The following is a 144179-nucleotide window of genomic DNA, read 5'->3' as shown; positions in this document are numbered from 1 at the left end:
GCAAATAGACACGCCGTCACTAACACAAACACCCCCACAGTGCATTATTGCCTAGTATGTTTCACAATACGGACTATATCTTCGTTCTAGTAACGAGAGAACCCTTTTAATACCCTGTCATCGCTCTAATTTTCTTGCCTCCTCTTTCACAGTAGTAGCCGCTCGATTGTGGAATAATCTACCCACTAATGTTAGAGACGCCCCGCATCTTCTTTATTTACATTTAAGTCAAGATTTAAATGTCACTATCTAAATATTTAAATTGTTCCTTTATCCTTCTTCTTTCCTTCCTATTCCCTCTCCTCTATTCATAATATAGTGTTTTTTTTATATGTATATTTATATATGTTAATCTTTGCTTTTAATTTTTGTATAAAATTGTAAGATTCAATATGTCCATGTATTACTAATTTTCTCAAACTGAACGATTTGGGTAGGTAGGAAGAAATTGCCTTAAGTCAATATGCCCGCCCTTATATGTTTATATATTGTATATGTATATAAAGTGTCAAATAAATAAATAAATATATGGGTGCTCGCAAAGTTTTGCTTTTGACCTAAGAAAGCTCAGCCTCATAAATTGATGGTTATCACTATGGTCCTTAAAATATAGCTTGATTAAAGTGACAGCTGCCAAACTAATGTCACTAGTGTTGGAAAATTATTGATCACTGATCATGTACCAATCAAATCAATTTTATCAGATTGTTCATGCAAACATGAAGAATTTATATAAAAACGCAAAAACGAGCCTATTATAGTGTGTTTAAGACAATTATTTACTAAATAATAAGACAATATTTTGAGTTTGTCCAAATTTTTGTAGACATGGACTGGATTCAACTGCCTGGAGAGCTGTTTATATTCATATATTACAACAAAGATGAAGAACATTCACCATTCTGCCCATATTTGGACATCTATATTCCTTCAATTCTTTCATCTGTTGATGTTTGTGAAGTAAAAGAGCTAAAACCTTTATTTATGCGGGTGAGATTCATCTAATTGAATTATTTCACCTTCATACTAGGCAACGCCTGAAAATGTTATTTTTTCAATTTCTATACTTCTTCATGGACCAGGTGGATTTATTAACAATATTTTGAGTATGTCCGAATTTTCGTAGACAAGGACTGGATTCAACTCCCTAGGGAGCTGTTTGTATTAACATATTACAACAGAGATATTCTATATTACCTTCTCTTAAATGTTCTTCATCTCTTTTGTAATAGGTTTATATAAACAGCTCTCCAGAGAGTTGAATTCATTATTTTAACTAATGAAATAATACGAGTAGTTGCGTTTGCTTCAAGTAAAACCATTTTTTTAAAACTTTTAATGATTTTCTTTAAAAAAATTGAAAACCCGACAAAACTTATCTTAACACCTAATATAATAAATAACAGAAACAATTTTTTTTAAAAAACGTAAATAAATGACTTCAATCAAAAAAAAATAGTTTTAAACATAGAAAAAATGATTACCGCTTAAACACATAAATTGGACGAAGATCTTATAAAAAACAAAGTTGCACGTCATTCGAAATATTTTTTTTGTTAACATATTACAACAGAGATGAAGAACATTTAAAAAAAGGCAATATAGATGTCTAGGCATCTACAGGACTTATGACCTGTAAATGGCTGGTTTAAGTGGCCATTTTACACACTGTGTAACATTCACCATTCTGCCCATATTTGAACATCAATTTTCCTTCAATTCTTTCATCTGTTGATGTTTGTGAAGTAAAAGAGCTGAAACCTTTATTTATGCGAGTGAGATTCATCTAATTGAATTATTTTACCTTGTTGTTCCCCAGGTATTAGAAACCAGTCCTTGTCTACAAAAATTTGGGCAAACTCAAAATATTGTTGATAAATCCGCCTGGTCCATGAAGAAGTATAGAAATTGAAAAAATAACATTTTCCGGCGTTACCTAGTATGTAGGCGAAATAATTAAATTAGATTAATCTCACCCGCAAAAATAAAGGTTTCAGCTCTTTAACTTCACAAAAATCAACAGGTAAAAGGATTGAAGGAATATAAATGTTCAAATATGGGCAAATGGTGAATGTCACACAGTGTGTAAAGTGGCCACTTAAACCATCCATTGAGAGGTCTTCATCCCTGTTGTTATATGTTAATGTTAACAGCTCCCCAGGGAGTTGAATCCAGTCCTTGTCTATAAAAATTTGGACAACTCAAAATATTGTTAATAAAAAATAATATTATTTGTTTGTGATTTTTCCGGCTATTAATTATACCTGGTATTCATTGTTTTTAACAATGTATATAATATTATATAAGTTAGTATAAATATAATCTCCACCAACAAACAATCTACAGAAAGTGGCTTGGTGGGATTTTAGTTTTAGTAAAATATGTGAATTGAAATTTTAAGACTGAAAATGTATAATTATATTAATTTTTAAAAAATGGATAAAAAAGAAAAAGATTTATATCACCCGCATTAATAAAGGTTTCAAATTGTTAACTTTTTCATTTATATATATAAAACATTCTGAAAAACTGGAATTTCAAAAAAAAATGTTAATTAATCAATTTGTGTCCTGGTTGCGTTTGCCTTTAAAATTTTAATAGATGTGAACGGTTGCACAAAAATGAAAAGTTTGAAGAATTTATGAAATTTGGATGTTTGAACACAGGCAAAGTGCTGAATATTACACAGAGCGTTATGTGGCTGCTTGAACTAGCTATCGACAGGTCACAATCCATGTAAATGCCTAGACTTTTCTTGGGTGTTCTCAATCTGTATTGTCATATGTTGATATTAATAACTCCCTAGACTAGAGGGTTGAGTCCAGTCTAAGTCTAAGAATATTTGGACAAACTTAAAATATTGCTAATAAATAAATATTACGAACAGGAAATGTATTAAATTATTAATGCCAAAAACGTATTTAAATAATTTCATGAAAAAAATATTGTTTTTTTAGTTTCACGTTTGTCCGCTTGTGGTGTAAAATCGCTTTATATGCAACTCAACTGGGGCGTATGTAATATAGTGAGAATGAACGAGACAGAGCTATGAGAAAACCATTACGAAATATTGCATAAGAGCAAAGATTCAAACCTTTAACTGCATAATGCAGCTTTTCATCTTCGGGTCGACGGCGGAGCCATCTGTTGACATTTTCACAAAGCGCTTACCTGAAAAATACAAAATAAAAAATATTATCAATAATTATAACGTGTAATTTGTGTAAAATATTCATTTTTAATATGTTTTATTTAAATGATAGCGAAATCAGAACCGGTCACGGAAGAGTTCTGGTGCCGACCTTTACGAATGTAAGCAATGTATGGAATTAGAAAAACATGTGTAAAAGTAGGCTGAAAGCGATCTCTGTGACAGATAATGTCGAGATCAGTAAATTGTTTAAGGCTGAGATAAGCATTTTTAACAAAATCAATTATTATTAATTTATTTTATTATTATAGAGTCTTAATTTAATAAATAATACATATTATTTCAATTGAGAAAATCACCTCAAGGGCGCTGTAGAATAAATAATTATCCCAACAAGCCTTGCAGCTACAGAGCGCATGGACGATTGGGATTCTAGTTCCTCTTTTCAAACTATTATATATTTAAATTATAACAGATAGAAGCTAGCCTAAGCTAGCTAAAAATTTAGCTCCCATTTTTATTCCGTTTTACTTTGACAATGAAGTTTATTGTTTTAATAATATTAAATAAATAAAACAAGAAAATAGTTTCTAAAAATAGGAATTAGATTATAAGAAGTCTTGCAGCTACTGAACGCATGGACAGTTGAAATTCAGTCGAAATTTAAATATTTTATGGTTAATAACATCTATATATTGAAGCAAGATTATCAATCGTCTTGCAGCTACAAAGCGTGTAGACGAGTGGAATTCTAGCAACTTAAAATTACATCAATAAATTTACAAAAAATAAACATTAAACAGAGTAGATGATTTGTCAAGTATGCTAAAAAGTAAACAATAAAAAAAACAGTAATTACTTTATAAAACAAAAAACATAATGCATTAAAACATATTTTTCCCGATAAAGTATTAAAAAATAGTTTTTCATCGGGTGCTCAGACATTAGTTTTAATTAAGATCAAAATTTAAAAAATACAGACATATTATTGGATACATGTAAAAAAATGAACGTCGAGTAGTAGTGACGAGAGAACCCTTTTAATACCCTTTCATCGCTCTAATTTTCTTGTCTTCTATTTCATAGTAATAGCTGCTCGATTGTGGAATAATCTACCCACTAATGTTAGAGACTGCCTTCTTTATTTACATTTAAATCAAGATTGAAATGTCACTATCTAAATGTTTGAGTTGTTCTTTTCTCTTTCTTCTTTCCTTCGTATCACCTCTCCTTTCATCTTTTCATAGTAAAGAGTAATTTTTTTGTTAATTTTTGTCCAAATTTTTTGGATAAAATTCTGCGAAGATTCGTAAGAAAAAATCGTAAGTTTTAATATGTCCATGTACTTGTAATTTTCTCAAACTGAACGGTTTGGGTAGGTAGAAAGAAATTGCCTTGAGGCAATATGCCCACCCTTATATGTATATAAATTGTATGTGTATATAAAGGGTAAATAAATAAATAAATCGTCGGGATTGTAGAACGACGTATGTGCTTTTCTTTAACTTTACGTGAGAGAGGTTTAATTAGTTTTTTTTATCCTTCATGTCGCAACTTGTGTAAAAGTACAAAAATATACCATTTGATACATGGGTTAGTTATATTTATATATTTTTTCAATCCTGAAAAAAGGCTTTGTATAACTTTTTCAATATGAAATATACAAGAAAGTCAAAGGCGCATTTTCCGCACATCAATCGTTGTTGTAACAAAAAGAAAAAAACTCAACAAAGCAGATAAAATGGTTTAAGTAATATTAAAAGAGTAGAAAAAGAGAGATGATAACACAATTAATTCAATCAATAAACATATGTTTATATTACGATTTAAAAAAAATAGTGGGTCCCAATAAATGTAACCAAAAAAAGATAAAAAATTTCATACTTATTGGTTGCATAAAAAAAAATATATTGTAATTTTGAATTCCCGCAAAAACAGTCTTTCCATTGGCCACGCCCCTAGTACATCGTGTTTATTTGTTCCCGACCATTCAAATTTGTTTAGAACATTGTCACGAATCTTGATCTCACAACTATCAAGGCCAAACATGTCGCGTTTTTCAAGTAACATATTAAAAAAAAAATCTTTTTTAAATGTATGAATGAAAAAATTTCTTCACAATATTGCAAATTGATTTTGAAAATACAATTAATTATTTTTAATTTATTTGCATATATTTTTATCGGTATTCGTAGTATGTGATATTTCCCTATTGACTAATCTATACATTCTGGACCAATGGGCATAAAAACAAAAGTTGCTCTTAGAAGATTTGATATACTTCAGACTTTGACTTCTGCTGATACGGTTGGGAAATGGGAACATGAAAATAAATTGATTGCAACAATGATGGGACATTATTTCTAGCATTGCATTTTGACACATTAAAAATATTAACAATTAATTAATTATGTACATATACAATGTTATTATTGGACACACACTTGAGAATATGTGTTGTTTATTTCAAGATTTAAGATCAAAACTAAAATAAAATGATCAAATAATGCACACCATCATTTTTACAACAACAGATCGATTATCTAATCGCTGTATGTAGATTTCAGTGCTTTATGCACCTTTTCGAAAAGTTTCTTATACATTACACAGGTGCATAAATATACCATGGCTTAAAATTCGGAAACGTGTAACGTCTACTTTCGTCTGGACCAAATTCGTTTTTACCTTTTTGTTACGCTATAAATATCGACGCAATCATTCACGCGAGAATGAAGAACCCTTGGCGGATGCAAAAGTGGTATTTTTAATTTTTACTATATTTTTCAATACTGATAAACTAATGTTCTCACCAGCCTATTGCTTTTTATTTTACTTTTGTGTTTATTTTTTTTAATATGCGTCCTTAGATTTAAGGTGTAATAGTGGATCTGATGAAAAGTTAGGAAAAAAAGGGGTAGAGTTGGGTTCCAACCTCAGATCTCTGATCCGTGAGTCCGCAACACTAGCCACGGGACCACTACCCGATGCAGCAACAGCGAGACATCAACAAAAATAGTAATTTTCTATGGTATTTCTGATAAAAATATACTCTTTAAATTATTAGTAAGTTTTTCTGCAAATAATGAAACACGTGATTTTGAGTTTTACAAAATTTTCACAATAAAAAATTGAAGTGAGACATTATTGTTTCATTGTGTTAAAATGCCTCAAAATATTCTAAAGTAGCTGTATGAAATATGTTGAAACAATTGTCTTGCTTAATTTATGAAAGCATAATATGTGTACTGTGTAACTAAATAGCACTTAAAATATTTTTGGATTTTTTAAATATTCCAAATACGCGTCCTTTTTATTTTCAAACGAATCTCAAATGAGCTTTCTATGAACCAACTAAGTAATGTGATTTTTTTTTTGAGAAAATGTACTTTAATTGCATTGAATGGGGTTGATGATTGATTTGATTCAATGTGAACTTATTTATTTATTTAACACTTAATATACATATACAATTTATACATATAAGGGCGGGCATATTGCCTTAAGGCAATTTCTTCCTACCTACCCAAACCGTTCAGTTTGAGAAAATTATAAATACATTGACATATTGAATCTTACAATTTTATACAAAAATTAAAAACAAAGATTAATAAAATAGAAAGATAAAAAAAAAAAAAACATTATACTATGAAGAGAGGAGAGGGGATAGGAAGGAAAGAAGAAGGATATAGGAACAATTTAAATATTTAGATAGTGACATTTCAATCTTGACTTAAATGTAAATAAAGAAGGGGCGTCTCTAACATTAGTGGGTAGATTATTCCACAGTCGAGCGGTTACTACTGTGAAAGAGGAGGCAAAAAAAATTAGAGCTATGACAGGGTATTAAAAGGGTTCTCTCGTCACTAGAACTAAGAGATAGTCCGTGTTGTGAAAGAGGTTGGAGGAGCTCTCCCAGATATTTAGTTCATTACCATATTAAGTTCTCCAAAACCAAAGCCATTTTCAGGAGAAGTGTACAAGTTTGGATTTTGTTTATTTATTTATTCATTCAAAATTACACTCGTTTAAACATAAGTGAACTTATTAAGGCTTTTTAGGCTGTACCCGTGTCAAGCCATAATAATCAACAATAAAAAATACATAGTAAAATTAATTAGAGTCAAATATGACATAAGAAAGCAATATAATAACAATCCAGAAAAAAAAGTAAAAGTAATAAATAATTAAATCCAAAAAATTCAATTTAAGAAAGATAATCAGACATCATTTTATCGATAGTCCATATCTTTTGGAGCGTATTTCAATCAAGTACCCGTAAAGTCAACACGACAAGTTATTTTTTTTTATAATTCATGGCCCAAAAAAAAAAGTTCAAAACTCGTTTATTTATCGTAGCTGCTCCAAATTTAATTTACTTCAAAAAAAACTTTTTAAAACACTGTAAAATGAAACATTTGTCAGTTTGTAATAAGTTTATGTTCCTTTAAATATGTTTATTTTATTATGATATTAAAATTTTGAATTGGCCTACTATATTATTAAAATCCCTCTCCTCCACTCCCCCACTCTATTTCCTCATCCCTTAACCTTCTTACGAGCTCTTTCTTTCCTCATGTCTTACATAATATATTATTTTTCTCTTTACTGTGTGAAATGTTCTCTCATTATAATATTGATGTTTTTTGTTGATATTTCTTGATAAAACTCCATAGTTAATGATTATGATAAAATAATAAAATAAAAAAATAAAAAAAAAAAAATAAATAAACTGATCAATGAATCTTCTTTGTTTAGTTTTACTTTTTATTATTTTGACCAACGAGCGCTTTCTCTCATTATATTTGTTAAAAACTTTTACTGAATGTATGTACTATTTTTTGTATTTTGTTTTCGTATATAACAACTGTTGTTTTTCCTTGATAAATAAAAATAAAATAAATATTCAAATTTAAATTAGATTCATACCTTATCAATTATACAAAATAACAGTATCATTAAAATCCCTAAAATAAAAGTATAATAGTAAAAAATAGTAGTATTGAAAAAAAAACAAAATAATAGTATCATTGAAATCAATAGAAAAAGAATATATATATAAAACATAATTAAGATAAAAATGATAATTAAGATATGTTTTCTTTAAACTCACCCTACACTGTAGTAATAAATAGGTGTAATCAATAATATGCCAAAAAAGATTGAGTACTAAATGAAATTGAAAAAAAAAATAATGAAAAAAAACATTATTATATCATAATATTTAAAAATGAAATAAAAGTAAAAATATGGAAGGAGAGCAGATTTGTCAATTTTTACTAATTGCTAATCTCGAACTTTAAAACATTGCGTATATTGATATTTATTTTTTATTTTATATTATTCAGAAAACATACAGTCATACAAAATAAGTATTAAAAACAAAAAAAATTTAACATAAAAAGACCAATTAAGTTTTCATAAATTAAAAAGATATAAACATTAAATGTGACAAAGAAACAAAAAATAAATAAGAATTTTAAGTGAGAAAAGAATAATTATTGACATTTGCGTTTTCCATGGAGGTAATAAATTAAAATAAATAAAAATACCGAATGTACACTCCGAGCCATCCACGCACACACATGAACGCACATATAAAGCATACACAAACATATACATTACATGCGGCACATATGCATAGCATAAACCACTCAAGATGTACATTCAGCAACTATCCCAAATAATCGACCCCATGAAGAAATTTTCTGTACAAATGCAACGTGCAGTTAAAAATGTCTACATCAATACTGAGTCCGTTTTAATATACCTACTATTAAGCGTGTTCTCCAGATGTTTATTGAAATATATGTTTATGTAATAATTTTTATTTAAAGTATTATTGAATAATATACATGCTTCCATTTTCCATTATGTTGTACTAATTATATACAGGAGAAGAGCCGTTTTTTATGTACTTATTCTTTATATAGTAAACCATAAGCCGTCGTCGCTTTATTACAGTTTTATTTAGTGAATACATATGATTGGATAGCAGACCCTTCTATGTTTACATTTTTTATAGTTTTTATTTTTATTAATTTAACCTGTACACCTGTTTGTATTCTAAATAAATAAAATAAAATTATCCCCTGTAAATTTAACATTTTTGACTTGCTTAAAATATGCAAGTCCGATATGGCATAAAACCACGTTTTGTATACCTAAATCTGAAAAATATAGCGTTGCTGTCTAAGAAAATAAATATATTAGCTAAGCAGTACCTGACGCGGTTGATGAAGAAGCAGAAGACGAAGAGGTGTTACTGTTGTCTCCTGTATTCGAAGAAAGAGATGACGAAGCGTTCGTCATCTCCGCAATCCTCTCAGCAACAATTCTTCCCGCAGAAGTCAAATTGTTCTGATGTACCAACTCCTGATTTTGTCCCGGCGAACTAATAACAGTACTGTTGCTGCTCTCGTTCTGAACTACGACTGTTGTTAAGGTCTCCAGCTCCAAGTTGCTAGACTCGTCGATGTTTGAGATGTTCGAGATGTTCGAGATGTTTGAAATTTGGTGATGATTTCCCGTGTTGTCTATTAACACTGATCTAGCCGCCAATGTTTCCATGACTGTTTCTGTCAACGCCCTCGTTGATAGCTCGTCCATCTGAATATCCTGTTTTATGTCAATGATGATCTGGTGATGCTTCTGACCCATCGCTCCAGACGATGTCTGGACCTGTATGTGGGTTTCGGGAATATTAACGTGATTAGGGAGAGGCATAATTACGAACCCTGTGTGACCCCGCACACTTATATTTAAAAATTAACGAATTTGTGCCGTAGTAATGCTAATTTTTACACTAATATCTTTAATTTTGCATATTTTTAAAAAATGAACACATTTTACGTGATTTCTATTCTTTTTTGGTTTTAATTTACATAATTTTTGGACAATTTTGATCCCGCGTGTGATTGATCCTCGAATCTTCTATTTCGCCATTCTCAATTTGTTGAACACAATTAATTTCCCAATCTTAATCTGCTGATATATTTTTTTATCTTTTATTTTTACTTTTTGTCATTTTTAAACAAACAATCGCAGTTTTTTTCTGTTTTTTAAACAGTTCACCCATTGTTTAAACTTGTTTATATTCCCGGATTGTTTATACTATTATTTCACTGTAAAATTCAACACTTCTTGTCAATTTAATGTACAAAAACAATCAAGAAATGGTTCAAAACAAAACTCCGCTTTAAGTTGTGCGCACTTAACGAAAATAAGAAGTGTTGAAAATAAACACGTTTCTGAAGCACATATATGTTTTACACTGGTTTCAATATTTTTAAAGTGATAATTACTTCCAAAATGAATTGAATGATGCAGTTTTGATTACCGAGGAAGCAAACTGCGCCGTTTTATTTCCCGGATAGCTTTCGGTACGTTTGTAACGTAAAATCGATAAAACGAATTCGCTGTTTTGTAGGGAATGTTTGACAGCCTACAAATCTTTACACTTTTATAAATAATCCGATTTTAATTCACTTATCTACGGAATATCATAACTTTTTTACATCCAATATATTCTAAATGTATTTGATAATATTACTTATAAATATTTTCATTGAACACGTACGTGGTACCGCTTAGAATTTATTTTACACGATTTCGAAAATCTTAACTAAATTTATTATATTTGACTAATCAACTGCATTTTACAATACAAAAAACGAGAAATATAGTACTTTTTAATAAAAAATTAACACTGCACTAATTATTAATTTATTTTTAATATTTTACACGATTTGAATGCCTAAAGTTTTTAAATATTTGTTAAATTGTTCCTTTATGTCAAAAAATTTATCAAGCGCATTTAAATAAACAATTTTTCATTCCTAAAACACCTTGACATTTATTGTGTATGTAGAAAAATTTTTGACTGCTTGACACACATGTATTTTTGAGTAAAATTTAAACGAATTTTCAAACCATTCAAGCGCATATTGTTTGTCGCGAATTAATTGTAACATTTCACTGAAAATATCCACTATTTAGACTCCTTTTAAACAATTTCAGCTCGTTTCCGGTACGTGCCAACTATAAGGTTGTTTCCATTCCAAGGCTCGCAGCAGAATGCAGCCTCAAAACCAGGTCAAAGGTCACCAGGTGCGATGCAACGAACACATTCAGAAGGCTTTATATATTTGAGTAATGATTTGGTGATAACTTCAAAACAGCCGGAACAAACAAAGCTGGCTTCAAAATCTATCGATTTTAAACAGAAAATTTTAACGCATACTTAGCGAGCGTTTCATCAAAGATTTTGTCAATTTTAGATGCATTTAGCATCCACCAAAATCTACCGTATCTTTCAGTTATTTTTTATCAGTTTTAGATAAAAAATCAGTCGTATTTCAGTCTGCAGTGATTTTTTTTTTCATAATCCAGTCGTATTCAGCCTTTTGTTACTGCTAAGCTTGTCCAATTTACGTTGATTTACCCAATCTTTTCAATCAAATCGTTCCTTTAATTCCTGTGTGCATTTATCGAAATGGCATTGTCACTAAACTCCATTTTCTTGTGAAATTTTCAGTAATTTAAACACGGATCACTTGCCAAAATAATAAAAATATCAACCAAAATAAACACAAGTCATCACAACAAACCAGGGGAGGCTTTTTGCCGTTGATGTTTTGTTTTCCTTTAGATTTTCACTCATTTCACCTAGAAACGCGACGTTTTCACACGATTGCAACAAAATACTAAAGTTTCCAATGATATTTACGTGATTTTACGTCCAGAAATGATAAAATTCACCTGATAATTGTTGATTTTGAGGCGATTCGGGTCATTGTATTGCACACTGACCGACATTTTAAGCGCTGTACTACAAATACTACGCACTATCGATCCGCTGCCTCCTCTCCGTATTTTCAGACAGAGCCGCCCCGAACCCACCCGCTTTAAATATAACCTCAAGAAATAACGTACTTAAAAGCAGGTTAAAATTTTCAATAAACAAACGGTCTACAAAAACACGGCTTAAAAAAAACGTCACTCAAACACACCTATTTATTTTTTAGCATTGTTTTTAGAACAAAACACTATTACTTTGATAACTTAGCCGGTATTCTCAATCCAATAGGTAAAATTGATAAAAAATTAACGAATTTCCATCTGTATCGATGAGCGGTTACAGTGTATTTAAAGTTGTGTTTATTTGATATTATTTCACAGTGAAGTTTATTTTTTAAATTTCAGCATTTTGTTTTCAGTTTAGTTTCAGTTTTGGTGGCGTGGGTGAGCGGTTTGGCGCGGTGGGTGGGTGGAACGAGACTGTACGCGAGGCCGGTTGGTTGGCGGGGAGGGTGTGGGGTGGAGGCTGGTTGTAAGGCTGTATTTGTAGGAAGGCGGGAGATCCGAATATAGCGGGCCTATTCTTGCAGCGCTCGTGTTTGGTGTAAAGGGCTCTATACACAAAGCAAGCCATTATAATTAACTATATTTTTTTGTTACATATCATCATTCCTTTTGCGCGCCCAGCTCTGCATAGGGCACCACATTGGTAAACCAAATGCAGTTTAGTTCGATCGTCTGTTACATGAAGGTAAGGTAATCAGTTTTACGCTTCAGGTCCCACTCAAGGGACAGTAAAATATTGTAGTGTAAAACCACCTCACAAATCAGTATTTCCAGTTGACCCCCCAAGGAATTAAAACCAGGAAGCCAAGCATAATACATGAACACGTCAACCCCCACCCTAAGCTGCGAGCTTTTCTCCATTGGATTTTCTTTTAAAAAAATTTATCTGAGAGAGTAGCCAATCGAGTCGAAAACACTTGTCAAGGACTCTGGTTTTATTTTAAACAAAGAACTGTATTCTTCATCCGCAAGGACACAGACAGTAAATTGTTTTGTTCTCTTATTTGTAAAACATGTTTTTATTTTTTATTTATTCTTTTGAAAAACCCGTCAGGATTGGATAAGAAACATTACAAGATCTAGTCCTGTTATGTTTCCCTAGCGAAAAAATCCAGCCAGTCTGCAAACGTTTGGACATACTCAAAACATTGTTGGACATATTTTATTTTTTAATGTATGTAGTAGATAATAAAATTGTATTTTTTTAATAAACCATTTTTATTATTATTGTTATAAAATTTAAAATACAATAAAAAAACAAAACAAAAGAAAAAAAAATCTCAAGTGGTAAGGCAAATTATTGTATTTTTTACTGTCCTACGTTTGTACTCGCTTTTTTATTGTGGTAGTATTGTTATTGTTTATATTTGTATATGTCAGCATTTTTCGTAAATGTTACGTCATCGTTTTGTATGTTTCCCAGTACATTTTTTTTTTAAAAATTTCTTTATTTTATTTTATTTGGGATTTTTACAAAAAATACATAAACAAAATTAGTAGATCTCACCCACATGATAAAGGTTTCAGCTATTTACTTCACAAACAACAACAGATGAAAGAATTGAAGGAATATAGATGTTCAAATATGGGCAGAATGGTGAATGTTACACAGTGTGTAAAGTGGCCACTTAAACCAGCCATTGACAGGTCATAAGCCCTGTAGATGCCTGGACTTCTATATTACCCTATCTTAAATGTTCTTCATCTCTGTTGTAATATGTTAATATAAACAGTATGTCAGCAGTTTTCGTAAATGTTACGTCATCGTTTTGTATATTTCCCAGTGTAATTTTATTTTTATTTTTTTATTTATTTATTTTATTTTATTTGGGATTTTCTCAGCTATTACATAAACAAAACTAGTAGAAAAATATTAACAATACTTAAGCCAATTAAAAAAATCCACTGTAAATCTAATGACATATAATATATTGTTTTTTAAGTGAGTCTTCTTTGTTTATTCTCAAATGTAATTAAAAAAAACTAAATTGTTAAGTGTCCTCGGCACGAGAAACCCCAGTGAGGTCACATTATTTTTATTATTAATTATAGTTTGTAAGGGAAAAATATGAATAAATAAATATATAAAAAATATAAGAAAAGAGTTAACGTAATTGTATGTGTGTGACGTTTGTATTCATGTGTATGTTAATGTGTGTATGCGTAAATGAATGAGGGAGAGGGTGCGTGTGTGTGGGTGCGTAAGTATAAAAAATACTTAACTTCAATATTAATACATAGATGGTGCTCCAACACGCTAGTGAATGGTTTCTCATTTAATAAGATATATACAAGAATCAAAATGGTACCTGTGTCGATATTCGCTAATAAGCGGAATGGGGAATGTTGTAAAACGTAAAGTGGAGACATAGGTAACATTTTTTGATTTTTGTATATATGTTATTAAATGAGAAACCATTCACAAGCGTGTTGGAGCTATGTATGTATTAATATTACCATCTATGTATTAATATTGAAGTTAAGTATTTTTAATTAGCATATTACTTTATTTTTTGTATTTAAGACTCTTCCGAGTTAAATTAAGTACTAGTAATCGCCTGCAGATGACTCTGCAATTTATTTTTACTTATATTTTGACCAGATCTTATTACACAAGTTCTATTTATTAATTTAGATATTAATAAAAAATATATACCTACTCCCCCTTGGGAGAAATCCAGATTTGTGTATGTACAAAATACACGTACCAAAAATAATGTTGTTTAATATTAGGTGTTGCCAAGCATCAAGTTGAAGTATGAAAATATTAAACGAGTATAATAATCCCGATCGATAACTTTCACGGATGTTTCATTGTGACCGCGCATACGATAAACAACCACGGTGAAAAATTGTTATCACGCCGCTAATTAGCACGTCGATAGTCATTTGTGATTGTGCTGCCGGTGTATAGTGTATAGGTCCACAGGATCTGGGGTTAGCAGGTTTGATGCAGATCCCCGCTGGCTTTTCGGTGTACGGTATGCATTGGTATATGTAGACCTACGATGCCGCTACACTCACACACCGACGGCCTCCCCCTCCCGGGTCGATGGCCAAACAGAGAAATAGCTGTCTCCCTCACACCACACCCCTGCGTCTCTTTCTGTTGGACGAAGAGGGCTGCACAGGGATAAAAATAATCAAAAAATTCCGTACTGTAAATCTAGACTCATTTTTCAGAGCTCCAAAACTGTCCAATGCACTTCTTAACGATAGTAAATAATAATCCATTACTAGAAAGATGAAGAACATTTTTAAGAAGGTAAGATGTAGGTCTAGGCATCTACAGGGCTTATGACCTGTCAGTTTTAGGCATACAAGAAACATTCACATTCTATCACTTCTTCACAATATTTTAAATAATCCCACTTCGCCTGTTTATCTAAGAGAGCATTTCCAACCTTTACCTCAACACGGACTATCTCTTCGTTCTAGTAACGAGAGAGCCCTTTTAATACCCTTTTATCGCTTTAATTTTTTTGCTTCTTTGTTTTTACAGTTGTGGCTGCTCGATTGTGGAATAATCTACCGACTAATGTTAGAGATGCCTTCTTGAGGTCAAGATTGAAATGTCACTATCTAAATATTTAAATTGTTCCTTTATCTTTCTTCTTTCCTTCCCATCCCCTTTCCTCTCTTCATAGTATAGTGTCAATTTAAAAAAAAAAATATTTTGTTAATCTTTGTTTTTAATTTTTGTATAAAATTGTAAGATTCAATTTGTTCGTGTACTTGTAATTTTCTCAAACTGAACGGTTTGGGTAGGTAGGAAGAAATTGCCCTAAGGCAATATGCCCGCCATTGTATATAGATTGTATATGCGTATACAGAGTAAAATAAATACATAAAAGTTGGCTGGTTCAAGTGGCCACTTTACACAATGTGTAATATTCACCATTCTGCCCATATTTCACATCTATATTCCTTCAATTCATTTATCTGTTGATGTTTGTGAAGTTAAAGAGCTGAGATTCATCTAATTGAATTATTTCACCTACCTACACACTAGGCAACGCCTGTAAATCTTATTTTTTCAATTTCTATACTTCTTCATGGATCGGGTAGATTTATCAACAATATTTTGAGTATTACAACAGAGTTGAAGAACATGTTCTTAATTAATATTAACAGCTCCTCAGGAAGTTAAATCCAGTCCTTGTCTACAAACATTTAGATAAACTCAAAATTATCATCATCAGCATTCCCTTTCCGCACCTAATGGTGCATAGGGCACTGCATTGGAAGACCAATTGCATCGTATCTTATTTATCCACAAATTTGGTTTGTGGATTAAAGTATCACTCGCCTTTTATTTCTATAATAAATTACAATAAACTTATATCCAGAATTTTCACTTACACACTTAAATTCATCGTGTCATGATCATTTTGTTGTATGAAGGTAAGATGATTGTTCTTACGCTTCAGGTGATAGTTTAAGGACTACAAAATTGTATAGTATAAAAACATCTTTTAAAATAAATATTTCAAATCAACTATGTAAGGAATCGAACCCGAGACTTCTTGCATGCTAGGCAAACGCGCTGACTACTGCAACACGAGGCCGACAAATAATATGATAGAGATTATTTATTTGAGTTCGCTTCGACTTTAAAAAAAATTGCAGATTTAAATAATCAATATTTTGAGTATGGAGGTAGAAACTTTTACAGGGACTATGGAATGACATTCGCTGGTTTAAGTGGCCACTTTACACGCTGTATATCTTTTACCATTCTGCTTATGTTTAAACATCCACGTTTCGTCAACTCTTTTATCTTCAGAGCGCCATATAACCTTGTCTTTGCAAACAGATGTCTTCTCGTGCTTCCGCGCCGAAGAATTTGACCGATTTTGAACACCTCCATCCGGAAGTGTTCGTTGGGTTTGGTCAGACCACGTCTTTCTCAGTCTTCCTCGTTTTGCTGATCCTGCATCCATCAATATTCGCATCGTAAGTTTTTTCAGACGTTCTTTTGATGTCCATTCACTCTGCATGTCCAAACCAACGCAGAACCCCTTTCTTGATTTTATTTATTTATTTATTTACGGACATTGTCCATTTATACAATTCATGGTATATTAATATTAATATTACAATATAAGAATAGTTAAAAACATTAAAATAGAAGAAAAAAAGCATTGACAAACATCAAAGGGACATCGAGACAAGATATGGACCATTTATTTAGTGCTCGTTTAAATCCTTGTAAACTTAAACCAAAAAGGTTCGGATGATCTTGTCTCGAGTTAACAATACGACAAAGACGGATCGGCTCATTGGATAATGAAGACCATAGTGTGTTCTATGCTGATCGATGATCAGTACTTCATTGTTTCTCAACCTACGAGTCGGAATATGGAATTTTAGTTGTCGTAGTAATGATGGCACGTCGATTATACCATTTAGTAGGCCGAACATATATATGGAGTCAATATTAGTTCTACGTTTTTGTAGACTAGAAATATTGAACATTGACTCTATATTCAACGGAAGATCTATTTGTGAGGTGCCTACTACTTAAATTTTATGATAAATTAAGTGAGGTCAAAAGAACTTAACAAAATATAAACACTCGTTCAGCAACACAAATTAACTGTATTGTCCCATTTGTATCAACCGCCTTTGGTAAAGCAGTACAATGTAATTGCTCCAAAAATATTTAATGATTTATTGCCAAATATAAAAGACTCAAATCGTAAAACAAATTTTAAAATAAAAATAACTGCACATATAAATAGTGTAGAGAGAGATTTTTTTGAAAAATATATGTAAATCAAAAAAACGCAGTACTTTATTTAATTGGTAAACATATTTTTATTTATATCCCTACAGAGATGAGGTAGAATTTTTTTCGAATTCAGGATTATGGATATTCGAGCGTTTAAAGGGCTTATGACCTGTCATTGGCTGGGTTAAGTGGCCACTTTAAGTAGGTACTACAACATACCCCATTCCGCTTATTAGCGAATATCCACACAGGTAACATTTTTGATTTTTTGTATATATGTTACTAAACGAAAAACCATCCACAAGCGAGTTGGAGCGCCATCTATGTATTGATATTGAGTTAAGTTAATTTGTGTATGTACAAATACACGTACCAAAATAATGTTGGTAAACATATTATTTATATTTTTATGTGTTTCATTGTTTTATATTTGTTTTTATTCTATATTATGCTTTATTATTTATCAACAATATTTTGAGTTTGTCCAAATTTTCGTAGACAAGGACTGGATTCAACTCCCTGGGGAGCTGTTTATATTAACATATTACAACAGAGATGAAGAACATTATATTACCTTCTCTTAAATGTTCTTCATCTCTGTTTTAATATGTCAATATATTATTTATGTTAAGTAACATGTATTCTTGGCACATATATATACTTTATATTTGTATAATAATGATTTTTAATTTCTTACATTTGATTAGCTAGGCATTTATAATAAAGTAGTTTTAGTTTTTCTTTTTTATGTTATTGTTTTATTAGTATAGGACTACTTACGCTCTAAAGATAAAAAATCTCCATCTTAGAACAGGCTGTGCCATGTTAGATGGAGACTATCATAAACAGAGAACACTCCGTTTACATTTTACATTAATTGGTTTTATATAGATTCCCTGTTATTAAGTATGTATTTAATTATTTTTTTTGCAATGAATTTATAAATAAATAATATTAATATTAGCATAAGAATAATTACCTCCTCTAGTCCAAGTATCCACGCTACTTTTCGAAGCAAGCGATGTTGGACTGATTCAATGTGATTTATGCGATTGACATAGAATGGAGACCAGACCACGGAGGCATATTCTATAAGAGGGCGAACAGTTGAGCAATAAAGAGTTTTGATTGTACGGACATTAGTTAAATCAGAGGATATTCTGTTAACGAAGTAAAGTAAAATATATATTGTGTAAAAAAATCACTGTGATTTCTGGGATTCACATAGAATAAAATGAAATATACCCACAAACAGGCCATGCCGGGGTTTTGTTTTAATTTTAATTTAATTTTGTTTATTCAAATCAGTTTTATATCAAATCAGTTTTCCACATAAATACAAATATGAAAATCCAGTTCAGTTAGATATAATTCATAGAAGTGCATGTGTGCGAGTTTTTTTTTGTGTGAGGATGCGTGCGTAAAAAAGTGGAGTGTAGTTTTGGTAGGTATGTGAATATGTGTGTGATTGTATATGGGTGTGAGGGTAGGTTTAGGGACAGGGTAAGTGTGTGTTTGATATGAGTGAATAGAAACAACTTAAATTTATAATGTAAAAATATATTTTTTTTATAAAGAAACATAATTTTTTTCAAATAATAGTTTTTTAATTTTGGTTTTAAAGGTGAGTTTACTGCAGTTAAATATGTCTATGTTATTGAAAAAAAAAAATAATTACGCGTCAAGCGAATCAGAGGAGAGTTCTGTGCATAGTTGGTGCGAACTGTAGGTACATGGAAAAGAGATAGATTCGTGTGACGGGTGCGGTGGCCAGGTACATTAAGGGCATTTGTTGTTTGTTTAGCATAAAAAATATTTGTTAAATATATTTATATAATGGACTGGCGCCGCGGCACAGTTGGTAAGACAGCTAACCGTGAAACTAGCGTCGCGGGTTCGATTCTCGCCAGTTGCAAGAAAAAATCCAATGTAGATTTTTTCTCATTTGATCTGGGCGTTGTGGTGTACTTTTCATAACTTCCATATCTTATTTCCTACCTGTTGACAAACCTCTAAAGAAGAGTTTTAGTGGATTAAGAAGTAAAGAAATTGAAAAACTAACATTTGCTGGCGTTGCCTAGTATGTAGGTGAAATAATTTAATTAGATGAATCTCACCCGCATGAATAATGGTTTCAGCTTTTTAACTTTACAAACAGCAACAGATGAAAGAATTGAAGGAATAAAGATGTTCAAATATGGGCAGAATGGTGAATGTTACACAGTGTGTAAAGTGGCCACTTAAACCAGCCAATGACAGGTCACAAGCCCTGTAAATGCCTAGACTTCCATATTCTCTTATTTAAGGTATTCTCTATCCGTGTTGTAATTTGTAAATATAAATTTAATTTTAACTTTTTAATTTAAGAAAAATAATGTACTTTGTCACCATATGCTAAGAATTTATTCAAATGATTTAGAGAACAAGTGGGTTTTAAGTTTCTTCCGAAACATCACTTCACTCTCACAGTTTCGGACCTCTGCTGGGAGAGCATTCCATGCCGTAGGGCGTGCGACCGCAAAAGCGCGTTCGCCGAATTTAGTGCGCTGTTTGCGTAGAGGTATAATTATATATTGGCGGCCTCCGTGGTGTAGTGGCCAAGACGCTTGACTCACACACGAAAGGTTCCGGGTTCGATTCCCGATGAGAACACAAAAATTTTTATGTGATTTTTCTCAAGCCTGGGTGTTCTGTGATGTAATTCACCACTGTAATTGGGCCTCTTGGCCTGTTGTGGTGCAAAAATAAATAATAACTTTTCCTTTCGACGCAGATGTAGCTGTATCTTAAATGTTCTTTATCTCTGTTGTAATATGTTAACATATATTTACATTAACGTTTCCCCTTACGTAAACGAAAAAAAAACTATTCTTGTGCACATAATGGAGAGTGACGTCTTTCAATGGTTTTTTTATTTAACTATTAATTATTAATATAATTTAGGATAACATTATTAATTTCAATTTTTTGTTTTATTTATATATGGTGTTTTTAATCAATGCTACACAAAGAAGAATTACAAATGTAACTTTTCACTTTTGTCTTAAATATATTGTATTCCTGACTATACTTTTTATAATCTTTGTTCATTTCATTAAAGAAAAATATTCCTCTGTAAGTATAATGATGTTGTGTTGTAGTTGTTTTTAATTTGGGGATTAAGATATTACCACCTGTTCTAGGTCGCGTAATTACGTCTTTAAATTAATATGTTGCCAGTTAGTCTTTAGTCGTGAGTTATCTCCTGTCTCTGTCCTGCTCAGTTAGTCGGGCGTATAGTGAAACGATCAACAAAGGTGACGCGTATGCGGAAGGGAGCGACATACTGAATGGAACTTACAGTAGACCGATGTAAATAGTCCGTGCTTTTTACTGTTTTACTTGTTTTGCTTGCCAAAGTGATATGACGTGATGACACTTGCTCCCTCCGTTAGTCATTCCCTTTCTTTTGGGGACGACTTTTTAGCTCTGATTTGTATGGAGTATCATCATTTTCAAGTTTTGAGTTCTTTGTCTGCAATTACATCAATCGCTAATTTATGAATAAATTTTAAGGATTCTAGTTGGAAAAAATCTGTCATATTATTTTTTTTTCCATTATAAACTATGATTAATAATGAAAATAATGTGACTCACTGGGGTTATCCGTGCCGAGGACACTTAACAATATTATATACTTAATATATTATAGTTATTTTTAAAAAACATTTTTACATGTGAGAATAAACAAAAAAAGACTTAATAAACACAGATAATTAACAAAATTTTCAGACAGCATTAAACACTACGTATTTAAGTTTATATTTCTAATATAAAACGCACAGTAAAATTCAATTCAATTCAATTAATTTATTTCAAATATAACGTATACATTACAAACATATATTCAATACGTACAAATTATAAAAAAGAAAAAAAATACACGAAAGAGACTCATGTCAAAGTAGTAGAAGAATCCTGCTCCGGAAAACCCCTTCGGATACATGGAACAGATCATCATCCAGAGCGATGTTGTTCAGCATAGCGGTAGCCCTTCCAACAGGCATAACCATAGGCAGGTTGGTCCTGAATATCGGAATATGAAACAATCTAGCTGACGCTGTCTACCAAAGTAAATATCAGGAACATACAAACCAATGCTCATTATAATTTCAGGATTATCGACCATACCGCGCAACAATCGATAAAAATGTGTAGTCAAATACACATTCTTTCTAGTCTCTAAACTGTTGTAGTCGAGCATACCCTGGAGAAACTCGGTCGGGTAGAGCCGAGGATAATACCCGCACTCTCTCATGTGGAGATATCTCAGAAACTTCTTTTGGGTTTTCTCTATAATAAGAGAGTACTTCAGTTCATGTGGCACCCAAATCATCGAGCCACTCTCGAGTCTACTTCGCACCAAGGAGTTGGAAAGAGTTCTCAGTACACGGGTATTTTCGAAAACCCTGGCAGTACGCAGAACAAATCCTAACATCTTCAATGCATTACCACTGATTGTCTTATGTGTTCATGAAATGTCAGAGTGCTCACAAATCTAACGCCCAGATCCTTAACATTCGATGTTCGTATCAGATTCTGGTCATTCGAAAACATAACGTAACCAATTGTTTAGTTTGTCTAAAGAGTTTTTTAGTTGCTGTTCGATAAAGGAGGTCATATACTAACTTTAATATTTTATTTTGCTGTCTTCGTAGTCTTTTTATGTCATTTTTGTTTACTGTTCCCAGTAGCAGTCGCATGTAACATATTTTAGATTTCACTTAAGTTTCATACACTAATTTTTACCGTTTTTCATTTTTAAAAAGACTTGATAATGTTGCTATTCTGCTAATTAAATAAAATAAATAAATAAAAATTACAGTCAAAACAAACCCACACCGCTTCGCGATTCCACGATGGAGGTTTTCTATTGGTCTGTAGGCGCGGCAGTTTGAAAATAGAACACCAGAAATCAATATGGCGGCGCGCGCCGGAACAGCTGACCGATGACAAATGTCACTCTGACATTTCATAGACAATGACGTTTTGGATGAAATTATTTATTATTTACAATTTTTATTCTTTAGTATATAACCTTATTTTGTTTTGAATTATCATTGGTTTATACCAAAGTTGTTATTATTATTGAAGAAATGAATGGATGTTAGCGTTTTAACACAACTTTTCAAAAATTTGATTTATTACATAGATGAAATTGAAACCAGCCACACTATCAAAAAGTGGCAAGTAACCAATTTTGAAAGCGAATGAATGTGTTATATATTATCAATAATTCTGTGGCTTGGGATAAATACTTAGGACTAACAATAGATGGACAATTGTCATGGAAAATTCATATCAGCAATTTAATTAGCAAAGTGGTGACATTATCGAGTCATTTTTTAAAAATCAAAAAATTTGTTCCAAAAACGGAAAATATTCTAATGTATGAATCCTACGTAAAAACTAAAATATGTAATATACAACAACTATGGGTAACAGGATATCAAAATGACATAAACAGACTACAAAGACAGCAAAATAAAATATTAAAGTTAGTATATGACCTTTCCTATCCAACAGCAACTAGAAAACTCTTTCAACAAACTAAGCAATTAAATACAACTAAACTCTTTCAACTAAAATCCTTAAAATGTATTTATAAATTAGCCATTGATGTAATTGTAGACGAAGAACTAAAACTTGAAAAAAAATGAAGTAAACGGACACAAACAACCTCACAAACAACCTTCTAAAACGAGACAAGAACAATCGAGACTAATAAACCATGGACTGAAATTATACAATGAACTACCAGACAAAACTAAACAAAAGACTCAGACAAACTTTTCAAAAGATATAAAAAATATTATTATCAACAACAGAGTATGATTAAAAATTTTTATATTATTTTTGTAAAATGAATGTAATTATTCGTAAGGGTCAATAAATAAATTTTCAAAATAAAATAAAAAAGGTGAATGTCGCAAATCACAAAATTATGGGAGATTAATTTTACAGTTATTTTGTTTCATTTCAATAAACTGTTTGAGGTGTTAGAAACTATTTAAAAAAAAAAAAAACTCCAATGTGTTGCAACAGAGACGGAAAACGTTTTTGAGAAGGGAATATGGAAGTCTAGGCACTTACAGGGCTTATGAACTGTCATTGGCTGGTGGTTAAGTGGCCAATTTACACACTGTGTAACATTTACCATTCTGCCCATGTTTGAACGTTTATATTTCCTCAATTTTACTCTTCCTTCTGTTGACTTTTGTGAAGTTAAAGAGGTGAAACCTTTATCACATGGGTGAGATTCATCCGGCTGAACCAACACACCTACTAGGCAACGCATGAAAACAATTTTCTAATTTTTAATACTTCTTTTTTTACCGGATAGTTAATTCAACAACGTTTTGAGTATGTCCAAATGCTTGCAGACTGGCTAGATTTTCTCCCTAGGGAGTTGTCCATATTTAAATTTGTTGCAACAGAGAGGGAAAACAATTTTGAGAAGGGAGTGAGTATTTACAGGGCTAATGACCTGTCATTGGTTGGTTTAAGTGGCCACTTTACACACTGTGTAACATTCACCAAATGGCTTTATTGATGCATCATCGTTACTGGAACAAGTGGCATTCGATGTTCCGATCCGCCGGTTGCGAAATAATAATGTGCTGTTCCTCGATCAGCACAGCGCAAACTATGGCTTGCATGCACCAATGTCCCGATTGTGTCGTATTGTAAACTCGAGACAAGATCTAGACTTTTTTGGTGTAGGTCTTTCTAGATTTAAATAATCACTAAGATAGACCGAATCTTGTCTTGAGGTATATATATTTAAAAAATGCTATCTTGAATACAATTTTTATGTGACTTTTGACAATTACCAAGACGGTATGCTTAATTTCCGTCTGTATTTATCTACCGAGCAATTACAAAGCTGGCTCTTTTGACGGCTCGATACGTACAGTAAAACAGATGGAAAAAATTATAAATACATTTATTTTTTTAGTTATATGTTAATAAGGCAGAATCGAACAGAACCGAAAGAAATATTTAGTTCTTTTGAGAGATAAGGTGAGCTGTGATAGCGGGGTGGTCCGCTGTCATTTGGGTTAATACAAAAAAAAAGAGTGAGTGATCTTGGATCGCCTTGCTATCGCTTCCTGCTGTGCTGCCAGCGGGTGCGATACCCTACCAATACCACACCATACAGATGCAACCTGCATCTATCTTGGTACGGGTTTACCTACATAGATAGATGCAACAAACAACTAATATATTTTTTAAATAACTTAACTTCTATATTATCTTCTATAAAATTTTCTTCATCTCTGCTGCAATATTTTTTATTAAAACAATTTTAAATAATACTAAACGATATAAAAAAAAATATTATCTAGAACTACTAAATATTAGTCTCCCCCACCCATGAAATACAAGAGAATTGAAGCCCTGTAGGGACTGAATTTCACATAAAATAAATTACCTATGTCTTGGTTCTTATTGCCCAGAGTATGAAGTTTATTGATGACTGCATTTGATGGCTGAAGTCGAAGTATTGTTGTCGCAATATTGGTAGGCATGACGAGTTGTTTTTTTCGGTCCGTAAAAAAATTTAAGTGATAAGATTTCAGGGGCAAATATGGAATAAACTATTTCATATAAATGTAGTCAATCTGTTATAATCCTCCTATCACTTCTTCTTCTTCAGCCTTCTGTCGTCCACTGCTGGATACAGGCCTCTTCCATATCCTTCCATTTCTTTCGGTCGGTTGCTGCTTGCAGCCAAATTTTACTCTTCACAGCGGCTCTGTCGTCGGACCATTTTTTCGAGGTCTTCCGACGCCTCACTTATTCTCCCAAGGTAACCTAACCTAACCTAACCTAACCTCTCCATCTTAAAATTTTAGGGGTCCATCTTGTTGGGTTCTGTCTCGCAACATGTCCTGCCCATTGCCACTTCAGCCTTACTACGCGATCCATGCTATCAGCTATTCAGGTTTTGTTCCTAATTTCCTCGTTTCTTTCTGTCTCTTAGGCATGCATGCATGGATCTTTCCATGGATCGCTGTGTGCATTTGAGTTTTTCTACATTTCATTTTGTAAGGGCCATGGTCTCTTATGCGTATGCAGTCACTGGCAGTACACATTGTTCACATGTTTTCCTTCGCATCAGACAAATCGGAATCCCTTTATTTTCTAGTGTGTGTCTAAGTTTTTCCTATTCTAGTGAAATAAATTCAAAATATACATTAACAAATTTTAATCTATCTTAATCTAATTATTTTTTATTAATATAATTTTTTTGACATTTTGTAGCATTTTTTTGATTCATTTGATAACATATATACAAAAATCAAAAAAATGTTACCTGTGTCGATATTCGCTAATAAGCGGAATGGGGAATGTTGTAATACGTAAAGTGGCCACTTAACCCAGCCAATGACAGGTCATAAGCCCTGTAAACGCTCGAATATCCATAATCCTGAATTTGAAAAAATTCTACCTCATCTCTGTAGGGATATTAATAAAAAATATATACCTACTCCCCCTTGGGAGAAATCCAGATTTGTGTATGTACAAAATACACGTACCAAAAATAAAATTAATCTAATTATACTGTTTGAAATAATTCCACTTCGCCTGTTTATCTGAGAGAGCTCATCCATTCTCCATCAGAACATGGACTCTCTCTTCGTATCTAGTAACGAGAAAACTCTTTTGATACCCATTTATCGATCAAATATTTTTGCCTCCTCTTTCACCCTCGATTGTTGAATAATCTGCCCACTTATGTTAGTTCTTTTTCCTTCTTTCCTTTCTATTCCTCTCCTCTCTTCATAGTACAGTGTAAATTTTTACTCTGTATAATTAATTACCCAGAATATGTTCTTGTACTAGAAATTCGTTCGAACTGAACGGTTTGGGCGAATTGGGCAAACCACGCGTTTACTAGCTGTCTAAAAAAGTGCATTTTATTGACATCTAGTAACTTTTATCAGTACTTTTTTGCTGCTGGTAAACTACGTGAAACACGGGACCGAGACACAACGCGTGGTTATTATAATCACGTGTTTGCGTTTACACGGCTCGAGGATACAAATCACATAAAAAAGAGTGAGACCCTGTATATGTGTGAACATTGCTATGCAATGTGGGTCTCCATAAAGGTCAATGTTGGCAGAACTGTAATACAAAAATGACTTATTAAATTGTTTCAAATAAATATGAGACGTTTCAATTGATTTAACTCAGTATTTTTATAATTGTGACACTTTTAAGAAACCCTTCACAAAGCATGAAATTAGACAAAAATAGGCCGGGCGCAGGATAAATTTTATGTGTATTCGGCCGGTGCCTAAAACCTAAAAACTCGATTCTGACACCTAATTTACAAAAATAGACCATCACGCAGTTTCCCCGTAAGGGTAGGCAGAAAGGATAGAACGCCATGTCATTATGTCCAATTTCCTTCGAGTACCTATTAGAAAACTCCAAAATTGATGTAGTCAAGTCCATCAGAGATTTAGGAGTTGTTTTGGACTATAAACTGACATACAACGAGCATATAGATAATACAGTAAATAAATCACTGAAATTACTTGGCTTCATTAACAGAATATCCTCTGCTTTTACTCATGTCCGTACAATCAAAACTCTTTATTGCTCAACTGTTCGCCCTCTTCTTGAATATGCCTCAGTGGTCTGGTCTCCATTCTATGTCAATCGCATAAATCACATTGAATCAGTCCAACATCGCTCGCTTCGAAAAATAGCGTGGATGCTCGGACTAGAGAGAGATAATTATTCTTATGCTGAAATAGAGTCAATGTTAAATATTTCTAGTCTACAAAAACGTAGAACTAATATTGACTCCATATATATGTTCGGCATACTAAATGGTATAATCGATGTTCCATCATTACTGGGACAAGTAAAATTCAATATTCCGACTTGTAGATTGCGAAACAATGAATTAGTTCATCGATCAGCATAGAACAAACTATGGCTTAAATTCTCCAATGACCCACCTTTGTCGTATTGTTAACTCAAGACAAGATCTGGACTTTTTTGGTTTCAGTTTACTACGATTTAAACGAGCACTAAATAAATAGTCCAGATCTTGTCTCGATGTCCCTTATGTTTGTCAATGCTTCTTTCTTTTTTTTAAAAAATGTTTTAAACTATTATTTTATTGTAATATTTAAACCTTATGAATTGTAAACATGGACAATGTCCGTTAATAAATAAATAAATAAATGTCTTTGCATACAGATCTTGCTATCTCTACATTCATACACCTTACCATGCACGCAATTTTTGACAAGTCCATCTACAAGTATTTGTTGGATTTGGTAATGCCATTTCTTCTTTATTTCTCTGTTTATCAACATTCACATTGTGAATATTTTTAGCCGTCTTTCGCTGTCCATTCGCTCTACATGTCCAAACCAACGCAGAGCTCCTTTCTTGATTTTGTTGATAATGCTTTTCTCAGCCTTACATAATGCTCGGATCTCGACATCTGTGCATCTATCGGACATAGTTTTACCACAAATTCGCCTGAGAGATCGCATTTAGACATCATTCAGCCTTACTTTTATCCCTTTTTTCCAAGGTCATACTTTGCTCCCATGCACATTAGTTTGGCACCAAATTAAAAACCTAATTTAAAAAGAATAAATCGCAAAAACCTTTTTCAGGACCTTTTCAATACAATGTTGGAGACTAGAATAATGTAGAACCCAGATTGTGGAGTCATTTTGTTTTTTGTACGTTTTGTTTAAATGTGTACCACTAACAATGAATAAAATGGTATTTATTTTAATGAGATTTATTAATACATTACTGCCATCTATAGTCCAAATATCTTTACCATTTGAGTCGGTAAAACAGCTTCCGCGCGAGAGAACGTTTGCAGATATTATCGAAGACGCAAACCAAAAACTTAAACGTCAAAAACTTCTAACAGGTTTTTTTATTGGGCACAGCTGTTAATAGTTCATACATAGCGGTATTCCTTTTCAATTTTACTGCTTTGTTCTTGTGCAATAAACATTAATATTGAAATTACACGTTGTGGATAGAATATAGCTGTAATTCTGTTAAGATTTAAGGCCAGTTTGAGATCTTAAGATAAAACAGTAAAGAGGTATGTTCAAATTCAAATCGACACATTTAAAAAACATAAATATTATTTAATATGTGGGATTATTATTTTGAAACATTGCTGGTCTGTCTTTCAACCTTATCTTAATAATATTGTGTAATTTAATAATTGTTAAAAGGAGGCAAACTTCGAAATCTTCACTGAAACTGAGATATTTGCGAAAGACTTAAAATAACTGTGAGATTTGTAATTATGCTTCACCAACTCAATAGAGAATGCTAAGTTTGCGGTGTCAAGTAGTTTAATTGAAATCTGTTTTTGCAAGATATAGAGACGGTTTTTAATTGCGCTATTATTTAGGTAGGTAGGTTGTATTTTAATTCAATTCAATTAATTTATTTCAAATATAACATATACATTACAAACATATATTCAATACGTACAGATTAGAAAAAAGAAAAAAAAATACACGAAAGAGACTCATGTCAAAGTAGTAGGAGAATCCTGCCCCGGAAAACCCCTTCGGATAGGATACATGGAACAGATCAACATCCAGAGCGATGTTGTTCAGCGTAGCAATAGCCCTTCCAACGGCAGGGTGGTCTTGTGTATCGGAATATGAAACAATCAATGCTGACTCTGTCTTAGGTAATTATCAGGAACATACAAACCAACGCTCATCATAATCTCAGGATTATCGACCATACCGCGCAACAATCGACAGAAATGAGTAGTCAAATACACATTTCTTCTAGTCTCTAAACTGTTGTAGCCGAGCATACCCTGGAGAAACTCGGTCGGGTAGAGCCAATGATAATACCCGCACTCTCTCATGTGGAGATATCTCAGAAACTTCTTTTTGGTTTTCTCTATAATAAGAGAGTACTTTAGTTCATGTGGCCCCCAAATCATCGAGCCACTCTCGAGTCTACTTCGCACCGAGGAGTTGTAAGGAGTTCTCAGTACGCGGGTATTTTCGAAAACCCTGGCAGTACGCAGAACAAATCCTAACATCTTCAATGCATTACCACTGATTGTCTCTATGTGTTCATGAAATGTCAGAGTGCTCACACATCTAACGCCCTGATCCTTCACTTTTGATGTTCGTATCGGATTCTGGTCATTCATTTTGTAGCGAAAAAATATAGTTTTTTGGGCCCTAGTGAAGGACGTGACCGAACACTTGGAAACATTAAACCTAAGTTTGTTTCACCTCCCCATTCAGATATATTAGATATATCCGCTTGGAGAAGACGAAAATCGTCAGAGTCTTTGTCACCTTTAAGAATAGTTTTAAGTCATCCGCAAACAACAAAAAACGCGATAGTTTATTTTGGCATCAATAACCAATTTTCCTTTTTTGGTGGAGATTTATAAATTGCTTTTAATACTCCCAATTATTCATTTTTAATTCATGCTTTGTTTTTAACGATAATATTTTAAACATCATTTGTAAAGGTTGTCTGAGTCTTTTGTTTAGTTTTGTCTGGTAGTTTATTGTATAATTTCAGTCCCTGATATATTAGTCTCGAACGTTCTCGTCTCGTTTTCAAACGTTATATGTGATATTATTCTGATATTCTCGTATTGTGTCCATGTTTACTATTTATTTTTTCAAGTTTTAGTTCTTTTTCTATAATTACATCAGTGGCTAATTTCTTAATAATATTTACGGATTCTAGTTTAAAAAAATTCAGATACATTAAATTTTTAAATTTGTTTCAAGAGTTCTTTAGTTGGTGTTTGATGAGGCAGGTCAAATACTAACTTTGATAATTTATTTTGCTGTCTTTGTATTCTGATTATGTCATTTTGGTTTTCTGTTCCCCATAGTAGTTGCATATACCATATTTTAGATTTAGCTTAAGCTTTATACATTAGATTTTTACCGTTTGGAAAAGACTTGATAATATAATAAATAAAAAAGAAATATTAGCGTTCTTATAATTTACCCAAATATTTTAATTTTGGTGGCCATTTTCAACGAGTTTTAAATAACTCACTATTAGAAAATAGAAATCAAGTTGGGCCAAAGTGGGGTTCAAACCTCGGACCTCTGACCCGTGAGTCCGCAACGCTAGCCACGGGACCATAACCCGATTCATTATCACCTGTCATTGGCTGGTTTAAGTGGCCACTTTGAAATATTTATCTCTTGGTGGTGAAATCAGATAAGCTACCATTATTGAAAAACATTTCTGCAATATTAAGAATAATACAATTCGTTATGCTTATATTTGAAACATTATAGAAAATCATTTTTTAATTTTCACTGTAAGGGAAACTATAACTATCTGCATAAATTTATGGGGATTGATGTAGATGTTCAAACATGGACATAATGGTGAGTGTTACACAGTGTGTAAAGTGGCTACTTGAAACCAGCCAATGACAGGTCATAAGCCCTGTAAACGCTTATACTTCCATATTCCCTTCTCAAAAATATTTTCCCTCTGTTGAAATGAATTTAAATAAGAGTGACTCCCCAGGGAGGAAATCCAGCCAGTCTGCAAGCATTTGGACATACTCAAACATTGTCAAATTTTGTCATTTAGACGGTATTTACCTATTATTTTTTGCCAATAAACGCCGTATTTTGATACTGAAGCGGAAAAAAGTGTTTTTAATGAATCCCACGTGTTTTTGCAGAAATGTACCCCGGTGCGTGCCTTTAAGAAGGGGTAGGTTTAGGTTCAATGTACAACACTTCCTTCTTGTTAGGACTTTGACCTAGTGGAGACTGGTAACATTCAGGGAGGCAACCCCCCGCTCTGACACCCCTTGTCAACCCGAAACTTTGACCCCAGCTGAAATCGAAAATTGAAAAAAATTTAACGAATAATAGGCTTATTAATAAGTTGGGTTTTTCTTCTGACATTTCTTGTTGGATCTGCATTTTAATTATAATATTTACAAATTACAACAGGGATGGATAACATTTTCGAGAAGGGAATATGGAAGTCTAGGCATTTACAGGGATTATGACATCATTGGTATTCGTTCATTGGCTTCGTTCTTTTTGAGATTTCATATATGTGAATATTTATCTTTATTTAAGCTAATGAATGCTTGCAGACTGGTTAGATTTCTTCCCTAAGGAGTTATTTTATTTTATTTTTTTTATAAAATAATTTCATAAAAGCCACATGTTTTAAAAAAAAATCTATACATATCTACTTTTACACATTTAGTAAATGTTATCACTGTAACTCTCCAAAAAAAGAGACTTACTCTTGTGCTTGGAGAGTGACTTACACTGTTGTAGTTGTTTATTTATAAGAGTTTATATAATTTTAAATACGAGTATATAAAAAAAAAACATAGGATATATAAAGAAAAAACATAAAACAATAATACATTCATACTAATTAAAATTTAATGTAGATTTTACACGTGTTCAAAAAATTTCTTTAGATTTACTTTAAATTTGTTTATTGATATATTATTTTTAATAGTTTTTAGTTCATTGGGAAGATTTTTATAATTTTTTACACCTTTGAAGACAAAGCTATTTTGACCATGACTTGTGTGGAATTTAGGAATTTTAATATTATGTTGGTATCTGAGTATTCATCTCAAATTCTTTTATTTTTTCATTTTTATAAATTTGTGTTATATAATTTATTTTATAAAGTGTGTCTACTGTATGAACCTTAAATATTTTAAATAGACTTTCCGTATTAAATGTTGAGGGTTTCTTGAGAATTACTTTAATAATTAATCTTTGTACTATTTTAAGAGGGTTTAATATATTGGCGTATGAACCCCCCAACCCTACAATACCATATTGTACAATTGAGTAATAAGGTATTTTTAAATTAATAACTTTTTAAATATTCCTTAATCTAATAAATATGTATATACATTTTCGTATTCGTTTAACTAGTTCGCTAATGTGGTGTTTCCGTTTTTAGTTTTGTGTTAACAAATACTTGGTGGAAATGTCAAAAGCCGCAATAATCGGCGCGCGTGCATGAGAAGATGTACGAATGTAGAGGAAGCGAGATCTGTATTCAAAGATAAAATGATGTGGCGTTCTATCCTCTATGCCTACCCTTACGGGAAAATGGCGTGATGGATTGTTGTTGTTGTTGTTATAAAATCATCATCTGTTGCTGTTGGGCGGGGGGCGACAGTTATGTCTACCAGTCGGCCACGACAAAACCCGGTCACTGATAAGAAAAATATTTTTAAAAATACCAAAAAAATATGAAGTTTAACTTCACTTAAATCAACACATGAAAGAGTTGAGGAAATTTGGATGTTTAAACATAAAAAAAAAACAGCAGTTGGAAAAATTGACAGAATGAAGAACATTTAACTTTCATATCCTTGCGCCCGCACGCCGATCATTCCGACTTTTGACATGTTCATCTTCAAGTATTTTAATATTATTATTATTATTAAGAATAATATACAAAGCGCTATTTCCGTAATATGATACCTCAAGAGCAGCACCTCAATATCCGTGAATATTGAGTGAATGACAATATCCGACAAAGGCCCTCCATATAATTTGCCAAACTCACAGTGAAAGGAGCAGTAAAAGTAGTAGAGTTAAAAATCAGTATGTAGTATATGGACAAATCTTTGGTATATTAGAATATTTTAATTATAAAAAAAAAACATTGATAAATATATATATTTTGAAATAGAAATTGACTAAATATCTGCACAAAGCTATAAAGAGAAGAAGGGATAAAGAGGGGAGGAAAGGGGGAGGAGATAGGAAAAACTAAAATACTCAGGAAGTGAGATTTCAATCGTGATTTGAATGTGAATAAAGAAGGGGCGTTTTAGACATTAATGGGTAGAGTATAAACAACAAAAAATAAGTATTTTCATGTGTTCTTTTTTATTACAATTATTTAATTTAATTTTTTTACAAGTGAAATATACGGCATTTGTATTGTATTAACTTAAACAAAGAAAACTTTAATTGGCCTTGTTAAATTGGTTTATTTGTAAGTAGTGTTTTTTATTCATTTTATTTATTTTGTTTATATTAATCATTTTTATCATTTTATTCATTTCTTTCACTTTATTCACTTTATTTGTTTTATTTATTTTTATTATTTCATTCACTCCATTCACTCCATTCACTCCATTCACTCCATTCACTCAATTGACTCCATTCACTCCATTCACGCCATTCACTCCATTCACTCCATTCACTTAATTCGTCCATTCACTCCATTCACTCCATTCACTTCATTCGTCCATTCACTCCATTCACTCCATTCACGCCATTCACTCCATTCACTCCATTCACTCCATTCACTCCATTCACTTCATTCGTCCATTCACTCCATTCACTCCATTCACGCCATTCACTCCATTCACTCCATTCACTTAATTCACTCCATTCACTCCATTCACTCCATTCACTCCATTCACTCCATTCACTTAATACACTCCATTCACTTCATTCATTTTATTTTATTTTATTTTGCTTCTTTTATTATTTTTTTTTTTATTAGTTTTATTTTTTCTCTGTTTTTAAACTCATTTTAATTTATTAATAAAATTTAACAAATATTTACTAAAACTTTTTTTAAATTCAATAACCAATTATTTAAAAAAATAGAATATTAATTGTAAAATAAATTCTCGTATATCCATTTGTTTTTTAATTGTTTACAACCTTTGTATATGTAAAAGCTCTTTAAGCATTAATAAATTATTCAAATAATAAAAATCAGGTGTCACAAACAGTAATATAGTTTAATGATACTTATATATAAGTTGATATTAGGACATTCAAAATGTATGTACTATTTTCAGATTAAATAAATAAATATTCGTAATGATGCAGTTTTCATAAGTATTACAGTGTCGTTGACTCTAAAAAACTAGCGTACTATACGGAAAGGGAAAGCGTTTTTAAAATTGATTAGTTCTGTTACTGACCACCATAAGACAATGACCTCCACGGGGTGATCAAGGGGTTGAATGGGGTCTTACAGGGTAGTGTCCCGTGTACTAGCGAGCCGTGGAAAAATTAACGTCACGGTTATTTCAATTCCTGAAAATGGTTCGTTATAAAAAACAAAGAATTTTTTTATACTCTTTAACAAATTAGATTTGGAAAATGTTTTGATGTAAGAAATGTGGAATTTTAAGCATTTACTGGGCTTATTACAAGTCATTTATTTATTTGACACTTGATATACATATACAATATATATACATATAAGGGCGGGCATATTGCCTTAAGTCGATTGCTTGTTACCTACCCAAACCGTTCAGTTTGAGAAAATTATAAATACATGGACATATTGAATCTTACAATTTTATACAAAAATTAAAAACAAAGATTAACAAAAATAAAAATATATTTTAAAAAATTAACACTATACTATGAAGATAGGAGAGGGGATGGGAAGGAAAGAAGAAGGATAAAGGAACAATTTAGATAGTGATATTTCAATCTTGACTTAAATGTAAATAAAGAAGGGGCGTCTCTAACATTAGTGGGTAGATTATTCCACAATTGAGCGGCTACTACTTTAGATCGGGTTGTGGTCCCGTGGCTAGTGTCTCGGACTCACGGACCAAAGGTCCGTGGTTCGAATCCCACTCTACCCCAACTTGATTCCATTTTCTAATAGTGAGTTATTTCCAACTCGTTGAAAATGGCCCTCAAAATTAAATATTTGGGTAAATCATAAGAACGCAAATATTTCTTTTTAAAAAAAAAAAAAAAGGAGGCAAGAAAATTAGAGCGATGACTGGGTATTAAAAGGGTTCTCTCGTTACTAGAACGAAGAGATAGTCCGTGTTGTTAAAGAGGTTGGATGAGCTCTCTCAGATAAACAGGCGAATTGGGATCATTTAAAATATTGTGAAGAAGTGATAGAATGTAAATGTCATCAACTGTTTTAAATGGCCATTTTAAACACTAAGGAACAATTAGCATTCTACCTATGTTGGAACAACCGTATTTCTCTAAAACTAGTATCTGTTTTTTTGTGAGGTGAAACTTTGATTGATACGGATGAGAGATGACTGATTTATGAAAAAAATGAGAAATACGGATGTTCAAACATAGGCAGAATGGTGAACTAACACAACAGGTATGGAGTACTAAGATAAGGGAATATGAGAGTCTTGCTTTTAGAGTGCTTACGTGCGGAAAAAAAAATGTAGATGTTCATAATAGCGAATGAACATATTACTACAAAAACAGAGAGCGAAAACCGTGACAAAAAAATGTATGAGTTCCATTTTTTTTAAATTATTTTTTATTTGAAAATTTATTTATTAACCCTTACGAATTATTGTATTAATTTTACATAAAATATAAATATTTTTTATTTAAACTCGATGATAATATTTTTAACATCTTTCGAAAAATTTGTCTGAGTCTTTTGTTGTAGTTTATTTAAATAAAAATACAAAAGGGAATGATTATGATGTTGAGGAACATATCAGATTTGGAAAACGTTTTGATTTAAGAAATATAGTCATGGCATTTACATGGTTTATCACCTGTCACTGGCTGGTTTAAGTGGGTTTAATTCACCATTCTCCCATGTTTAAACGTCCACATTTCTACAATTCTTCCATCTGTTGCTTTTGTGAAGTAAAAGAGCTAAAACCTTAACACGTGGGTGAGATTCATCCAGCTATGCACTAGGCAAAGCCTGAAAACAGCACTTTTACTTCACAAAAGTCTACTGAATTATTTCACCTACATACTAAACAACGCCTTAAAATACTTGAGAATCTCACCCGCATCAAAAAAGGATTCAGCTCTTTGACCTATTATTTGTATAAACCTGTATATTCTGATCTTTTCGGCTGTTGATTTATTGTTTTTATAAATGTAGATAATAATATATACACAAGTTAGTATAAATATATATCTCCACCAACAAGCTATAGAAAGTGGCTTGGTGAGATTCTATTTTTAGTAAAAATAAGAAAATTATTACTGAAAGAATTATTAAGAAAATTATAATAATAAAATAATTTAAAAAAGAAAAAAAAACTTCACAATATTGAACACATCGAAGAATTAAAGGGATACAGATATTCAGACATAGGCAGAATAGGGAAATATAACTTTTTACATTTTGAAAGTAATAAATGGGTATGATATACTAACCAGTAAAAAAATAATTTTTTGTTGCTTATTACTAGCATAAAAAATATTTTTAAATTTGTAATTTCGAATTCCCGAAAAAACAGCCATTCCATTGGCCTTGCCCCCAATACGACACGATTCATGTTTATTTGTTCCTGACCGTTCAATTTTGTTTCGAACATTATCACAAATCTTGACGTCACAACTATCAAGGCCAAACACGTCGCGTTTTTCTAGTAACGTATTTTTTTTAAATTTCGTTCTTAAATTTATGTATGAAAACATTTCTCCACAATATCCATATTGATTTTGTTACACAGTATACAAAGTGACTACTTAAACCAGCAGATAACTGGTCATAAGACCTGTAAATACTTGTATTTCTATATTCCCCTCTGAAAAAATTTTCCCTCTCTGTTGCAACAAATTTAAACCCGTTTATCAGTAGTAATATTGATAATTAATATATGGATACTTATTTTATTTATTTTATTTTATTTATTTATTAACGGACATTGTCCATGTATACAATTTATAAGGTTTAAATATTACAATAAAAGAATAGTTTACAACATTAAAAAAAAAGAAAGAAGCATTGACAAACATAAGGGACATCGAGACAAGATCTGGACTATTTATTTAGTGCTCGTTTAAATCGTTGTAAACTTAAACCAAAAAAGTCCAGATTCTGTCTTGAGTTAACAATACGACAAAGGCGGGTCATTGGAGAATTTAGGCCATAGTTTGTTCTATGCTGATCGATGAACAGTACTTCATTGTTTCTCAATCTACGAATCGGAATATTGAATTTTACTTGTCCCAGTAATGATGGAACATCGATTATACCATTTAGTATGCCGAACATATATATGGAGTCAATATTAGTTCTACGTTTTTGTAGACTAGAAATATTTAACATCGACTCTATTTCAGCATAAGAATAATTATCTCTCTCTAGTCCAAGCATCCACGCTATTTTTCGAAGCAAGCGATGTTGGACTGATTCAATGTGATTTATGCGATTGACATAGAATGGAGACCAGACCACTGAGGCATATTCAATAAGAGGGCGAACAGTTGAGCAATAAAGAGTTTTGATTGTACGGACATTAGTAAAATCAGAGGATATTCTGTTACTTGATATTTAGGTTTAAGTTAATGACATTTATAATTGTGTATGTACTGTTTTAAGATAAAATAAATAAGTAAACGAAATATCGCTGAAAGAAAGGTATGTTTGCGGGCTTTCACGCTTTCAGGAATTTCGGTTTTCAGGCCTGAAAAGTGAATGAAAATTTCTCAATACAAATGCGGGTTGTTTTCAGTTTCAGTAAGGAGCACCCGAGAGGCAATGACCCTAGGAAAATGTATATATTTGGAAGTAGCAATAACCTCACAAGGCCGAATGTTGACCCGCCACTAACACATTGGTGTTTTTCAGTAATTTGTTTAATCGTTTTTTTTTATCTTTAGAATTAAGTTTAACACACTGCGTAGAATTGTCGTTCTTTCAAAATCGCCTTGAAGATGGATGTCAAAAGTGGAAATAATCGGATATAAAATAATGCATTAGACTTATGAATATAGAAGAAACAAAATCTTTGTTTTTTGTATTGCAAATATAATAGTAATAATCATGGTTTATTAACAAAAATAACAATTTCTTTATCTACTACATACACACTTAGGTAATAGATTTCTCTGGATCATGTCTAGTCTGCCTAACTAGGTACAACCTGTTTTAAGGCAGACATTTTTATGCAAAAATAAACAATTACATGACTACCTACTAGTTATTTAACCATACAGTTAAACAATATTAATTTAGACCATTTATTATTTAAGAATGTTTTTAAGTAAATTTTCCAATTTTTCTCTACTTAAACCCAGTAACCATTTTTTAAATTGAATCCGGGTCATAGTTTTGCAATGTTGATAAATTAAACTATAGTAAAACTTGTCTTTTTAATCAACGGTCCATTTTAAATCCATTTTCCTAGGGATCGTGTGCTATGCAGCTGGCTGTTGGGCACACCGATGTGAGTCGCAAAATTTCAGGCGAATTATTTTAAACAGACAAAGGCAACCTCTCCTGGCTCTGGCTAGGGCATATATGAGCATATAAAGCTTGTCCCCGTTGGATCTGGAGGTCCAGCGACGATCCGCAAATTTACACTTAAAAAGAAAGCGCTCCTCTGTTATTGGTGGCGTCCGTCTACTCGTCACTGAAGGAACGCCTCAATCGGATATTAAAAAATGTATAAAATGCTCTTTTTGATGCATGGCAATTCGAGGAGAATCTTCCCCTTCAGGGAGGGTTTGCTTTCTTTTTTTTTCTTCAATCCGTCAGCCCTTAAAATCTTCTCGGGTTATCCCCAATCAAATTTAATGACTAATTATTTGTTTTCAATATTGTTGATTCCCCTTCGTGCTGCTGCGGATATCTTAATCAATCTTCTGAACAAATTCTGTGGTCTGGTTCCTTTCTCCCTCTCTTTGATTACCGAATTTAACTCCTCGCTGCTATCCGTGGCCCGTTATAGGTCCTGTCGGATATACGGATAATTTCGAGGCTTTTTTTTTTTTTTTAATCGTTTCGGCGAATTGATCACGTTCAATCAATTATATCCCAGTCAGTGAGGAATTCACTTCCTTCATTTCTCAATCCAATGAAGTGCATATTATGGACTTCTGGATTATCTTCTTGCCACCAGGTTACAGAGAGCTCATTCGGGCAGCTTTTCTCGTTCGCCAACAAGCAACTTTTCCGTGTTTGTTAGCATCGCCAAGGAGACTTATGTCTTCAGATGCTGTGTGCGGTATGTGGTAGGCAAGCTATAGTAAAAACCTACTTTTACTAACATTCAAACAAGCTGTAAATTTATTTATTTATTTATTTGTATACGGCATTTCCGCCATTTACATATATGTGGTATAAAGAGTGCTTAAAAATAAAAATATTAAAAAATCGAGTATGATATATTAATATACTCGTACTATACACATTACAAATTACTTGAAATACATACATATTTTAAAGAAATTATACAATAACAAAATACATTAATCAATCAAATTATTACTATTCAAACCCAATCTCCTGAAGTTGATTTGCTCTTTTTGATAAAAATATGTTAGTCACTTTAATTTTTAAGTTAGGCAGAGATAAACTAAATATATCAAAATATGATGCATATTCATTCCCGGTATTCTGTATTCTAACAATAGGTGAGTTATATTGAGCTACCGTTTGACAATTTTGACTATTAAATATTGTAGATGTTCTGCTTAATCTAGGTGGTACATAGAATGAAATCAATTTCAGTAGATCGGGGGTATTAAAAATTGGTTTTATTATTTTATATAAAGTCGTAAGATCGGTCGATGTTCTTCGTCCTTACAATTTAGTTAATTTAAGAGAGTCTAGAATTTTGTTACAATTTAATTGATTACTAGAAAAACCCATCTTAAAATTAAAACATCTAAGTAATTTATTCTGAATTCTCTCAATAGAATCTGCGGAAGTGATTTGATAAGGTGACCATATTGGAGAATTATAATCTAGTCGGCTTCTAACTAGAGATGTGTAAAGATATTTTAATGTTTGATTATATCTAAATGCTTGCAGACTGGCTGGATTTCCTCCCTAGGGAGTTTTTCATATTTAAATTAATTTCAACAGAGAGGGAAAACATTTTTGAAAGAGATTCAGCTCTTTTACTTCACAAAAGTCAACAGATGGAAGAGTTGAGGAAATGTGGATGTTCAAACATGGGCAGAATGGTGAATGTTACACAGTGTGTAAAGTGGCCACTTAAACCAGCCAATGACAGGTCATAAGCCCTGTAAATGCCTAGACTTCCATATTCCCTTCTCAAAAATGTTTTCCCTCTCTGTTGAAGTAAATTTTAATATTTCAATGTGTTTATTTTATTAAAATCTTTTCCGGTTTTAAGTACAAATCCTAATCATTTTACAGCTTTGTTAGATATTTTAATAATGTGCTCTTTAAATAATAATTTCGGATCGAATCATTTGTTACACATCAATTCAGATCTGTCAAAACTTTGGTCAGCCAATACTTAAAACTAGTAATTTCTGCTTATCTCTGTATGGAATTGAGCTTTCGATATAATCAATTAATAAAACTATTGTAGTTTTTTTTTTTTTTTTTGTTTTCTTACAATAAAAATAATAATAAAACAGAGTATTAAAAAAATAAAGCATAATTACATATGAACAAAATATATATTAATAGAAAAATAGTAAACAAAAAAATTCCACAAAGGCATGGCCTGTTCGTGGGTATACAAGAAAATGTTAATGAATTTTTGCTCCTATAATAAACAATGGACAGTTATAATATTTTTGTTTAACATAAGAAAGAAAAAATAAAATATTCTGTAATAGATAATATGTTATTTTTTTTTATAGTAATTAAAAAAGGAAATATTTTTAAAAAACACAAAAATATTCCTTATTATTAAAGGGCAACAAAATAAATCATAGAAAAAAAGAGTTCGTATCTTTAGTTTGAATCCAGGATAGTGCGTGTTTTTTAAAAGAAGGAAAATTTTGAAAGTTTGGAATCAATGAAATATTATCAGTAAAAAAAGAATTAAAAAATTTTGTGTCCATAAAATATGCATGTCTCTGTGCGAGCCTCGTTTTACAATGTGGTATTTCTAACACACGATTCCTTCTTTGACTTGATCTATTTGCATTACTTGTAAATAATTTTTGGTTCTTAAATATATATTTTAAACATTGTAAACAATAAATTTGTCTTAGATCTAAAAGTTTAGCTTCTTGGAACAACTGGAAAGAGGGAAAAGTGTGATTTTTGTGAAGCATTATTTTTAATATACATTTTTGAACAGTTTCTAATGGTTCAATATGATTGTTGTAAGTTTCCCCCATCCAATTATTCCATAGGAAAGCGATGACTGTACAAGTGCATAATATACCATTTTAATCGAATTTAGCCGGTTAGTTCTTCGTCTCATTGAGATATCTTTCACTACAATTCGTCAATTAAGTTATCGTTGTACAGTTAATGTCTTACAGCTAGGAATAAAGCTGTGTGCGAGTTCCGTTCGTATGGAATACACGTTTTACTGTATAGAGCGCTCGGTACAATGTAATAAGCGAATCTTGTAAGCCACGGTCATCGAACGTTTACCGTTGGCTGCGGTACCGTTACGTTTACCACTAGGCCACTGGATGTAACGGGAAGATGAGGTATCTCGCTAATACCGCCCGTCTTGTGCGAGAACCCAAGCTGCTTGATATCTTAATGTATGTTTTTTCAGTATAACAAAATCTAATATTTATCAAAGGCTGTATTTGAACACAACGCTGCTCTCCGTACGAATAGTGCTGTATCTCAGTTAGACACGTTGAAAGTAATTTTGTTTTTGTTTTAGTTTCAATACTATGTATTCATCAGTGGCAAGCGGTGATTCTTTAATAGGTAATTTACAAAAAAATGTTCATTCGAGGTTTTTATACAACTATGGCTAAAGAACACTTTATTATACGAGTACAACTCCAAAAATTTTTGATAAGATTCCTAAGCAGATGTTAAAAGAAAATGTTGACAAAACTTTATTTTAAAAATTTATTTTAAAATTACTTAACCCCTAATATGTTTTTATGAATGTATGTATGTGTATGCGCATGGGTGTATGTACGTGTGTGTGTATGTACATGTGTATATATGTGTATATTTATATATATGTGTGTATATATGTGTATGTCTGTATGTATATGAATCAAAATGTGTATCCGAATAAGTTTATATTTTGTTTGTCTGTGGTCTATATTAATTTGTTAACTATTATAATATATTAAAATGTAATTGCCTTGCTTGGAACGGGGTATGTACCCTTGTTAGCTGGGCAAAGTGAACATGGAATTGTATTTTGATAAAGAGTGTGAATAAATAAAATAAAAAAATTTAAAAAAATAACAAGGCTTTATATTGATTATTATTTTATGTTAACATTATACTATCAATACCCCTTCACCGCTCTAATTTTCTTGCCTCCTCTTTCACAGTAGTAGCTGCTTGCTTGTGAAATAATCTACCCACCAATGTTAGAGACGCCCCACAAATAATATGCAATAAATACCTTCCTCTCAATTACAAGAATAGCTGGGCGCCAGTTTATTTTGCGAAAAATAAACAAAATTATTATGTGACTAACAATGGCGGAAATGATTTTGAAAATCGCTTGTTTTTAGAGACATTCATACATCTTCTTATGCACGCGCGCCGATTATTCCGACTTTTGACGTGTCCATCTTCAAGTATTTGTTGGATTTGGTCATGCCATGTCTTTCTCGGTCTACCTCTATTTCTGCATCCATCAACATTCGCATCGTAAATATTCTTAGCCGTTCTTTCGTTGTCCGTTCGTTCTACATGTCCAAACCAGCGCAGAGCTCCTTTCTCGATTTTGTCGATAATGCTTGTCGCAGTCTTACATAAGGTACATATTTCACAATTAAGGATATAACTAAGTTATACATAGTAATTTATCATATGAATAAAACACGAGTGATACTTTAATCCACAAATTTGGAATATCCAGTGACCGGTTTCATCGCTTTCGCGACATCTTCGAGACTGGTATCTTTATTAAAGAGTTAAATGTATTTATACAGAACAGAGGTAAGGATAGATAATTCAGAGTTATATGTAAGTAAATTAAATAGAGTTATTTTTATCTTAAGGATCATTATCAACAAATTTTCTTTGGGTTAACTAATTAATTGATATAATGCTATTTTAATGAGTTTAAGTAACTTTTTAAAATAAGTTTAAGAGAAAAATAACTTTAATTTACTTACATATAACTTTGAATTATCTATCCTTACCTCTGTTCTGTATAAATACATTTAACTCTTTAATAAATATACCAGTCTCGAAGATGTCGCGAAAGCGATGAAACCGGTCACTGGATATTCCAAATTTGTGGATTAAAGTATCACTCGTGTTTTATTTATATAATAAATTACAATGAACTTCCATCAAGAATTTTCACTTACAAACTTAAATGTTTTGTATACATAGTATACTATAATAAGGTATACACAGATATAATTAATTTTTTTACATTTTTTTTTTCACCACAACAGGCCAGGAGGCCTAATTACAGTGGTGAATTACATCACAAAGCACCCAGGCTTGAGAAAAATAACATTTAAATTGTTTGTAACAATTAAGGATATACATACAAACCCTGTCACATCTAAAACCACGATGATCAGTATAAGCTAGATTACATATTGGAACATTAAAATATTTTTTTAGAAATATTAAAATTTTGAAAAAAAAAAAATAAAAAAAGCAAATGGTTGTTTACTTCTGCAAGGGTGAAACGAGGAGTGGGAAGGGGGGAGTCTGATTCTGCGTCGCGCTCCCCTCACTTCTCCCCTGCAGAAGCAAGCAACCATTAGATTTTTAAATACTTTATTATTTAAAAAAATATTGGTTCTAAATATTTTTTGAAATATGCTAATATGTCTTCTTGCCCATGCTGATCATCGTGGTTTCGGGTGTGACAGGGTTTAAAGAACACCTGTATGAAGAATGATACCAACGCTTACTTACAAATTGTATGTATTTTACGTATCTTTGTTGAACTTCCAAATAAAAAATAAATATAATATATTTATTAAATAATAATAAATAAAATTGTTTGACCTACCTCTTATTGTGCTCGGCATCGTAGATTTTCAAATCAGTTATCCATAAAACACTAAAAAAATAAACACTTTTGATTCACCTCTTTACTATAATATGAAAAATCATAGTATTTCACTTCACTTTTCTTAATTTAATATTTTTAATAAATAATTATACTATTTTATAAACCTACTTTGTAATATTCTTAAAGGCACTTGCTATTTTTATTTTACTGCTTTTTTATTTTATGTTTAACTGTTTTTATAAAAATAAAAAGCTTCCTCCGGTTTCTCTCCATGGACGGTCTATTTCTGCAAAGAAAAAAACAAAACGTTTCAAAATTGCTTTATAATTATTATTTTTTGCTGACTAAGCGCGTTTGCCTACTATGCAAGAGGTCTCAGGTTCAATTCTCGACATGATAATATATTTATGATAATAATATTTAATGATTTATTGCCAAATATAAAATACTCAAAATGTAAAACAAATTTAGAATAAAAATAACTGCACATATAAATAGTGTAGCGAGAGATTTAAAAAAAAAAATGTAAATCAAAAAACGTAGTACTTTATACAATTGGTACACATATTATTTATATTTATATGCATTTCATTGCTTTATATTTGTTTTATTATACTATATTATTTATTAACATATTACAACAGAGATGAAGAACATTTTAAAGAAGGTAATATAGAAGTCAAGGGATCTACAGGGCTTATGATCTGTCATTGGCTGGTTTAAGTGGCCACTATACACACTGTGTAACATTCACCATTCTGCCCATATTGAACATCTATATTCCTTCAATTCTTTCATCTGTTGATGTTTGTGAAGTTAAAGAGCTGAAACCTTTATTTATGCGGGTGAGATTCATCTAATTGAACTATTTCACCTACATACTAGGCAACGCCTGAAAATTTTTTTTTTCAATTTCTATACTTCTTCATGGACCAGGTGGGTTTATCAACAATATTTTGAGTTTGTCCAAACTTTTGTAGACAAGGACTGGATTTAACTCCCTGGGGAGCTGTTAACATTAATATAAATAAATAATGTTAACAGCTCCCCAGGGAGTTGAATCCAGTCCTTGTCTACAAAAATTTGGACAAACTCAAAATATTGTTATATTATTTATGTTTAAGTAACATGTATTCTTGGCATATATATATACTTTATATTTGTATAATAATGATTTTTAATTTCTTACATTTGATTAGCTAGGCATTTATAATGAAGTAGTTTTAGTTTTTCTTTTTTATGTTATTGTTTTATTAGTATAGGACTACTTATTCTCTAAAGATAGAAAATCTTTATTTTAGAACAGGCTGTGCCATGTTAGATGATGACTATCATAAACAGAGAACACTCCGTTTTCATTTTACATTAATTGGTTTTATATAGATTCCCTGTTATTAATTATGTTTATTATTTTTTTGCAATAAATTTATAAATAAAATAAAAATATATAATACAATCTATGAAACAAGAAAAAAAATGTGCCACCTAAAATGACAACATTGTTTGGTCAGAGGAATCACATGTACGTTGCTCCCAAAATTTACAACACTCTACCTCTCGATTTAAAATTTAATACAAATAAACAGAAATTAAAATTATTTGTTAAAAAATGGCTTCTGCATTTGAATCCCGAAAACTGCCTTGAGACGGTCACACCACTAAAACAGTAGTCTATTTGAATTCAGAATTTATTACAACTTAAAAATCTTAGAAATTAAAAAAAGCGATTCATAATTCTTCTTATTTCGAAAATAGTGATATCAAATTACCACCACGATTTTACACAGCGACTTGATTTATTGGGTCCACGTGTAGTATTTAGAGAACATGATAAAAATAAAATAGGAATTAATTCATTAGTGACGTAAACCTTGACGAAGAAGCTTGTTTGCTTTGAAACCGGCCGGTGGAAAAAAAAAAATTAATGTTTAAAAAAAAAGTTTTTTTATATTTGTTATTGTAATGAACAACCACAAAGTTAGTGCTTAAAATATAAACTTTGTATTAAAAAAATAAATATTGATTTGAAAATGTGTTGTACAATACGATTTTTCATAGACCCTGGACTGGCACCTGAAGCGTAACACTGATTATGAAACAAAAACGATCGAGGATACGAGGTGATTGGTGTACCAATGCAGTGCCCTATGCACCACTAGGTGCAGAAAGGTAATGATGATGATGATTGCTGACAGTAGCGGACATTTTTTTACATCGCGGCAAATTCGTGGGTTCATTAAAACGACTTATTTTGTTATCACATGCTACGGATTTATTCAAATGATTTACAGAACAAGTGGGTTTTAAGTTTCTTCCGAAACATCACTTCGCTTTCACAGCCTCGCACCTCTGCTGGGGGAGCATTCCATGCCGTAGGGCCTGCGACCGCAAATGCGCGTTCACTGAATTTAGTGCGCTGTTTGCGTAGAGGTATAATAACTTTTTTTCTTGCCTAAGCGTGAGACGCCTGTCAGCTAGTTCATCTGGAATGCATAGTTCCCTTAGATATTCCGGAGCAAAGTTGTGCAGTGACCGACAGAGTGTGTATTCCAGCCTCTGTGGAAAACGAAGCCAGTGTAATTCCCGAAGTGGTGGAGTGATATGACTGAACTTAGAGATTCCGAAAATAAGTCTCGCTGCAGCATTTAATACAGACGGTAGGCGAGTCATTTTGTTCATTGGTAGACCTGCGTAGATACATATATAGTTATATGTTTAAATTAACAAAAATTATAACAATACGTCAACTGATATATTTTTTGTTCACAAAATGATTAATGGTTTTACCTCAAAATAGTTACTAAAATACTAAAAGGAAGCGTTCTAGACCATTTTCAAAACTCTAGGATTTATTTCCACCGATTTGTCTGATCTGACTGGACTCAACAATGTTTGAGTATGTCCAAATGCTTGCAGACTGGCTGGGTTTCCTCCCTAGGGAGTTATTCATATTTAAATTTATTTCAACAAAGAGGTAACTCAAAATACTCTTATATTTTTTTTATCTTTATTTGTTGCAACAGAGAGGGCAAACATTTTTGTGAAAGGAATATGGAAGTCTAGGCATTTACAGGGCTTATGACCTGTCATTGGCTGGTTTAAGTGGCCACTTTATTTTTGTTATTGGTGAATTAACTACCTGGTAAAATAAGAAGTATAAAAATTGGAAAATTGTTTTCAGGCGTTGCCTAGTGGGTGATTTGGTTCAACCGGATGAATCTCACCCACGTGACAAGGAAAAGAAAGAAGATATGATTTAAACAGAGATACTGTAGAAAAATCTTTGATGGTGAATGGGAGATGAATAAAAATTGAAAAAATGATCAAGATACGCTGCAATTGGTTTACCAATGCAGTGCCCTATGCACCATTAGGTGCGGAAAGGGAATGATGATGATGATGAACTTCATTTAAATCAACATATGGAAGAATTGAAAAAATGCAGATGTTCAAACATAGGCAAAATAGTGAATGTTACACATGCCTAGACTTCCATTCTCCCTTCTCTAAAATGTTGTAATTTAATAATCTGTTAATTGAAAAATTATAATATTTGAGTATGTCCAAATGCGTGCAGACTGGCTCGATTTTCTCCATAGTGAGTTATTTATATTTAAATTTATTGCAACAGAGAGGGAAAACATTATTGAGAAGGGCATATGGGAGTCTAGGCGTTTACAGGGCTTATGACCTGTCATTGGCTGGTTTAAGTGGCCACTTTACACACTAAAACCAGACAATGAAAGGTCAAGGCCCTGTAAATGCCAAGACTTCTATATTTGGTTCAACCGGATGAATCTCACCCACGTGATAAAAGTTTCAGCTCTTTTACTTCACAAAAGTCAACAGATGGAAGAGTTAAGTGGAGGAGTTAAGTGGCCTTTTAACATCGTTCTTTCGCTGTCCATTCGCTCCACATCTCCGAACCAGCGCAGAGCTCCTTTCTTGATTTTGTTGTTAATGCTTATCTCAGCCTTACATAATGTATGGATCTCAACATTTACGCATCTATCGTATATATTTTTACGACATATTCACTTGAGAGTTCGTGAATGAATTTCGACAGCATTCGATTTTGGAGTGTGAACTCAAATCTAGCAATTGCAAAGCATTGCCGGGTTCAGCTCGTATTAAATAAGGCATATTCGATATAATGACCAACGGCGCTGATGAATGGATACGAGATACGATAGTCTCCGCCGGATCTGCCGTTAACTTGGCTCTTCTCAAAGAAAAGCGCGGGTAAAGATTGCCACGCTTGCCCGGTGCAGTTATTTTTCACAATTCTCACATTCAAATACCGTAAGCTTGCGTATGTACCCTTCATCGCCTTGCGGTTCCACATATTATTATTAATTTCATTTTAATAAATCTTCAAAAATAAAATAAGTTATTATGTAATGTAAGGAATGTTAATATGTATAATTTTTATGTGACAACATTTACAATAACAATATTATGTGGAAGCCTCTAATTGGACTTTATGATATGAATTTATGGTATAATTGATTCTTATAAATGTATAAATGTCTGTTGGCTTTCCAATGAAATAAAATAAAATAAAATAAAGTAAACAATTGATTTTCTTTTAAAGATTTTATACACATGTATCAGTGGCGAATGGTGATTTTATTTACAGGTAAGCTATAAAAAATATAATATATATTTGTACCTACATAGGAGGTACATAATATAACGTAAGTAAAATATACAATAAATTGATATTTTTCTGTGGTTCTGTGTGATATTTATTTATTTATTTTTATTTATTTGACACTTTATATTCATATACAATAAATATACATATAAGGGCGGGCATATTGCCTTAAGGCGATTTCTTCCTACCTACCCAAACCGTTCAGTTTGAGAAAATTATAAATACATGGACATATTGAATCTTACAATTTTATACAAAACTTAAAAGCAAAGATTAACAAAAATAAATATATGTATAAAAAAGAAAAAAAAATAACACTATACTATGAAGAGAGGAGAGAGGATGGGAAGAAAAGAAAAAGGATAAAGGAATAATAGGAAATGTGATACTAAAACTCTTATCCATGAAATCAACTCAAACGATATAACTTCGTGATATATTATATTATATCGGCGGCCTCCGTGGTGTAGTGGTCAAGACACTTGACTTACGCACGGAAGGTTCCGGGTTCGATTGCCGGTGAGAACGCAAAAATTGAAATGTGATTTTTCTCAAGCCTGGGTGCTTTGTGATGTAATTCACCACTGTAATTGAGCCTCCTGGTCTGTTGTGGTGCAAAAAAAAATATATAGATATTTTATCCATTACTTTAATATATAATTCATTAACAAATCAATAAAAAATACCACTATGAATTCAGTCGATATTAGGTATTCAATTGAAATGTCAAGTGGCCGCATTATTCTAGTAATTACTAGTGCTAAAAACGGCCGCATGGAGTGCTATATGCAATATGACACATGAAAGTAATTATAGTCTTATGTCAAAAGTACCATCTCAAAGAAAAATAGTCCTTAAGAAATAGTGTTTGAAATACTGTTTTCCAAATCAAGAATCTTCAAATAATTTGTGCAATCTGCAAGTTTAATCTAGGTGAAAAAACCAGCTCTGGGGTTAATACATTCAAAATATAGTATACTTATTTGTATGAAAAAATAAGCTGGAATAATCGGCTAGTTTCTTGGCTCACCGCAGGCGCTAGGCGCGCTTTATTAAAATTTATATTTATATTAGAAAATTAAAAATACAAACGGTAGAAATGATTAAAAATAAATGGTAATTATTTATTTGTTTTTCTGTAAATAAATTTACAATAAAACATTATTATAGTTAGTCAAATATAATGGTAAGTTGTGCATAATCGCTTCTATATACGATTCGCCCTTGACATTTATGGGTTTCAAACTGTCAGTTGGGTCTCAGTGAGCCGCATCTTGCTGGAGGGTGGGATTTTATAAAATGCTGCGAACTTCCAGTTGCATTCCACCGGCAACACTACTGACTAGTCCGACTCGTTAGAGTCCACGTCGCGAATTCGGAAATTACACTGGCTACGTTTTCCACAGAGGATGAAATGTAAACCCTGTTGGCTTATGTAAAAGTCACTGCACAACTCTGCTCCGGAATATCTAAGGGAACTCTGATTCCAGATGAACTAGCTTTACGCACTGCGTAACATTTACTATTTTGCCTATGTTTGAACATCCATATTTCTTCAATTCTTCCATCTGTTGACGTAAGTGAAGTTCAACAGCTGAAACCTTTATTGTTGTGAAGAGATTAGTCTGATCTAATATACTAGGCAACGCCTAAAAAAAAAAAAAAAATTTTTAACTTCTTCTTAGACCAGTTGGTATCTTAACAATATTTGGAGTATGTCCAAATGTTTGCAGACAAGCAGACAAAAAACTGGATATGAAACAATTCGATTAGATGAATCTCTTCACGGCAATAAACTTGTCAGCTCTTTAACTCCACTAGACGTAATCTTCACCGTCGGCCTCGTGATGTAATGGTCAGCGCGTTTGCCTACTATGCAAGAGGTCTCGGGTTCGATTCCCGATATGGTGGATATAAAATATTTATTTAAAAGGGTGTTTTCACACTAGAATATTTCATTATTATTATTTTATCACTCTGTCAGATCTAAATTTACACTAAAAATGCATTATGTAACTTGGTAGACGTTATAATAATAAATATGTACATCTCCCTTCCCCTCCTTATCCTCTCTTCAAGCATCCTTGTCCTAATCCCGCCCAATTTACAATAACTTACTGTTCTTAAAGAATATATAAATCATTCTTTGATTATTGAAAAAAATTTACGAGGACATAAATATAACATTTTAATATGTATAAACTTGTATGTATTTATTTAATATGTAATATATTTTCCTTACTAACTTTGTATACTTTGTGGAAATCTGTTATTAGTTCTGAGTTTATACACTATATCTGTTTGTTTACTATAAATATGTATGTAGTACTGTTGGTTTCCTAAATAAAATAAAATAATAATAAATAATTAAAATATTTAAAAATGGAAAAACTGTATTTGCAAATTAATAATGTTACTCAATAGGAAAAGGGAATAAAGAGGAAAGAGAAAAAGGAGGAGAGATTAAGGAAAAGAAAGAAGATATGATTTAAACAGAGATACTGTAGTAAAATCTTTGATGGTGGATGGGAGTTTAATGAAAGTTGAAAAAATGATCAAGATACGCTGCAATTGGTTTACCAATGCAGTGCCCTATGCACCATTAGGTGCGGAAAGGGAATGATGATGATGATAAACTTCATTTAAATCAACATATGGAAGAATTGAAAAAATGCAGATGTTCAAACATAGGCAAAATAGTGAATGTTACACATGCCTAGACTTCCATTTTCCCTTCTCTAAATTGTTGTAATTTAATAATCTGTTAATTGAAAAATTATAATATTTGAGTATGTCCAAATGCGTGCAGACTGGCTTGATTTTCTCCATAGTGAGTTATTTATATTTAAATTTATTGCAACAGAGAGGGAAAACATTATTGAGAAGGGCATATGGGAGTCTAGGCGTTTACAGGGCTTATGACCTGTCCTTGGCCTGTGGCCACTTTAACCAGCCAATGACAGGTCATAAGCCCTGTAAATGCCAAGACTTCTATATTCCCTTCTCAAAAATGTTTTCCCTGACTGGACTATTAGGTATGGTGATGATGATGAATTTAATTTCGAAATAATCGTATTTTTATGAAAACCTCAGAGTAATAATGCGAAACCTAGAGAGAAGCCCTATCACTATGTTTCATCGAACGCAAGCGATGTTGGTTTGTTATTAAGCAACCAATTGGTGACCATTTTGTTTTGTTTGACAACATAAACATAACGTGATGCTTTTGTAGCTGTGCTTGGCCTTGTAAGTGATTATGTGAATGTTACACAGTGTGTAAAGTAGCCACCTTAACCAGCCAACGACAGGTAATAAGTCCTGTAAACGCCTAGACTCCCATATTCCCTTCTCAATAATGTTTACCCTCTCAGTTGCAATATTTTTTTAAAACAAGAAGAAAAATTGTGAGATTGCAATTTACGAAGTGACGTCAGATGCGCTCCAAAATCAAACCGAGGTGTCTCATTTCGGGGTGACACAAGTCGACCGTCTCCGAATCCCAAATAACCTCGACAAGGAAAGTGTTAGGGGAATAACTGGCCATTATAACGGGCTGTGACGTCAGGCTGCAGGTGTAATCGGCGGTCGAGGGCTAACGGAATGGTGACGTCGCATAACGGGACGCGCGGCATGCGGTGCCGTCAGCCGGAGAAGTATAGGGGGGGAGGGGCAGACCGGTACTGGAGATTATCACTGACTTGCGGTTCGAGAAACGAGATTCGAGGCGATGCCGTATCTGACGCAAGCGCCGATGAATTTGGATTTTTTACGTAAAAATATTTATATATTTATCTTATTTTTTTATTCATATTTTACTCTTACAAACTATATACATTAATAAAAATAATGTACTTATCATTTCACTTAACAATATACTTATCATTTCATAGTCTTTATTCAATAATATATACACATTATTAAAATATTAATACATTATAAAAAAAAACGAAGTATAAAGATATATTTTGTCCCGATAAACTATTCAATAATATTAACAAATTACAACAGGGGTGGAGAATACCTTAATTAAGGGAATATGGAAGTCTAGGCATTTACAGGGCTTATGACCTGTCATTGGCTGGTTTAAGTGGCCACTTTTCACACTGTGTAACATTCACCATTTTGCCCATGTTTGAACATTCATATTTCTTCGGTTCTGTTGATTTAAGTGAAGTAAAAGAGCTGAAACCTTTATTGTTGCGAAGAGATTCATCAAACTAAATTATTTCACATACTAGGCAACGCCATCCCATCCTCCATCCTTGCCATTCTCCATCCCTGTTGTAATTTGTTAATCTTAACGACTCCCGAGGGGGTGAAATCCAGTCTTTTGTCTACGAACATTTGGACAAACTCAAATATTGTATTCAATAATAGTTTGTCATCGGGTGCTCAGACATTAGTTTTAATTAATCATCAAATAAAAAGAGTACAGACATAATACTGTATACGTATAAAATAATTAACATAAAAAATAGTTTTAAGAATTATGCATATTTTTTTTTAAACCTAAGGAAATAGATTAAAATAATACAATTAAAATTAAAGAAAAGTAATTTACTTGAATATATTTTAAAAATAAGAAAAAAAAAACACATATAAATAGTGTGTGCTCATAAATTTAATCAAATCAAGATAAAAATTAAATTAAACAAAGTAAAGTAACTCGAGAATTTCAATTTATATCTACAGAAAAAAAAAAATAATAATAAGAAAATTAAAGTTAAATGATTTAAAAATCGAGAATAAACAAAGAAGACTAACATAATAAACAGAGATAATTAACAAAATATGCAGACTGTTTTAACAACTAGATATATATGTAAACGCACAATAAAAATAACAAAAAACATAAGCTATACACTTGTGGGGCAATTGATTCAATATTGGTTTGGGCAATCTATTTTACTTCTGCCTAGCTCCACTATCCATTTTTTAATAGCCTTTTCAAACATTTTCTCGTTACTAATTGTTTTTATAGATAGTGGAAGTAGGTTATAGATTTTAATACACGTAAACTTTTTTTACTTTAGTCAAAAACTTTGGTATTATCACACACAAGCATTAGAGTGGCACGATCAGGTTAACGAAGTTAGTCGTAAACTTTATAGCAGCTTGCACTCACTTAAAAGATTGCAGAATTTCTTGCCAATTTTTTATTTTTTGTTGTTTCTATTTATTTTTTTTTGTTTTTTTTTTACAATATGAATAAGAGGTAAAGCAGAGTATTAAAAAAATAAAGGATAATTACATAGCAAAAATAATAAAAATAAATAGTAAACAAAAATCCCACAAAGGCATGGCCTGTTCGTGGGTATACAAGAAAATGTTAAAGAATTTTCGCTCCTATAATAAACAATGGACAGTTATAATATTTTTGGTCTGGCCACGTAGAACGAATGGACGACGAAAGAATGGTAAAACAAGTATATATGGCGAAAATGAACGGCAACGTGAGACGACGAGGACGACCGAGGAAGACGTGGCGTGATCAGATAAACCAAAATCTTAAGTCTGGTCATATCAAAAGCAGACAGAACCGAAGGGCATGTATGGCAAGATGTATGAATGTGGAAGAAGCTAGGAATGTAGTAGTAGTAGTAATATCCACTGTACATTCGTTGCAGTTTAAAGTAATTAGTTATAAGATGATGATTAAATTATTAACGTTACTACGCAGTTAAAATAACGGGTAACAGTTCACAGTTACCAGTTTTCTAGCGCCATATTGCATTTTCTGTATATTAACTAAACTGGTATTTCCGCCTAACCTAATCATCAAATTCAACGTCAAATCTACATCGGAGATGAATATAGTTCTGTGTGTTAAAATAGAAACATAATCCTGGGCCGCGATTATGATGGGAAGCTAAAGAAGTCATACCTTAACCATGACGGTATGGTCGAAGATGAATTTTCTCGAGCGATTACGAAGATACACTACCGATCTCCACCTTTAAGTTTTAATGTAAGCACATTGATTTGTACCGACGGGTCTAGTACCCCTCGATATGCATATCTACGCATTAAAAGTCACAAAAAATTTGTTCTATTGAGCAATTTTTCAAATTTCATTTTTTTTATCAAAATCATACCTGTCATCCTCGTGGTTTAAAGGAAAAGGAAAGATGTTGTATTTTTTTGTATAATTAAAGTTTGGATCTTAATCCAGACCCTTTCTTTAAATTCCTTAGAATTTCTACCCATTTACTTCTTTTTACTGGATTTTTGGTAATACTAGAAGAATATTTAATTCAATACATTTTTAAAAATCGTTTTCCTACATAAGTACACCCCTCTGTTGGTGAGAAGACCGGAGTTTGACGTTTGCAAGCAGAATGCCATATTTAAAAAAAGAATTATTTTATGTTTTAAAATTCAACCATAAACAAGTACCTAGGTACCTACTCGAATTCAATGTTTGAATATTCATAATTTTTAGTTTCGGAATTTAATCACAAACAAGTATCTAGGTACCTACTTATCAATGAAAAGTATTTTTCTAAGCTAATAGCAGGCATGCCAACGTTCGGGCAGGACAACGTCCGCGTCTATCGGGTCTGTTAGTAGCATTTAATTTTAAATCCGACTGTTACGAACTCTTGGATTTAATAAATATAAACATAACCTAGACTACACCGGCCAGCGTCTAGGTAACGAGTATGGTGAAGTTGGTATATTTCGTCTGTCTTTATATAAATATAGGTTAAGTATTCAAAAGGTTATAAATTAATTTGTATAAAATTTCTTAATATTGTTCTTTATTTACTATTTTGTTTTCTCATGTATCTCTATAATAATGTATAAACTTATATGTATGCATATGTATGTGTGTATGTTTTCATATGTAAATTTATTAAATATTTTTCTATGTCCCCATATATACCTATGTTGGTACATTTCCTTATTTTAACTTATTATTGTATCTTTTAGCTTTTCTTATGTTATCTTTAATTTTAACTAAATTTACATACTTATGTTTCACTGCTGCACTTGAATGTAATTTCTAATATATGTAAAAGCCCGTAGGGCGTGTAAATTAATAAATAAATAAATAAATAATGTCAACGATATCCTATCAAATAAAAATAGTCCTTCCGAAATAATGTTCGAAATTCTGTTTCCAAATAGAGAATCTTCAAATAAAGTTTGAAATCTGCAAGCTTGTTTTAGTACTAAAAACCCGCGACTGGATTAAGACGTAAAATATAGTGTGCTCTTTTGTATGTAGGAATAAGCTGAGGTAATCGGCTAGTTTCATCGTTCACTGAAAACGCAGGGCGCATTTTAATTTTAATATTTTAAACGCTGGTGGTAATTTATGATAAATAATATTTATTTTATTTATTTTCCCATAAACATATTTAAAAAAATATTTTCGAAAGTCAAATATAATGGTAAACTGTGCATAATCGCACATAAAATAATTTAATAAATTGACAATATTTATTGAATCAGTAAAAAATACGTTTAGTTTTCAATTCTCAATGTTTTAGAGTGGCCACTTTACACATCTACATTTCTTGAATTCTTCCATTTGTTGATGTTTGTTAAAAGTAACGAGCCCAAAACGAAAAGTAACGTAACCCTTTTTATTTGGTCTAGATTCATCTGGCTGAATTATTTCATTTACTTTAATTACTCCCTAGGGAGGAAATCCAGCGTGTCTACAAACATTTGGGCCCGTAGGGCGTGTAAAATTATAAATAAATAACGACACGTATAACTAGACAAAATACTCTTTATTATTGTCACCCTTCTCAAACCAACTATCTTTGTCTCTCACTAATACCGCGTATACACAGACTAGGAAACGAATGCACCTCTCATATCGACATTTTTAACTCGAGTCTCTGTGAATTCAAATCATCTCTGTATAAATATTTTATGAAGTTCTATACGAACATTAAAAAATTACAACTGATATTGAAAACATTTTAGTGAAGGGAGAGAAAAGTCTAGACATTTACAGGGCTTATGACCTGTCTTTAGCTGGTGTAAATGGCCACTTTACACACCGCATAAAATTCACCAGTTTGCCCGTGTTTGAACATCCATATTTATTTCTTCAACTCTTCCATCTGTTGACTTCAGTGAAGTCAAATAGCTGAAACCTTTATTTTTGTAAAGAGATTCATCTGATCGAATTATTTCCCATACTAGGCAACGCCTGAAAACAATTTTCCAATTTTTAAACATCTTCTTAGACCAATTGGTTTTATTCCAAAATTTTTAGTCATTAAGGTTAATAAATTACGATATTTTAAAGAAGGAAATATGGTAGTCTATGCATTTACAGGGCTTATGACCTGTCATTGGCTCCGTATGGGGTAGATCCAGTATTTTGTCAACAAACATTTGCACAAACTCAAAATATTATATACAACAACAACGACAACATTAAAAACAAACCATACGCCGTTTCCCCGTAAGGGTAGGCAGAGAGGATAGAACGCCAAATAATAATTATTATTTTTTTTAAGAAGTATTTGCGTTCTTATGATTTTTCCAAATATTAAATTTTGAGGCCCATTTTCAACGAGTTGTAAATAACTCACTATTAGGAAAAGGAAATTAAGTTGGAGTACAGTGGGATTCGAACCACGGAACTTTGATCCGTGAGTCCGAGACACTAGCCACAGGACAACTCTACCTTTGCATACAAATGTCGCTTCCTCTACATTTTTGCAAGCGCGCCGATTATTCCGACTCTTGACATGTCCATCTCAAATGTTTGTTGGATTTGATCTAGCCATTTCTTTCTTGCTCTTCCTCTATTTCTGCCTCCATCAACATTCGCATTGTAAATATTTTTAGCCGTTCTTTCGCTGTCCATTCGCTCTACATGTCCAAACCAGCGCAGGGCTCCTTTCTTGATTTTGTCCATAATGCCTATCTCAGCCTTGCATAATGTACGGATCTCGGCATTTGTGCATCTACCGTACATAGTTTTACCACACATCGCCTGAGAGATCGCAATTCGACGACATTTAGCCTACTTTCTTCACCGTTTTTCCAAGCCCGTACTTCGCCCCCATACGTCATAGTCTAAACCAGTAGCTCAATCACAAATAACTATCGGCGTGCTAAAAACATTCTGAGCATTTGAGCGATCACAGTGAACAATAATGAATATGCTTAAGTTATCACAGTCATAAGTCAACGCGAGTGTAATCTCTAAGTCAACGCCCGTATCGGTTTGTTTTTTGTTTTCCTCGTAAATAAATGCAGTTCATTAGCGAAAAATCAGCGCTTACTATAAAAAAAAAAAACAATTGCATTTGCAAAAAAGTATGCAGTATCTAATTCATAAAGTGAAAATTAAACAATTACTTTTGCGACTGCTTTTCTTGACGTTTGGCTTGCCAACCGCCGGCTAAATGCAATGAATAGCATGATAAATAGTAAATAAATAAATAAAAATAGCAGTTTTGAAATATTTTCCATATTTACACCGATGAAATTCAAATATGTGATTGCGCAGCAGGATTATACGTCGCGAAAAGTAAATATTTTGACATTCAATATTAGGTGTTCACGGATGTCATTGTGATCGCGAATACGATAAACGACCATGGTGAGAAATTGTTATCACGTCGCTTATTAGCACGTCGATAGCTATTTGCGATTGAGCTACAGGACTTCATTGTGAACTGCTAATTTTGCCGCTTAGGACAAACATTTATTTGCTAAGGTTGATATTTTATACTAACGATTCATTTATAAAAGCCACTTATGCTAACGAACTAGTGTTAACTTATTTTATGTTCGAATATACTGATATTTTTTAATATATTTTGTACGCTGATATACATACTCGTATATGTATATTTATTTATGATTGATAAGGTTAGTTCATAACATTTAAGGAACTAATATAAACTTACAATTTTTTTTCAAAATTTCTCAAAAACATTTTTTTGTTTGTTTTGAGACTGTTGTCCTCTCATTGGTCATGTTTTTTATCCTAGTTTTATATGTATGTATGTATATATACATATGTTTTTTTTTTAATGGTCATTGACACTTTTCTGGTCATGCGGCTACAAGAGTAGAACCCAGCAGAAAGCTCGTACGAGGTTTTTCTGTAATTTGAAGTATTTAATTCCAAAAACACGTACGACACTTGCTCAGAGGAATTTCTCTTTTGTGGCCCCAAGAGTGTTCAATGTCCCGAATGAAAATATTACGTTCTCCAAACGAAAGCCATTTTCAGGAGGAGTGTACAAGTCTGGATTCTGTCCAAGGGAAGAGACCATTGCAGGAGACTGCTGCGAGATATTGCATAGATTTATATACTATTAATCGTGTTGTCCAGATGCCCTTTGAAATATATGTATGTTTATGTAAAAATATTTAATTTTTATTATTGCTATTATTTAATTATGTACGTGCTTCCATTTTCCATTATGTTGTATCCCAACGCAACACAAGGCCTTTGGCCTGGAGTTTTGGATACCTTAATTATTATATTTTTTTGTAATATTTAAGTTTTTAAATTTATTGCAACAGAGAGGGAAAACATTATTGAGAAGGGAATATGGAAGTCTAGGCATTTACAGGGCTTATGACCTATCATTGACTGGTTTTAGTGGCCACTTTGTGTAACATTCACCATTCTGCCCATATTTAAACATCCACATTTCCTCTACTCTTCCATCTGTTGAATTTTGTGAAGTAAAGGAGCTGAAACCTTTATGTGGGTAATACGTATTAATTTGTGTTAATAAATAAATAAATAAAAATAATTTAAAATATGTACATGTATCTATAAATATGTACATATTTTGTTGGATATCATTTTACAGAAAGGAATAATTAATTCTAGGCATCCACAGGGCTTATGACCTGTCATTGGCTGGTTTAAGAGGCTTCAGTGGTTTCAGCTTTCAGCGCTTAAGCTTCACAAACGTCAACAGATGGAATAGTCTAAGAAATATAGATGCTCAAATGTAGGCAGAATGGTGAATATTACACGGTGTGTAAAGTGGCCACCACCAGCCAATGACAGGTCATAAGCCCTGTCAATGCCTAGACTTCTATATTATCTCCTGTAAAATATTATTCATGTCTGTTGTAATAAGTTAATATTAACAGCTCCCTATGGGGTTGAATCCAGTCCTTGATTACAAAAATTTGGACCAACTTAAAACATTGTCCATGTTTTTCCAATATTTTTTTTAATTTTTATAACCGAACTCAATAAATTGTTATATTTTATATTTTAAAAGGCACTTGTGCTATGTGTAATAAAAAAATAAATAGTTAAGAGCTGCCACCCGAGGCGTAAGACAGAATATCTTCATGTAATAAAAATAATCGAGGTGCGTTGCGGTTAGTTTAATATACCAGTGCCCTATGAACCATTAGATGCAGATTAGGGAACGACGGTAATAATATAATAATTTATCAAAAGAGATTATATTAAATAATGATAAATCTACTCTAAGACGTGTTTTTTTAGAAAAAAAATAACATAGAATTTTACTTATCTATGGGGTTTAATTCAAACAAACCAATGTACAAAAATTTGGTCAATCTTAAAATAATATTAGTTTTTTGAGATTTCAAAGAATTCACCTTCCATTTGTATATCTTTATTTAGCAGTATCCTACGCACCACAAGTTCCTTCAAGAGGCTAAGTAAAATATACAAACAAACAAACCATCAAGCCGTTTCTCCGTAAGGGTAGGCAGAGAGGATACAGCGTCATTTCACTCGGTCTTTGCAAACAGATCTCGCTTTCTTTGCATTCATACTTTCGACAAGTCCATCTTCAAGCTTTTCAAAGATTTGATCGTGCCATGTCTTTCTCGGTCTTCCTCGATATTTGCATCCACCAACATTCGTATCGTATTTTTTAGCCGCAAGAACAAAATATCGTCGTCCATTCGCCGTACGTGTCCAACGTAACCAACGCACAACTCCTTTCTTGGTCGACAATTCTTATCTCAGATTTCATGACGCGAGAATCTCGATGTTTGTGCACCTATCGTCATGTTTTACCGCACATTCATCCGAGAGATCGCATTTCATGTGAAATTAAAGTACAATGTACAAAAATAAATAAGAATAAATCTATAATACTCGTACCTTGCACATAGTTCGTTATATCCCAAAATAAAATATATTTTGCACCTTTATTCACAAAATCACATAAAGTTTCAAAGTAACTATTTATTTTTATTTTTTCAAATCACACTTGTTCACATTTTAAAAATCACTTGCATTAAAATTCGATTTCACTTTATTGTTGTAAATTTGAGATATTTTTTTAATGACGTACTGTTTTAAGACTATGTTAAAATCGTATAAATGTGTGCTTAATTTTTAAAAACATTGATATTTTATTGAAAAGAAGTTAAGTTGGAAAGTAAGTAAAACGTTTTAATTTTACGTGAAATTCACTGTTTTTTGAGTATTTGTAAACTTTCGGTGTAATGGGTGGCGTAAATACAGTTATTCTAACTGTATTTTAAATGTACTATGTGCTAGCGACCACCCAGCACCGAGTTCAGTATTATACTGATGTGCGTTAGTTCGTCTGAGCGAAGCCTTCGCAAAGGCTTTTCCTTGAACTTGGCGGCTTAAAAGAGGCCACTTTATTAAAAAACACGAATCTTTAAAACAAGATGAAAAATAACGCGGTTGGTATGCAATGCCCCGTTGAAAACAGGTTATCGAATGAAAATGTATTTTGAAACAGCTAATATTTTAATCAGTAGTTTTATAAAAAAATAAATCAATTAGAAAAAAAAATACGTTTTTTAATTATCGATTTCATATTGGGTTAAAATTTTAAATCTGTTTTTCCTGAGTATTAATAAATCATCGTCATCATAATAATTCCCTTTTTGCACCTAATGATACATAGTACATTGCATTGGTCCACCAATCGCAGCGTATCTTGATCATTTTTTATTACATGCAGGTAAGATGATCAGTCTTACGCCAAAGGTATCAGTCCAGAGACTATAAAATATATTCTGATGTGGAAACACTCTTTTAAATAAATATTTTAAATCTACCATGTCGGGAGTCGAACCCGAGACCTCTCGCATGGTAGGCAAACGCGCTGACCATTACACCACGAGGCCGACTATTTTATTTAAATGTATAATACTGCATTACTGCTAATTACATTGTACATAAATTATATTATTAGGTACTTACAAAATCATGTTTTTAAAAAATCACCATAGATTATTGAGGTCCGAATTAAAGTCCATAAAAACAATAGTAAACAAAGACGAATAAAACGCTAATACACATTATGATACATAGTTAGGAGAGGAAGAGTCTTAAACTGGTAATCCCAGCGTGGTAAAGATCCACCTCTCTCGGTAGGCTGTTCAACAGACTGACCGTTTTCCCCACAGGCGTCATCAATTGTGAATTTGTCATGCATTCGGGAAGAACAAATGGTCTGTGTTGCCTGGTTCTCAAAAAGTTGCTTGGATTGGTCTGACACACGTTTTGTACAAACAAACTTTGCGTTCGACCCGCGTACTTGTATATGGTTGAATTCCAAAACATAAAAAAAACATTTTCAAATATAGAATTCTTTTCGCAAATGTCAAACTCGACTCTTCTCACCAACAGAGGTGCACTTTATTCATGAAAGCGATTTCAAAAATGTATTGAATGTCAGTTAATATTATTTAAGTATTACCGAAATCCAGTAAAAAGGAAGAATTGTGGAAGAAATTGTAAGGAATAAAAGGAAAGAATCTGATTGGGATCCATAAAACCCGTATTTTTTTTGTAAACATTCAAAAATAAACTTTTTTTCAACACAAAAAAAACAATATCCTTCAATTTTTTCGTATATGCATTTTAGTCGAACGCAACCCTGGTGGGTCGATGAAAAAAATATTTTTGCTTGTATTTATTTTTTCACATTTTCAATTGATAATTTAAATATCTACAAACACGCGCAGTGCAAAGATCTACATTTCGCTGAAAATTGCACGTAAATCGGCGAAGCCGTCTAGAAGGAATTTAGTGACATCACACGTACAGAAGAATAATATATTTAAAGATATACCTAGAATATGCCTATATACCTGCCAAGTATTTCACAGTTCGGGTAGGTAGGAAGAAATTGCCATAAGGCAATATGCCCGCCCTTATTTGTATATAAAGTGTCTTAATAATAATAATTTTAATCCAATAAAAAACAACCCCTTAAGAAATATTTTTTAATGCTGTGTTTTTTCCAATGGAGTTTCATAGTTTACCCATACTGGTATTTAAAACTCAGAGCAAAGAAAATCTTTGACTCATTTAATAAATAAATATCGTGATACTCAAATTTGTGACAACAGAAAACATCTTTGAGAAGGGAATATGGAAGTCTAGGGATTAACAGGGCTTATGACCTGTCATTGGCTAGTTTAAGTGGCCACTTTACACACTGTGTAACATTTCCCGTTCTGCCCATGTTTAATCATCCAAATTTCCTCAACTCTTTCGTCTGTTGGCTTTTGTGAAGTCAAAAATCTGAAACCTTTATCACGTGGGTGAGATTCATCCGGCTGAACCAATTCGCCTACTCGGCTACGCCTTAAAACAATTTTCCATTTTTTATGCTCCTTCTTTTACCAGGTAGTTAATTAAACAATGTTTTGTGTATGTCCAAATGCTTGCAGACTGGCTGGATTTCCTCCCTAGGGAGTTATTCATATTTAAAATGTTGCAACAGAGGGAAAACATTTTTGAGAAGGGAACATGGAAGTCTGGGCATTTACAGGGCTTATGACCTGTCAGTGGCTGGTTTAAGTGGCCACTTTACACACTGTGTAACATTCACCATTCTGCCCATATTTAAACATTCACATTTCCTCTACTCTTCCATCTGTTGAATTTTGTGAAGTAAAGGAGCTGAAACCTTTATGTGGGTAATACGTATTAATTTGTGTTAATAAATAAAAATAATTTAAAATATGTACATGTATCTATATATATGTACATATTTTGTTGGATATCATTTTACAGAAAGGAATAATTAATTCTAGGCAACCACAGGGCTTATGACCTGTCATTGGCTGGTTTAAGAGGCTTCAGTGGTTTCAGCATACAGCGCTTAAGCTTCACAAACGTCAACAGATGGAATAGTCTAAGAAATATAGATGTCAGTGGCTGGTTTAAGTGGCCACTTTATACACCGTGTAACATTTACCATTCTACCTATGTTTCAACATCCACATTTACTCAACTCTTCCATGCTATTGGTGTACTGATTCAGTAACCTATGCACTTTTGGGTGCGTACAAGACTTCTCGGAAGAGAAAGACATTTGAATTTCGCAAATCGAACGTCCGTTGTAAATTTGATGCAGTTCGAATTTCGTATTTGGAATATTACTCACGCGCGCTGTCAAAAATTTGAATAAAGAATAAAGGTGAATCTTCGAGGGACCGTGCGCTGAAATTGATATTTTATCTTAATTTGTTGCAACAGAGAAGGAAAACATTTTTGGCTTGTGACTTGCCATTGGCTGGTTTAAGTGGCCACTCTACACAGTGAGTAACGTTCACCATCCTGCCGATGTTTAATCATCCACATTTCTTCAACTCTTCAATCTGTTTACTTTGGTGAAGTAAAAGAGCTGAAACCTTCATCATCTGGGTGAGATATATCTGACTGCACCATTTCACCTACTAAGCAAACGCCTGACAACAATTATTCCATTTTTATACCTCTTCTTATACAAGTTATTTCAATCAACTCTTAATAGACTGTGGTAAATAATTCCTTTGCGGGCAGTTATGTAACACCGTGTTACTACGAGCAAAAGACAGAATATTCTAAAGTTCAGACATTTACAAAAAAAGGAGATATTCTGTTAAATAATTGTTTTTCCTTAATTTAAAATAAATATATAACTTTGCCCTGTTAGAAAAATAAATTAAAAATCATAAATACACCGGTCATCCTTCGTGTGTGCGCTCATCCCATATCACTGTCAATAACCGACTGAATCTCTTTTCTCACAAACACCGGCCACAGAACAGCGTCTTTGCCTTTCTTGTTATGAGTTCTATCTTCGTGCTCTCTCTTATACATATTTTTTTTTGAGATAAAGATTTCGAAATATTTATTATAAAAATAAATTTAAATAATAATAAAACTCAACTCATCAATTAAATCATTTATAAATCCTCAAAATAAAAAAAGCCGTCAAACAAAATTTAAATATTATTAATAATCAATTAAATTTAAGTCAAAGCTCTATTCTTATACCCGTATGCAGGGACAAACCTTAAGGTGAGGAAAGTACATTCTATTGTCGTCACCATCGGGTTATTCTCTGCATTTGAGATTAGAATGTACTTTCCTCACCTTGAATTTTGTCTCTGCATACGGGTATTAATATTTTCCCTGTAAAGTCTAACCCTACTTTAAACACAATTGTTCTTTCTCCTACTCCTACCCTACTATAAACACAATTACCTCCTCCTCTGTCCTTATCGACACCCACCGTTCACTATTTCTTCTACGTGTGTATATTTAGTTATTACATAACCCTGAAGAGGGCAACGTGAGTTGCTGAAACACGTCGGTTGTGACAATAAAAATAGTGGTTCATATAACAAAGTAATTTTATTTATTCCTTTAAAATATACCGATGAACAACAAAGTTAGTCCTACAAACATAAAAAATATTATATCGAAGTGTTTATATTCTATTAAATATGTATTTCTGGAAGATAAAAGTCACTGCGTGCTGTGTATGTCAATAAATAAATAAATAAATCGAGTGAACTATCCAATGAGAGGTCATTAGCCCTGCAAATGACTTAAATTCCACATTCACTCCTCTAATTTATTTTCCATCTCTGTTGCAATACATTTATTCATTTAATTTCAAACAGTTTATTACACATTTTTTGGACAAAAGTCCTAACTCCATGTGACTAAAAGTTCAGTGTTGGTTTGAGACGTGTAATTAGTTAACACATATGTGTCATCATCATCCTAAGCTCGACATTCCTGGGTAGGCCTTGACTGAATCCAGGAGTTTCCATTACTCTTGCCGTTCTGCTACTCCTTTTCTTCGCTTCCATAATTGTCGTATCTGCAGTGATGCAGTCTATCCATTGCATTTTGGACCTTCCTGGTTTTCGTCGTCCTTGTGGCACAGAGTGTTAGGCGTTTTATGGGGTTTTCGTCGTCTATTCTAATTATATGGCCAGCCCACCTCAAGCGCTTTACCTTAATGGAGTTAATAACATCGGGCGCTCCGCAGTTTTCTTATAGCCCCCTATTGTAGCGATGACGTCATTAGTTATTTTCTCTTATAGGACTATAGACAACTCCCGAGGATTCTTTTTTCGAAAGCTCCAATGGTTCCCTCAATATGCTTTATACATACAAGTATATCACCACAAATATTACATAGAATCAGAAACAAAATAAAACTTGTATGCTATATGGCACATCAATATGGTAAACAGTAAATTCAAACATTTGTAAAATCATTAAGAAGGTTCCCACCCACAGGAAAGTTCAGTCCTTAACTCCTCTCTTGAAAATAGTTTTTGTCCTTGAGAGCCTAATACGCTCTTCCAAAATATTGAACACTCTCGGTGCGATAAAAGAGGGATGTCTCTGAACAAAACCCTTGTTAATTTTTTTTTTAGCGTATTCAGATAAGTAAAAAATATAAGTATACAAAATTACTACTAAATACTATTTTTTATATAAATTTAATAAATGTATTTGCATTAACGTTTACCGTCACGTAAAAGAAAAAAACAATTCTTGTGTACATAATGGGGATTGACGTCTTATAATAATTTATTAAATTTTAATTTTAATTATTAAGATTTTTAGTGTAGCATATAAATTACAAAAAAATATATAAACGGTAAAATAATCTTAATTACGTAATTACTTAATACTAGGGGAATAAATCCAGTCCTTGTCTACAAAAGTTTTGGACGAACAAAAAATATTGTTGGAAAATATTGTTTTTTTTAATACAAATTTGTAAATGTAGAAATATTTGTTTCGGCGCAGTACTCCCAAATTCCATCTCTGGTACAAATGTCAATGACCGTTCAAAACGGTAAAACGTCCTTTACCTAGCTTCCCGCACGGAACTCTCAAACGCACATCCGTCTCTCTCCCGCGCGTACGAATTCCCATTCAAACCATCCCATCGTCTCATCTGACCGTTACAATACAAAACCACACTGAATCATCGAGATCTTGCGTCTTTTTCCTCGCGGTATATTTTTTTATCCCCGTCTCTCGCGCACTATTTCGAGTGCTGTTGCATTTACTCCCACGGGTTTGTGTAAATGCCGCGCTCTTTCAGTCGTATTACGACATGTGACGTAAAATTTGACGTTAAATTTCCTGTTATTTCTACGTCTCTTTCTCACGCGTTACAGTTATGTAGGTCTGTCGCAAGTTTTAGACGAACAAATAATCGACGTACGTTTAGAGTATTTGAGCAACTTTTTCAAGCTTAAAATTGTTAATTTGAAATAACTTACGTGTATTATTATTAATTGCGTCCGGGCGAATGAAGAATGAAAAAGAAATAGAACCTGAATTTTGAACGAGTGTTTTCAACTCGAGTGGAAAAATGTCCGCCTCGCGGTACAGTGGTTGACGTGTTTGTCTAAGATGCTTGAGATCCTGGATTCGACTCCCGAGAGGCTCAACATGAAATATTTTATTCAGAGTTTTTTTAGTTCAGTCGCGAATAAATCGGCGTTTATTCATTTATTTATATTTCAACGGTTCAAAGAACATTTTACAATGAAAAGTTTTACAGAAATAATCATAGCAGTGAACAACTCATTATGTTATATATAATATGAAAAATAAAAAATAAATAAAAATAACAAAAAAATAAGAAAGAAACATAAAATAGGTACCTAAGATGACAAATAAAAGATAACAATATTTTGAGTTTGTCTAAATTTTTTACTAGGAGAAATAATTCAATTGGATGAATCTCACCCGCATAAATAAAGGTTTCAGCTCTTTAACTTCACAAACATCAACAGATGAAAGAATTGAAGGAATTAAGATGTTCAAATATGGGCAGAATGGCGAATGTTACACATTGTGTAAAGTGGCCACTTAAACCAGCCAATGACAGGTCGTAAGCCCTGAAGATGCCTAGACTTCTTATTACCTTCACTAAAATGTTCTTCGTCTCTGTTGTAATATGTCGATGTTAACAGCTCCCCAGGGAGTTAAATCCGGTCGTTGTCTACAAAAATTTGGACAAACACAAAATATTGTTGATAAATCTATTTTGTCCATGGAGAAGTATAGAAATTGAAAAATAAAATTTTCAGCTTTTTAACTTCACACACATCAACAGGTGAAAAAGTTGAAGGAATATAGATGTTCAAATATGGGCAGAATGGTGAATGTTACACAGTATGTTAAGTGGCCACTTAAACCAGCCAATGACAGGTCGTAAGCCCTGAAATGCCTAGACTTCTTATTACCTTCACTAAAATGTTCTTCGTCTCTGTTGTAATATGTCGATGTTAACAGCTCCCCAGGGAGTTAAATCCAGTCGTTGTCTACAAAAATTTGGACAAACTCAAAATATTGTTGATAAATCTATTTTGTCCATGAAGAAGTATAGAAATTGAAAAATAAAATTTTCAGCTTTTTAACTTCACACACATAAACAGGTGAAAAAGTTGAAGGAATATAGATGTTCAAATATGGGCAGAATGGTGAATGTTAAACAGTTTGTAAAGTGACCTCTTAAATCAGCCAATGACAGCTCGTAAGCCCTGTAGATGCCTAAACTTCTATATTACCTTCACTAAAATGTTCTTCGTCTCTGTTGTAATATGTTAATGTTAAGCGCTCCCCAGGGAGTTGAATCCAGCCTGTCTGCAAACATTTGTACATACTCAAAACATTGTTGAATTAACTATCTTGTGTAATTATGAAATCAGGCGAGAGTGTAAATCTGAGTCAAGTATAATTGATAAGATTAAGAAAGGGTCTCTGAGATGGTTTGGTCATGTAGAAAGAATGGTAAAAAAAGTATATTTCGCGAAAATGAACGGCAACGTGAGACGAGGACGGCCAAGGAAGACGTGGCATGGTCAGATAAAACAAAATCTCAAGTCTGGTCATGTCAAAAGCAGACAGAACCGAAGGGCATGTATAACAAGAAGTTTGAATGTGGAAGAATATACGCCAGGATAGACGTGTGTGGCGGTCTATTCTCTCTGCTAACCCCTACGGGGAAATGGCGTGATTGTAGTAGTAGTAGTAGTACTAAGAAGTATAACAATTGGAAAATTAACAGTATTTTGAGTTTGTCCAAATTTTTGTAGACAAGGACTGGATTCAACTCCCTGGGGAGCTGTTAGTGGCCGCTTAAACCAGCCATTGACAGGTCATAAGCACTGTAGATGCCTAGACTTCTATATTACCTTCTCTTAAATGTTCTTCATCTCAATTGGAAAATTGTTTCAGGCGTTGCTCAGTGGGTGAATTGGTTCGGCCAGATGAATCTCACCCATATGATAAAGGTTTCAGCTCTTTTACTTCACAAAAGTCAACAAATGGAAGAGTTGAATAAAATAAAGCGTTTGAACGTGGGTGAAATATTCAATATGTTACCCCAAAATATTCAAAATGTTACCTAAATATTGCAAAACCGTGACCCGAATTCAATTTAATAATTTTGTAAAAAATTGGTGACTGGGTTTAGGTCGAGAAAAATCGGAAAATTTACTCAAAATACATTCCTAAATAATAAATTAATATTGTATAACTGTATAGTAAATTAACAAGTAGGTAGTAGTGTTATTTATTATTTTTTGCATAAAAATGTCTGCCTTAAAACAGGTTGTACCTAGTTAGGCAGACTAGACATGATCCAGAGAAATCTATTACCTAAGTGTGTGTGTAGTAGATAAAGTAATTGTTATTTTTATTAATAAACTATGATTATCATTGACAAATTGCAACAGGGATGTAGAATACCTTAAAAAGGGAATATGGAAGTCTAGGCATTTACAGGGCTTATGACCCGTCATTGGCTGGTTTAAGTGGCCACTTTACACACTGTGTAACATTCACCATTCTGCCCATGTGATAAAGGTTTCAGCTCTATTACTTCACAAAAGTCAACAGATGGAAGAGTTGAGGAAATATGGATGTTCAAAGATGGACAGAATACTAGGCAACGCCTGAAAATTTTATATTTTTCAATTTTTATACTTCTTAATGGACCAGGTGGATTTATCAACAATATTTTGAGTTTGTCCAAATTTTTGTAGACATGATAATAATATATATTATAATAATTCAATTAGATGAATCTCACCCTCATAAATGAAGGTTTCGGCTCTTTAACTTCACAAACATCAACAGATGAAAGAATTGAAGAAATATAGATGTTCAAATATGGGCAGAATGGTGAATGTTACACAGTGTGTAAAGTGGCCACTTAAACCAGCCAATGACAGGTCATAAGCCCTGTAAACGCCTAGACTTCCATATTCCCTTCTCAAAAATGTTTTCCCTCTCTGTTGAAATAAATTTTAATAAGATTAACATATGCTGATATAACAAAAGACAGGATTTATTTGCAGTATTTCAATATAAATTTTAATTATTTTTTTAAAACGAAGGTGTCTGTATATTCCTTCCATGCTAATCCAAGACCTCAAACCTACTTCAATCGAAATGGTTTAAGTAGCTACTTTACACACAGTGCAACATTCACCATTCTGCCAATGTTTGAACATCCATATTTCTTCCATTCTTCCATTTGTTGATTTTAGTGAATTATTATTATTATTATTATAATGGTGAATGTTACACAGTATATGTATATATATAGTTGGATAATTTATAAAGCGCCATTTTTGTGAAAATCACCTCAAGGGCGCTGTACAATTAATAAATATCCCAGTACGTCTTGCAGCTACAGAGCGCATGGACGGTTGGGATTCTAGTTCCTCGTTTTCAATTAAGATCAATCAAAAATTATAATAGATAGGAGCTAGATTACATGACGTCTTGCAGCTACAGAGCGCATAGACAGTTAGAAATTTAGCCCCCATTTACACATTTTAAAAATTGACAAATAAATTTAGTGTATTACAAAATAATATTAATATGAATAGTAAAAAGGAGTAAGATTACAACACGCCTTGCTGCTACTAAGCGCATAGACGATTGGAATTCTAGACCCCGTTTACAAAATTAAGGTATTTTAAAGTTGATATATTAAAGCTAGATAACCAATCATCGTGCAGCTACAAATCGCATGGATGAGAGGAATTCCAGCAAAGTTAAAACAATATCAATAAATTTATAAAAAATAGAGTATAGTAGTAAATTGGTCAAGTGTTCATACCAAAAAGTAAGCAATAAAAAACTAAATAAATCAAACACTGTTTCAACTCCATGGTTAACAAAGGGAGATAGATGTCCGAAGAGAAGCTTTTGTAGACAGTAGGTAGATATCGTCGCCATGTGGCCCGCTGGCTAGTAGAAAGTTTCTGGAAACGCACGTGTGTAGTACTATTATGCCTTTTGTTCCAATGACTTGGTGTCCATTGTGCCCAGTGCCCAGTAAATGCCTAGACTTCCATATTTCCTTCTTAAAATGTTTTCCCTCTATGTAGCAATAAATTAATTACTTAAAGGTGCGTAAATAAAAACATTATTTTGTTAATAGATCAGTAAATTTATTTATTTTTTTAACATTACACATATATATAAATAATTTGTAAATAAATAAAAGTTTTTTTGGACTTGTGGCCAAATATTGGCCATACAGGATTCTCCGTTTAAAACACAGATGTAAATCTAATATAATTATGCTAATTTAGAACTACGGCGCTTATATTATATAAATTTACACTTAAGTGTAAATGTGGCGTTCATATCGATGTAACTTCGACGTCTATTCGAAAATATTAAATATTTTACTGTGACTTAAGCGTTCTTACACATATAAGTTAAATGTAATAGTGACTTTTATACTAACATGTAAGGTAAACGTTACTTTGAATGTAATGATGACTTTCATATGAAACTTGTTTAACATATGCAACTAAAAAAATATGATATTTTTTATAACTTAGCTTCCTTACGATGTTTTTGTAAATTAATAATGCAGAAATACTGCAGTAAAACTCCATTTACCCGAAATCCGGTCATCCGGATTGCCAAATATCCGAATCGTAATCAGAAAATAACAAATAAAGATGCTATAATAACAAATATCAAAGGGCTCTGGCGGCAGGCGCGTTTGTTCGTCAAAGCAATTATCTTTGCTGTAGCTCAATCATAAATAAGTATCGACGTGCTTATAAGCAACGTAATAAATATTTCTCATCCTGGTTGTTTATCGTATTCGCGATCACAATGGAACACCCGTGAACACCTAATATTAAAATATTATATGTCAAAATATTTACGTTTCGCGTCAAATAATCCTGCTGCGCAATCACATGTTTTAATTTCGCCGGTGTATATATGGAAAATATTCTAAAACTACTATTATTATTTATTTATTTATTGTTTATCACGCTATTTATTGCATTTAGCCGGCGGTTGGCGAGCCGAATGTGGAGAAAAGCAGTCGCCATAGTAATTGTAATTTAATTTTCACTTTTTTGTATTAGATACGCCTTACTATTTTGCAAATGAAAAATATATAAATATTTTAAAATTGTAAACGCCGATTTTTCGCCAACGAACTATATTTGTTTACGAGGAAAACAAAAAACAAACCGACATGAGCGCTGACTTAGAGATTACACACGCGTTGACTTATGACTGCGATAACTGAAGCATGTTCATTGTTCATTGCGATCGCTCAAATGCTTAGCACGTTTTTAAGCACGTCGATGGTTATTTGTGATTAAGCTACTGGCTACTGTGTGGAAGGTGACAGTTTACATTTTTTTAAATCTTCCCCTCCAAGCCCAGATCCGTAAAGTATCGGGCTATTAGGTAAAAATGTTCTAAGCATTTGAGCGATCACAATAAACAATAATGAAGATGCTTAAGTTATCGCAGTCATAAGTCAACGCGGGTGTAATCTCTAAGTCAACGCTCGTGTCGGTTTGTTTTTTATTTTCCTCGTAAATAAATACAGTTCACTGGCGAAAAATCGTCGTTTACTATAAAAAATAATACAATATATTGCATTTGCAAAATAGTAAGGAGTATCTAATACAAAAAGGTGAAAATTAAATTACAATTACTATGGCGACTGCTTTTCTTAACATTTGGCTTGCAAACCGCCGGCTAAATGAATAAATAGCGTAATTAAAAAAAAAAAAAAAATATTTTTATTTAATAGCATTTATTAAATACATTTTTACAATTTAAAAAAAATTTCACTTGTTATATTTTTTACTAAAACTAAAATCCCACCAAGCCACTTTTTGTAGCTTGTTGGTGAAATATGGATAAATAATAAATAAATAAAAAAAGTAGTTTTGGAATATTTTCCACATTTACACCGGTGAAATTCAAATATGTGATTGCGCAGCAGGATTATACGTCGCGAAACGTAAACATTTTGACATTTAATATTAGGTGTTCACGGATGTTCCATTGTGATCGCGAACACGATAAACAACTATGGTGAGAAATTGTTATCTCGTCGCTTAATAGCACGTCGATAGTTATTCGTGATTAAGCTACTGGCGACAGGAGCGCTCTCTGGGGTCAATCACAATCTGAAGATACGGAAGTCATACCTTCACCATGACGATATAGTTGAAGATAAATTTTCTAGAGCGATTACGAAGATACACTACCGACCATCTATCTTAAAGTTCTAGGTAGGTTCATTGATATCCAAGGAGGTGCGTTCGCTACGGTACATATATATACGCATTAAAAGTGTCAAAAATTTTGTTCCGCGGAGCAAGTTTTGCCTTTATTACTATTGATTTAAATTTTAAATTTTTCTGAGGTGGCCACTTTTTTTCTTAAAAGCCAACTAAATCACGAAAGAGATATAAGTAAATTTTGAAGGCGAATTAAATTCATTTTTGCATATGACAGCGTCTAGCCATTCGGTTTGAAAACTCGGTTAATTAGAGCACGTGTCCTTTGAGATTTAGTAAAAATAGTGTCAGTATGAAAAATAAATATAATTTTTATATTTTTTACACATTTTTTCCTATCTTGCCAGCGCTTTTTACTTTGATTACATTTTTTTTAAATCGTTTTAAAATGGCTGCTTTATATCACAGAAGCATATTTTAAATTCGAAAGAGAAATACTTTAATTTCAATTTAGCTTTAAACGCGGAGTAAAATTAATGGGAGATAATTTATTATACAGTCAAGCCGCATGGACAGTGGACACTATATATTATGCAGTTGAATTGAAGTAAAAGGTTCATTGGTTCAAAAGTAATAAACAGTTGTCGGCCTCGCGGTGTAGTGGTCAGCGAGTTTGCCTACCATGCGAGAGGTCTCGGGTTCGATTCCCGACATGGTTGATATGAAATATTTATTCATGTTTCATAGTCCCCGGACTAGCACCTGAAGCGTACGACTGATCATCTTACCTTCATGTTACAAAAACGATAAAAATACGCTGCGATCGGTGTACCAATGCAGTGCCCTATGCACCATTAGGTACGGAAAGGTAGTTATGATGATAATGATGTGTAAAGCAATCACAGCGCCAATTCACACCAATTTTTGTTGCAAATTAAAAGTGACATTCATACAAATATACAAAACAAAGTAGCGGTGACATCATCTATGGAACAAAGTTCATACATTGAATGTAACTTTAAATTTACTATGCGATGTAATCATATACTTATATATTATTAACTATGAAATATACTAGAATATACTAAAGCGTTCGTTTATATTTGTAATTACATACACACATGAATAATTACTTTATGCTACATACTATATTATAGCGTACTTTTGAACACGGACATTTAAAAAACATTAAATTTTTTTTAATACGCATTAGCCTATTTAAAAAGAAAAAATACTGTTTATTTGCGTATATAAAATGGTCGGATTTTTTCAGTTAAGTAGCAATAACTTTTGATGTTTTCATTATGTCTTTTTGTTTAGTCCGTATACGCTAAAAAATTGCCAGAAAAAAAATAGGGAAAAATCAGTTTTTTTTACAGTTTATGTAATAAAGGTCTATGAAATACTGCCTAGTAAAAAAAAACTTTTTGTTTCTTATTGGTAGCATAAAAAAATATTTTTAAATTTGTAATTTTGGATTCCCGCAAAACCGCTCATTCCATTGGCCACGCCCCTAATACGTCACGATTCATGTTTATTTATTCCTGGCCATTCAAAATTGTTTAGAACATTATCATGAATCTTGACGTCACAACAACCGAGGCCAAACGCGTCGCGTTTTTCTTGCAACGTAATTTAATTAATTTTCTTTTTTACATTTATACATGAAAACATTTCTCCACAGTATCCACATTTATTTAAAAATTCAATTAATTATTCCAAGTCGATTTCCTATATTTTTATCGGTATTCGTAGTATGTGATATTTTCCTATTTGCACACTTGCATTTACAGATTGCAATTAAGTTTTACATTCGCCTAAATACATCTGTAAACTTAAACAATTTCCTAAGAGTAATATACTTTAACGTAGGCACTAAGCATCTAAGGCTAAAAACGACGGATTTATGTTTATCAAGTCTTTGTGTGAAGATAATAAATCATAATTGGCTTAAGTTTAAGGTATGAACCAAAAGCTTAAGTCAGGTCATGTCAAAAGCAGGCGGAATCGAAGGGCATGAATGAAAAGATGTATGAATGTGGAAGAACCTAGGAATGTATGCCAAGATAGACGTGTGTGGTGGTCTATCCTTTTTGTAGCACTTTACTCATATATACATTATGATATAAAAAAATAAGCTGAAATTTGGCAAACAAACGCAAAATTTTAATTTTTAATCGTTTTTTTTATTATCTCATTTAAAATACTCGCCATCGACGATACATTAATGCCAACGCTTAATCCAATTGTCAATGCAATTTTCATAGTCCTGCAAAGGTATGGTCTTTAGCTCTTGCAGCGAATTCTCTTTTATGGAATCAATCGTCCCGAAGCGCGTACCTCTTTATAGCAATTTTCTTCTTCTTCTTTTCCACATCTGCTCCTAAGTGGAGCATGTGGACACCACCAGTTGCCTCCAGGAGACCCTATCGCAAGCCAGCACTCTCGCTTCTTCCCATGTCAATCCAGCGCCCCCTAATTCCGCCGAATAAAGTCCAAAGATCGTCATTGACGGCCTTCCAGGACGGTGCAGACGCAGGTTTAAAGAAGAGGCAACTAGGGTTTACGTTCTCCTGAGGCATGCGCAGCACGTGTTCAAGCCAGGTCCACCGCTGCATCCTCAAGACGCTCGTTATAGGAGGCTGCTGCGTCCGTTCTCGGACCTCAATGTTAGTTATAAAATCGAACCACCTTATACCTAATATTCTTCTCAAGCACTTACTCTCAAAACTCAGAAGTTTAGTTTTTTGAGCTTTGGTAAGGTGCCAAGATTCAGACCCATAGGAGAACTGGCATTATACAAGAGTTAAATAATCGGAATTTCGTTTTGACCGAGTATAGACTTGAGTTCCAGACTACACGCATCATGTTAAAAGTTGCTCCAGCAATTCCTAGGAGGGTTGCGAGCTCTTTACGCATGCTTTCATCCTCAGTTATGTGTACTCCCAAGTATTTTCATAGCAATTTTAATCTTGGGAAAAGAAAAAATCACACGGGGCCTGGTCTGGAGAATACGGTGCTTGACTGATGAGATAAGTCAAATTTTTGACCAAAAACTCCGAAACAATCACCGCCGTATGAGACGGCGTTTTGTCGTGGTGTAAAATCCACGAATTGTCCTTCCACGTTCCTTCAGTGTTTTGAGAAGGATAGGAGCAGTGACGCGTTTCATACCTAAAACATTTCAATGCTCAATAACGCAGCAAGCTCTCGGATTGGTACACATCGATTTTTCAACACGACTTGCTTTGCCGATTCGATGTTTTCTTCGGCACTTGACGTTGCTGGACGTCCAGTATGTTCATCATCATCTAAGCATTCACGAACGTCTTTAAACCTCTTTTACCATTCGTATGCCCGTGTTTTTGACATACACGATTCTTCAAAAGCTTTATTCAACATTTTTAATGACACGAAATTTTATTAGCATCACAAAATTTGAGGCACGCTCGTTGTGCCAATTTTACATCCACTGTAAAAATCGCCACACAGGATTTTTCCGACTCACTCGAACAGACGCTGACAGAATACTGAGCATCCGATCCCGTCAAACTTTGACAGATTGTCAAAAACAGTGCCGTCATTGTGGCTACAAAAATAACACCCATTGATGCAGCGCGGGCATTGTAAATTAGAAATTCCCCTTTATTTTTGATCGTATATATTTCGATATTAAAATAAATAAACATCACTTTGTTTTTATGTACCACTTATATATTTTTTTTATAATTTGACATGCAACTAGTTTCAGCAATACTATGCCTTCTTTAGGGCTAATTATAAACGAACATAACATATATAAAATTTTCACAGTGAAGGTAGAGTGGGCGTGGCTACGGGGTAAAGAAGAGAGAGGGTTTGTGTGTGGATTTAGGGAGAGGGAACATATTTAAAATGGGACTATTGCTAAGATTTATTTGATTATTAATAAAATTTAAATTTTTATTCACAGCCTTTCTAATCTCCAATATTTCAAAATAATCAAGTGCATATTCCTTTTTTGTTTGTAGGTAGAATTTCTATGCCATCTTCAAAGTTGAGTGAATGACTATTTGTTAGGATATGGTCAGCAAACTCAGAAAAATTGTTGTTTTTAAGACATCTCATATGTTCATATGTTCAACTCGTCTGGGTCTTAATATTAATGCAAAAAATACTCAGATTATGTGCAACAAATCCTGTCCTGACCTTGATCAGCCTCTTTATAATAATGGACAGGGGACTGAAAAAGTTGACAGCTTTTAATACTTGGGAGTACACATAACTGAGGATGGAAGCATGCATAAAGAGCTCGCAATCCGCCTAGGAATTGCTGGAGCAACTTTTCACATGATGCGTGTTCTCTGGAACTCTAGTCTATACTCGGTCAAAACGAAATGCCGATTATTCTAGTCTTGTATAATGCTAGTACTACTCTCCTATATGGGTGCGAATCTTGGCACCTTACCAAAGGTCATAACACCAAACTTCTTAGTTTTGAGAGTAAGTGCTTGAGAAGAATATTAGGTATAGGGTGGTTCGATTTTATAACTAACATTGAGGTCCGAGAACGGACGCAGCAGCCTCCTATAATGAGCGTCTTAACTTGGACACGTGCTGCGCATGCCTCAGGAGAACCATAACCCTAGTTACCTCTTTTTTAAACCTGCGGGCTCACGCCGTCCTGGAAGGCCGTCAATGACGAACTTTAGACTTTATTCGGCGGAATTAAGGGGCGCTGGATTGACATGGGAAGAAGCGAGAGTGCTGGCTGGCGATAGGGTCTCCTGGAGGCAACTGGTGATGTCCACATGCTCCTTTTAGAAGCGGATGTGGAAAAGAAAAGAGAGAGATATGTTATTTGACTCTAGTTTCAAAAGTACGTGATGTTTTACCTATATAAAATGCCTTGCAGTCATGGCACATCAACTTGTAAATGCCTGATCGATCTAATTTATCAGTTCTTTGTTTAGTGTTTTTTAGTATACTTACTTTATTATTGGTTGTGTAAAATGCTGGTTTTATGTCATACGGTAAATCTTTTGAAATTCTATTTGAATAATTGTTAATGTATAAAAATCTTCTCTGCCCTCAATCAACTTTGAAGATGGCATCGAAATTCTAGCTACAAACAAAAAAGGAATATGCACTTGATTATTTTTAAATATTGGAGATTAGAAAGGCTGTAAATAAAAATTTTAATATTATTAATAATAAAATAAATCTTAGTAATAGTCCCATTTTAAATATATTTCCTCTCCTTATATCCACACACAAACCCCCCTCTTCTCTACCCCGTAGCCACGCCCACTCTACCTTCACTGTGAAAATTTTATATATGTTATGTTAGTTTGTAATTAACCCTGAAGAAGGCATAGTATTGCCGAAACTAGTTGGTTGTCAAATTATAAAAAAATATGTACAAAAGTGGTACATAAAAACAACGTGATTTTATTTTATTTTAATATTTTAAATAATAATGTTCTACTAAGTGCTTCAAACATCAAAAAAAATATTTATAAATGTATTCCGTTTTTTTTCCGTCCAACATATTTCCAAAATATCATTTCGGGTAGGCACCACTAAACTTCAAAAATAAAACAAATTTTACATTTATTTTCCTCTTCGGAAATATATAAATAAATGTATTTTTTTTACATAACGCGTGTTTTTTATGTAGCTTTTTCGTCATCTATGTATTTACATTTAAAGCTTTTTCTGTTTTTATTTAAAATGTAGCTAAGAACCGAACCTTTATCACAATACATGTAAAAATAAAATTTTAATATAACATGACAAGCTTTCTTCGCTCACCTGTATGTATTCGATCCATTTGAGAGGTCTTATTTATATCAATAATGATTTGAGTATGTTCAAATGTTTATAGACAGGCTGGATTTCCTCGTTATTTCTATCAAAATTTGTCGCAACAGTCGCAATATTTGAAGAGAGAGTATGGAACTCTAGGCATTTACAGGGCTTATGTATTACCTGTCATTGTCTGGTTTAAGTGGCCACTTTACACACAATATTGTTCATTAAACTAACTGGCATAAGATCATAAGTATAAAAATTTAAAAATTGTTTTCAGGCGGTGAATTGGATCAACCGGATGAAGCCTTTAACTCTGTTACATAAAGTTTGGTTTTAAGTTTATGTTGCGTCGTGGATGATATTCATAGAACTATTTTTATCCGTATGGGTGACTCTATGAGCCAGTGGCGTATTATTACTATAAGCAAAAAATAGTCGCTATCACTGAAATGAGATAAAAAAATCGGGTTGTGGTCCTGTGGCTAGTGTCTCGGACTCACGGACGGAAGGTCCGTGGTTCGAATCCCACTCTACCCCAACTCGATTCCATTTTCTAATAGTGAGTTATTTACAACTCGTTGAAAATGGCCCTCAAAATTGAATATTTAATTAAATAAAAAAAACGCAAATATTTCTTTTTTCTATTCAAAAACAAAATAATAAAAAAAAAATTATAATAATAATAAAAAAAAAATAAATAAAAAAAAATAATAATAATAAATTATTAATTAAAAATATTTTGAGTTTGTTCAAATTTTTGTAGACAAGGACTGGAACATTAATATTAACTCATTACAACAGAGACGAAGAACCTAATGAGTTGATATGTTAATATGCTGTGAGGCTCCCAAGGGAGTTGAATCCAGTCTATATCTACAAAAATTTGGACAAACTCAAAATATTGTTAATAAATCCACCTGGTCCATGAAGAAGTATAGAAATTGAAAAAATACCCCTTTCTTGATTCGTCGATACGGCATGTCTCAGCCTTACACAGTCCACGGATTTCGACATTTGTGCACCTATCATACATCGTTTTACCACACATTTGCCTGAGGGATCGCATTTCGACAGCATTCAACCTACTTTCATCATCATTTTTCCAATTCCATACTTCGCTCCCATACACAGAATGGTAAAAGTTACAGAGTTTGTAAAGTGACCAGTAAACCAGCCAGTGACAATTCATAAGCCCTATAAATACCTAGACTTCCACATTTCCCTCACAAAAATGTTTTCCGTCTCTGCTGCAATAAATTCGGATCCTAATGACTTCCTAGGGAGTGAAATACAGCCTGTCTACAAACATTTGGACATGCTCAAAACATTGTTAAATCATTTCTGCGATAGTGGACGTAAAGTAAAATTTGGACGGTTCATTTAATTAAAGCTCTATAAAAGCGTTCGCTTTGATACTTAGGAACTTCAGCCCTACGGGAAATTTGATATAAATAATGTGTTTTTATGCGCGGTAAAAATTATGGCATCAAATTTTTCAGCGAAGTTTCTTAAAAAGTATGAAAAAAAACGAACCACTTTGTATGACGTCACTAGCTTTTTTTTCCGAATCAACCAATGATAAGAGAGTTGTGATAGTTTTCCCGTGAGTCAACTGACGCATCAGCAGAACTCAACGAGAAGAATGAAAAGTGAACATAAGACGTCACACGCGAAGTAATTTCAAAAATACAAAACGTTAAAAAATCAAAGCGCTGAAAATACGACATATATACAGGGTTTTCTTTAAACCCTGTCACATCTGAGACCACAATGATAAGTATGGGCAAGAAGACATATAAGCATATTTAAAAAAATATTTAGGACACAGAAATTTAAAAAAAATTAAATATAAAAAAAACAAATGGTTGCTTATTTCTGCAGGGGAGATGTGAGGGGAGCGCGGCGCAGTATCAGACTCCTATTTTCTCTCCTCGTTTCAGCCCTGCAGAAGTAAGCAACCATTTGCTTTTTTTTGAATATTTATTTTTTAAAAATTTTATTCGTTCTAAAAAAATTTTTTAATGTGTTAATATGTCTTCTTGCTCATACTGATCATCGTGGTTTCGGATTTGACAGGGTTTAATGAACACCCTGTATATATTTATTTTTAAATTGGACAAATGCATCTTTACAAAATACTTGGTTCGCATTTTAAAATTTGTAAAAAAAAACCACCTGTGTGTGTTAGTACCCAATGGATAATTAAATTCAAATTTGTTTTTTTTTTAGGAAATCATCGGAACGTCATTCTTTTATTTAAAAATAATTGATGATTATATTTAAAAAAAAAACAGTTTTATTAAAATGCCTGTTTTTATATTTTTTAATATCTTAAACACAATGTTAATTTAATTAACATTTCCTCTAAATTTCGACTAGCTATTAATGTACAATTTTATATTTCTACAAAAAAAAATTGCGTTGGCCAGCAGTCTATGTATATTCATTACATTTAATGTTATTTCAATAGAAAAATGTATATTATATTTATCTACTCTTAAATATTTTTTAAATGGCACTTACATTGAATTAATACTAACATGAATTGTTTTTTACTCATATGCATTTTATATAATATATTTCATAAGCATTTTGCTGTTAAGCTGGTATTACATGGGTCCAGCCTTGCCAACCTTACCGATTTTTCGGTAGATCTACCGATTTTGGGACCAATTTACCGATCTACTGAATTTAACGAAAATTCTACCGATTTTCACATTTTCCCATTAAATAAAATTTAAATTAAAAAACGGTTTTATAATTGGCACAACAATTATAACACACAACAGCAGCTAACTCTCCGTCCGTGCTTTTGGCCTTGGCGAGAATTATAAATCTTGAGGTTAGGAACTCTGTCCACCTCCTCTCCGTGCGCACGGCCACTGTGAGAATGCTCTAGAAGAGGCTGAGAATAATGGCCCCCCCTCTCCGCCGTCCATGACACTCGGGTTCAAAACGAATCTACAAAAACCTATCAATATATTTTTCTGAATCTACCGACTTTCGCTTGTTAGAGGTTGGCAACGCAGCATGGGTCAGAAAATGGTACAAGATCTTGTGTAAGATGAGACCGCATAAATATTGTAAAAGACTGATGTTCAAAAAAGGCGAAATGGTGAATTTACACGGTGTGTAATGTGGCCACTTACACCAGCCAATGACAGGTCATTAGCCCTGTAAATACCTAGACTTCCATATTTCCTTCTCAAAAATGTTTTACTTCCGTTGCAACAAATTTAGAAAATCACTTTCTTTTATGATTTACTCTTCATCAACACAACCGACTAGTTTCGGCAACGACACGTTACCCTCTTCAGAATTATAAAATAACTTGTGTCAATAAAAACAGGATATATAATTAATTGTGTTAATAAAAATATGATACATAACATTTAAGTTTGCAAGTGAAAATTCTTGATGGAAGTTCATTGTAATTTATTATATAAATAAAACACGAGTGATACTTTAATCCTATTTTATAATTTACTTACATATAACTTTGAATTATGTATCCTTACCTCTGTTCTGTATAAATACATTTAACTTTTTAATAAATATACCAGTCTCGAAGATGTCGCGAAAGCGATGAAACCGGTCAATGGATATTCCAAATTTGTGGATTAAAGTATCACTCGTGTTTTATTTATGTAATAAATGATACATAACAAGTTATTATATATCATGATAAAACGTCTGCCAAATATATGTTTACAAAGTCATTTACTAGATTGGTTTACAAGCTATTTATGTGGTAGAACACTACTACTACTACTACTACCATCACGCCATTCCCCCGTAGGGGTAGGCAGATAGAATGGACCGCCACACACGTCTACCACATTCATACATCTCGTCATACGTGCCCTTCGGTACTGTCTGCTTTTGACATGACCAGACTTAAGATTTTGGTTTATCTGATCATGCCACGTCTTCCTTGGTCGTCCTCGTCTCACGTAACCGTTCATTTTCACCATTTATTCTTGATTTACCATTCTTTCGACGTCCATTCGTTCTACGTGACCAAACCATCTCAGAGATCCTTTCCTAATCTTATCAATTATAGTTGACTCAGATTTACACTCTCGCCTGATTTCATCACTCATAATCCTGTCATACATTGATTTCACACACATTTATTTCCCACACACTTTAGTTGACAAATTATTTATTAACAACGTTTTGAGTATGTCCAAATGTTTGTAGACAGGCAGGATTTCCACCCTAGGGAGTTATAAATATGGAAGAGTTGAGGGAATGCGGATGTCTGAACATAGCTAGAATGGTAAATGTAACCAGCCAACGAAAGGTCACAAGCCCTGTAAATGTCTAGACTTCCATATAAAAAAATATGTTTACATTTTCCGTTTTTTTCTTAATAACTTCATAGGGAGAAAATCCTGCCTGTCTACAAACATTTGAACATACTTATTTTTTTATTACATCATTTGTAACCCTGTCATATATATTGATTTCCCACACATTCGTCTAAGAGATCGCATTTCAATCGCGTTCACTCGGCTTTCATCCTTCCTCTGCCAGTTCCATGTTTCACAACAAGTTAAAGAACACAACACGTTGAAATAGGTAATATTACTAGCGAAGAAAAAAACATTGATTTTGGTGTACCGCAAGGCAGTGTTTTGGGTCCGATCTTGTTCATTTTATATATTAATGATCTATGTCTGACACTCGTAAAAAATTGTGATATTATTGCATTTGCAAATAATACTGCTCTCATTTTTAGAGGTGACAAATGGGATGAAACTTATTCTGCGGCTTTAAACGGTGTCAATACAATAAAAATGTGGCTGGATAACAATCTCTAACTTTAAATATTGACGAAACAAAATTCATGACATTTAGTAAAACCACAGTGGGACAGCCTAAATTAAACCTTCAATTAAAAATATGCTCTGAAATACTTGAATCGGTACACCATAATATAATATTTGGGAATGATTGTTGGTAAATATTTTAAATGGACAGAACACATACAATATAAACAAAAAATTAGACAACTTTCCCATATCTTCAAGACGATTCGTAACATCTTATCCCTAATTAAACTCAAACAAGCAAATTACATCTTATGTAACTTAATTATAATTTATGGCATAATAGGATGGGGAGGCACTAATAAATCAATATTAAAACCTGTCAAATCTGCTCAAAAATCGATTATTAAAATATATTTTTAAAAGCCCTTCGGGTAAGTTGTTCGAGGGATTCGATATATTAGATATAAGGCAATTATATCAAATCCCAAAAGGAAAACTCCCACACTACCGGAAGTCAAATTAAAGGATGGGTCATGGGGTTTACCACAAACTCTGAATTCGGGCAAAAAAAAAATCAGGCTCATCAGAACATTACAAAACCAAAACCCAAATTTCATTAAATAAATTTGTAATAAAATGGTTATTGGATTTAGGTAGAGAAAAATCGGAAAACTTACTAAAAAACATTCTAAAATAATAAATGGTATAAATGTTGTATAACTTTATAATAAATTAACTAGAAGTTGGCATGTTATTGTTTATTTTTGCATAAAATGTCTGCCTTAAAACAGGTTGTACCCAGTTAGGCAGACTAGACATAATCCAGAGAAATCTCTAACCTCAGTATGTATATATGTAGTAAATAAAGCCATTATAATTTTTTTGTCAATAAACCATGATTATTATCATTTAAGTTTGTAAGTGAAAATTCTTGATGGAAGTTTAGTGTAATTTATTATGTAAATAAAACACAAGTGATACTTTAATCCACAAATTTGGAATATCCAGTGACCGGTTTCATCGCTTTCGCGACATCTTCGAGACTGGTATCTATATTAAAGAGTTAAATGTATTTAAACAAAACAGAGGTAAGGATAGATAATTCAAAGTTATATGTGAGTAAATTAAATAAAGTTATTTTTATCTTAAGAATCATTATCAAAAATTTTTCTTCGGGTTAACTAATGAGTTGATATAATGCTATTTTAATGAGTTTAAGTATTTTATTTTATTTTTAGTGTCCCATCCTTCGTGAGTGTGGTTTTGTAAATAATGATTTCTGAAAAACAAAGGGTAAAAAGAAATCATTATTATTTTACTTAAATACTTAAACTCATTAAAATAGTATTATATCAACTCATTAAAATAGCATTATATCAACTCATTAGTTAACCCGAAGAAAATTTTTTGATAATGATCCTTAAGATAAAAATAACTTTATTTAATTTACTCACATATAACTTTGAATTATCTATCCTTACCTCTGTTTTGTATAAACACATTTAACTCTTTAATAAAGATACCAGTCTCGAAGATGTCGCGAAAGCGATGAAACCGGTCACTGGATATTCCAAATTTGTGGATTAAAGTTTCACTCGTGTTTTATTTATATAATAAATTATTATCATTATTATTGAACCTAAAGAGGGCAACGTGTAGTTGCCGAAACTAGTCGTTTGTGTCAATAAAAAGTGGTAAATAAAACAAAGTAATTTAATTTATATTTCTCTAAAATCTTTTTATACGTTTCACCAATTATTCTACGATCTTGCGCAAAACATTGTACCATTTTCTTGCCCGTGTAATACGAGATTTATTTCACTTGGGTTAATTTTTAATACTGATAAACCAAAAATAATGTTTAAATTTATTTCAACAGCGGGGGAAAACATTTTTGAGAAGGTGACAGATGGAAGAGTTGAAGAAATATGGATGTTTAAACATGGGCAGAATGTGAATGTTACACAGTGTGTAAATTGGCCACTTAAACCAGCCAATGACAGTTCATAAGCCCTGTAAACGCCTAGACTTCCGTATCCCCTTCTCAATTTTTTTTCTGTCGCTGTTGAAATAAATTTAAATATGAATAACTCCCTAGGGAGGAAATTCAGCCCGTCTGCAAGCATTTAGACATACTCAAACATTATCAAAGATAATGTTTTTGTATTTTTGCTTCAGCGGAAAAAGATCAGAAAAAGAAATATCCATGCAACAGTTATTTTAGTAAATAGATTTTCAACCGCAGCAATAAAGGTTTCCAATCTTCAACTTCACAAAAATACAACGTTGTTCAAACTTCAAACATAGGCAGGATGGTAAATATTACATAGTTTGTAATGTAAATGCCTGGACATCAATTTTTAAAACGTTCTCTATTTCTGTTGTAACATGGTGTAGTTTTTTTGCTAAATATTCTCTAATCAATTAATTTATATTTATGTTTGTGTTATACCATAATTACATTATACTCTAGTGGGAAAGCGTATTTTTTATTAATATAATGTACCATTAATTTTTCAAAAGTTCGAAGGATATGTATGTATGTACTGGAAATATAAAATTAAAACTTAATTGAGTTCGTCAGATCTTGTATATTAGATTATGAAACACCCGGGTCACTATAATACGTAAATCTAAAATAAATTAAAACTCCGATCGTCTAGTTCATTAGTCAGACATCGCCAAATAAAGTTTTTTTTAACTGCCTTCGTTTTCACGCAATGCAAACATGCCACACACCTTTGGCCCGCATGTGTCGGTAATGTAACACATCGTCGCTTTAGTTCGTTTTTGTCCAACAGACCATTTTTCGAGCTAAGCATACAGGAGTTCTGAGAAAGCCTTTATTTATAAAATTCTAAAAAGAAAATATTTTTTTAAATTGTTATACAGGGTGTTCTTTTAACCCTGTCACATCTGAAACCACGATGATCAATATGGCCAAAAAGACATATAATCATATTAAAATAAATATTTAGAACGCAGATTTTTTTAAAAATAAAATATTAAAAAAAACAAATAGTTGCTTACTTCCGCAGGGGAGAAGCAAGGAGGCGTGGCCATGTGGTTGGCGGTGTATCAGACTCCCCCTCCTCTCCACGATTCTCCCTTGCAGAAGTAAGCAACCCTTTTTTTTAAAAATATTTAACTTAATTGTAAATTTTGATCGATCAAAAAAAAATATTTTAATGTGCCAATATGTCTTCTTGCTCATACTGATCATAGTGGTTTCGGATGTGACAGGGCTTAAAAAACACCCTGTATGTAAAATAACAAAATTCACATATTTATCTTATTCTTCCAACTATTGCGAATAACCGCTAAGGAATAAATCTTACTAAATGTAATTAAATATTTGTATCTAACTACTTACCAACTTTCCTATGTCTACCGGTTTCGAGACGTACCCGTCTCTTCGTCAAGACACCAATTAAACCAACATGCAAACCAACATGCAATATAGTCCTTTATACAATGTTCTACTGTAATGGTCATCCTATTAAACCTATTAAGCTCACCCCCTCCCTCCATCCCCATCCTTTTTTAAAACTATTTCTCAAGGGAGAATGCTTTATCTGTCAAGAGAGAATACTTAGGTGATCAAAATTTGGTGTAATAATATAAAAAAATAAAGAAGTTATGACGAAATTCCCGTTTTTTTTGGGTCCGTATACTTGGTGGTGGGTATGTACCAGGGGCGAACCGTGTATAGAAGCGATTATGCGCAGCTTACCATTATATTTGACTAACTATAATAATGTTTTACTGTAACTTTATTAACAGAAAAACAAATAAATAATTATCATTTACTATAAATCATTTTCACCGTTTGTATTTTTATCCTAATATAAATATAAATTTTGATAAAGCGCGCCCAGCGCCTGCGGTGAGCCAAAAAACTAGCCGATTATTCCAGCTTATTTTTTTCAAACAAATAAGTGTACTATATTTTGAATGTATTAACCCCAGTGCGGGTTTTTTCTCCTGGATTAAACTTGCAGATTACACAAATTATTTGAAGATTCTTGATTTGGAAAACAGTATTTCAAACATTATTTCTTGAGGACTATTTTTCTTTGAGTTAGTACTTTTGACATACCATAATTACTTTCATGCGTCATATTACAGGACAAATAGCGATCCGCGCGGCCATTTTTAGCACTATTAATTACTAGAACAATTCGGCCAGTCGACATTTCAATTGAACACCTAATATCGACTGAATTCATAGTGGTATTATTTATTTATTTTTTAATGAATTATATATCAAAGTAATGAATAATATATCTATATAATATAATATATCACGAAGTTACATATTTTGAGTTGATTTCATAGATGAGAGTTGTTGTATCACACAGAACCACAGAAAAATATCAATTTATAGTATATATTACTTACATTATATTATGTACCTTCTATATAGGTACAAATATATGATATTTTTTATAGCTTACTTGTAAATAAAATCATCATTCGCCACTGGTATGTACCTATATACTTTTACTGCTCAATCAACTTATTGTATAAATAATTCCATGTAAATTGCTGTAATAAATATGTAAATATGTAACAATTAAATAATGAAAAAAACCGAAGTAAACCGGGTACCGAATTATCACTCTGGGGTTCCTATCAATTCATTCTATATTTCTGTAAAACACCCCTCATGCGTTTGCTTTAAATGCGCCCGTGCCGAAGACTCTTGCTTGGTAAGTGATCCGCTGATCGGACCCATCAGACCACGAAGCAGATATCTGACTAATGAACTAGCTGTACGATCGACATAATTAAAATACCTATTTTTCAGCTACCTATAATATCTTAATTGCTGTATATTTTTGGTTGATATTTTGGTGTTCTTGTCTTGTTTTTCGTCCTGTTTTGAACTTGAATTGTTTTTGGATGCTCTTGGATTTACGTCTGATGATTTGCTAACAGTGCGGCAGGAACCTCAAGAGACCCTTATTTCTATCCTGAGGGGGAGCCATCAGCATTGGCACTTGGTTCCGGTGAGTAATATTTATCTGAAATCAAAAAAAAATATTTACCATAAATATTGTTATTTATTTTTTATCATTACACATATATATAATTCCTCTGTACGTGTGATGTCACTGAACTCAACAACCGATTAACGTGCGGTTTTCAGATAAATATAGATCTTTACGCTGTGCGTTTTCGTAGATATTAAAATCTTCAATCTAATATGTAAAAAGGAAGTAAGGAGCATAAATGATTTATTCATCGATCCACCAGGGTTGCATTTGAGGAAAAAGCATTAAAAAAAAACAACGGAAATATGTTGTTTTTTGTGCATAAAAAAAGTTTTTTTTTAATGTTTGCAAACAACATTTGTTTTTTATCGATCTCAATCTTATTCTTTCCTTAAATTCCTTATAATTTCTACCCATTTATTTATTTTTACAGGATTTTTGGTAATACTAAAGTAATATTAAATTCAATACATTTTAAAAAATCGTATTCCTACATAAGTATCCCCTCTGTTGACGTTTGCAAAAAAAATGCCATATTTGAAAAAATATTTATTTTATGTTTTGGAATTCAACCATAAATAAGTACCTACTTAAATTAAATATTTGAATATTAACAACTTTGAGTTTTGGAATTTAATCACAAACAAGTACCTAGGTACCTACTTATCAATGAAAATTTTTTTTTCCAAGGTAAAAGCAGGCAAGCCAACGTTCGGGCAAGACGTCTGTCGGGTCGGCTAGTTATTTATAAAACATATAATACATGAACAAGTTATTATACTCCCAAGAGTTATAAAAACAACTCATTTGGTACCGTAAAATATTGAATTTTTATGTACGGTACATTAAAGGCGCCCATCACGTAGGGGTCACCATTTTGTAGAGGTATTTTATTATACTCTACTAGATAGTAGCTATTTTTTTATTTCATGGATAAACATAATATGATTAAATGGATTTAATGGGTTTAACCTCACGGAATAACCACAACAACAACAACAACAAACCATCACATTTTCTTGTGAGGGTAGGCAGAGAGGATAGAACGCCACATCACTCTATATTTGCATACAGATCTCGCTTCATCTACATTCATACATCTTCTCATGAACGCGCGCCGATTATTCCGAATTTTGACATGCCCATTTTCAAGTATTTTTTGGATTTGGTCATGCCATGTCATTCTCGGTCTACCTCTATTTCTGCATTTATCAACATTTGCATTGTAAATATTCTTAGACGTTCTTTCGCTGTCCATTCGTTCTACATGTCCAAACCGGCGCAGAGCTCCTTTCTTGATTTTGTCGATAATGCTTGTCTCAGCCTGACATAAGGTACGGATCTCAACATTTGTGCATCTTTCGTACATAGTTTTACCACACATTTGCCTGAGAGATCGCATTTTGACAGCATTCAGCCTACTTTCATTCCTGTTTTTCCAAGTCCATACTTCGCTCCCATACATCAGGGTCGCGACCAGGACTCCGCTGTGAACTGCTAATTTTGCCTCTTGCGACAAACATTTATTTGCCAAGGTTGATTTAAGTCACCGTATTTACGAAAAAATACATAAATACATGCAGAGTTAAAGGGGATGCAAACACCACCATGTCCGAACATGCACTAAAATTAGTTTGATTATATTTAGCGATATGACGCAGAATGTGTCGGGTGGGGGTTAGAAAGGAGTGGATGCTCAGAGGTTGAATGTGTTTGTTAATTTTTAAAACAAAAAGTGGGCTATTTTGACAATAAATACTGGTGGTTTAACTGAGGCTGGCGCGTTCAGAAAACTCACACTAACGCATTTAAAATCTACAGGATGATGATTTTAAAAAACCTTGTATTAAATTTTAACTAAATGTTCTACCTTTTTTCAAAATTAAAATACAATGGGTTAAGAAAATGTTATATTAATTTACTAAAGAACTTTGTTTCATTATTTTTAATTTTTCAAATCATTTTTTAAAATGTTGCATTTTACTAATTACTAGCGGACCCGACAGACGTTGTCCTGCCCGAACGTCGGCTTGCCTGCTATCATCTTGGAAAAATACTTTTCATCTAGGTACTTGTTTGTGATTAAATTCCAAAACCAAAAATTGTTGATATTTAAAAAAATATTGAATTTAAGTAGGTACTTGTTTGTGGTTGATTTCCAAAACATAAAATAAATATATTTTTTCAAATATGGCATTCTTTTTGCAAACGTCAAACTCCGGTTGTCTCACCAACAAAGCGGTGTTCTTTTGTAGGAATACGATTTTTAAAAATGTGTTGAATTTAATATTATTTTAGTATTACCAAAAATTAAATAAAACGAAATAAATGGGTAGAAATTATAAGGTATTTAAGGAAAGAATCCACAAAAAACAAATGCTGTTTGTAAACAAAAAAACAACATCTTTCCATTTTTTTGCAAAAGCATTCTCCTCGAATGCAACCCTGGTAGATTGATGAATAAAACATTAATGCTCCTAACTTTTTTTTTACATATTCGATTGAAGATTTTAATATCTACGAACACGCACAGCGCAAAGATCTTTATTTCTTTGAAAACCGCACGTAAATCGGTTAAGCCGTGTAGGAGGAGTACGGTGACATCACACGTACAGAGGAATTATATATATATAAAGATAGTCCTTCCAAGAACAAGGGGCAATTAAAATTTGAAAAAATGAATTTTTTATGGTCAATTACTCTTAAACTAGAATGCGAAGTTGTGAAGATTGTTTTAAGTATATAAATAACAAGATTTATTGTTTATCAATAAGTTTGTATACATATTTTTTCTGATATAATTTGTAATGTGCATTTTAATTTTATTTTATTTATTTCGAATACAAACAGATGTACAGGTTAAATGAATATTAAAAAAAAAAAAACAATATAAAATGCATACATAGTAGGGCCTGCCATCCAATTATATGTATTCACTAAATAATACTGTAATAAAGCGACGACGGCTTGAAGTTTAAACTATATAAATAGTAAATATACTATTTATTAAAATAAGATAAATATGGACAAAACAAGGAGATAGTGGAAAGGAAAAGAAGGAAATTGATAAGGAGCGGTAAAGGATGATTGAAGGAAAGTGAGAGTGGAAAATTGCATTTGATTTAATGATTAAATGAATTATGAATGAAGAGCATGAATCAAGCCTATTAATTCTCTTCTGTACATATTGTATGGAGTGTTAAATATATCAAGACTATTACATTTTTTGTTAAATGTTTCACATATACGAGGGATCGTAGAATGTTTCCGATGATTAGTTTTAAATTTAATGACACTTTATTAATTATTATTATTATGAACACAAAATATTAAATAAAAAACACGCTCGTTTAAAAATAAACCCTCAAATATATGACATTTTCTTAAATAATTGTTTTTTTTCCACTCTTATCCAAAAGAGATTTTTAAAAACATTTTATAAAACATCTAGATTTTAAAATCAGTATTCCGTACATTTAAAATGTTTTTGTGTAAGTTTTGTGAAAGCGCCATCACTAGATAATCGACCTATTCATGATTCGATTAAATGAAAATACCTACATATTTATAAACCAGTGTTTTTAATCCATAACTTAATACTCGTACAAATAATTGTATTTTTACTATTAACTCGTAAAGCCCAATGGTCAAAAAAATAGGCGAAGTGGCCGAAATAGACCCAGTTCAAGAATTCGCGAAAATAAAAGAAATATTTGCGTTCTTATGATTTACCCAAATATTTAATTTTGAGGGCCATTTTCAACGAGTTGTAAATAACTCACTATTAAAAAATGGGAATCAAGTTGGGGTAGAGTAGGATTGGAACCACGGACCTTTGGTCCGTGAGTCCGAGACACTAGCCACAGGATTACAACCCGATTCATATATTTTTATCGGTATTCGTAGTATGTGATATTTTCCTATTGCAAATAAATAAATAATAAATATAAACATTTTATTATTGTGGTCAATGATTGTGACCGTTATATTTTTTACCTGGCAAGGAGATTGCATCCAAGGTTCACCATCGATCTGCATAGGTAGAGTCTTCCTAGTAACTATAGTAACCGCTTTACACTGAGCCAACCTCTGTCCGGACGCTCTGAGTCCTAAAATAAAGAAAACAGCTTTAAAATTAATAAAAATGCAAGAAAAGAATTTTGCTCTGACTGCTATTACAATCGGAGCTTTCAGTCTCGCCATAAATTTAAGTCTCCGGACTTAGGCAAGACTCGGAGACCAGTCTCAAAATTTCGAGACTCTTCGAGACTGCGAGACTATTCGATATTAACTCTTAAAAGACTGTAGTAAATAATCCCTTTGCGCGCGGTGATGTAACACTAGTAAAAGACGGAATATTCTGAAGTTCAGACATTTGAAAAAAATGAAAAACATGGAAACATACTGTTTAATAATTCGTTTTCCATAACTTATGCGAATAAACATATAATTTAGCCCTGTTAAAGCAAATAAATTAAAAATCACAAAAACGCCGCTCATGTTACGCGCGTGCGCTCCCTATCATTGTCATTAACCAACTGAAGGCTAAATCTGTTTTAGACGACACCCGCCGCAGAACAGCGTCTCTGTCTTTCCTGTTATGACTTATATCTTCGTGCTCTCTCTTGTATAAGGTATATGTATAGATGTGTTGCTAAATTAGCGGACATTCATTCTTCGCGTAGCAAGGATAAATATTTTTTAAATAAACATTTAGCATAGTTATACAAATTTTACTTTCTAAGTCGGGTGAGAAAATGTCCATTTGAAGAATACAAAAAATACGAATTCATCACTCAAAAAAATAAGAGAGATATATCAAGTCTTGTGTCCTATGTCGACTTGTGTGATATCACAGCCACACAAGAGTTAAGGAAAAAAATTGTAAAGTTTGGTATTTATATTGTATTATTATTAATCAAAAATTATTTGTTTTTAATATTGTTGACTCCCCTTCGTGCTGCTGCGGATACCCTAACCAATCTTCTGAACACATTCTGTGGTCTTGTCCCTTTCCCCTTCTCTATGATTACCGAATGGAGCTTCTCGCTACTATCCGTGGCCCTGTTATAGGTCCTGTCGGATATACAGATCTGGTGGCTTCCTAAAAGAATTTCAAGGCTTTTAAAAAGTTTTGTGATCATTTCGGCGAATCGATCATGTCCAATCAATTTAATCCCAGTCGGTGAAAAATTCACTTTTCTCTTTGTTCAATCCAATGAAGTGCATATTGTGGACTTCTGCTACCAGATTACCTTCTTGCTACCAGATTACAGAGAACTCCTTCGGGCAGCTTTTTTCGTTTGACAACGAGCAAATTTTCCGTGTCTGTGGGCACCGCCAAGGAGACTTATGTCCTTAGATGCGGTGTGCGGTATGTGGTTGCTCACCAGCTATGTATTGTTATTTCAATTTATCACAAATAAGTTAATTCACCACATGATCAAAAATAAACGGGAATTTCGTATTTAAAATGCCCGCGTGGCACCAATCGGTAATTGTAGCCACGTTGACAACACTGTTTTTGACATTCTTTCAAAGTTTGACGCCGATCGAATGCTCAGTATTCTGTCAGCGTCTGTTCGAGTGAGTCGAAAAATTATTGTGTGACGTTTTTTTCAATGGATAAAAAATTGGCACAACGAGCGTCCCTCAAATTTTGTGTTGCTAATGAAATTTCGTATGTCGAATCATTGAAATTGTTGAATAAAGCCTTTGAAAAATCGTGTGTGTTGAAAACACAGGCATATAAATTGTATAAGAGGTTTAAAGACGTTCATGAATGCTTAGATGATGATAAACATTCTGGACGTCCAGCAACGTCAAGTACCGAAAAAAACTTCGAATTGGCAAAGCAAATCTTGTTAAAAAATCTATGTGTACTAATCCGAGAGCTTGCTGTGTTATTGATTATCTCATCATTGAGATGTTTTGGTTATGAATCGCGTAACTGCCCCGCTTGTCCCAAAAAACACTGAAGGAATGTGGAGGGGAAATTCGTGGATTTTACACCACGATAAAAAGCTGTCTCTTACAGCGATAATTGTTTCGAAGTTTATGGCCAAAAATTCGACTAATCACATCAGCCAAGCACCATATTTTCTAGCCCAGGTTCCGTCTGACTTTTTTCTCTTCCCAAGACTAAAATTGCTATTGAGAGGAACGCGCTTTGAGACGATTGATGCCATAAAAGATAATTCGCTGCAAGAGCTAAAGGCCATACCTTTGCAGGCCTATGAAAAGTGCATGGACAATTGGATTATGCGTTGGCATCAGTGTACCGTCGCAAATGGCAAATATTTTAAAGGAGATAGTAAAAAAATTATTAAAATTAAAATTTGGCGTTTTTTTGCCAAATTCCCGTTTTTTTTTTATTATAAGGTAGGTTTACCTGTTCTGACTTGGCCCATGTGTAAACAATTCTCTAAGCCGATTACTTCAATCTGCTTGTCTCCAATATCTGTAATTGAATACAATAAATTAATAATGCCTAGATTTCCATATTCTTCTTAGATCTTAGATCTTCTGGCTTTTCGTAGATGTCTTCCATAAACACAAAGAGGGAAGAAGATAGATAAGCATCGGTTAACTCAAAGTTTGGACTCATTAAAATAATTTCTAACCAAGCGGGTACTCCAATAAGAAATTGATGGAAGGGAGCTGGAGTAGGGTAAAAGGAAGAGGAAACCAGAGAAGGATGACCAAAGACAGGAGCCGATAAGAAACACTCAAGAAGAGACCAAATCCTACACTAGAATATATAAGGGAAAATAAGAAGAATTGAATTAAGATGTTCTACTGTACAATGTTACCTTGGACGGCCTGTGCAAGAGTAATAGGCGAAGGAGGTGATCTTCTTCTTCTTCGTCTAGGAGGTGGTTCACCCCATAGGTTAGAGCCACCGTGGGCGAAGGGAATGTTTAGTAAGGCTACTCCTTGAAGCCGAGAGCCTTTAGACAGGTCCAGAGGAACTCCGTCACACTAAAAACCCAAATATATTGAATTTAATTAAACATTTTAAATACATATATTCTTTTTTACCGCGGAAGCGTATTTCTCCAGTTATATTTTATTATGAAAACATAATTTATAACGCGTCTTTATCTTCTGGTTTCAATCCCCGCTAATTACAACAAATCTCCTGCATCTCCTTCTCTTTGTTTATCTTGGTTCTCAGTATTTTTTTGACTGTCCAAATTATGTGTAGTCCTTTCCTTTAATCATTTTACCAAGGGGCCTTGAATGGCATGTCCTCTATCGCTTGTGCCTTCTACTGTTCACAAAAAAATCGCATATCGATCATATTCACTTTGCTTCGGTCTTTCCTTTGCTTATTTTTTATATTTTTTATTTAAATCTTAAAGTAGGGCACACATATCATACATATTGTAATGTGTGTTCTAATAATAACATTGCAAATATATTTAATTTATAAATTGTTTATCACATATGTCTTGACCATTATTTTAAATTTTGTTATGTTTTTTTCTTCATAAATATGTTTTTCCATTTCGTAATACTTTTTAATTGATTTAAATAAAATGGAATTTTGTGACTTTGCCTTTTTCCTAAATGGAAGTCTAATTTTGTTCTTTTCTCTAGTATTGTGATCGTGTTCATGCTGGTTCCGATCATTTTTTTTCAAAATTCTGTTTTTTTATTAGAGTTTATAATTTTATGAACAAATATCGTTGTATTGTAAAATATTCTTTGTTTATATGTTAATAATTTCATTTCATTTACCATCGACTTTACCCTCGTGTATCTGTTTTTTTTCAAAATGATTCTAAAGGCTTTATTTTGTAATACAGTTAGTTTATCTATGTTTTCTTTGTTTGATAAAAATAAAATGCTACTACAGTAGTTAACGTGTGGTTTAATAATTGCTTTGTAAATAGTTTTGCAAGAGTCCTTATCAATAAATCTTCTGATCCTTCCCAAAATTGATATTTTTTTTGCTTATTCCATGTTTCACTTCCATACATAATATGTTTCGAAACAAAAAATAAACAAATGCATACTGTTGAGGAGTGGATGAGATGTACAGAAATATCTCGTCCCGTAGAAGGAAGATTTTGCGAGTAGAAGGGAAAGTTGCCCAACTCCACTAACCTGCCGTTGTGTTGAGGCGAGATGTAATACTAGAACCTTCTGGTGGTCTTCTAGCACAGCTTGAGTATAGAGTTGAGCCGGTGGTCTTATTAAACGCTGGCACAGCTCTGTTGTTGATGTTGTGATGGGAGCGCTTTGCTTATTTTATTCACTCACAACGGCACTCACACGTGTGATTATGGTTGCGTAGAGCCACGCTAAGAAAATAGGAAGTGGGACGGGTGACTTGCCAGTTCAGTTGGCAGATGAACGCTCGAATCGGTCTGGTTCGCGGATTTGAGTTATTTTGCCACCGAACCCAAATACAATGAATGCAATTACCTACCTTGTACTGGGGTTCTGGCACCTTACTGTTCAGAACTTCTCTCGCAGCAGGAAGTATCAGACCACGTGGTCAGGAAGAAGGAGCACTTGACGTGTTTTTTTTATTATTACATGCGAAACGGATAGTGGAGGTGGGTTGCACACGGATCGATGAGTGGATCAAGCCAAATAGGTTTGATTGGGTTGTGGTCCTGTGGCTAGTGTCTCGGACTCACGGACCAAAGGTCTGTGGTTCGAATCCCACTTTACCCCAACTTGATTCCATTTTCTAATAGTGAGTTATTTACAACTCGTTGAAAATGGCCCTCAACATTAAATATTTGGGTAAATCATAAGAACGCAAATATTTCTTTTTCTAAAAAAAAAAAAAAAAATGTACTGTATATGAAATTTGGTTTACAGGTCTATATACATTGGTTATGTTTCTTATGATTATTTTAGTTTATATTGCTTATTATGTAAATGATAATTAGGTTTAATAGATTAATTACATTTTTTTTTATTATGTTAAATAACTAATTTAAAGCATGTTTCTCTTTTTGTAAAATGTTTCCCTCGGCACGGGACACCCCAGTGAGGGAACATTATTCTGTATAAAAAAAAAGAATACAAACATTGTAAAAGTATTAATAAATAAAATACACGAGACAGTGGATTAAATGAATTATTGATCACAAAAATAACTTATTCGCGTTCGCGGTGAGAATATCAAAGGCACATGCACACACGATGACAGTTCAGTTGTTATTATTGGGACCGGAGACAGTATTGGTACCCATGGTAAAAATTGCAACATCTTAACCAGGGTCCAGTAGGTAGCAAATAAATTTAAACGTCTCAACCTAGTAAATGTGCTATACACACATATAGTAATTATAGCGTAACCAACAGATATGGATATGTCGATACAAATTAAAAGCTATATGGATGAGTTGATCCGGAGTCATAGGCTGTTTTAAGATTAAAAAATAAAGTAAAACTACAATGTTAAAAACAAAATATTACCACAATGTCTATATGCTCCTGGAGGTTCTTACAAGATGCGGCAAACTGTTCGGTAGTTGCGTACTCAAAGTACCATAGCTTATTCTTCATTCGCGAACTGAACTTTTCTGGGTTCTTCTCCCTTTCCACGTGGAATTTCACACATATAGCAGCATCCTAAAAATAATATATTTCTTGGTTAACATCAAAAGTTTTCACCGGGAATCGAACCCGGAACCTTTCGGGTGTGAGTCAAGCATCTTGACCACACCACGGAGGCCACCTAACTTAACTTAACCTAACTTATTTAACTCACCACGCCAATGGAGAAGTAATTATTGATGATATTGTATGGAGCTACAGACGGAGCTCTTCTGGCACAAGTTTCAGATGGAGTTGAAGGCATTTCACTCTGTAAATAATCACAATACTATGTTTATTTATTTTATTTTATTTTATAAGATAATTCAACAAAGATACGTACTAGAAAATATACAATTTGAAGTTATTCGTCGATAAAATTTCACTTGCATATTCTCGCATATTTTATTTTTATTTTATTTTATTTTATTTTATTTTATTTTATTTTATTAACATAAACGGCAAATCTGCCTTTTACAAATATTTATAATATTAACATATTTGGATTAATATATATTTTTTTTTTCAAAAACATGGATATTAAAAACAAGATTTATAAAATATTAAAAAATCACACCAAAAATTATACATGAATGAAGAAAAAAAAATCAAATCAATCCTGAAGAAAAACATTTCCAATCTCTTTATTTACAGTAGTTTCATTCCTCATTTCTGTTTTTTCCTCCTCTCAATTAAAATCAAATAATTTTATCGAAAGTTAAAATTTCGTGTGCGCGATAGCGATAAAACTGTTTTTTGATCTATCAAGCCAATTGGGATGAAGGTTTACCCTGCCATTTGCGTATTTTTAGTAATTTCGCTATTTACACACATTTTTCGTTTCCTATTTTTTATTTTTGAAATCATTACTTCCATTCGTTTTTTACCTAACAACGAAGATTTTTTCAGAATTTTTATTTATACAGGGTATTTCATTAAGCGCTTTCTATCTTTAAATTGAAATTAAAAAAAATGTGTGTGAGATATTATCGAATTTTTTTATTCGTTTAAAAGGTCCATTAATGCCATTATGTATGGAATATAACATCGCTCAAATGTCCACCGCGGCTTCTCTGGGTGGCGCGCATCCGAATATCAAATTTTCCATGACTGGCGCATAAATCAGGCTGAATTTGTCTTACGGCATGGATTATGTTGGCTTTGGGGATCACTGTTGTTTGTGGCTTATTTGCATAGAAAAGCGACTTAAGAAAACCCCACAAAAAAGTCTAACGGTGTCAAATCGCACGATCTCGGTGGCCAGTTCACATTACTTCCACGTGAGATGACCATGCCCTCAAATCACTCGTGCAGAATGTCCAATGTGCCATGAGCTATATGGCACGCAGCGTCATTTTTTTGAAACCACATGCCGTTGGTATCTATATCATCCAATTCAAGCCAAAAGAAGTTGGTAATCATCAACCTATATGGCTCACCGTTAACGGTGATGGGCTGGCCAACGTCGTTCTCAAAGAAATATGGACCGATGACTCCGCCAGCTCAAAATACACACCAAACGGTGACTTTTTCGGGATGCATTATACGTTCTTGGATCTCATGTGAATTGGTATTGTCCCAAATTTGACAATTATGTTTGTTGATGCACCCATTCATCCAGAAATGGGCCTCATCGCTGAAGATGATTTTTCGATGAAGATAAGGATCAGTTTCCAACTGCTCCAGAGCACATTCAACCAACACACGTCGTTGTCTATGGTCATTTACCTTCAGCTCCTGAGCTAGTTGAATTTTATACGGGTACAAGCTTAAGTCACGACACAAAATTTGCCAAGCTGTGGTCTGCGAAAGGTCGAGTTCTTGTGATTGATGCGAAATTGACTGCCTTGAATTCTTCAGTACACTGTCACGAACAGCGGTAATGTTTTGGCAGATCTTGCGTTTCGTTGACGTACGAGTGTTGATTGATTGATTTCTGAACCAGTGGACTCAAATTAATCCACCACACTGCGAATAGTTTTCTCGGTAGGACGCCTATGGCGACCGTAAAATGAGCGAAGCCCGCGGAACGTTGCTCGAACAGAACACCCATTTTTATAAAACAATTGTATCATTTGCACATGTTGTTGAACGCTATGTCCGCCCATCGCCCATAGTGATTTGGCAAAACAGACTTAATAAATTACAGCTAATTTGATAGATGTCGCTTCAACAATATAGCCGCTATCAACTGCCAAAGTTCGGAAGTCCTTATTGGAAGAGCTTGTACAAGTAGGCGGAAAAGTTGTCACCCGATGTTTTTTGACTGTATTTTTTTTATGAATGAAAATTTTTGATTCTGCTTTTGGATTGTGTTTATTTAATACCTTCTTTTTCATCAAATCGAGAAAATGACATGGGCCAAAGGGTCGCTGCCAGAATTGATGACTATACGGGCCCAATTTATGGCATTTTTCATTACTCTTTCCAGAACTTCCGGCGCTAGGTTCTCGCATTCTTGGCGGATAATCTCTTTGAGGGCGTCAAGAGTCTGAAACTAGTTTACATAGACTCTTGACTTCGAGAAACCCTACAAAAAAGTCAGTAACGGTTAAATCGAGTGATCTTGCCGGCCAGTGCCAATCACTAAAACGGGAGATTAAGCGACCTGGAAATACAGCCCTCAGAGTATTGGTTGTGGCTTGTGTGTGTGTAAATCTGCCAATGTTCAAAACAGGTTCTAAAAGATAAATAAAATAAACTTTAAATTTTTACCGTTATTTTTGTCTAGCCAGGAATAAAAGCCTGAAATTTTGTGCACGAGGTAAATTAGCCATTTTATCACAGCACTGCCAACTTGTAAACAGTAAAGTCCCAAATTCCGAACCTTGTGGTACCCCAAACGTAATATTAACTGATTCGACTTTTGTCCATATTGGAGTCTTATATTACTCACATTTTCCGAAGGAATAACTTCTATCTGCCATCTGTCCATCATCACAGTACTCGACTTGTCCACTCGGTCCAGGATTTTGTGTAATGATTCACGTTCGTATCTGTAATGAAAATTAATTTTTATTTTGAGTATATACATATCTTAATCGTGATTCTATGATTTCTGCCGACTCTAACCTAGTATCTGATCGAATAATAGTTTTCGGCTTAATCCAAACCCGATTGTTCGACCGAATCACACTGAAAACCATAACTAAAATATGTGTTTAGCAATCCTAATTAGATACTGCTTGTTTGGTTTCTGCGTTTTCGTTCTAGTAGGCTATAAATTTACAAACGCAGAATTTTATTGGTTGTTGGGAGTGAAGCTCTTACACCAGTCGGGTGAATAGAAGAAACAAACTTGAGTTTTTATTATTTACTTACTCCTAAAAGTCGTAAATACCTTGTGCTGGAAAAATGGAAATCGAGTTGTGGTAGTGAGGGATTTCAACCTCGGACCTTTGGCCTATGAGTTCACAATACTATCACAAGACCACAACCCGGTTTTATAGGCCGGGTTTTTTTGTTCTTCATGTCTCCATAGTGGGAATGAAATTGAATGTCCTGAGCGTTGAATTGGATACGTCATCTTATTTCGTTATTGAGTTGGTGCTGTGTGTATCATGTTGGTATTGCACAATATAATGTTTTGTGTTAAATATAAAACGCTAAGTTGCTTTTTCGGTCGTTGCTGAAGATTTGTAGTAAATCAATCGGCACGTGTTCGTGTCATCGATCTATGGACGTTTTACCCACATGTTGAATAAAATACAGAACTTGGTTACGAAGAGCGAAATCAAGGCGATAATTTTGTTGAACTGGGCTGGTTAAACTTGACTGCATAGTGTTACTACACCCTGTAGTTCTTTAACGGTATTTAATAAGGTACTTAAAATATTCTCACCCTCCTCCCCAGCGTAAACAGCGAGCCAGGTCATTTCCCGTACCGAGAGGAATAACGCCCACAGCGGGTTGAATTTCAAAGGGCACCTTGTCTGAAAACATTAAAAAATATTACACAAACAAGATTAGAACTGGACGATTGATATGCCTATATTTATTTCATTATTTCTTTTTTACCCATTGTTTCAAGGACCCATCCTACAGTTCCATCCCCTCCACAGCAGATAACTTTGAAGTTTAGGACATCCTTAAACATTGCAAGACCTGAAAAAATATTTATTTAAACAGTTTAAATATTTTTAAAGTAATATTTTGTTGATAGTAATCATAATCACATAAACGTTCTACATAACCACCAAACAAACTTAAATTTTTAAAAAAGCCTCATGGTCAGGTGCCAATCTAGGACAGTGATTAGTTCAGTCATTACTTCAAATTTTCTTAGGTTATTCCTGATCGCACTATCCAATTACTAGGCAATAGTAAATTTATTGAAAAATTGATGGTTTAAAATTATTGAACCCTTTTTTACTGCTGCGGATATCCTAAACAATCTTTTGAACACATACTGTGATCTCGTCTCTTTCCCTCTCTCCATCGATATGAAAATTGAGCTTTTTGCGACTATTCATGGCCTTTTTAAAGGTCCTTTTGGTATACGGATTTGGTGACTTCCAAAATTTCCTGCCTTTTAAAAAGCTTAATAATCATATCGGTAAATTGATTATGTCTAACCAATATAGTTCCAGTCGGTGTTCAACTTACTTCACGCTTTTCCTCAATCCAGTGGAGTAAATATCATGTATTTATGGACTTCTTCCATCAACATAAATTTGTCAAGGCTACCAAAACACAAAAAACTCTTTCGGGCAACTTTACTTATCCAGCAACGAGTAATTTTTATCTAATATGTGGGCACCGCCAAGGATTCAGTCCTCAGATGCGATGAACTATTACGAACGTTTTGAAGCGCTGTGAACGCGAATACTACGGATCACGTGGTACTAGCTATCGTGCCGGCAGTGCCCCTAGCGGCGAAGAGAAGAAGAACTGGTCACGTGGTAGAAGGACTGTCCTGCAGCATTGTTAATATATGTTCATATACATATGATAATTCTATTATAATTAAATACTCAAATATGGCTCTAACAGTACGGAATGTGGTAAGCAAGCTGTCGATTTTGCCCGGAATCAAACCTGGGGCCTTAAGCATAGTAGACGGCAATACTACATGCCACGAGATCCAGTCTTTCAAGAGTTTTACCTTTAATTAGTTTAGCTGTATACATATATAAACTAAAACAAAACAACAAAAAATTAAGTATTTTTTGCAGTGATATGTATTTTGATTAAAACAAATTACCATTAGCTGGGCCTCCTTTACTGAGATCGTGTACTTGTCGCGGGTTCAGAATGTACTGGAATTTCCTCATGACCCTCGCCCCTTGTCGGCCCCCGCTCTTAGGGTTCACGAACACGAGCAGGGGGCAGCCCGGGGGGTGCGCCGCCGCTACGAGGGCGCCGGGGGCGGCGGGCGGCAGCGGTGGCAGGGGCGGCAGGGGCGGCAGGGGCATCGACTGTGAGGAGGAGAGAGCTATCCCAGGAGAGGGACAGATCTAGGAAGGTAACAAATTATGTTTAGGCATAGTTAAAATTCTACCGCTATGCCTGGACAAAACTTTATACCTGGTTCATAAATAAGGCCCAGGTTTTCTGCAGAATGCAAAAACTCATATATAACAATGCAACCAAGAGGTTGAGCAAGAGAGCTGTAAAAGTGATCGTAATATCAGTGCTGTTGTATGGAGCAGCAGGATGAACTCTCGATATCTCCATGATAAAGTAAAATTGAGGCATTTGTAACGTGGTTGTACAGGTCAATGCTGTGTATCTCATGAACTGATCGAGTGTGCAATGAGAGGGTATTGAATAAAATGGAAAAAGAAAGAGAACTGTAAACTACTGTTAAAAGACGAAAGGCCACATACTTCGGCTTTACACATATTATGTTGGGAAAAAATCTGCTCTTCTACAGCTCATAGTCGAAAGGAACATAGACGGAAGAAGAGAACATGTCATGTTTGGCGACAAAGCTAACGCTTAAAACATTAATAAAATTTGCAAATATTTAAAGAAACTAAAAGCTAAAATTTGACACTAGCTAGAACACTCAGTTGGGATGTGAAAATGCCAAAAAACCAAAAAAAAGATCCAATTACCTTTTTAGAATAATTATTACACTTACACTTAATTAACTATCTATTTATAAATAAATCTACTCATCTAATAAAACCGACGTTTGGTTTAAAATGACACATTTTTTGTTTGATTTGATCATTATCATTTTTACACAGATTTGATCTTTCTCACTTTTACCCATTCTCTGCATCCATCTATTTGCATCGTAAATCTTTTGAAAAATAAAATAAAAAGCAACTCTTGCGTACATCTGAAGGCGTGGGTGGAGGAAGGCTTCTTTGTCGGTCCAGCACTCTGGGAAACAGGGCGTTTGGCGGCAAAACATGGATAGCATGAGGCCCTAAACTGCACTCGACCTTTATACCGCCACTGCATCTGTTGTGCACCTGAAAACAACAAATACTAAATTAAATCATTTGGCCGATTATTTCATTATATTATACTGGAGTCCCTCAAGGCTCACATTTAGGACAATTACTTTTTGTCATTGTTCTTGTAGGAAGATGGGGGTTGATGCTTCATAGGCTCCTTATGTCACTGCAACCTGTGCATAACTACTGTGACGGGTCTCCATAAAAAAGTTCTCAACCCTCCGAGCCCAGGCATTTAAAGAACCTGGCTACTGAGTGGAGAGCGAGTGTTCTCATATAGCTGAATCTCCAAGCCAAGACCCTTAAAATATTGAACTATTAAGTAGGGAACGAGATTCCAAACGTCCTCAAGTTTAACCAGCGATCCCTTAAGGGTGCAGATTCTTTAGTCATGGCATGTGTATGGATGTTTTATCATTTGGACAGCAGGAATACATCTAGAAGTTTCAGAAAGGTTTATTCTAGCAAGGTTGTTCAATCTCCAGTGCCCTGTTAAGACTTTAGTGATAACCTTCACTAGATTTTTTAGTTTTGATTCAATATTTTTCTGTATTCAAGTGGTGAATAGTAAGAAAACAACATTTTACTATTATCCAGATTGGCTTAAGCTCGGGTTTCCTAGGACAGCGGTGCCCGTATTTGAACGGCCGTAGTGAACATTAATGCGGTTGACAGCCGTCGCAACGGTGACTAGAGAGTGGTTTCCTATAAAAATGGTGTTGATAACACCGTTAAAAAATAAAACCACTCTCTAGTCACCACTACGACGGCTGTCCACCGCATCACCGTTCACTACGGCCGTTAAGATACGGGCACCGCTGTCCTAGGAAACCCTAGCTTTAGAGTAAAATTTCTAGTCTAGTTTCCGACTCGTGTCCTGCCTCACCAAGGTCTGACACCAGCGGCAGCGCACACCCGCCACGCCTCCCTGCAGCGGGGCCCGGCAGCGGGCGCAGCGCCCCCGGCAGTTGCCGCCCACCCAGTGGTGGCGGGGCCCAGCCCTGTCCGAGCGCCCCCGCGACACGCCTGCGTGCGTCTGAATGCAGTTGGACGGCGCGCGCTGGACGCAGCGCTCGTGGACGGTGTACTTGCAAACTGAAATGAAATATGAGTAGTTTTATGGAGAAAGCGTTAACCGGTCATTCATTAATTTTTTGTATTATTTTACAAAATAACCCAGAAAAGTTCAATTCGCATTTTTATAATTAAAAATATAGTGTGCTGTTTCAATGTTCTGTATTAGTGTGCATGTACCATCACTAGCATCACAAAATAATAAGCGACTGAAAATCGGATGAAAGCCGACCAGGAATTACTAAGTACTGTTGAACTCCGACAATCCGAATCACTTGAAGAATTTCAAGGAAAAATTAAGACGAAAACGTACTGCGATTCGCAGAATAACGACTTAACTGCCTTAAAGCGGATGATGACAGTCAAACAGCTTACTTTGACCGAGATGTTCAGCAAGATGACTTTTATTTACAGTACGGTACGTATGCGTACATACTGTACTAATGTACAGCACTTGTAACCACGCTTAACATGTAAAAGTGTTGCCTTTTCAATTAATTTATTAAAGGCTCAGTTTTCATTTTCGATTATTTATTTTCATTTTCAACTACAGTAATCAATTAAAATCGACACTTTTTTCGAAAAAAATCCAACTGTCCGATTTTTTATTATCTGGATGGGGTCCGATACCAAATGATTCGGATAGTTGGAATTCTACTGTACTTGTATGATTATTTTTCATTATAATCTTATCTGCAACTCGTGAGAATTTTAGAGATAATATTTTCCCTTTTTTTCGATTATTAGCCGTTTTAATAAAAATAAACAAACGTTAAAGTAAAAAAGATGTGCTTACATATACAACAGAGTCCTTTTTTACCCAGGCCAACAAGCCTCGTGAGACACAAATTGCAGTAAGCAGGTCTGTTGAAATGTTTTAATCTCCACGCATGCTCTCCGTCTCCGGTTAAGCTTGTGTCCAGTCCCAAGAGAACCAACAGAGGAATGGTTGTCAATCTGAAAGCAAAACAAAATGGCCACGTAAATAAAACACGCATCATCTTCTTATCAGCATCAAAAGTTGCACATAGCACTGCATTGGTACTCCCATCGTAACATATCTCGTAATATTAATGCATGGACGCTAGATGATCGGCCTTATGCTTAGGACTTTTTTACAGCCAATCGACAGGCTTACGAAAACCTTTGAGGATTGGTATTTGATGTTTATAATACAACTTTTGAACTTAACACTTAAATTCTCAGAAATTATTTTTAATAACAGCAGGTATGATAACTGTATGAAAGAACTGAAAGATTTAAGAATGGGAGCAAAAATGAGTGGTAGAACTGTTAACTGTCTTCTGTATGCGGATGATGTCGCGCTTCTTGCTAGCAGCAAAGGAGACCCGCAATTCTTGGTAACAAAAGTCTACGATGTATGCAAGAAAAGCGATTTGCTTAATAGTTGATGAATCTAAAGTGATGGTTTTTGAAAGGGATGAAAATATAACTAAATGTGAGATCAGTGTTCACACTGATATTCTGAATCAGGCAGAAGAATTTGTGTACCTGGGAAGTATGTTTACTAGAGATGAAAAGACCGAGAAAGATATTGAAAGGAGGGTGAGTGCCGGGAACAGGGTGAACGGTGCGCTGAAATCTACTTTGGCAAACAAATGTTTATCGCAGGATGCTAAACTAGCAGTTAATGGAGTTCTAGAGCCAACTCTAATGTATGGGAGCGAAGTATGGAATTGGAAAAATAATGATGAAAGTAGGTTGAATGCTGTCGAAATGTGATCCCTCAGGCGAATGTGTGGTAAAACGATGTATGATAGGTGCACAAATGTCGAGATCCGTGAAGTGTGTAAGCCTGAGACATGCATTATCGACAGAATCAAGAAAAGGGTGCTGCGTTGGTTTGGACACGTAGAGCGAATGGACAGCAAAAGAACGACTAAAAGGATCTACGATGCGAATATTGATGGATGCAAAAAACGAGGAAGACCGAGAAAGACATGACACGATCAAGTCCATCAAATACTTAAAGATGGACATGTGTCAAAAGTAGGAATAATCGGCGTGCGTGCATGAGAAGATGTATGAATGTAGAGGAAGCGAGGTCTAAATGCCAAGATAGAATGTTATGGCGTTCTATCCTCTCTGCCTACCCCTACAGAGAAACGGCGTGATGGTTCATTTACAGGGCTTATGACCTGTCATTGGCTGATTTGAGTGGCCACTTTACACACTGTGTAACATTCACCATTTTGTCTATGTTTTTACATCCATATTTCTTCAATTCTTCTATTTATTGATTTAAGTGAAGTTAAAGAGCTGAAACTTTTATTATTGGGAAGAGATTCATCTGACTGAATTCTTTCACATACTAGGCAACGCCTGAAAACAATTTTTTTAATTTTTCCTCTAACTTCACTAAAATCAACAAATGGAAGAAATATGGATGTTCAAACATAGGCAAAATAGTGTTACACAGTGCGTAAAATGGCCACTGTAATTTCCTGCCGGTAAAACAACTTTGTGACTACAAATTGATCGTAGATCACTTTGTTGATCCGGAATATAAAAAAAGAGTTTTCCACACTCACAACACTAGATTAAAAACTAAGGGCTCCCTGTCTGTTCCCCGAGTTACAAATTACTTCGGAGAGCGAACATTAAATTGCGTTGTTCCAAGATTGTTCAATGATCTCCCACAAACCATCATTAATATGAAAAATCTTCAAATGAAAAAAAAAGAACAGAAGAAATATCTTCTAGATACTTTATAGTGCATGTTTATAAATAAATCTGTAAAATATAAATAAAATAAATGTAATATAAACCTGTCATAAAAAAAAGTCTCTAGACTTAGTGGGTAACAAATTCTTATTTGTATTTTTTAATTATAAAATAAACGCTGCTCTGCAGCACTGAAACTGAAACTGAAACAGCCAATGACAGGTCACAAGCCCTGTAATTGCCTAGACTTCCATATTCCCTTTTTGAAGGTGTTTTACATCCCTGCAATTCCATTTGAGGAAATCCAACCTGTCTACTAACATTTGGACATACTTAAAACATTAAATTGTTGTCCATCCCTGTTGTAATTTGTCAAATTACTCTTCTTTCGGAGTAGAATAACCTTGTATGTGACATGTAAGACTGCCAAAGGCAATCAAATTTTTTAAAAATGAATTCATTTATCTTATACAAAGAGGTAAACCATTTTTTTTTCAGTAATTATGACTGAGCGTAACCACCAAGTGCAAAACACTCGTCCAAGGTTCTGGTTCCAAATTCAAACAGAATTGTTATTTATAATCCCAGCACGCGAGCAAAAAATGCAACTCACCCGCCTCGTTTCCACTCTTCTAAGGAGACAGTTCCATCAGCGTCATAGTCAATCTCCACCATCATATCTTGCAAGATCTAAAAACACCAAGTTTTTTATTATTCACATGAATCAATATGTGGATATTTATTGATCGGAACCAGCATGAACACGATCACAATACTAGAGAAAAGAACAAAATTAGACTTCCATTTAGGAAAAAGGCAACGTCACAAAACTCAATTTTATTTAAAGCAATTAAAAAGTATTACGAAAAGGAAAAAAATATTCATGAAGAAAAAAACATATCAAAATTTAAAATAATGGTCAAGACATATGTGATAAACAATTTATAAATTAAATATATTTGCAATGTTATTATTAGAACACACAAAACAATATATATGATATGTGTGCCCTACTTTAAGATTTAAATAAATAAAATGAATATATTTTGAGTTTGTCCAATTTTTGTAGACAAGGACTGGATTCAACTCCCTGGGGAGCTGTTAACATTAACATATTACAACAGAGATGAAGAACATGTTAGAGAAGGTAATATATTAGTCTAGGCATCTACAGGGCTTAAGACCTGTCATTAGCTGGCTAAAAAAAATAGTGATATGAATAAAAACAAAGTAAAATTGGTTTTAAAAATATTTTTCTTAAATTCTAAGTTTAGTCTATAAAAAAAAAAAAAAAATTATAAAAAATGGGGAAACCAAACAATTTAAAACAGTGTAAAAAAAAAGTGTTTGTTTATTATTTTTTATATATTTCGTTTTCAAAAAAGACTTGATTAACTTGTATTTAATTTTTTTTAAACTTTTATTTTATTGATATTTTTAAGATTTTTTTTAAAAAATATTTTATGTAAACATTTATTATACTATGTTACAAAAATGTTTAAAGAGAGAAATCCCTGCAAAAAAACTGCTTCTGCAGTTTGGCGGGAATTTAAAAAAAAAAAATTGTTTTGAATTTAAAAAAGAAAAATAAATAAATAAAAAAAAAAAAAAAAAAAAAAGTGGCCACTTTACACACTGTGTAACATTCACCATTCTGCCCATTTTCGAACATCTGCATTCCTTCAATTCTTTCATCTGTTGATGTTTGTGAAGTTAAAGAGCTGAAACCTTTATTTATGCGGGTGAGATTCGTCTAATTGAATTATTTCACCTGCATACTAGGCAACGCCTGAATTTTTTTTTTTTTTTTTTAATTTCTATACTTCTTCATGGACCAGGTGGATTTATCAACAATATTTTGAGTTTGTCTAAATTTTTGTAGACAAGGACTGGATTCAACTCCCTGGGGAGCTGTTAACATTTACATGTTACAACAGAGATGAAGAACATTTAAAAAGGTAATATAAAAAATAAAATTTCAGGCGTTGCCTAGTTCAATTAGATGAATCTCACCCTCATAAATAAAGGTTTCAGCTCTTCAACTTCACAAACATCGACAGATGAAAGAATTGAAGAAATGTAGATGTTCAAAAATGGGCAGAATGGTGAATGTTACACAGTGTGTAAAGTGGCCACTAAAACCAGCCAATGACAGGTCATAAGCCCTGTGGATGCCTAGACTTCTATATTACCTTCTCTAAAATGTTCTTCATCTCTGTTGTAATATGTTAAATTGAATATGCTTTTTTTGTTAGTCAATGTTAGTGCTTTTGCAAAATTTACAATAATTGTAAATAAATTAATGATAATTTAAAAATTTTAACGGAAATTTTTTTATGAGCAAAGAAATACAGTAATATGTTTTTTGTACTCGTATATTACCGGTCTAAGTTCTGAAACATCCCAGCCCAGGTACTCTGCAACATTCATCATTTGATTGACAATGCAGTCCATTTCGTTTGTGTCGAGTACTCCATTTCCATCAGTATCGTATAGTCTGAACATAACTAGAACAAAATTACGGAACAAATTCAATCATTGTTTGTGAGGTGCCTACTGCTTAAATTTAATGATAAATTAAGTGAGGTCAAAAGACCCCAACAAAATATAAACACTCCTTCAGCAACACAAATTAACTGTATTGTCCCATTTGTATCAACCGCCTTTGGTAAAAGGCAATACAATGTAATTGCTCCAAAAATATTTAATGATTTATTGCCAAATATAAAAGACTCAAAATGTAAAACTAATTTCAAAATAAAAATAGCTGCACATATAAATAGTGTAGCGAGAGATTTTTTTGAAAAATATATATGTAAATAAAAAAATCGCAGTACTTTATTTAATTGGTAAACATATTATTTATATTTTTATGTATTTCATTGCTTTATATTTGTTTTTATTGTATGTTATACTATATTATTTATCAACAATATTTTGAGTTTGTCCAAATTTTTGTAGACAAGGACTGGATTCAACTCCCTGGGGAGCTGTTTATATTAACATATTACAACAGAGATGAAGAACATTATATTACCTTCTCTTAAATGTTCTTCATCTCTGTTGTAATATGTCAATATATTTTTTATGTTTAAGTAACATGTATTCTTGGCACATATATTTACTTTATATTTGTATAATAATGATTTTTAATTTCTTACATTTGATTAGCTAGGCATTTATAATTAAGTAGTTTTAGTTTTTCTTTTTTATGTTATTGTTTTTTTAGTATAGGACTACTTATGCTCTAAAGATAGAAAATTTCCATCTTAGAACAGGCTGTGCCATGTTAGATGGAGACTATTGTAAACAGAGAACATTCAGTTTTCATTTTACATTAATTGGTTTTATATAGATTCCCGGTTATTATGTATACATATTATTTTTTTGCAATAAATTTAAAAATAAATAATTTAATATTACAATTATATTATTGGGTAGCAAACAGTTTATTCATAATAAAGATTGCAAATTGTTAGGTTAAATCAGTTTTATGCTTTTAAAACTCAACAAAAATAAAGGTTTGTGGCAAATATGAGAAACGGAAAAACCCAAAGAAAAACGCAACAGCCTTTAAAAGGATAAATGTGAAAATGCGGCTCTGAAAATGGTTCACATGCTACAAATGTCTCCTGATAAGCCCTGCTTGCCTTTTTAATCAGTCCTCGGAAGACCGTTGACCACTATCCACCAAGCATATTTGGCGGAGCTTCAGGAAGCTTAACTATGTTCTTCTTCTAAGTCATTTGCTCTTGGCAGAGTGGTTACGTTGGCAGGAGGGTTGTGCGTCGTTAGGATCCGCCTCCATCCATTTCTGCCTTCAGTGCTTCTGAAAGCCTCGTGATGATAGACGCCAGTCGCTTCTGTCAGCAAGTTCGTCCATCTTGTAGGACTTAGGGAGGTTGAATTCCCTCTTCTTGTCTTTGTACCACCAAATTTTCCACGTTGTCTCTTCGCCTCGTGACGCGGCTAAAGTACCTGAGTTGATTCGTGAAAAAATACGCCGTTTAAAACTCAATTATAGGATTAAAGAAACGTCCTATGGGCTGTCTCTGTCCGCGTCCATCTTTTTTCATTATCTTTCTCTAAAAGTTCATGTTTCTTAAGTATCCTGGGGCGAAGCAATTGAGCTGGTGCAGGACAAGATTGAGTGGAGACGACTGGTGGTTGCCATATGCTCTACATAGGTAGACAAAGTGTGAAAACCCGAGAACCTGCTTCCTCACTCTGTTTTGTTTGCCGTCTATTACGCTATGATACATTCTCACCTATCCTATTAATGCTGTATTTGGGGTTTCGCTAACAAAAACCAGATTTCTGAGATTCAAGTTCTTCAAAACCGAGCTCTGAGAAGCATTCTTGGTTTGAAATGGGATTCCCATGTCAAGGGTATTTATCGTAACACAAAAATACTTCCTTTCAAGGTAATGGCACTGTATGACATCACTAACACTATTTCAAACATCATAAACTTTTCTGCTCACACAAATTTAAAACTTACATTTAATCATGAAATTCACAACTATAATACACGACATGCAAAAAATCTTCACATTTCTAAATTTTGTTCCACGAAGTTCGGCAAAAGGTCTCTGGAATACATTGGTCGTATACAATTTAATAAACTGCCTGATGACCTTAAAAATGAAATGTCGAGTGGTAAATCTCAAAGACCAGAAATGAAGACCTATTTCTTGAATCTTTTTGAAAGTGATAGTTTTTAGCTCAGTTTCTGTGAATAGTCTATATATTGTGTTTTGGGTTTAAATGTTTTTCTTTTCTTTTTTTAATATTAAGTTCACAGAATGTTTAAATGTTTTTATTTTCTTTTTGAATATTAATTTCACAGAATGTTTAAATGTTTTTCTTTTCTTTTTTAATATTAAGTTCACAGATTGTTTGAATGTTTTTATTTTCTTCTTTAATATTAAGTTCACAGATTGTTTAAATGTTTTCTTTCCTTTTTTAATATTAAGTTCATAGATTGTTAAAATTTGTTTACATTTTTATTGTTTAAATGTATACTATGTATTGTTACAAGAAATGTACTATTTTTTTTATGCACCGTCCCAAATGAGTTTTCTCGTACAACTCCTGGGAATATAATATCATGATATTCATGTCTTATATGTTTTATTAATAAATAAAAAAAAAATAAAAAAAAACATTAAACATTTATGAAATAACAAAATCAATCATTGATATAAAAACAACTAAAACAGATTCGACAGATGATAAAGAAATGACCACTGAAGGAAAAATAATATTTAATTCGGCTTTCTTTTTTAAAAACTATTAAGTCGATTGACATGAAAAATAACATGAGTTAATTAATTATTACAACTACGTCTCCACCAAAGCAAGTAATACTTGCTACTTCTACCATCACGCCATTTCTCCGTAGGGGTAGGCAAAGAGAACAGACCGCCACACACGCCTATCCTGGCATACATTTCTAGCTTCTTCCATATTCATACATATTATCATAGATGCCCTTTGGTTCCGCCTGCTTTTGACATGATCAGACTTAAGTTTTTTATTTATCTGATCATGCCACGTCTTTCTTGGTCGCCCTCGTCTCTTGTTACCATTTATTTTTGCCATATATACTTGTTTTACCATTCTTTCTACATGATTTAACCATCTCAGAGACCCTTTCTTGATCTCATCAATTTTACCTGACTCAGATTTACACTCTCACCTGATTTCATCATTTGCTACCCTGTCATACATTGATTTCCCACACATTTGTCTAACAGATCGCATTTCGACCGCGTTCACTCGGCTATCATCCTTCCTCTGCCAGTTCCATGTTTCACTTCCAAATATAAGTGTTGGGACTAAAACTTCGTTGTGCCCTGCCAGCTTAGATTCGATTGACATATTTTTATTAGCAATTACTGTACAGTGCGCTGTTCATTTTGTTGCCCGTATTCGCTCTCCTTTCAACATCTTTTTCCATCTCTTGAAAACATGCTTCTTAGATACACAAATTCTCGTACTTGTTCAAGACATTTGTTGTTTACATTTATTATGCAGTCAGTAACCTCATTTACCCTTTCAAATACCATAACTTATTACTATCTTTTGCCTATTTAACAAAAGCAACACCTCTTTGCATCGCAAGACCACCTCTTCGCATCGCGAGACCACCTCGCCTAAAACCTTTTCTAAAGGGCCGTACATAACAAAGCAATACTCACATTCTAATTTGTCTTCTGGTCTTCCTGCTTCCAGAAGAGAGAGGTAACAGACAATATCCTTAAGGGATACTTTTACGGTGTGAACATCCAGAGCTGAAGACTTTCTCACGAGATTTTTCATGTCTATAAAGAGAAAGAAAAAAATCATAAATAAAATATACATGTACATCAGATGGTAGCATAAGCAAAGAGCTTTCAACCTGCTTAGAATTGCCAAAGCAACGTTCAAAATAATACCTGCTGTTTAAATCCCCGATCTACACTAGATCAAAACTAAATGCTGACAATTCAACCTTGGTTATACCAGTTATCCTATGAATGCGACAATTGAGGCTCTGGCAAAACACCATATTAAAAAGACGTAACAATTAGATTAGCCACAATTTGAGCTACTGAAATCTCCTGCATCCTATTTTGAAAGGAACGGTAGAATCCAATGGAAAACGACTCCTCAAACCACGGAAAACGACTCCTCGAGAGTAGCTAGTAAAGTAAATATAAACTGCACATCATATGGCCAGTCGAAGAACCGTATAAAATGGAAAAGGAGATGCGGGTGTCCAGCTGCAAGCCAATCCCAGGTATTGAAGATTTGCCATAGAAGATGTAAAAAATGTTAATGGCGGTCAAATTCAAACTGAAATCGATGTTCTGTACAATCTATCTAGAATAACTATTTTACCTAAATTAGTATAAAAAGGAATTTTTATTATCATTTCAAAATACATCCAGTAAATCAAGAATTATCTGTCAGCTTTGACCTTGATATTTGCCGTTGTTGACAAGCAGGGAGTTGTTTGACTTCCTCGAGGAGTTGCGAGACATCTGACTATGGTTCGGGCTACTTTCCGCCGGCCTCTTATCCACTCCATCCTGGCAGGAGTAGCTGGTCTGCATCAGCTGCTGTACCACGGGGTGCACGCTGCCTGGAAACCATACAAAAATCAGTTAATAATAAACTGGATTAAACCTCAGAAGAACAACAAATTCCTTTAAAGGGGAATTTTTAAAGCGTTTGCAGAGTTAATAACAAAATTGTATGGAGCCAGTACGAGATAGTCATGTCAAGTCATGACGAAGAGTCTGAAAGAACTGTAGATAAGGAATGGGTCAAGTGAATAAGAAGACCGTTCACATTAAGTTCAAGTTCGTAAACATAACGGATATGCAGCAATATACGTATTTTAAAATTATGTCTTAAAATTTTATTAAAATACAAACATGCACATGCTTGCCAGTTTTTCATTCCACCTCGGCTTGTAAATGCCAAAAGTTATAAAATCTGTTAGATGATATTAAAGGTTTTTTAAAAAGTAATAACCCGCTAAGCCTCTATTTTGAGGCTTGTCAGCAGGTGGGAAAGAGGGGATATGGAAGGTGGTAATGAAAAATACACCACAACACCCATAACAATTGAGAAAAAAAATTATATGGATTTTTTTCTTGCAATTGGCGGGAATCGAACCCGCGACGCCAGATTCACAGTTGGTCATCTAACCAACTGCGCCACGGCGCCTGTCTGTCTTGTAATTTTAAATGCATAATAATGTCATTTCATAGAACAAAACAACCAATTTCCTTCGAGTACCTAATAGAAAACTCCAAAATTGATGCAGTTAAGTCCATCAGAGATTAAGGAGTTGTTTTGGACTATAAACTGACAAACAACGAGCATATAAATAATACAGTAAATAAATCACTGAAATTACTTGGCTTCATTAACAGAATATCCTCTGATTTTACTAATGTCCGTACAATCAAAACTCTTTATTGCTCAACTGTTCGCCCTCTTCTAGAATATGCCTCCGTGGTCTGGTCTCCATTCTATGTCAATCGCATAAATCACATTGAATCAGTCCAACTTCGCTTGCTTCGAAAAATAGCGTGGATGCTCGGACTAGAGAGAGATAATTATTCTTATGCTGAAATAGAGTCGATGTTAAATATTTCTAGTCTACAAAAACGTAGAACTAATATTGACTCCATATATATGTTCGGCATACTAAATGGTATAATCGATGTTCCATCATTACTGGGACAAGTAAAATTCAATATTCCGACTCGTAGATTGAGAAACAATGAAGTACTGTTCATCGATCAGCATAGAACAAACTATGGCCAAAAATTCTCCAATGACCCGCTTTTGTCGTATTGTTACTCAAGACAAGATCTGGACTTTTTTGGTTTAAGTTTACAACGATTTAAACGAGCACTAAATAAATAGTCCAGATCTTGTCTCGATGTCCCTTATGTTTGTCAATGCTTCTTTTCTTTTTTTTTTAAATGTTTTAAACTATTATTTTATTGTAATATGTAAACCTTATAAATTGTATACATGGACAATGTCCGTTAATTAATAAATAAATAATTCTGTCTTAAGGGGCAATACAGATGTAAGATGAGATCTAAATAGGTGTTCAAAGTCAGAAGGCTTCTTGGATGGTAGTCCACTCATTTCTGCATGAAACATGGTGTTAGTGCGTGATACGAAAAACCACTTCTGTACTGTAGGTAAAGAAAAATCTTAGAATAACATATGTTAAGCACCTGTTCTAGATCGCGACGTCTCCTCCGCCGACCGCTGGTGGTGGTAGTGCAGCGCCCCCAAGTGCAGGCGCTCTGTGAGGCCATGCAGGCGACTGACCAGCCCCGCTGGGGGTGCGCTCGCGGAGCTGGCGCCCCCCTCGGGCTCCGCCGCGCCGCCGGCCGGCCGCCGCACGAACGAGAGAAACAGGTGTCTGGAAAAAAATATGGGTACTGAGCATTTATTTGTTTTACTAATTTATTTATTAATTTACTTGAAGACGACAGTGTTTGAGTATGTCCAAATGCTGGCTGACTGGCTGGATTTCCTCCCTAGGGAGTTATTCATATTTAAGACCATTTCAACAGAGAGAGAAAACATTTTTGAGAAGGGTATATGGGGGTCTAGGCATTTACAGGGCTTTCGATCTGTCATTGGCTGATTTAAATGGCCACTTTACACACTGGGTAACATTCACCATTCTGCCCATGTTTGAAAATCCACATTTCATCAACTCTTCCATCTGTTGACTTTTGTGGAGTAAAAGAGCTGAAACCTTTATCACGTGGGTGAGATTCATCCGGCTGAACCAAATCACCTACTAGGCAACGCCTGAAAACAATTTTCCGAACGCGAATTTTTCGAACGTCCCATTTCCAAGACAAACAAAAACGATTTTTTCCGAGTACCTTAGCCTTGTACATGACACGTATGGCTACTAAATACAGGAGTCCAAATATATATTTCAAAAAATAAAAGAAATATGGATCTGGCCCTCGTCACGAAGATTTTCCTCGTATGTGAGCACCACCAAGATGTCTTCAATATGACGTTTATGGATATTATATAAAGCATGGTCCCAAAATAGAACCCTGAGGTACCCCAAATTCCAAATAAAAATAAATAAATGAGTACCACATAGTAACCACAGCATTACGTATAAAAATAAAGAAGTTTGATTACCAAGAACCAATCCATCACTCGAATCCGGCACTTGGTATCTGGGACCTCAATTTGTTTGGACATTATGTTGGTATAATGGTGTATCGCCTTACGTAGTGCACTGATATAGCGGCACAAGTCAATACAAATGATTGTGTTCTCAAGGTTGGTAGATAATTCATTTTGTATCTGTTATTTTATTTATTTGTGTTTTCAATAACAATTTGAGTTTGACCAAATTTTTGTAGTCAAGATTCAACCCCCTAGGGAGTTGTTAATATTGACATATTATAACTGAGATGAAGAACATAGAAGTCTAAAGCTAGGGTTTCCTAGGACAGCGGTGCCCGCATCTTAACGGCCGTAGTGAACGGTGATGCGGTAGACAGCCGTCGTAACGTCGACTTGAGAGTGGTTTCCTAGGGAAACGGTGTTAAATGGTGTTAATAACACCGTTTTCCTAGGAAACCACACTCTAGTCACCGTTACGACGGCTATCTACCGCATCACCGTTCACGACGGCCGTTAAAATACGGGCACCGCTGTCCTAGGAAACCCTAGCTTAAGCATCTAAAGGCATATCATTGGCTGAAATGTTAATACAATATTTACAGATAAACAAAAATGATAGGTCAATTAAAGTTTTCTATGTGTTACTCCGCGTCATTCCACTCTCAAAAAAAATATTTGTTAGCATATTATTTTCAGGCTAAGCAAAACAACGTAAAGCTAGGGTTTCCTAGGACAGCGGTGCCCGTATCTTAACGGCCGTAGTGAACGGTGATGCGGTGGACAGCCGTCGTAGTGGTGACTAGAGAGTGGTTTTATTTTTTAACGGTGTTATCAACACCATTTTTATAGGAAACCACTCTCTAGTCACCGTTACGACGGCTGTCAACCGCATAAATGTTCACTACGGCCGTTAAAATACGGGCACCGCTGTCCTAGGAAACCCGAGCTTAACCGACGACAATGTAGGCGGTTACGCTAGCTCGCGCCGCTGTCAGAGTCATAGGCAAAACAGCGTTACCGCCACTTTCTTAAAAGCAGAAGGTATTTAAACAATATGTATGTCTATTTAATAATATTGAATTTTTATTTTTGCTATTTTTTAATTATATTTATTTATTTGACGGACTTATACAGTCCATTCTAACGATAGTTTCTTATAACAAATACAGGTACTAATCAAATAAAATACAACTAAATAAAATTAAAGCTAGGACAGAAAAAATATAAATTACTACCTCAAGACAAGATCCGGTCTATCTTAGTGAATTTTTAAAACTATAAAGACTTACAACAAAAAAGTCCAGATCTTGTCTCGAGTTTACAATACGACACAATTGGGACATTGGTGCATGCGAGCCATAGTTTGTGCTGTGTTGATCGAGGAACAGCACATTATTATTTCGCAACCGGCGGATCAGAACATTGAATGCCACTTGTTCCAGTAACGATGGTACATCAAAGCCATTCAGAAAATTAAACATAAATACGGAGTCAATGTTATTTTAACGTTTTTGTAGACTTGAGATTTTGAACATTGACTCCATTTCTCCGTAAGCGTAGTCTCCCCTCACGAGCATGGATGATTGGCCATGCTACTTCTCTCAGCAAAAGATGTTGCACCGATTCGATATGATTTATCCGGCCGACATAGAAGGGAGACCAGATCACGTATGCATATTTTAAAAGAGGACGAACAATTGAGCAATATAGTGTTTTAACCGTGAACATATATACGTGCTTCTACTTTCCATAATGTTGTGTCCCAACTTGGCCTCATAGAGTTTAGGATACGTTATTATTGTATTGTTATTGTAATATGTATGTATTTGTATGAATAAATAAATGTTAAAAAATAAAAAAAACTGTGGTGCAATTCGATCACCAATGCAGTACCCTATGTACTACAAGTAAATGACGATGATTATAATGTAAAAACTTGAGCAGTTAGTAAATTTAAAATTTAATAAAAAATTGGCGTGGGCACGCCAGTTTCGCTCTGAACCCGCCAAAAATAGATTACAAGTGTTATTTTTGGGGGAAAAAAGGGAAACATGAGGTGACAAACAGACTAACAAAGGAAAAATACATAAACATGTTATCTTCATCATCATCATTCCTTTCCGGTGCATAAGACACTGCATTGGTACTAGTGGCGAGCCGTGATTTATTTTATGGGTAATTTACAAAAAAGATTATTTAATTTGTACCTACATATAAATACATAGCTAATAAAGTAGCGCCATTATCCTTACTGCGCAACTTAGAAAGAGTCAACAATTTCATTTATCTAGGTTCTCTCATTAGCGATGGCGGTGGGTGTGAAGGTGAAATACGGCGACGTGTTGGTATTGCCAAAAGTGCTATGAGTCGGCTGGTGAAGATCTGGAAGAATCGCAGTATAACCACTAACACCAAAAAGAGACAGGTGAAGGCCTTGGTTTTCTCAGTGTTCATGTATGGTGCGGAGTGCTGGACACTGAGGGAATCTGAAAAGAAAAAAATCGAAGCTTTCGAGATGTGGTGTTGGCGGCGAGTGCTGCGGATTCCGTGGACGGCCAGACGTACGAATGCATCTATTCTCCAGGAACTGGGCATAGGAGAAAGACTGATATCCATGTGCGAGAAAAGAATCCTGCAGTTCTTTGGGCATATTTCCGGGGGAGATTCTGATAGTTTGGAGAAAACTATTCACCTGGGAAGTGTCGAAGGGACAAGGTCGCGTGGACGTCAACCGACAAGATGGAGCGGTACAGTCCCTGAGTTATCAGAATCATCACTGACGAATGCCTATAGAAGAGCACAAGACCGTTCCAGATGGGGGGAGACTGTCCACAGACGAGCCATGCCTGGAGTCAGGCGTAATCACCATCCTCAGACATGAGGCACGGATTGAAGAGATAAGTACATAATATGTAAGTAATAGGCCGCTTTCACACATGCCACGCCAGTCCACCCGGTCAGGTAATTTTACCGGGTTTTTTTTTAATTTTTAATATGTGAGTTGCATTATTCTTTTACCTTGCTTGTAATGTATAATGTTTATATTTACTTCAAAGGCATAGTTATTTATTTGTTTACTTCAAAAAATAATAATTTATTCCATTACATTTACTTCATTGACAAACTTTGTTAAGTTATTTTATGTAAAGATCGGTGGGATGTTTCGGCTGTGACCTGTTTTAGGAGCTTCTCCGCACTTGCTCTAGTGACGAGGAAACCACAGAAAAATCGTCAGGAGAAGGCGGACCGTTGTAATTCGTCAACAGATCTTCCGATCCACTTGAAGAGTGTTCGGCATTTGGTGTCCTGCTATCATTGATACCTTTTATTGCCGTTACTATATCCGTCATGTATAATGTTACCTCTCTTGACAAGTCCTTATGACTAATCACTACATGAACATCGTGTAAATCCTTATTTAGACTTCTGCATCGCGCCTCCAGTTGCATTCTCTGCAGACTAAAAAAGGGGCAATGCATCAATAGATGGGAGACGTCTTGGAGAGTAACATCATCGCATGGGCAAGTGTTGATCTCAGATATTTTGAATCTGTGTAAATAGCTCATAAATCAGCCATGTCCTGTCAGGATTTGTGTAAGTTCGTATCCTGCACGCTGCAGTTTCCTGAATTCAAAAGCATGGCAAATGGATGGAAAAAATATTTTTGTTACCTTTCCTGTGGGTTCTGCTAAATAGCGATCATTCCAGAGCTGTAAAGTTCTGCTTCTTATTTTTCTCTTAGTAAAACTTGTTGGAAAGTTAGCAAAATCAGGAACTGTTTTTTTGAGAGTCGCTTCTCGAGCCTTTTCGTCAGCTCTTTCATTGCCAATTATTCCGCAGTGTCCGCGAATCCAGCCAATGTATACATTTTGCGATCGATTTTTTAATATCTGGATATCAGTTCGTATACTCATGACGATTGGGTTCACCGAATTGCGATCCGCAATCGCGTGAATACATGATTTACAGTCTGTCAAAATCGTTATATGCTTCCATCTATTATGCGGTTTTTTTAAAACGTAAACTATAGATTCTCTAATAGCGTATATTTCAGCTTGAAATACTGAGCAAAAGTGATCGAGTTTTAATTTCCTGGCAGGCAGTTCTCTTACGCCATCGTAGGGTACAAATGCTGCACCTATTTTGCCATTTAAGAGACTGCCATCAGTAAGATCCTCAATTTATTCTCTTTCATGTCAGGCAGCGTTTGGTCATAGAATCCATAGTCTATCTTGTATCGCCCCGCAGGATGAGGAAGGGAGAGAAAATTTCCGGTTTCCTGATAATTTTACCGGGTACACCCTACAAAAGGTGACACATTTTGTATGCGTTTGTAGGGTGGATTGGCTGGATTTGCATGGCATGTGTGAAAGGGCCATAGTAGATGAGTGTGACATCATAACCAAGCAGGGCCGCGATTATAAAGTCTATCTTCATCGGTACATACCAAGACGGTATACTCGACTTCTGTACTATCTCTATCTACCTCGGTATGTAAAACAGACTTGTCGTTTCGACCATCATATAATCGAATTCAACCAATGAATGACCCTAGAAATTTAGTCCGCATTTTAACTTTATTAACATTTAAAATAGTTCTCTCTTGTATTTTAAATAGGCTTCTGTGATAAAAAGTGGCCACATCAAAGCGATTATAACCTGCAATAAATCCCAATTCAACCAAAAAATGCTTGCCGTAACATGATTTTTATATGACTTTTGACAATTACCAAAAAGGTATGTTTAACTTTCGTCTGTATACATATATATATATATACCGAGCGATTTCAAAACCAGCTCTTTTGCCTCTCGATACGTAAACTCAGAAAGATAGAAAAAAATATAATTATTAAATTTGATTTTTATAGTGGCAACATTTTTAAGCCTAGATGCTCTTATATGTTAATAGGACAGAATCTAGCTACATTATTTGTGCTTCTAGGCGTTCGGTTTCAAAACTGACAATTATGTCGGAATTTTATTTGACTTTAAAATTGACTTATTTCACTATTATTAGTAATAGGCTTTTAAGAAAAAAGTGCCAGCCTCAGAACGATTACAATTTTAAATTATGGCGTGATTGTTTGCGGTGTTAAGTGATTTGTGTTAATTATTGAACAAAATTGTTATTGTAGTAGTGGGTTTATTGTATTTTTATGGTGGCAACGTTTTTACGCCTAGATGCTCTCATATGTTAATAGGACAGAATCTAGCCACATTATTTGTGCTTCTAGGCGTTCGTTTTAAAAACTGACAGTTATGTAAGAATTTGACTTGACTATAATTAAAAACGACTATTTTTTTGTGGTTCTGTAAAAAACAACTCAAACAACAATTGAACGTAGTTATAAAGAAAGCCGCCAGCCATAGAAAAGAGAAACTGAGATAAGAAAGAGTGCATAATCAAATCTACCCAATAGTCGGAATGTTTTTGACTTTGACAAATGATAAAAAAATAATACATTAGTTTTTTATGTTACAAACAAGAATCTTATTATTTATTTGACCAGTTTTAATAATTTTTAGAGTACCGTAAGATTTTTCTAGTCTGTGGGTGTTTTCTGCAAATTGAGAAATGCTGTTTTTTGTGATATACCTACAATAGGGATTTATCACTTTTTTTTACTTTTTAAAGTAATAAAGGTCTATGAAATAATGTCCAGTAAAAAAATTTAAGTAAAAAAAAATCATTTGAATTTCGGCCACGCCCCTAATACGTCACGATTCATGTTTACTTGTTCCTTCCATAGAATTTTGTTTAGAACATTGTCACAAATCTTGACGTTATAGCAACCGAGGCCAAACACGTCGCGTTTTTCTACGAACTTATTTTTATTGAATTTCTTTAATAACATGTATGTATGAAAACATTGATTTTGAAAATACAAAATAACTATTTAAAATCCGTTTCATATACTTTATTTATTTATTTATTTTAAAGAAACAAACAGTCGACAATGATATAGTAAAATAAAAAAAATACAGTTTAAAGACAGACCAGCAAAGTTTCTAAATAAGAATCATACATATTATTAAATTGTGTTACAACAAAAGGGTGTGTTTATTTGTATTTGTATGAGAGTAAGTGTAGATGTGTGTTTATGTGTATTAGTGTAGGAGTAAGTGTTCAGGTGTGTGTAAGTGTAATCATCATTAAATTGTAAGTGGGATCGTATCGCAGCCAGAAATAAGGAGTCTTAATTTATTTTTAAATAAATTAAGGGGCATGCAAAATATATCAATAGATAAAAAAATCATTATAGTTAGAGTAAGAACGATAGAGGAAAGAGTGTTGTGCATAGTTAGTGCTACAGACTGGCAGAAGGAATAAATACTTATTTCTTGCTACGCGAAAGGGGACATTAAGATTAATTTTGGAGAGTAGGTCAAAAGAGTCTACTTTATTATTTAATAATTTATGTAAATAGCAAAATTCAGATACAGTGCGTCTATTTTCACTACTACTACTACTACTACTACCATCACGCCATTTCCCCGTAGGAGTAGGCAGAGAGAATGGACCGCCACACACGTCTATCCTGGCATACATTCCTAGCTTCTTCCACATTCATACATCTTGTCCCTTCGGTTCTGTCTGCTTTTGATATGACCATTAAGATTTTGGTTTATCTGATCATGCCACGTCTTCCTCGATCGTCCTCGTCTCACGTCACCGTTCATTTTCGCCATATATACTTGTTTTACCATTCTTTCGTCGTCCATTCGTTCTGCGTGACCAAACCATCTCAGAGACCCTTTCTTAATGTTATCAATTATACTTGACTCAGATTTACACTCTCGCCTGATTTCATCATTCGGAACCCTGTCATACATTGATTTCCCACACATTCGTCTAGGAGATCGCATTTCAACCGCGTTCACTTGGCTTTCATCCTTCCTCTGCCAGTTTCACTTCCATACATAAGTGTTGGGACTAAAAAAATCCATTTTGTTTGGCAGATTGGCTGTAAGTACAAAGCGTTTTATTGTTTTTATAATCTAGGTATTTTAAAAATTTTCGTTGAACATTTTCAACCCTTTTTTATTTCATTTTTAATCGGTATTCGTAGTATGTGATATTTCCCTATTTTCAAAAGGTAATTATTACAGTTTTTTTATATAAAAGCGACCTGGCTGTTTTTAGCAGAATTGACCTTACTGCACCCGATAACACTAATATAATAATTTATTATATAAACAAAACACGAGTGATACTTTAATCCACAAATTTGGAATATCCAGTGACCGCTTTCATCGCTTTCGCGACATCTTCGAGACTGGTATCTTTATTAAAGAGTTAAATGTATTTATACAAAACAGAGGTAAGGATAGATAATTCAAAGTTATAAGTGATTAAATTAAATAAAGTTATTTTTATATTAAGGATCATTATCAAAAAAAATTCTTTGGGTTAACTAATGAGTTGATATAATGCTATTTTAATTAGTTTAAGTATTTTATTTTATTTTTAGTGTCCCGAACGTGGGTTTTATTTTATTTTATTTTATTTTTAGTGTCCCGAACCAGTGTGGGACACTAAAAATAAAGTAAAATACTTAAACTAATTAAAATAGCATTATATCAACTCATTAGTTAACCCAAAGAAAATGTTTTGATAATGATCCTTAAGATAAAAATAACTTTATTTAATTTACTCACATATAACTTTGAATTATCTATCCTTACCTCTGTTTTGTATAAATACATTTAACTCTTTAATAAAGATACCAGTCTCGAAGATGCCGCGAAAGCGATGAAACCGGTCAGTGGATATTCCAAATTTGTGGATTAAAGTATCACTCGTGTTTTATTTATATAATAAATTACAATGAACTTCCATCAAGAATTTTCACTTACAAACTTAAACGTTTTCTAATATAATAACACTATTTACTGCTTTTTAGTGCTATTTACTGCCTCAGAAGTAATTTAGAATTCAATTCAACAATTTGGTCACCCTATTACAATGTTCATATTTTAAAGTTAGAAAAAGTACAACGTAAATTCCTTAGATTCATCAATTACAAACTTAATATACCCACTGAAAATATTGATTACGATAATTTATTATGTACACTAAATATGTCAACTCTTTGCAAAAGAAGAATTATAAATGATTTATTAAATTTATATAAAATAGCAAATGGCGTATTGAACGTCCCGGAATTAACTAGTGTTATCAGCTTAAAAGTACCAGTTCGAAATACTCGGCAGCTAACGTTATTTTTTGAATCTCCTGGCAGTCACAATTATTATTACAATTCACCAATACCTAGACTACACCGGCTAGGTAACGAGTATAGTGAAGTTGATATATTTCGTCTGTCTTTATATAAATATAGGTTAAGTATTCAAAAGGTTATAAATTAATTCGTATAAAATTTCTTAATATTGTTCTTTATTTACTATTTTTTTTCTCATGTATCTCTATAATAATAATGTATGTATATGTATGTGCATGTATGTGTATGTATATATATGTACATGCATGTATGTATATGTGTGTGTGTATGTATGCATGTGCATGTGTATGTATGTGTGTATGTTTTCATATGTAAATTTATTAAATATTTTTCTATGTACCCATATACCTATGTTGGTTCATTTCCTGATTTTTACTTATTATTGTATCTTTTAGTTTCTCTTATGTTATCTTTAATTTTAACTAAATTTGCATACTTATGTTTCACTGCTGCGCTTGAATGTAAATTCCAATATATGTTAAAGCCCGTAGGGCGTGTAAATTAATAAATAAATAACACCATTTTTTTTACCTGGAGAGTTCATCAGGTGTTTCGACGTCCAAAAATGTGTCGAGAAATCTTCTAAAGCCCTCGTACTCGATGTCCTGGAAAAAGAAAATAAATTTTAAAAAATTATATTTTTTACTCCAAACAATTTTGTACAGATGGACAACGAGGAACTTAAGCCCTACGGGAAATTGGATAGAAAAAATGTTTTCTTGCGCGCGGTAAAAATTAGAGCATTCAATTGTTCGGCAAAGTTTCTTGAAAATGTACGACAACAACAACAACAAACCATCACGCCGTTTTCTCGTAAGGGTAGGCAGAGAGGATAGAATGTTTTGCATACAGATCTCACTTCCCCTACATTCATACATCTTATCATGCACGCGCGCTGATTATTCCGACTTTTGACATGTCCATCTTCAAGTATTTGTTGGATTTGGTCGTGCCATGTGTTTCTCGGTCTTCCTCTATTTCTGCATCCATCAACATTCGCATACATCTAAACCAGCTAATAACAGGTCATAAGCCCTGTAAATGCCTAGAATTCCATATTACCTTCTCGAAAATGTTTTTCCTCTCTGTTGCAACAAAATTTAATATTTTAATGATCCTTAACAAATAAGACATTGATCTTCTAAATTTGTTAATATATTTGAAAAAAATCAATGTTTATAAAAAACACCTTTCTCGTTAAAATCAAAATATTTTTCATATATTTTTTTCACGAGAGACAAAAAACTGCCGCCTAAAAAGTTGGCTATATTGACTTATGTGATTGTTCCCCCGCCCATAGATATAATGCATGTATTAAATATGTTTTCCTAATAAATATTTTTTTTTAAACAAATGTAAAAATAGATCAAGCTCTTGTTATTATGTCCCTGTAAAATTTCTAGGCGAAGTAGGCGTCGCATCGGACGACGCTGCGTACGAGGCGTCGGCGTCGTTGTCAGGGAAACGGGCGCCTAGCAACCGCAGCAAGCTAGCGAAGAGGCTTTTTGGACGCGGCGGGCGCGAGCCTTGCATTGCGCACGTTCTGTGATCATTACGTCACAATTAAAAAACATTTGTCGCTTTTCTGCCGTTTATATATCGTTATTGAACTTCCGATTGGTAATAATATCTTACCTTTTTTAACTAATAATGACAGTCAAAGGCCTTGTGATGTAATCATCGGCGCGTTTGCCTACCATGCGAGAGGTCTCGGGATTGATTCCCGAAATGGATAAATTTAATATTTATTTAAAAAGGTGTTCTTACACTATGGTCCTTAAAATATACCTTGATTAAATTGACAGCTGCCAAACTAATGCCACTAGTGAAGGTAAATTACTGATCACTAATCATGTACCGATCAAATCGATTTGATCAGCTTTTTCATGCAAACATGAAACTCTGTTTCCGAAAATTGATATCAAAACGCAAACACGAGCCTATTATAGTGTGTTTCAGACAATTATTTACTAAAAAATAAGACATTAAATGCTTCTTTTAATGAACAATAAACAAATGAACTATTTTTTATTTGATCGATTTACATTGATTAATTTGTCCCATCTCTGACATTTTTGCAAAATGACGTAACCCTGTAAGAACGTCGTTAATAATAAGGTTTATTTTAGTTTTTTTTATTTATTTATTTTAGCACCACAACAAGCCAGGAGGGCCAATAACAGTGGTGAATTACATCATAGAACACCCAGGCTTGAGAAAAATCACTTTTTTTTTGTGTTCTCACCGGGAATCGAACCCGGAGCCTTTCGTGTGTGAGTCAAGCGTCTTGACCACTACACCACGGAAGCCGCATTTTAGTTTTACAGCTGACATTATGTAATTATGTTGATTTACATGTCAAGCATTGTATTAAAAAAATAAATTAACATGCCAGATACGAATGATTTTTCGTGTGTCAATATAAATCACTCCTTAGACGTTACTACAAAGTTATGTCGTCACTTCTGCTGACAACTGTCATTCTAATCAAGCTGTATTTTAAGGACTATCGAATATTTTAACAATGGTTAAAATATGTCCAAGTTTTTGTAGACAAGGACTGGATTTAACCCCCTAGGGAGCTGTTAACATCAACATATTACAAGAGAGATGAAAAACATTTTAAAGAAGAGAATGTAGACGTCTAGGCATCTACAGGGCTTATGACCTGTCATTGGCTGGTTTAAGTGGCCACATTAGACACTGTGTTACATTCACCATTCTGCCTATATCTGAACATCCACTCGTATATTCCTTCGATTCTTTCATCTGTTGACGTTTGTGAAGTTTAAGAGCTGTAACCTTTATTGTTGCGGGTGAGATTCATATGATGAATGTTACACAGTGTGTTAAGTGGCCACTTTGGTGGGCAATTTCGTGATTTCGAAATGTCATAAAAATGAATTTCACCTAATACATTCAGAGTTTATGTGAGGTTTCATTGAATATTAGATCTGGTTGTCATTAAAATTTGCAAGTGTGTTAAAAGTGTTTCTAATCAATAAATGTTTTTATAATACAAATGAATATTTGGAAGATGTAATGAATAATGCAAAATGTATTAAATATAACTAATGTTAGCAATAGGCATCATAATCTTATGTAATGTTTTTACTACTTGTGTCTTTCTAAACTATTCCATTTATTTGGTTTTTATTTTAAGTTTAATTTATTTTTTAAACTTATTTTTATTATTTTTTGTTATTTAGTTGTGGAAAGACTGTAAGAAATTGCAATCGGCAATAAGTCCGCCATTTAACTGTGTGTACCTTTGTTATTATTTTGTATGTATGACATTGTATATAACGGTAAGTAAAGATTTATTATTATTATTATATGACTATATAAATGATGCCTCGTGTCGGCCTCGTGGCGCAGTGGTCAGTGCGGTAGCCTACCATTCAACAGGACTCGGGTTCGATTCCCAACATGTTTGATGTAAAATATTTATTTAAAAAGGGTATTTTCACACTAGAATATTCCATAGTCTCTGAAGCGTAAGACTGATCATCTTACCTTTATGTAACTAAAATGATCAAGATTCGCTGCGATTGATGTACCAATGCAGTGCCCTATGCACCATTAGGTGCGGAAGGGAATGATGATAATATAAATTAATATTAAGAAGATGTAATAGAATAATGTAAAATGTATTAAATATAATTAATGTAAGCAATAGACACCATAATCCTGTGTAATATTTTTACTGTTGGTGTTTTTCTAAATTTTTTCATTTATTTGTATTTTTTATTTTTTATTTTTTTTATTTATTTTTTATTTATTTTATTTTTTTATTTTATTTAGTTTTGGTAAGACTGTAAGAAATTGCAAGTGGCAGTAAGTCCGCCATTTAACTGTGTATACCTTTGTTATTATTTTGTATGCATGACACTGTATATTACGGTTTAAAAAGATTTATTATTATTATACGACCATATAAATGATTAAAATCTTTTTTGTATTATGTAAAAACGAATACAAGCATTATTTATCATTTGCCAAAGTAAAAAACATTGTGTAGATTTGATTATTCACACTTTTGGAAAAAGTGCCATTTTGTCAGTTTCACTTTTCTATGGCTGGGTGCTTTCTGCATAACTACTTTCAATAATAGAACTTTCAAATTATGGACATTCACTTAAAAATCGGTGTTCAGTTCGCCAAACAGTGAAAGAACTCCCTCCGCATACCCGAAAACCGTTTTAAAGACTGTGGGCCTTCCTGTCGGTTTCGCTCAGACTAAAAAGCAAAGTTTTTTTGTGAATAAACGGGTTACTCTGAGTATGTCTAAATGATTGTAGACAGACAGGCTTTAAATATTTGGACACACTCAAAACATTTTTTATTAAGCTAACTGGTAAAAGAAAAAATATAAAAATTAAAAGATTGTTTTTAGGCGTTGCCTAGTAGGTGAATTGGTTCAGCCGGATGAATCCCACAATAATATTTACTCTAAGTACTAGTTTTAGTCACAAAAAAAATTGTGTATCCGTTTTATGATTGTACATATTAGTGAGGGTGAGTATATATATTTAGGGTATGTGAGGGTGTGCGTATATGTGTACGGGTGTGTGAGTATTGTATGTATGCGAGAGTGTGTAGCGAATATAAGTGGACGTATTGAACAGTGATTATCAAAAAATATATGTTTTAGTTCACAAAAGTCAACAGATGGAAGAGTCGAGGAAATGTGGATGTTTAAACATGGGCAGAATGGTGAATGTTGCAGTGTGTAAAGTGGCCACTTAAACCAGCCAATGACAGATCATAAGCCGTGTAATTGCCAAGACTTCCGTATATTTTTTTATTTTATTTTAAAGTAAATATTTGCCATTTTTACGAGTTGTAAAAAACTTACCATTAGAAAATGGGATCAAGTTGGGGTGGAGTGGGTTTCGAACCACGGACCATTGAGCCGTGAGTTCGAGACACTAGCCACAGGACCACAGCCCAAACAAATTAAAAAATCCTTGGTACACTTTCACTTATTTATTTGACCAATTAGCGCTTTCACACTCTAATGGGCATCTTTAGACTGGTGAATATTACACAGTGTAAGGATATTTTTTATAAAAACAACTCGATCTTCTTAAAAACGTTTTTCCTCTGTTGCAAAATAATTGGGCATTTACATTCGTTCGTGGGGGGAGTTTTGACTCACGATCCTGAAGATGAGATATTGCAGTAAAATACACACATTTATACACCAATTAAGTGCGTTTGCTTCTTGCTTTTCAGTTTATTATTTACTGCGTTTATAGCTTCCATTTTTCCGCTGTTGATAATGACAACACTGTTACTTTGACCAATGAGAGCGAAAGTGTCGTCACTATCAACCAATAGGGAAGAGGTCATTCACAAGCAGCCAATATAAGATGCGCCAGTAACTAAGGAAATGTCGGCTTGAATCTGGTTTTCTAAATGAAGCGATTTCCATACAAAAATGAATGTTTTAAAAACTCACGATTAGTTCACCTTAGCTGTAGCACAGAAACCTTAACTGTAAAATTGGAGAGCGTTTATTTTACAAGGCGTGTGTATACTTAAATGTTTTTAAACTGCACTATCCACGGTTATAGAATTAAATTACTGGGAGTTTCAAGACTTCGTCTGACATCGATTGAGTAGTATTGTTGTATGTATATTGTATGAATGTATTGTTTTTTTTTATTCCAGTAAAATGGCTACATAGTGCAGAGCCAATTCTACCATATACCACAAAATTGGCAATTATCATGTAGTTTTTTTATTAGCTAATAAATTAATCTATAAAATCACAGGCCGTTTGGTACTATTCTTATTAAAATATGTTAAAAAATAAGGGAGATATAAAGGATTAAATTCTAGTCTTTTGAATGGTGCCAAAAACAAACAATTCGTGACGTCATCAAGTATGACGTCTTCGGATGTTTTGTGACGTAGTCGATTTTTTTTATCAATGCCTATGGATTTTATAGAGTATTGTAGATAGTTTCCTTTTTCTATGTGTCGTTTGTTTACATTTACGGCGTCCTGTCACTTATCAAACGCTACATTATATTTCTATCTGTGGCCTCTGGCATTATCAACATTAAAATGAATGAACTTATTCGTGAACTTCGGTGACAAAAATTATTACCAACTTACGAAACGATCGTTTTCGAAAGACCTTATTTTCGAAACGAAAATAATTAATGAAAATATTCATTATAAGGGCTTATATAAACACTAGAAGAAACTTTAAAAAATCTTTTATTTGTAGAGTGGGTTAAATCCGATATTCCTCCCGAGTGATAATACCCTATTATCAAATAAATTTTATATTTGAAGCACTTATGGTGGTCTCAGCATATCCCGCCATCGCTCGAAAGGGGGTGAAACATTTTTTTTCATTTATAAAAATAACAGAAAGAATAATCAGTTACTCAGAATAATGCCAAATAAATAAAACAAAAAAGAAAATAATAAATAAGTATCATCCCACCCTAATTTTACCGGACCGACTGGATTGACGCGATACGCTTAAAACAGGCCCGTACATGACAGACTCAATCAATCATTTTAAGACATGGTAATAAAAGTTGGTTGGAACATAATTAAATATTTTCAAAAATTATAACAGTTTTAGACAAAAGAAATAAGTCAGCAATTGGTGTTATTTTGTGCATAGAATTATAATATATAGAAAGAGCGTAGAATAATATTTGAAAAAATCGGACTGTGTCCAAAAAACCGTCGATCGTCCCCCCCTTTGTCCCCGCTTTTCCACCGCTTTGCCGTGCGCATGCGTAAAATCAATAATTACTTCAAGATGATTAGTCCATTTAAGTTGACAGTCAATGATTACTCCCAGTTATTTTATGCACCTTTCAGACTTCATATTTTCGCAGTTATTAAATATGTCAAGATTACAATTTTTATAATGAAACATTACATTAAGGGAAGATGAAGGGGAAGATGATTTTGAGTCATGAAATGGAATGTTTATAATGTTCGTTAGTTTATGGTTAATTATTATTATGTATTAGTTATATTTCCAGTCTATGTTAATTTTAATTTAAGGTTTATGGGTTGTTTACTGTCTATGGTAAATCTTCAACCAATAGTAGTTAGAATTAAGCTGTCAAAACAGTGATAACTCTCTTTCGTGTGACAATAGTTTGATCAATTATGCAAGTAAGAAATGTAAATTATATACTCACTGTGACTTGTTTTCTTGTATGTATTAAATTATCGAATTATTATGTAAACTGATCTTCGATTTGGAGGTAATGAGTGTTACGCATTATGTTTATTTTCAACTTTGTGCACAAATGGATTAAAAGCGTCAGAACACTTAAAAAGGTAGGAAAAGAAAAATTTCTGTATTTTTGTAGTGGTAAAGGGGAAAATGTATTTCAGGATTTTTAAAGTTCATTTTTATTTTATTTATTTATTGAAATCTGCTGTCATATACACAATTATACTGTTATAATATAATTGATACTTAATACTATAGTCCTTAAAATATAGCTTGATTAGAATTACAGCTGTCAAACTAAAGTCATTAGTGATGGGAAATTACTGATCACTGATCAAATCGATTTTATCAGTTTTTTCGTGCAATCATGAAACTGTTTCAGAAAATTGATATAAAAAACGCAAAAACAAGGCTATTATAGTGTGTTTAACACAATTATTCACAAAAAAATAAGACATTTATCAACATCAAATTAATTATTTTTTTATTTGATCACTTTACATAGATCAATTTGTCACATCTAAAACGTTTTTGCAAAATGATGTAACCTTGTGAGAACGTCATTAATAATTAGGTTTATTTTAGTTTTTTAAAGTTTTTTTTTAGTTTAAAAACTGATTTTATATATTTATTTATTTTTTATTATATTATTTTTTCACGCCCATAAGGCTTTTACATACATGAAAGTTATACAACATATAAGTATTTAAATAACATTAAATTTTAAAAATACAATATAAAGCAACAAAAGATAGAACAGTGTTTAGAATTAAAGTTGGTATTAAAAAAAGAAGATGAGTATATAAACAACATAGATTTTTTTTAAAAACGCAATATAAAGAAATAAAATATAGGAACAGTGTTAAGAAGTATAGTTGGTATAAAAATAGAAATAAAAAGATGAGTGTATTAAAAACATGAATTTAAAAAAAAATACAAAATAAAGTAATAAAATATAGAACAGTGTTTAAAAGTTAAGTTGGTTTTTAAAAAAATTAAAAATTAAAAATTATAACAATATTTATATATAAACAAAACAAAACCAACAAACCATCACGCCGTTTCCTCGTAAGGGTCGGCAGAGAGGATAGAACGCCACAACACTCTATCTTTGCATACAGATCTCGCTTCCTCTACATTCATACATCTTCTCATGCACGCGCGCCGATTATTCCAACTTTTGACATGTCCATCTTTAAGTATTTGTTGGATTTGGTCATGCCATGTCTTTCTCGGTCTTCCTCTATTTCTGCATCCATCAACATTCGCATTGTAAATATTCTTAGCCGTTCTCTCGCTGTCCATTCGTTCTACATGTCCGAACCAGCGCAGAGCTCCTTTCTTGATTTTGTCGATAATGCTTGTCTCAGCCTTACATAATGTACGGATCTCAACATTTGCGCATCTATCGTACATAGTTTTACCACACATTCGCCTGAGAGATCGCATTTCGACAGCATTCAGCCTACTTTCATCCCTGTTTTTCCAAGTCCATACATCAGGGATGGGACCAGGACTCCGTTGTGAACTGCCAATTTTTCCTCTTGTGACAAGGATTTATTTGCCAGGTCGATTTAAGTGCACCGTTCACTCTGTTCCCCGCACTCACCCTCCTTTCAATATCTTTCTCAGTCATTCCATCCCTAGTGAACATACTTCCCAGATACACAAATTTCTCTACTTGTTTTAGTATAACTCCATTCATTATTTATATATTTTTATTTTTATTCTTTTTTTTAAATAAGCTAAAGAAATACAGTTAAATGTTTAAAGCAGCTAGGTACATAATGTTATAAAATACAATATGAACGGAATATCAAGTTCTATTTGATAAGGAACATATACATTGATATTTAAAATTTACAAGACTCACGCTAAAGACATCGATGTTGTTAGCATATTGGTTCGCGAGTATATGTTGATTTATATGTCAAGCATTGCATTAAAAAAATAAATCAACACGCCAGATACGAATGATTTTTGTGTGTAAATAAATAAATAATTCCTTAGACGTTACTACAAAGTTGTGTCGTCATTTTTTCTGACAAATGTCATTCTTATCAAGCTATATTTTAAGGACTATAGACTAAAAATTATGTCAAACTTATAATTAACAAAACACGTAGTTTATCATCAGTGTTAATTACATCATCATTCCATGTCCGCTTCCTCGTTGAAGCATATGGTATCCACAAAGAGCCTCCATGCATCTCTATCGGCTGCCAACTCCTTTGCGTCCTCCCATGTCAGGTTCCGTCCCGAAGTTCTGACATAAACTGCCGACAAACAGTCAGCAGTGGACGTCCAGGGCCTCAATTACGAACGATATCTTCATCTGTATATATCGAGACGGTAAACTTAACTTCTGTACTATTTGTATCTACTTCGGTATGATCTACCTACTTGCCATATCGACATCGTATGATCGAAACAATCCAATGAATGACCGCAACAATTAATTCCACGTTTCTTGCGTCATTAACATCAAAAAAAGTTGTAATTTATATTTTAAATAGGCTTCTGCGATAAAATATGCTCACTTCAAAGCGATTATAAACTCCAATGAGTCCCAATTTAAGCAAAAAATGCTCGCTTGAACATGATTTTTGTATGACTTTTTTTCACACAGCAATTTTAGACACTTTTAATGCGTAAATAAACGTATTTATTTATTATTTATTTATTTATTTTGTTCATTAACGCCCAAAAGGCATTTACAAAAAAAAAATACTTGCTAACATACTAAATAATAAACACAGAATATACAGAAAAAAATATGTTAAATTAGTTAGAAAAGATATAAGAAAAAGTTTTACAAAGGAAAAAAAAACAATAATAATAAAGGTATGCAAGAAAAAAAAATAAGCATATAAACAAAAAATGTAAAGATATAAGCTTATGAAATAAATTCTGTAAAGCAAATAATAAATAAAGTGTTACGGTAAGCAAGAAAGACAAATTTAAGTTAAATTAATAAACAAGCAAGCATATATTATCCCGAAAAAAAAAAGAAATAAAAATATGTATAAATGAAATGCGTATTTGTCAATACTACAATGCTATAGGTAATATAGGTACTATCGAGGGGTTCTAGACCTGTCGGTACAAACCGATGTACTTACATGAAAACTTATTTAATTCTATGATTAACATAGTCTAATATATATTTACAACACAATGTTTACATCTATACTTATTCTAACATTATTTATCACTATTATACACTTAATATCCTAATTTATAATATTCACTGTTTCATATGTACATTTTCATTTATTATATTCACTATTTACACTATATATTACCTGATATTTTTCACATATATACTTTTTACATTTAATTTTAAATATATTTACATTTATGTCATTTTTTATGCTTTCTGGCATTTCCTCAAATAATCGGGATAATAATACTTGATAATACTGATGGTGGGGGGATCGGTAGCGTATCTCAGTAATCGGTCGGGAGAATTTAATCTTCAACTATGACGTCATACTGAAGCTATGTCATTTTAGTGTGTGGATAGATGTACCGTGACGTACGCTTTCCCTTGTTTCATATCGATGTACCTATCCAAACTTAAAGTTGGGGGGTCGGTAGTGTATCTTCTTATCTTATCTTCACTATACCGTCAATTGTGAAGGTATGACGTCTTTATCTTACCATCATAATCGAGACACAGGACGTCGAGAACATGATGCCGAGTAAAGTAGGCAAGCGGGGGCGTGGTAAAGGCATTTTTATCTTAAGGATCATCGACAAAATTTTGATAATGATCCTTAAGATAAAAATAATTTTATTTAATTTACTTTCATATAACTTTGAATAATCTATCCTTACCTCTGTTTTGTACAAATACATTGAACTCCTTAAGAAAGATACCAGTCTCGAAAATGTCGCGAAAGCGATGAAACCGGTCACTGGATATTCCAAATTTGTGGATTAAAGTATCACTCGTTTTTTATTTATATAATAAATTAACTAAATGTAATTGCCCATTCAAGTTGTTTTTTTTATTTTTAATAAATATTTGCGTTCTTATGGTTTACCCTAATATTTAATTTTGAGGGGCATTTTCAACGAGTTGTAAATAACTCACTATTAGAAAATGGGAATCAAGCTGGGGCAGAGTGGGAATCAAACACCAGACCTTTGGTCCGTGGATCCAAGACACTAGCCACAGGACCACAACCCGATTATTTTATTAGGTACATACTCAAAACTTCGTGTTTTAAATACTTATGTATTTTTAATCTACGGTTTGATGAAATTGTTATTTTTTTTAATCGGGTTGTAGTCCCGTGGATAGTGTCTCGGACTCACGGCTCAAAAGTCCGTAGTTCAAATCCCACTCTACCCCAACTTGATCCCGTTTTCCAATAGTAAGTTATTTACAACTCGTTGTAAATGGCCCTCAAAATTAAATATTTGGGGAAATCAAAAGAACGCAAATATTTATTTACGTTTATAAAAAAATATAAAAAAATAATTTAAAAAAATATATATACTATTTTAATCATGTGCATTTGCGAATTTAGCGATAAGCCCAAATTAAATTTATTGATAGTGTAATATTTTGGGATATATAATTTAATGCTTTTTTTCGTAGGACTTCTTCAATGTACAATACAAAATTTAAAAATATAGATTACACAAACATCAATCTGTTAGATTTAAAATTTACACTAAAAATGTATTATGTAACTCAGTAGACATTATAATAATAAATATGTACATCTCCCCTCCCCTCCTTATCCTCTCTTCAAGCATTTTTGTCCTTATCTCGCCCAATTTACAGTAACTTAATGTTCTTAAAATAAATATTTTAAAAATCTGTGATTATTGAGTACATCAAAATAACATTTTTATATGTATAAATTGTATGTATTTATTTGATACGTAATATATTTTCTTTACCAACTTTGTATACTATGTGGAAATCTGTTATTAGTTCTGAGTTTATACACTATATCTGTTTGTTTACTAAAAATATGTATGTAGAACTGTTGACTTCCCAAATAAAATAAAAGAAAACAAATACAGTGAAAACATAAATAATACCGAAATCTCTATATCCTAAGTCCTAAGTCATTACTAGTAAAACAAGAAACCAGCTTACGTCCTTCTACATCGGACAACAATTTTTCTGGCTCCCTCCGACCAATATGGATTAAGAATGCAGTCAACACCTTCCTCAGCCTGGCAATCCCACCACATTTCCACGAATCTGGGATAGTAATATTTCTCTCTGTATATTAAGTCTTCTTTGTATATTCTCACAATTAAAAAAAAGTATATTGTTAAGTGTCCTCGGTACGGGTAACCCCAGTAAGGTCACATTATTTTTACACAACAACAACAACGAACCATCACGCCATAACACTCTATCTCGTAAGACTGATCATCTTGCCTTCATGTGACAAAAATGATCAAGATAACACATCGGTTAGTGCACCAATGCAGTGCCCTATGCACCTAGGTGCAGAAAGCAAATAATTAATTAATGAAATTGCAACTGCGATTGGAAAATTCTCAAAATTATAGCCTGCGGTTCGCTATTTTAAAATAATCACTCTACTGTGTAACATTCGCCGTTTTGCCTAAATATCCATCCATCCAAAAGAACATCCAAAAACAACAACAAACCATCACGCCGTTTCCCGTAGGGGTAGGCAGAGAGGATAGAACGCCATAACACTCTATCTTGGCATACAGACCTCGCTTCCTCTACATTCATACATCTTCTTATGCGCGCACGCCGATTATTCCCACTTTTGACATGTCCATCTTCAAGTATTTGATGGACCTGATCGTGCCATGTCTTTCTCGGTCTTCCTCGTTTTCTGCATCCATCAACATTTGCATCGTAGATCCTTTGAGTCGTTCTTTCGCTGTCCATTCGCTCTACATGTCCAAACCAACGCGGCACCCCTTTCTTGATTCTGTCGATAATGCATGTCTCAGCCTTACACACTTCACGGATCTCGACATTTGTGCACCTATCATACATCGTTTTACCACACATTCGCCTGAGGGATCGCATTATCGCTGCTATTATTTTTATTTTTGTTGATAATGTGAAAAAATTCATAAAAAAATAAATGTTAACTACCTTATTTAAATGTTACCTAGAACTGCAGTGCAAAGTTTTTTCTCATACTATATTTTTTACTTCTATAGGTATGTAAAATATAATTTTGTGACTTCATTATTTCACACACAAAACTGGATTTTTCATCCGTCTGCACTGAATGCCTCGAGCCCTAAGGTGTTATTATATTACCTACTCTTAAATGTTCTTCATCTCTGTTGTGATATGTCAATGTTCATTATTGTTCATTGTAATAGCTCAAATGCTCAGCATATTTTTAAGCACGTCGATAATAATTTGTGATTGCGCCGCTGGCCTGATATATTGTCCTAATTTAACGCCTTGAATATTCTGTTTTAATAAATGAATTGAAACATTTTGATATTTATAGAAAAACCATGATATTTTCGAACGAAGCAAATCCATACTAATATAATATTATAAACACGAAAGTGTGTGTGCCTGTTTGTCTGTTTTTCCGTCACCTCGGCGTCGTGACGGAGCAACCGATCGACGTGATTTGTAAATAGAGAAAGCCGGAGAGATGACAAATTAAAAGTCTGCTTTTTTGAATTTTTTGGAAAATTGTTGGTAAAAATTCATTATTCTTTCACGTTGCAACGGAGCGACTGATTGACGGGATTTTTTGCATAGTGATAGCCGAAGAACCAACAAAGTGTAAAAACCTATTTTTCATCCCGAAAAAATCATTTCCAAGTCCCCAAAAATAAAAACAATAACTAACACATCCCGAGCAACCGATCGACGTGATTGTTTGAATAGAGATAGCCGAAAAGATGAGAAGCGAAAAGGGCTACTCTTTATCCCGAAAAAAAATATCACTTTCTCGGAAAAATTCTTAATACTAAACCTGAATAACGATGAATATTATGTATCTTTTTTGGGTGATACCGTGTATGTTGGATTTGATCCGACGTTTCGGCTACCATTGCAGGAGCCATCTTAAATTAAATTCAACATGGTTCCCAGCACTACATATGACAAAAACGAATAGAAATGTGCCTACTGCCGGCTGCGACACAGTACAAATTACTAGTACATAAACATAATTATTCTTTCCTACAAAACTAGAAATGTGCCTACTGCTGACTGTGACACGGTACAAATTACTAGTACATAAACACATACATTTCTCTATAAAACACACAGTGTTCCCTGAAGATGGCTCCTGCAATGGTAGCCGAAACGTCGGATCAAATCCAACATACACAGTATCACCCAAAAAAGATACATAATATTGATAACAGTGACCGTGAAAACCTTCGCACCTATTAAATAACGATGCTTTATCGACATATAAAGACTTTAAAGGACACTTAACAATATACTTTTTATTTTAATATTTTTACACTTGAGAATAAACAAATAAAACTAACTTAATAAACATAGATAATTAAAAAAATATTCAGACAGTTTTAAACACTACGTATTTATGTTTACAATTAATTTATGTACATCTATATTATTTATATTACAAAACGCACAATGAAAGAACAAAAATCTAACATAAGCTATACTTATTTACAAGGCTTATGACCTTTTTTATTTTATTTCAATTATTAATATTTTTTTGAATATATTTTTTTATATTATTGATAAAATGTTTAATACAAAAGTACATATAATACTCCCGGGAGTTATTGAAGAAACTCATTTGAGACAGTACATAAAAAAAAAACATTTTTGTGACAATACATAATATCATGCATAGTTAATACATCCGAAATAGTAAGAAAACTTTATATAATAAACATAAAACACAGTACTTTACATCATATATATAAATTATTTTAATAACTGTCGCCATCAAAAAGATTTAATTTTTTTTTTTTTAATTGCGACACTTCTGGATTTTTTATTCGATTTTTCGTGTTTTAGCTGATCGGGCAGTTTATTAAATTCGGAATGGCCAATATTTTCCAAAGACCTTCTGCCGACCTTCGTTGAGCGAAACTCAGACACATGAAGATTCCCCAAGTAACGCGTATTGTAATTGTGAATATCATTACCAAATGTGTATTTTAAATTTGTGTGAGCAGAAAAGTTTATGATATTCAAAATAGGATTGGTTATGTCATGCAGTGGCATTACCTTGGAAGGAAGTATTTTTGTCTGTCGGTAGATATCCTTGACAGAGAACCCCATTTCAGTTCAAGATTGCTTCTCAGAGCTCTGTTCTGAAGAACTTGTATTTCCGAGATCTGATTTTCGCTGGCAAAATCCCACATACATGATAGATAAGATAAGTTGGATGATAGTATTTATAGCATGGTGATAGATGGAAGGCTAGCAATTCATACAGGATACTTTTTATCACAAAAAAATCCGTTTTTTCCCTTATACTAGTCGAGCGAAGCCGCGGATTAAAGCGAGTAAATAAATAAATGAAAAAAATCCTGTTGCGGACCTGAGATTAAAACATAGTCCAAATTCAGGACGCAGTTTTCCAGTTTCCTTTCAAATTCCATTCGTGGTATTTTTAATATTGTATAATGCTGGCAGAGTCGAGCGAAAGCCTCCCTTAATAACATACTAAATAAAGACCAACTGCCTCAGCACACGAAAGTGAGTTCGAAAATGACTTCGAACTGAAGGCGAACGAGAAGACGAAGAGTCGTAAGTAAACTTTATAACAGTTTACACTCACTTAAAAGATTACAGAATTTCTCGTCAATTAATTTTAAGCAAACATTAGTTCAGAGCTTACTCCTTCCACTCCTTGACTATGCGGATGTATGTTATCCAGATGCTAACTCTGAATTACTTGATAAGTTAGAACGATTGCAGGATATTTGTATACGTTATATCTTTGATCTTCGCAAATTTGACCACATAACCGAGTATCGCACGCAACTACACCGGCTCAGTATCAGGCATAGAAGAAACATTCACATTCTATAACTTCTTCAGAATACTTTAAATAATCTCACTTGGCCTGTTTATCTGAGAGAGCTCATCCAACCTCTTTCACAACACGGACTATCTCTTCGTTCTCGTAACGAGAGAACTCTTTTAATACCCTGTCATCGCTCTAATTTTCTTGCCTCCTCTTTCACAGTAGTAGCCGCTCGATTGTGGAATAATCTACCCACTAATGTTAGAGACGCCCCTTCTTTATTTATATTTAAGTCAAGATTGAAATGTCACTATCTAAATATTTAAATTGTTCCTTTATCCTTCTTTTTTCCTTTCCATCTCATCTCCTCTCCTCTCTTTAAAGTATAGTGTTAATTATTTATATTCGTAGTATAGTGTTAATTTTTAATATATTTTTACTTTGTAAATCTTTATTTTTACTTTTTGTATAAAATTGTAAGATTCAATACGTACATATACTTGTAATTTTTTAAAACTGAACGGTTTAGGTAGGTAGGAAGAAATTGCCTTAAGGCAATATGCCCGCCCTTATATGTATATATATTGTATATGTATTTTAAGTGTTAAATAAATAAATAAAAACGCGAATGCAAACGTCAAGTAGACACGCCATTTTTTCGTTTTGTTAAGGGGCCTTTTGTCGGGGTTATCAGTTGTGTTGGTCACGATAGAAAAAGC

The 144179-nt window shown here is 33.3% G+C and overlaps 1 protein-coding gene across 1 annotated transcript; it reads right to left on the bottom strand.

Moving 5' to 3' along the window:
- Positions 1-44655: 44655 nt before the first annotated feature.
- On the bottom strand, positions 44656-132561 carry Dgk (diacyl glycerol kinase 1). The gene is made up of 21 exons (XM_088239747.1): positions 132544-132561; positions 127825-127898; positions 118120-118310; positions 116334-116498; positions 115573-115695; positions 111752-111876; positions 109983-110059; positions 107481-107641; positions 106497-106705; positions 105488-105625; positions 104404-104617; positions 103218-103304; positions 103042-103132; positions 102097-102196; positions 99376-99471; positions 99081-99236; positions 96452-96620; positions 96031-96147; positions 93636-93748; positions 89442-89669; positions 44656-44938 (listed from the first exon to the last, which is right to left on the bottom strand). The coding sequence occupies exons 1-20, from the start codon at positions 132559-132561 to the stop codon at positions 89577-89579; spliced, it is 2517 nt and encodes an 838-aa protein (XP_088095873.1). The 3' UTR covers positions 44656-44938; positions 89442-89576.
- Positions 132562-144179: the final 11618 nt, after the last annotated feature.

This window comes from Micrasema longulum, unplaced genomic scaffold (assembly GCF_059751315.1).
Source record: "Micrasema longulum isolate JH-2025_06_02 unplaced genomic scaffold, ASM5975131v1 h1tg002250l, whole genome shotgun sequence".
Lineage (NCBI taxonomy): Eukaryota > Metazoa > Arthropoda > Insecta > Trichoptera > Brachycentridae > Micrasema > Micrasema longulum.
The sequence above is the reverse complement of the archived record's forward strand: the minus strand, read 5'-3'. Positions and strand labels throughout refer to the sequence as shown.

Bases quoted from the DNA above. Each gene is read 5' to 3' on its own strand.
- Dgk (XM_088239747.1), bottom strand. The intron at 115,696-116,333 runs GTCAAAGCTGAC...TTCTCTTTATAG, and splicing joins CAACAACGGCAAATATCAAG to ACATGAAAAATCTCGTGAGA. The intron at 99,472-102,096 runs GTGAGTAATATA...GATTATTTACAG, and splicing joins AAGTTATTCCTTCGGAAAAT to AGTGAAATGCCTTCAACTCC.